This window comes from Oncorhynchus nerka, linkage group LG16, assembly GCF_034236695.1.
Source record: "Oncorhynchus nerka isolate Pitt River linkage group LG16, Oner_Uvic_2.0, whole genome shotgun sequence".
NCBI lineage: Eukaryota > Metazoa > Chordata > Actinopteri > Salmoniformes > Salmonidae > Oncorhynchus > Oncorhynchus nerka.
In genome coordinates, this window is record NC_088411.1 from 19745127 (window position 1) to 19889305 (window position 144179).

Consider the following 144179-nt stretch of genomic DNA (forward strand, 5'->3'; position numbering starts at 1 on the left):
GTATTGGGTTTTGGTCGAGATCTATGTTTGGAAACCCACTTGCGATCACTTTTTTTAAACTAACAGCAAAAGTCCTCTTTTCAGAGTGATAAGAGTGGCACTATTAGAGCCTAGTGGTTCTATATTACAGATAGTGTGAGAGAGATTCAGAGAGTGTGGTGGGGGGGATAGAGATAAGGAGAGAGAGAGGGGATATGGAGAGATGGGGAGAGAAAGATTGAGAGAGAGCCTGTTACATTCACATGGCGTGGCCCTTTCTTAGCTGACGGCATGCCAGTGCCTTTACAGCATCTCCCATAAAGCTCTCCCTGCACGCCGATTACTAAACCAGCCCCAGGCACCCATTTTCAAACACAGAGATGCAGAGACTCTAGACAGAGAGGGAGAGGGAGGCAGAGAGGGAGGTAGAGAGAGATGAGAAAGAGGAGGAGAGAGAGGCCAAGGAGTTCAGAAAGAGGAAATTGGGAGAGAGGGATTCAGGAACACAAACAAGTGGCAGAGTGGAGCGAGCTAGATAAGAGAGGAGAAGAAAGACAGAAGTAGCTGATTAAGGGGCAGATGGAGAGCGGGATAGAGAAGAGGGGAGGGATGGAGAGGCTGTGGTAAGAGGGCACAGCTCTGAATCTGAATCGAAGAAGTGCTGCAAAATAATAGGAATGAGGGAAAGGATTGAGAGCCTGCAGATTAGAGCGAGAGAGAGAAGGCAGAGGGATGGAGGGTATGTGAGGCACTCAGCTGAATGAAGAAGGGACTGGGGAGACAGGCAGAGAAGAATCGATTGGAGATGAGAGCTGGCAGACACTGGATAGAGGAGGACTCAGACAGGGGGAGGGAGAGAGAGACAGAAAAACAGAAAGAGAGAGATACAGAGGACAGACAAGGGCACAGGGAGAGTTGCTGGGGGAAAGGGGGCTAGACAGAGGCAGAGAGACAAACAAACCCAGAGCAACTACAGTTGAGGACAGACAGACACCTCCTCATTGGACATGACTTGACAGTATGTATGATGACGACACCTGTGTGAGGCTTCCAGAATATCTAGGTACCCTCGCTATGAATGATAAACACATTCACTCAGGCATGAACGCACACAGAGGGTGAAGATGAAAAATTGGCTATATCTATGATCTCCTGTGATCCTGGCCTGTCTGTTCAGCCACACTGCCGCCAGTCAGCCCATTAAAAAAAATTCCACGGAAGATTCAATCCTCATCTGGTGTGTTAATGATTTACCCAAGGAACTACACAGTGTGCCTAGCCTAGTCTCTATGGGGGCCTCACTGGGTCCCACAGGAAATATCCGTTAGGCAAACAGAGGTGTTATTTGTCTCAGCACAGAAATAGAGACAGACACAGACACACATACAATCTTTACTTCCTCTCCTGGTGTGAAAACACTGGCTGAGACCAAACTGAACCAGTCTAATGCTAGCCTGGTCAGGTCATTTCCATCTAAAAGGACCCATGTGTACCAACATGTGAAGTTCATAGGAGAATATCAAATTGAGTGTCTAATAAAAGCGAAGAGTATTTTATTTATTTATTAAGGCATATATACATTTGTCAACTATTTTCCATCCTAAAAATTAAGAACACGCTTTGATTTCTGGTCAAACAGATGGAAAAGGGGTCTCAGAAAAGATCTGACAGAAAATGTCTTAAAGGGTATCAGAAATGCATCAAAACACAATAATGTTGAAGTAAAGACTAATATCAAAACATATTTAGTTTTGCAGAAACACTGCCTTGAAATTCCTTTACCAAAAACCCACCTATCATTCAGATATTTTCCTCATGAAGAGGGAGGATAATTCAAGTCTGTGTTTTCTCCTTTATTTTGTAGTATCCAATTGTTAGTAGTTACTATCTTGTCTCATCGCTACAACTCCCGTACGAGCACCTGCACCTGGCGACCTGGTTAGCCCGCCACAGGAGTCGCTAGTGCGCGATGAGACAAGGATATGCCTACCGGCCAAACCCTCCCTAACCCGGACAACGCTAGGTCAATTGTGCGTCGCCCCATGGACCTCCCTGTCGCGGCCGGCTGCGACAGAGCCTGGGCACGAACCCAGAGTCTCTGGTGGCACAGCTAGCACTGCGACCACTGCTCCACCCACCAACCAAGCCGCACTGCTTCATTAACACAGCGCGCATCCAACCCGTAAGCCAGCCGCACTAATGTGTCGGAGGAAACACCGTGCACCTGGCGACCTAGTTAGCGTGCACTGCGCCCGGCCCGCCACAGGAGTCGCTAGTGCACAATGAGACAAGGATATCCCTACCGGCCAAACCCTCCCTAACCCGGACGACACTAGGCCAATTGTGCGTCGCCCCATGGACCTCCAGGTTGCGGCTGGCTGCGACAGAGTGGCAAAGCTAGCACTGCAAAGCTAGCACTGCGATGCAGTGCCCTAGACCACTGCGCCACCCGGGAGGCACTAGTTAGTGTTTTTAATGATACCAATTTTGTTTATGAATTAAGTGATTCAAACTCTGAATTTCTTTACCAAACTGGTAACGGAATTTCCCCCACCAAAGACAATCGGTAACGGATATTCTGCAATTGAACTGGTTACAATGGGAAATCATAGTAGTCACAAACCACAGTTAGGTTCAAAAGTTTGGACAACACAGTAGAGTACAGTACAGCACAGTAAACAATAGTATAGTTCAGTACAGTACAGTACAGTAGAGCAGATTTCAGTACAATACACAGTAGAGCACACTAGAGTTGAGTACACTAATGTACTCTACTGTACTGTATTGAACAATATTAAACTTTACTGTACTATATTGTACTGTACTGAACTCAACTCTACACTACTTACTGAATTCTAGTGTACTGTACTGAACTGAACTCTACTGAGCTCTACTATTCTGTACTTTGAAGTCCAAACTTGTGAAACATTGACGTCTATGACTGGTTCAGATTTGGTCCGGTTTGGACCAACCAAGTTTGGTCTTGTTTGGAGGCAGAGCTCATAAAAAAAAATATTGCCAGTGTGTAGAATAATACCCCAATATGCAAAGAGGATATTGGATATGTATACCTTAGTGCACCTATTTAGGATGCACCACCATGAAGAGAATGACATTCATATCCATAATTATGCATTTCTGTGTAGTACAGCTCAGGGACCCATGATAAAATTGTGTTACCGCAATTCTGTTACCGGGTGTAAATCCACTTCACATACCATAGTTCAATACCAAAATATATTTTTTCAAATTCAATGTGTCATGTCATATGCTGACACCCCATTCTTTCTGCAGACATTGTTGAAATCTCAGCATATATTTAACCGTTTTTGGAAAACCTGGACACAAAAAACTGAGGGAGATTTTTACCGAAATTCTGTTCCCAAACCTTGCATTTGCACAGTTAGTTTCAGTAAATGTGTTTTTTGTAAAAATGTTCTGTGTAAATTGTTAAAAAGTAGTCTTGTGTATAGAGTTGTAGGGTTTGGTAAACTTTGAAATCAAGTGTTTTAGTGAACTGCCTTTATCATGCATGACAACATAAACGATAAAGTTGGCTGAAGCGCATACAGATCTGCAACTGTGCTACTTCAGTGCTGGGTCTATTTTGGATTGGAGGTCAAATAGTACACACAAGAGCACATAACACCAGCCTCTAGCATTGTAAAGTCCTAATCACTCTGCCAACAACAGTGCTGCATATTGCGCAGAAATATGCAGATCCCTTGACTGTTTCCACATTTTGTTGTGTTACATCCGGAATTTAAAATGGATTAAATAAAGATTTTTTTTTTGTCACTGGCCTACACACTATACCCCATAATGTCAAAGTAGAATTATGTCAATCCAAATGGTTACTAATTAGTTAAATGAAAAGCTGATATGTCTTGAGTCAGCCAGTATTCAGACCCTTTGTTATGGCAAGCCTCAATATATTCAAGAGTAAAAATGTACTTAACAAGTCACATAATCAGTTGCATGGACTCACTCTGTGCGCAATAATAATGTTTTACATGATTTTTGAATGACTGCGTCGTCTCTGTACCCAACACATACAATTATCTGTAAGGTCCCTCAGTCGAGCAGTGCATTTCGAACACAGCTTTAACCACAAAGACAAGGGAGGTTTTCCAATGCCTCGCAAAAGAAAGGCACCTATTGGTAGATGGGTAAAAATACAAAAGCAGACATGAAATATCTCTTTGAGCATGGTGAAGTAATTCTTTACACTTTGTTTAGATGGTGTATCAATACACCCAGGCACTACAAAGATACAGGCATTCTTCCTAACTCAGTTGCTGGAGAGGAAGGAAACCGCTCAGGGATTTGGCTAATGGTGACTTTAAAACAGTTAAGAGAGTATAATGGCTGTGATAGTAGAAAAACTGAGCATGGATCAACCACATTGTAGTTACTCCACAATACTAACTTAATTGAAGAGTGAAAAGAAGGAAGCCTGTACAGAATAAAAATATTCCAAAACATGCACCCTGTTTGCAACAAGGCACTAAAGAAATACTGCAAAAAATGTAGCTAAGCAATTCACGTTTTGTCCCGAACACAAAATGTTTGGGGTAAATCCAATACAGAGTGCCACTCTCCATATTTTCAAGCATAGAGGTGGCTGCATCATGTTTTGGGTATACTTGTGATCGTTGAGGACTGGGGAGTTTTTAATAATAACCTAAAAATAACCTAAAACACAAGGCCAAATCTACAATGGAGTCATTTACCAAGAAGACTGAATGTTCCAGAGTGGCTGAGTTACAGTTTTGACTTAAATCTACTTGAAAATCTATGGCAATTATCAACTAGGGCTGACCCCAATGAGTCGACTGGTCATTGTTTGTTTGATAGGCTGTTGGCCGACCAATCATTTTTAGTAGAGCAGTATTAAATACACATTTGTGCCCATCTCGGTGAACTAATACATTGCTGAGGTCTAGACTAAAAGCCAATATATGCTTGATCGGAAAATATGGTCGGTGGCTCCAAATGGAGTGTGGACCTTTGTACCGCATCGGCCATGTGCCTGCCAGATATTGTAACAATGTGGAGGGCTCCATATAGCTCCGCATTGATTGGTTGATGGTAGGTGGGGGCGGTACATCCTGTATAAACTGGGATATGCTTAACACCCCGGCAGTCCTACAATCTAAGCTAGATGCCCTCAATCTCACACAAATCATCAAGGAACCCACCAGGTACAACCCTAACTCTGTAAGCAAGGGCACCCTCATAGACGTCATCCTGACCAACTGGCCCTCCAAATACACCTCCGCTGTCTTCAACCAGGATCTCAGCGACCACTGCCTCATTGCCTGTATCCGCTACGGTGCCGCAGTCAAACGACCACCCCTCATCACTGTCAAATGCTCCCTAAAACACTTCTGTGAGCAGGCCTTTCTAATCGACCTGGCCCGGGTATCCTGGAAGGACATTGACCTCATCCCGTCAGTTGAGGATGCCTGGTCATTCTTTAAGAGTAACTTCCTCACCATTTTAGATAAGCATGCTCCGTTCAAAAATGCAGAACTAAGAACAGATACAGCCCTTGGTTCACTCCAGACCTGACTGCCCTCGACCAGCACAAAAACATCCTGTGGCGGACTGCAATAGCATCGAACAGTCCCCGCGATATGCAACTGTTCAGGGAAGTCAGGAACCAATACACGCAGTCAGTCAGGAAAGCTAAGGCCAGCTTCTTCAGGCAGAAGTTTGCATCCTGTAGCTCCAACTCCAAAAGTTCTGGGACACTGTGAAGTCCATGGAGAACAAGAGCACCTCCTCCCAGCTGCCCACTGCACTGAGGCTAGGGAACACGGTCACCACCGACAAATACATGATTATCGAAAACTTCAACAAGCATTTCTCAACGGCTGGCCATGCCTTCCGCCTGGCTACTCCTACCTCGGCCAACAGCTCCGGCCCCCCGCAGCTCCTCGCCCAAGCCTCTCCAGGTTCTCCTTTACCCAAATCCAGATAGCAGATGTTCTGAAAGAGCTGCAAAACCTGGACCCGTATAAATCAGCTGGGCTTGACAATCTGGACCCTCTATTTCTGAAACTATCCGCCGCCATTGTCGCAACCCCTATTACCAGCCTGTTCAACCTCTTTCATATCGTCTGAGATCCCCAAGGATTGGAAAGCTGCCGCAGTCATCCCCCTCTTCAAAGGGGGAGACACCCTGGACCCAAACTGTTACAGACCTATATCCATTCTGCCCTGCCTATCTAAGGTCTTCGAAAGCCAAGTCAACAAACAGGTCACTGACCATGTCGAATCCCACCGTACCTTCTCCGCTATGCAATCTGGTTTCCGAGCCGGTCACGGGTGCACCTCAGCCACACTCAAGGTACTAAACGACATCATAACCGCCATCGATAAAAGACAGTACTGTGCAGCCGTCTTCATCGACCTTGCCAAGGCTTTCGACTCTGTCAATCACCATATTCTTATCGGCAGACTCAGTAGCCTCGGTTTTTCGGATGACTGCCTTGCCTGGTTCACCAATTACTTTGCAGACAGAGTTCAGTGTGTCAAATCGGAGGGCATGCTGTCCGGTCCTCTGGCAGTCTCTATGGGGGTGCCACAGGGTTCAATTCTCGGGCCAACTCTTTTCTCTGTATATATCAATGATGTTGCTCTTGCTGCGGGCTATTCCCTGATCCACCTCTACGCAGACGACACCATTCTATATACTTTCGGCCCGTCATTGGACACTGTGCTATCTAACCTCCAAACGAGCTTCAATGCCATACAACACTCCTTCCGTGGCCTCCAACTGCTCTTAAACGCTAGTAAAACCAAATGCATGCTTTTCAACCGATCGCTGCCTGCACCCGCATGCCCGACTAGCATCACCACACTGGATGGTTCCGACCTTGAATATGTGGACACCTATAAGTACCTAGGTGTCTGGCTAGACTGCAAACTCTCCTTCCAGACCCATATCAAACATCTCCAATCGAAAATCAAATCAAGAGTCGGCTTTCTATTCCGCAACAAAGCCTCCTTCACTCACGCTGCCAAGCTTACCCTAGTAAAACTGACTATCCTACCGATCCTTGACTTCGGCGATGTCATCTACAAAATTGCTTCCAACACTCTACTCAGCAAACTGGATGCAGTTTATCACAGTGCCATCCGTTTTGTCACTAAAGCACCTTATACTACCCACCACTGCGACTTGTATGCTCTAGTCGGCTGGCCCTCGCTACATATTCGTCGCCAGACCCACTGGCTCCAGGTCATCTACAAGGCCATGCTAGGTAAAGCTCCGCCTTATCTCAGTTCACTGGTCATGATGGCAACACCCATCCGTAGCACGCGCTCCAGCAGGTGTATCTCACTGATCATCCCTAAAGCCAACACCTCATTCGGCCGCCTTTCGTTCCAGTACTCTGCTGCCTGTGACTGGAACGAATTGCAAAATCGCTGAAGTTGGAGACTTTTATCTCCTCACCAACTTCAAACATCTGCTATCTGAGCAGCTAACCGATCGCTGCAGCTGTACATAATCTATTGGTAAACAGCCCACCCATTTTCACCTACCTCATCCCCACAGTTTTTATTTATTTACTTTTCTGCTCTTTTGCACACCAATATCTCTACCTGTACATGATCATCTGATCATTTATCACTCCAGTGTTAATCTGCAATATTGTAATTATTCGCCTACCTCATGCCTTTTGCACACATTGTATATAGACTCCCCTTTTTTTCTAATGTGTTATTGACCTGTTAATTGTGTACTCCATGTGTAACTCTGTGTTGTCTGTTCACACTGCTATGCTTTATCTTGGCCAGGTCGCAGTTGCAAATGAGAACTTGTTCTCAACTAGCCTACCTGGTTAAATAAAGGTGAAATAAAAAAATAAACCCAAACTCACTTCCTTCACAACAGCTCTGCACTGCTGCACGAAGCGCAAGAAGTATGAATCCCCTGACATCTGCACAGGCTATTACTGTAAATGCTGCATGGCCAATGCAGACATCGGATTGACCATGTAGCGCCCAGATGCACAATGCACTTCTCTCTCAAGAATGCGCTCTCTCCCCGCCAATTGGGCACATTCATTGTTTTATAACTTAATTATGAGAATTGTTTGTGTTTGATTGTTAGTGTATATCAATTCCCCATTACATACTGTATATCACCAGTAGAACAGGACACACACCCGATTACGCTTAGAAGTAGGCCTAGAGGCTACCTGGCCAGCGCTCAAATGTAGGCCGAAAGAACAGACAACTTTCGGTAGACTATGATCAACAACCAATTTGACAGAGCTTGAAAAATGTTGAAAAGAAAAATGGGAATGTTGCACAATCCATGTGTGGAAAGCTATTAGAGACTAACCCAAAAAGACTCACAGCTGTAATCGCTGCCAAAGGTGCTTGTACAAAGTATTGACTCAGGCATGTGAATACTTATGTAAATGAGATATTTCTATATTACATTTGATACATGTGAAACATTTCTAAAAACATGTTTTCACTTTGTCACTATGGGGTATTGTGTGTAGATGGGTGAAAAAAATATATATATATATTTTGATTTCAGGCCGTAACACAACAAAATGTGGAATAAGTCAAGGGTTATGAATAGTTTCTGAAGGCACTGTATGTAGTACTTTAAAGTATTTTTACTGACTGGACTACACACACAACTTTTTTTTCAAAAATAAAATATTTGTAAAATAGGCAAGACTTTCCTTTCTTTTTCGGCACCAGACCTGCCTATTTTGAACTTTAACTTAACAGACTAAATTACACATCCTGTAAACATCTGACTCCAGAGTGATTTGTTCTTGAAATTTGTAGTTTTCAGATTTAGATATGATCATTTTTCACAAAATAGTTTGAGAAGAAAAATCTATTTAATCGACATCCATGTAATCGGCGCCCGGGAGCAAAATCAAATCAATTCAAACTTTGTGTCACATGCTCCGAAAATAACATGTGTAGAGCTTACCGTGAAATGCTTACTTACAAGCCCTTAACTCTTTCTTGAATTGCGCTGTTGGTTAAGAAAATATTGACCAAATAAACTAAAGTAAAAAATGATAAAAAGTAACACAATAAAATAACAATAATGGGGCTATATACAGGGGGTACCGGTCAATGTGTGGGGGTACAGGTTAGTCGAGGTCATTGCTAAATGTAGGTAGGGTGAAGTGACTATGCATAGATTATAAACAGCAAGTAGTAGCAGTGTTAAAAAAACAAATGGGGGGAGGGGTGTGGGGGTCAATGTAAATAATCCAGTGGCCATTTGGTTAATTGTTCAGCAGTCTTATGGCTTGGGGGTAGAAACGGTTGTTGTGGTGGTTAACTGCCTTGCTCAATGGCAGAACGGCATATTTCTTCACCTTACCGACTCGGGTATTACGAACAAGCAGACTTTCGGTTACTGTCCCAACTCCCTAACCGCTGTATCTTATCACTACCCAGGTTATCAAGATGAGTTTGGGCTTGTGTTGGAATCTGCAGTGACACAGAGGGTGGAGGGAGAGGTTTCACAACAATCCTGAACTGTGATAACGGAGAACCTGTAACTACAGCATACATGCTGGTTTCAGCTGGAGTACTGTGAACAGAGCCAGAGGGAGAGCAGGAGGAGTGAAAGAGGAGCAGGAGGAGGGGAGGCGGACAAAATGAGAATATAATGAGAGAAAGAAGGGGGACAGGAGGATGTCACAAGGGAGTGGAAGTCAGGGCAGGGGTGACAGCAGGCACCAGGGATGTAGTTTGAGACAGGGGGGGGGGGGCAAGCCTGTAGGTGCCAGACAGACAATAATCTTATTAAAATAGTAATACACAGTTGGTGTGTGTGTGTCTTTGTGTGTGTGTTCTAAACACCGCGGCAACCCACTGCAGATTGGAGCACAAACCAGCGGATAACAATAGAGCTCCTGTGAAGATAGAATCACCTGGTTAACAGAAAAATAAAAACACAACTAGTGGCCTAGTACTTGTTTCTTCTCTTTCTTATGTGGATGTAATGTTGGACTTGGGTACTCTGTATTCCTGAGGACTCTAGTACTTGTTTATTCTCTTTCTTCTGTGGATGTAATGTTGGACTTGGGTACTCTGTATTCCTGAGGACTCTAGTACTTGTTTCTTCTCTTTCTTCTGTGGATGTAATGTTGGACTTGGGTACTCTGTATTCCTGAGGACTCTAGTACTTGTTTCTTCTCTTTCTTCTGTGGATGTAATGTTGGACTTGGGTACTCTGTATTCCTGAGGACTCTATGGGGCCTTTCATCACAAGCCAGGTTACAAGAAGGGACTAACAGTAAATTAGTGGGGAGAAAAAGAAGTAGACTGCTAGTACTGTTTTAGAAACAGTTCATTAAGAGGCAATGACATGACAGTAGCCTGAGAGGAATAAGATGACTCAAGTGTGAGAAGAGAATGAAAAGAAAGAGGAGAGAAAGGAGAGAGGGACCATAAAAGGGGTGAGAGATAACAGAGGAGAGGAGGGAGTGTTTAGATGGTGTTTGACTAGAGGCAGAGAGAGAGAGAGAGAGAGAGAGAGAGAGAGAGAGAGAGAGAGAGAGAGAGAGACAGAGAGAGAGAAAGAGAGAGAGAGAGAAAGAGAGAGAGAGAGAGAGGAGGAATGAAGGTCACACACAAAGATGATGCGCCTTATCTATTCACTGTGGCCAGTGGTGCAGGAGGACAGAGACAGATGTGCGCGCACACACACACACAAACACAGAGGGCGAAGATTAAAAATGAGCTACTCTGTCTCTCTATCGCCTGTCATCCTGGCCTCTCTGTTCAGCCACACTGCCTCCGGTCAGGAAAAGTCAACCCTCATCTGGTGTGTTCATGATTTACCTGGAATTTGCACAAGGAACTACACGGTGTGCCGAGCCTAGTGCCAGGTCCCTTAGTAAGTCCCACAGGGAAACAGAGGTGTTATTTACCTCGACACAGTGACAGTCGCACATACAATCTCTTTACTTCTTCTATGGAAAGAGAGAAAAAGACAGAGGGAGAGAAAGACAGAGAGGGAGAGAAAGAGAGAGTCGGAACGAGACTAATGGACAAGAGGGCATTAATGAAAGTCACACAAAGATGATGCACCTTATCTACTCACCGTAACCAGTGATGTAGGAGGGCAAATCAATTTTAGCAGCCTACTATAGGGCTATGTTTGAAACCAAGGGACAATACGATCTGTGATCACACATACAGAAAGACAGAGACACTGAAATAAATCCTATTATAGGCTTACTTCATTAGTGATGTACTGTATTTCACGAACAGATCAGTCACATATTGCCAACCTATCTATAGATATTTGTCTACCCCACCAGTCTCCTCCCCCTCTGTGCTGCCAGCATAAACACTGCACAGGTCTGAATTCGGCAGCCAGTGCACATCCATCTGACTCACTGGGTATTGGGTAGAACCATATCTGGTGGTGGGTAGGCGTACCACAGAGCCATATCTACTGGTACCATTCAAATGTAATTGATTCGTCTGTCTATCCATCCATCCATCCATCCATTCAATTAATTAATTCCATCAAGTGATCATGAGAGTTCGATGAACATATTGCCTTATCGCTCTTCTCTGATATGTTATCTTGATCGAAGCCAAGCGCTTGATCAACTCGCCTTACCGTGTCCGAATGTAAGTCCTGGTGTTGACAGAGCCGATAGAGAAAGGACGTTTGTTCTTTGAGTAGGGTATGTCGCGTTGTGAGGAATACTGTGCCGCCGACGTTCAACCGGACCCATTTCCCGTTATTTCCCACTGTAGGGTTGACTCCAGAGCCGTTCCCGATGCTATGAGTTCCTGTCCCGCTCGATGCGGTAGCGCTCGAAGTGGCCGTGGTCGTATTCTCGCTTCCCTCGCTATCTTTGTTATTATTGTTGTTGTTGTTATTATTGTTATTGTAGCCATGAGGTGTCGGTAACGAACCGACTTCTGATTCAGCCTGCGGCACAGATGTCCTTTTATCCTCCGTTGCCATTAGGAAATAGCAATGGATGCAAGCAACGTTAAAAAGCAATAGCTTGCGTACCAACTGCCGTTTCAGCTTCCTCTCCCTTTCAACAACGCCTGTTCCCTCTACCACAACCGTGTACCGCTTTGACTCGAGCTCCGCCTATCTTCCCCCGGTTGAGCAACCGGAGCGTCATGTCCAAACTGTTGCCGTGCACCGAGAACTGTGGATCTTGTAGTTCCAAAATCTTGCCTAAAGAAAATCATGTCAAAATAAAATGAAAATGGGATGATAGCCTAATATTATTCAATAACTATCTGAGCCAAGACTGCAATTATTTTCAACTGCATTGTTGTGTAAATTGTGGGGAATGAGAAACATACCATTTGTAATAGACAAAGTGTAATACATGTAGTTTAATTACACAGGATTAGGTTGATTGCTATTAGTTCTACACACATCTTTCATCAAAAGGTTGACAAATGACTCACAAACAAATCCCACCTGAGAAAATCATTATTAGATTGTACAGACAAAAATATAAACACAACATGCAACAATTTCAAAGATTTTACTGAGGTACAGTTCAGATAAGGAAATCAGTATATTTAAATACATTCATTAGGCCCTAGTCTATGGATTTCACATGACTGGGAATACAGATATGCATCTGTTGGTCACAGATCAGAAAACCAGTCAGTATCTGGTGCGAGCACCACTTGCCTCATGCAGTGCAACACATCTCCTTCACATAGAGTTGATCAGGCTGTTGATTTTGGCCTGTGGAATATTGTCCCACTCCTCTTCAATGGCTGTGTGAAGTTGGTGGATATTGGCGGGAGCTTGAACACGCTGTCGTACACGTCAATCCAGAACATCCCAAACATGCTCAATGGGTGACATGTCTGGTGAGTATGCAGGCCATGGAACAACTGGGACATTTTCGGCTTCCAGAAATGTTCCTTAGGTCCTTGTGATATGGGGTAATCTATTATCATGCTGAAACATGAGCTGATGGCGGCCGATGAATGGCACGACAATGGGGCCTCAGGATCTCGTCCCGGTATCTCTGTGCATTCAAATTGCCATTGATAAAAAGCAATTGTGTTTGTTTTCTGTAGCTTATACCTGCCCATACCAAAACCCCACCGCCACCATGGGGCACTGTGTTCACAACATTGGCATCAGCAAACCACTCGACCACACATCTGCCATCTGCCTTGTACAGTTGAAACCGGGATTCTTCCCGTGAAGAGCACACTTCTACAGTGTGCCAGTGGCCATCAAAGTGAGCATTTGCCAACTGAAGTCAGTTACGACGCTGAACTGCAGTCAGGTCAAGACCCTGGTGAGGACGATGAGCACGCAGATGAGCTTCCCTGAGATGGTTTCTGACAGTTCGTGCAGAAATTCTTCGGTTGTGCAAACCCACAGTTTCATTTGTTGTCCTGGTGGCTGGTCTTAGGTTAAGAAGCCAGATGTGAAGGTCCTGGGCTGGCGTGGCTACATGGTGGTATGCGGATGTGAGGCCGGTTGGACATATTGCCAAGTTCTCTAAAACAGCGTTGGAGGTGGCTTATTGTAGAGAAATTATCATTCAATTATCTGGCAACAGCTCTGGTGGACATTCCTGCAATCAGCATGCCAATTGCACGCTGCCTCAAAACTTAAGTTACAAGCTTGGCACACCTGATTTTGGGGAGTTTATCCCATTCTTTTCTGTAGATCCTCTGAAGCTCTGTCAGGTTGAATGGGAGCGTTGGATGCACAACTATTTTCAGGTCTCTCCAGAGATTTTGAATCGGGTTCAAGTCTGGGCTCTGGCTGGGCCACTCAAGGACATTCAGAGACTAGTTCAATCTTGGTTTCATCAGAACAGAGAATCTTGTTTCTCATGGTCTGAGAGTCCTGTTACGGCTAGATGTTCCGTTAGTGGGACGTTTCGACAACATCCGGTGAAATTGCAGAGCGCGAAATTCAAATTAAATTATTAGAAATATTTAACTTTCATAAACTCACAAGTGCAATACACCAAATTAAAGCTTAACTTCTTGTTAATCCAACTACCGTGTCAGATTTCAAAAAGGCTTTACGGCGAAAGCAAACCATGCGATTATCTGAGGATAGCACGCCATCATACAAACACATGACAATCATATTTCAACCGCCCAGGCGCGACACAAAACTCAGAAATAACGATATAATTCATGCCTTACCTTTGAAGATCTTCTTCTATTGGCACTCCAAAATGTCCCATAAACATCACAAATGGTCCTTTTGTTCGATAAATTCCATCGTTATATCCCCAAAATGTCAATTTATTTGGCGCATTTGATTCAGAAAAACACCGGTTCCAACTCGCCCAACATGACTACAACTTATCTAAAAAGTTACTTGTAAACTTGGTCCAAACATTTCAAACAACTTTCCTAATCCAACTTTAGGTATTTTAAAGTGTAAATAATCGATACAATTTAAGACGGAATATACTGTGTTCAATAGCGGATAAAATGAAAGTGGAGCGAGCCCCAGATCGTGCGCCCCAAACAAAACACTTCACTTGGCTCGACACCCAGAAAGGAAAGGGCTACTTCTTCATTACTCAAAAAGAAAAACATTAACCAATTTCTAAAGACTGTTGACATCTAGTGGAAGCCATAGGAACTGCAACCAGATGCCTCAGAAATCTAGATTCCCATAGAAAACCATTTGAAAACACAGTCACCTCAAAAAATTGTTTTCCTGAATGGTTTGTCCTCGGGGTTTCGCCTGCTAAATAAGTTCTGTTACACTCACAGACATAATTTTAACAGTTTTATTTAGAGTGTTTTCTATCCATATCTACCAATGATATGCATACCCTAGCTTCTGGGCCTGAGTAGCAGGCAGTTTACTTTGGGCCTGCAATTCATCCGGATGTGAAAATAGTGCCCCCTAGCGCAAAGAGGTTTTAAGTTACTTTTGGCAAACTCCAAGTGAGCTATCATGGGCCTTTTCCTGAGGAGGGACTTCTGTCTGGCCACTCTACCATATTGATTCGTGGGGTGCAGAGATGGTTGTCCTTCTGAATGGTTCTCCCATTTCCACAGAGGAACTCCAGAGCTCTGTCAGAGTGACCATTGGGTTCTTGGTCTCCTCCCTGAACAAAGGCCCTTTCCCTCGATTGCTCAGTTTGGCCAGGCGAACAGCTCTAGGAAGAGTTTTGGCGGTTCCAAACTACTTCCATTTAAGAATGATGGAGGCCACTGTGATTTTGGGGGCCTTCAATACTGCAGAAATGTTTTGTGACTCGACACAGTCCTGTCTGCTCTTGGACAATTCCTTCGATCTCATGGTTTGGTTTTTGCTCTGACATGCACTGTCAACTGTGAGACCTTATATAGACAGGTGTGTGCCTTTCCAAATCATGTCCAATCAATTGAATTTACCACAGGTGGATTCCAATCAAGTTGTTGAAACATCTCAAGGATGATCAATGGAAACAGGATGCACCTGAACTCAATTTTGAGTCTCCATAGCAAAGGGTCTGAATAAGGTATTTTATTTGTATTATATTTTATTTGTGGCAAAAAAAATCTAAAAACCTGTTTTTGCTTTGTCATTATGGGGTGTTGTGTGTAGACTGATGAGGGAAATCATATATTTTAAATAAAGCCTGTAACTAAACAAAATGTGGAAAAAATCAAGGGGCCTGAATACTTTCCTAATGCACTGTATATGATTGCGGCAGACCCTGGGGGGCTGTGCTTGAAGTGGCCCCAGGAGAACGGAAGCAGGCCCCCAGGAGTGGTGAACGGAAGCAGGCTCTGCTGTTAACTGAGGGCCAGGTGGAAGTCAGTTTACCTAGGAGAGGGAAGGCGAGAGAGAGAATTAAAAGTGCCCATTTGTTTTATTTGAATGTTACTCTAGTATTGTGATGCACTGAAAGACTCTAAATTGTGACATCATGTTCCCTTTGATATTCTTAATTTATGAGTGAGTGAATGAATGTCTGGCCTGGGCATGGTGATATTTGAACCTCAACCTTTTCAGACTCAGGTTGTTGCGACAGCAGATGGTTTTACAGGAATGGCCCTTGGAGTACGGGTCTTTCCTGTAGTCTGGAGACACAGTTCAAAAGCACTGAGTTCAGAAGTTAGAACAGCAGACATGACAATACAGTACATCCACTCATATAAATTATCTATCTTCCTCGTGAGGTTGAATAATTGAATCTCTATCTGAATTCTCATTCTAATTATAGGGATAGTTTGAGCAGACCGGAATGAAAGGCTAGTTTTTTCCAGACAGATTACAGCTGCAGCTGCAGCCTACAGACACTACAGGCCTGGTGTTACTTGCATCTGCCTAAGTATAAATGGACTAGCGTTACCAACCCAAGTCTGATAAAAGAATAATATACTGTAGCAGCATTCACTGTTGTATCTCATGATGTGCTTGAGGGAGGCAAGGTCTTTAACCCTGGCCTGGTCCCTGGAGACAGAGATCGTAGGAGAGGTCCTCCCCATGCTTCCTCCACATCACCCCATAGCCACTCAGGTTGTAGATGTCTTCATGGAAGGACACGTTGTAGGATGGTTAGTAGTCTGGTGGAGGGACCAGGGGAAAGGCAATAATAATGTAGAAAGGGTGACGTAGGGACATATCAGATGCTGAAAGACAGATTGATTAATTGACAGATTTATTCATTTATAAGTGTCATACAACTATTGGTACCCAGCTGACATGGGCTTATAGGACACTATTATTTCTTGAAGTAATATGCACACAAAACAAAATGTTATTTTACAATATAAATGCATAGATATAATCATGGCAAGTACAGCTGCCATTTAATCACATTATACAAACAATATATTTCTCCTACTCCCCAGGCTTAGAAATTAAATTGAGCAAGATATCAGTTTGCCATTCATATAATTACATTTGGGGGAAGCATATGAAGTTCATTCCAATAAAATTGTATTAATCCCAGAGGGTCAATTAGCATGGCATAAAACCCATCAGATACCACCAGTTTAGCTTTATATAATTCAAAGGACTGACATGACTGTCTTTTACTCTGTCGCAGGGCCTGTGTCTGGTCAGAGTGTAACGTCAGCCCTGGTATCTACTCCAACACTGTCCGCGCCCCGGACCTTATATTCCCTACCAATGACACCCTGCTCAGGTCAAACACTGGTTGTTATAGGTTCCTGAGGAGGGAGGGAGTGGGAGAGGGCAGGAGGGGAAATGTAATTGTGTTATTAGTTGTGGTAACTTGGTTTGTTGTTTATTATCTACTGGTTATTACAAGTCCTTGAAAGACAGGAGAAACTAGTCACCTCCTTAAATACAGCATGTAATGGCATGGGACTGTGGGGAACACATGCACTACACTGGAGCATGTGGATACCCATAAAAAGTCAAAAGAGGGTCTTTTGAATTAGGCACTGATGAGCAGAGTTCGCACATATATGATCATGTGGTTATGGTTATTTTAGGTTCCAGAGACAGAGAGGCTATGGCCAGTCAGTCCCCTCAGTGAGAACCGGCTGTACTGTTCCTCCTAAGCAACACGTTATGTTGTCTCCTGCTGCAGTGGCTCTATTAACAGAGACGGATTACAGTACAGCACAGAGAACATGACAGCTCTGTCATCTGTGGTCAGTACCGTACCATTTATCATACTATGCAGCAATCAATTCAAGACAAACTATTTAGAGTTATTACACAGAAATCATGTAATCAATTAACATGTACAGTAGCACACAAATCACAAGATCTATCCCCACACCTCACCACACCACACCTAAACACAAGCTCATAGGTTATTCATGCATGTACAGGTTGTACATGAGGGGAGAAGAGGGCATGGAGGGGTAGGGGAGGGGAGAGGACATGTGGTCGTAATATAGCCTACCATCCCTTGCACCATAGTGTAGGGAGAAGAGAAGGTGGGCTAATGGCAAGGACATATGTGGGGTGTAACATTCCTAGCACCACATTGGAACTAAACATGTCATTACAATGTAGAAGGTTTCAGTCCCAAAGAGACTGTGGTAAGCCTGTGCACAGGCTTAGGAAAAGAGGGATTCAATTCCTAGCACCCGGAGTGTATTTTAGTCCTTTTTAATGTAGCGGGTTTCTGCACTGAGAGTGAGATAACATTCCCTGCTTAGCTCTAAAAATAGCATTTTTAAGCCACTTCAGTTTTAATGGTGGTGGGGCCTGAAAGAGAATTTGTATGACAAGGAACAGGGACGATGGCAAATCTTCGATAACGACATCACTTAACCTCCTTGACTTGAAAATGAGAAACCAGGCTACCAGTTTATGCACCTTCCGGTGCAGTTGCATATACACTTAACAAAAATATAAATGCAACATGTAAAGTGTTGGCCCCATGTTTCATGTGCTGAAATAAAAGAGCCTAGAAATGCTCCATATGCACAAAAAGATTATTTCTCTCAAATGTTGTGCACAAATGTGTTCCCTGAGACTGAAAATCTCTCCTTTGACAAAATAATCCATCCACCTAACAGGTGGGACATATCAAAATGCTGATTAAACAGCATGATCATTACAAACGTCCACCTTGTGCTGAGGACAATAAAAGGACACTAAAATGTGCAGTTTTGTTACACAACACAATGCCACAGATGTCTCTAGTTTTGAGGGAGCGTGCAATTGGCATGCTGACTGCAGGAATGTCCACCAGAGCTGTTCCCAGACCATGTGTATGGTGTTGTGTGAGTGAGCGGTTTGCTGAGGTCAACGTTGTGAACAGAGTGCCCCATGATAGCGTGGGGTTATTGTATGGGTAGGCATAAGCTATGGAAAACGAACACAATTGTATTTTATCAATGGCAATTTGAATGCACCGTGACGAGATCCTGTCTGGCATTGTCGTGCCATTCATCTGCCGCCATCACCTCATGTTTCAGCATGATAATGCAGGGCCCCCTATCTTCAAGGATCTGTACACAATTCCTGGAAGCTGAATATGTCCCAGTTGTTCCATGGTCATAATAGTTATCAGAAGTCACCCATTGAGCACGTTTGGGATGCTCTGGATCAATGGGTACGACAGCGTGTTCTAGTTTCCGCCAATATCTAGCAACTTCTCACTTCGTCATGCTGAAAGACCCAGCCACGTTTCATCTTCAATGCCCTTGCTGATGGTAGGCTTTGTTACTTTGGTCCCAGCTCTCTGCAGGTCATTCACTAGGTCCCCCCGTGTGGTTCTGCGTATAAAGGGCAGAGCGGGTCAGTTAGATACATACAGGACCTGAGTTGGTTCAGAGTTTGTTTTGATATTTCAACCTGCATGTCCTGATCCCGTCTGGTGTGGGTGGACAAAATCAACTTGTACACGTGGATTCGTGCGTGCATGTGGTCTGTTCAGCATGTTACACCGTACCCAAACCGGCTGTGCGAGATGGGAGAGGCAGGACTTGCACCTCGTACAGCGTCACAAATAGAACTGACTTCTATTTTATCACTTGCAAAGCAGACGCTCCTTGGCGCGCGCGAGCAGTGTGGGTGCAATGATTTAATAACGTGTACATTTATTTTGCCACGAGCGGCATGGTCAGCAATGAGGCTACATGAGATTGATCCTTTGTAGGATGACTTTGCCTACACATTTCCAACTATAATCCTTGTAAATTTGATAAGATTCATAATGTGTGTATATATATATATCAATGTACGTTTTTAAGCTATTTGCTATGTTGATAATAAACATTGTATTTAGTTGTTGACACGGCTTTGAACAATTCAATGGACAAAAATGATTCACCCCAGATGGGACTCGAACCCACAATCCCTGGCTTAGGAGGCCAGTGCCTTATCCATTAGGCCACTGGGGCTAGTTGTGAAATGGGCGGGGTTAGGCCTTTATCAAATTAATATTCGTGATAACCACGGGAAATGTAGTAACAATGATGGGAACGACTTTTTGTATCGGATGATAAATCTGTTAAATCGAGTAATGAATGATACACAGCAAACTATTTATCGAGGAAAATAGTTAGATCGAAGCTTTCTGTAAACAACCACAAAGTGACGCTATCACCATGGTGATACATTCACATTGACAGACTATTCCACTTAAACTCAACAGCAGGGGTATTGATCAAGTTTTTACATTATTACAAGGATCAAACCGAGACTTTGTCATATTATATAGAATCGAATTGTATGTAGTTAAAGTAAACAATCATAACATTGTAACATTATTTGATATCATCCAACTCAAATGCTGTGCTGCCATTTGTAGATGTTTCCATTATTACCCGGTTGGGGCAAAATGGATCTTGCGCAGTAACCTGCATGTGTGTAAAAAGCAGGTAAAAATAACCTAGCTGGGCGAAAAAGAGAAGGGAAGCCTCTGCTAACCAATGATAAGGAATAAGGTAAATATTAGCGCGGTACAGTAGCAGATTAAAATAGCTACTTCATCAAAACAGCAAAGATAGTGGTGTAACGTTAGCTGTTGGTAGCCTTGGCTAGATGGCAATGCTAATAGTCCTAGCTATCGCGTTGCGTAGCTAGTTAACGCTACTTGATTATTTCTAAAGCTGCAAAGTAAAAAGTTATGAATCCAACATTAAACTTCCACAAACTATGTTTGTCTCACTTCAGAGCTATCTATAACGCCGCTGATTAAGAAGATGCCGTTTTTTGGAAACACCTTCAGTCCAAAGAAAACCCCTCCTCGCAAATCTGTTTCTCTCTCCAATCTGCACACGGTGAGTTGATCAAATTCCCCTGTAATCCGCAAACACATCCTTGTGTACCAGAGCAGGGTTTCACACACTTGGTCCTGGGCTAGGGCCACCCCTGGGTGCACGTTTAGTTTTTTGCCATAGCTTTATACAGCTGATTCAAATCATCAAAGCTGGATGATACATTGGTTATTTGAATCAACTATGGGGGGAGGGTCTGAGTTTAGGAAACCCTGCTATAGAGTATTACACCACAGTATGTGTCATAATACCCATAACCTAGCGATCAAATACGGAAATGGTTCCAATCGTTTTTCCACCATTCAGTTTTCCCATAGGACATTTTTTGAAACATTTAAAATAAGGACAAAGTGACTTAACAATATATTCGGCTGTATTTACCCCCTCAAATCTGAGAGTAAATGGACTTGAATATAAAAGTAACTTTGTCCGAGAAAGATTGACAAGGTTATCAAAACCTCATGCTAGGGTAAGCCTACATGAGAAACAGCCCTTATTTTAAGTGTTTCTAAAATCCCCTATGGGAAAAATGAAAGGTGCAAAAACGATTGGATCCATTTCCCTGTTTGATCGATAGACAATCGATAGATTGTATAAGTATTATGACACCTCCACTGTGGAGCTCTATGTGCATCTGTTGTTGGTTATCTGAAGTTAGTCTGTGTAATCACCCCTTTGTTGGGTCATTTGTTGGATCTAGTTGGATCGGTCTACGAGGGAAATAGAGTTGGGCCTTGAATATGGAGCCCCTGTAATGAACATCGGGGGGCAGAGCTTGAAATTTGAAGAGGGACAATGGATTGCAGGTAACTGATCTTCACTTAAATGCAGTAGAAAACTGCACTGCTACTGTAAGAAGTCTGATCTATCTGATCCCCACTGATCCTTTTTGTTTTTCTTCATGTGTTTTGTTTCTTGCACCCAGAGTCTGGAGGGAATGCATCAGGGAAGGAGGTGCAGAGACTAAAAAAGAGGAACTTACAGCTTGAAGAGGAGAACAACCTACTGAGGCTGAAGATTGACCTCCTGTTGGACATGGTGAGTTATCATCAGCCATACAGTTGCAGGTTGAATAAGGGACTCCTTTTTTTAAATCCTCAGTCACTATTCACGTCATAAACAAGTACAACAGACACGTTGGGGGTTAACAACTGCCCTTTACTGTCTGCACCCATACACCATAGCCCAGATTTACTTAGTTATTACTTTTTTAAAAACCTAATTGGTAGTAGTTACAGTCTTGTCTCATCGCTGCTACTCCCGTACGGACTTAGGAGAGGTGAAGGTCGAGAGCCATGCGTCCTCCGAAACACAACCCAACCTATCCGCACTGCTTCTTGACTCGTTTTCCAAGATGGCATAGCAGTTCAGACGTCTTTTGTCCTCGTCTTTTGTCGTGTCCCGTATATATATTTACAACTTTTTTTCACATACATTTTATTTTTATTTTCCATCAACTCATCTTCAAAACACTCTCCTGCAACCCGCCTCACCAATTTATATTTATAAAAAAGTATTATTTACCTCAAATCTGTAATCCTCCAAGAAGCTAGCCAGAAACTAGCCAGGAGCTAGCCCAGAAGCTAGTTCAGAAGCTAGTTAGCTTCTTTACTGGCAAATCGTTAGTATTCAGCTAACCACGGTTTGTGGTCATCAGCTATCCTTTAGCTCGAAAATCTATCGCCAGTTTTGTACGGCGCAGCACGGCTCGGAACGGAACATACCGGACCAATTTTTCTCTCCATGTCCCTGGATTTCAACTGCTCTCTGGACATTCATACCTGGATCTCACAGCTAGCTAGCTGCTATCCGTGTGACTATCGGCTTTCGTCGATTCCGGAGCAAACATAAATTATTCCGGAGCTAGCCAGCTCCGTCAATCACTCCTGGGCTGCAGTCACCTATCCGGACCCGTTTTACTGCCTACGCGGAACCCCACCGGGCCTTCACAACTGGACTGCCGACGTTATCTACCCGAAGGAGTTATCCGGCTGGCTCCTCCGTCGCGACGTTACCTGAATGCCCATCTGCGGCCTGCTAACCGTTAGCTGTCTTACCGGCTGCTATCTGAATAGACAATCGGACAATTTATTTATTTTTATTATGTTTTCTTCTTGGGCCTCTATAACTATATCTATTGTTTTTATTTTTGTTGTTGTTGTCTGATTTGGATTAATCCACTCTATCACACGGAACCCCACTTAATCTACTGACGGAACGCAAGAGGTGGCTAATAACAGACCTCCATCCTATGCTAGCTTGCTACCGATGGCCTGGCTAGCTGTCTAAATCACCGTGACCCCCAACCAACCTCTCCACTCACTGGACCCTTTTGATCACTCGACTAAGCATGCCTCTCCTTAATGTCAATATGTCTTGTCCATTGCTGTTCTGGTTAGTGTTTATTGGCTTATTTCACTGTAGAGCCTCTAGTCCTGCTCACTATACCTTATCCAACCTATTAGTTCCACCACCCACACATGCAATGACATCTCCTGGTTTCAATGATGTTTCTAGAGACAATATCTCTCTCTTCATCACTCAATACCTAGGTTTACCTCCACTGTATTCACATCCTACCATACCTTTGTCTGTACATTATACCTTGATGCTATTTTATCGCCCCCAGAAACCTCCTTTTACTCTCAGTTCTAGACGACCAATTCTTATTGCTTTTAGCCGCACCCTTATTCTACTCCTATGTTCCTCTGGCGATGTGGAGGTTAATCCAGACCCTTCTGTAACCGTAATAGCCTTGGTTTCATGCATGTTAACATTAGAAGCCTCCTCCCTAAGTTTGTTCTATTCACTGCTTTAGCACACTCGGCCAAGCCGAATGTTCTAGCTGTGTCTGAATCCTGGCTTAGGAAGACCACCAAAAATTCTGAAATTTTAATTCCAAACTACAACATTTTCAGACAAGATAGAACTGCCAAAGGGGGCGGTGTTGCAATCTACTGCAAAGATAGCCTGCAGAGTTCTGTCCTACTATCCAGGTCTGTACCCAAACAATTTGAACTTCTACTTTTAAAAATCCACCTCTCTAAAAACAAGTCTCTCACCGTTGCCGCCTGCTATAGACCACCCTCTGCCCCCAGCTGTGCTCTGGACACCATATGTGAACTGATTGCCCCCCATCTATCTTCAGAGCTCGTGCTGCTAGGCGACCTAAACTGGAACATTCTTAACACCCCAGCCATCCTACAATCTAAACTTGATGCCCTCAATCTCACACAAATTATCAATGAACCTACCAGGTACCTCCCCAAAGCCTTAAACACGGGCACCTTCATAGATATCATCCTAACCAACTTCCCCTCTAAATACACCTCTGCTGTCTTCAACCAAGATTTCAGCGATCACTGCCTCATTGCCTGCATCCGTAATGGGTCAGCGGTCAAACGACCTCCACTCATCACTGTAAAACGCTCCCTGAAACACTTCAGCGAGCAGGCCTTTCTAATCGACCTGGCCGGGGTATCCTGGAAGGATATTGATCTCATCCCGTCAGTAGAGGATGCCTGGATATTTTTTTAAATGCCTTCCTAACCATCTTAAATAAACATGCCCCATTCAAGAAATTTAGAACCAGGAACAGATATAGCCCTTGGTTCTCCCCAGACCTGACTGCCCTTAACCAACACAAAAACATCCTATGGCGTTCTGCATTAGCATCGAACAGCCCCCGTGATATGCAGCAGTTCAGGGAAGCTAGAAACCATTATACACAGGCAGTTAGAAAAGCCAAGGCTAGCTTTTTCAAGCAGAAATTTGCTTCCTGCAACACTAACTCAAAAAAGTTCTGGGACACTGTAAAGTCCATGGAGAATAAGAACACCTCCTCCCAGCTGCCCACTGCACTGAAGATAGGAAACACTGTCACCACTGATAAATCCACCATCATTGAGAATTTCAATAAGCATTTTTCTACGGCTGGCCATGCTTTCCACCTGGCTACTCCTACCCCGGTCAACAGCACTGCACCCCCAACAGCAACTCGCCCAAGCCTTCCCCATTTCTCCTTCTCCCAAATCCGTTCAGCTGCAAAATCTGGACCCCTACAAATCAGCCGGGCTAGACAATCTGGACCCTTTCTTTCTAAAATTATCTGCCGAAATTGTTGCCACCCCTATTACTAGCCTGTTCAACCTCTCTTTCGTGTCGTCTGAGATTCCCAAAGATTGGAAAGCAGCTGCGGTCATCCCCCTCTTCAAAGGGGGGGGACACTCTTGACCCAAACTGCTACAGACCTATATCTATCCTACCATGCCTTTCTAAGGTCTTCGAAAGCCAAGTCAACAAACAGATTACCGACCATTTCGAATCTCACCATACCTTCTCTGCTATGCAATCTGGTTTCAGAGCTGGTCATGGGTGCACCTCAGCCACGCTCAAGGTCCTAAACGACATCTTAACCGCCATCGATAAGAAACATTACTGTGCAGCCGTATTCATTGATCTGGCCAAGGCTTTCGACTCTGTCAATCACCACATCCTCATCGGCAGACTCGACAGCCTTGGTTTCTCAAATGATTGCCTCGCCTGGTTCACCAACTACTTCTCTGATAGAGTTCAGTGTGTCAAATCGGAGGGTCTGCTGTCCGGACTTCTGGCAGTCTCTATGGGGGTGCCACAGGGTTCAATTCTTGGACCGACTCTCTTCTCTGTATACATCAATGAGGTCGCTCTTGCTGCTGGTGAGTCTCTGATCCACCTCTACGCAGACGACACCATTCTGTATACTTCTGGCCCTTCTTTGGACACCGTGTTAACTTCTTGCGTCGAGCCAACCCGGATCCGGGATCATGACTACAGCCTCAAGACCATTACCATAACGCACCGTTAACTATTCATGAAAATCGCAAATGAAATTAAATCAATATGCTAGCTCTCATGCTTAGCCTTTTGTTAACAACACTGTCATCTCAGATTTTCAAAAATATGCTTCTCTACCATAGCAAAACTAGCATTTAGCGTTAGCATTTAACATTAGCATTTAGCGTTAGCATCACCAGGCAACATTTTCACAAAAACCAGCAAAAACATTTAATAAATCATTTACATTTGAAGAACTTCGGATGTTTTCAATGAGGAGACTCTCAGTTAGATAGCAAATGTTCAGTTTTCCTGAAAGATTATTTGTGCAGGAGAAATCGGTCCGTTTTCTGCGTCATGTTTGGCTACCAAAAAAAAACGAAAATTCAGTTATAAAAACGCCGAACTTTTTCCAAAATAACTCTATAATATCGACTAAACATGGCAAACGTTGTTTAGAATCAATCCTCAAGGTGTTTTTCTACATATCTCTTCAATGATGTATCGTTCCTGGAAGTGTGCTTCTCCCTCTGTATCGCATGGTAAAATGAGTGCTACTGAGAATTGCGCACCAATTTAGACAAAGGACACCAGGCGGACACCTGGCAAATGTAGTCTCTTATGGCCAATCTTCCAATGATATGCCTACAAATACGTCACAATGCTGCAGACATCTTGGACGAACGGCAGAGAGCATAAGCTCGTTCACAGCACATTCACAGCCATATAAGGAGACGATAGTAAAACAGAGCTTCAAAAATTCAGCTCATTTCCTGTTTGATGTTTCATCTTGGTTTCGCCTGTAGCATCAGTTCTGGGGCACTCACAGATAATATCTTTGCAGTTTTGAAAACGTCAGAGTGTTTTCTTTCCAAAGCTGCCAATTATATGCATAGTCGAGCATCTTTTCGTGACAAAATATTGCGCTTAAAACGGGCACGTTTTTTAATCCAATAATGACATAGCGCCCCCATAGGTTGAAGAGGTTAACAACCCTCCAAGCAAGCTTCAATGCCATACAACTCTCCTTCCGTGGCCTCCAATTGCTCTTAAATACAAGTAAAACTAAATGCATGCTCTTCAACCAATCGCTACCTGCACCTACCCGCCTGTCCAACATCACTACTCTGGATGGCTCTGACTTAGAATACGTGGACAACTACAAATACTTAGGTGTCTGGTTAGACTGTAAACTCTCCTTCCAGACCCATATCAAACATCTCCAATCCAAAGTTAAATCTAGAATTGGCTTCCTATTTCGCAACAAAGCATCCTTCACTCATGCTGCCAAACATACCCTTGTAAAACTGACCATCCTACCAATCCTCGACTTTGGCGACGTCATTTACAAAATAGCCTCACCCTACTCAACAAATTGTATGCAGTCTATCACAGTGCAATCCGTTTTCTCACCAAAGCCCCATATATTACCCACCATTGCGACCTGTACGCTCTCGTTGGCTGGCCCTCGCTTCATACTCGTCGCCAAACCCACTGGCTCCATGTCATCTACAAGACCCTGCTAGGTAAAGTCCCCCCTTATCTCAGCTCGCTGGTCACCATAGCATCTCCCACCTGTAGCACACGCTCCAGCAGGTATATCTCTCTAGTCACCCCCAAAACCAATTCTTTCTTTGGCCGCCTCTCCTTCCAGTTCTCTGCTGCCAATGACTGGAACGAACTACAAAAATCTCTGAAACTGGAAACACTTGTCTCCCTCACTAGCTTTAAGCACCAACTGTCAGAGCAGCTCACAGATTACTGCACCTGTACATAGCCCACCTATAATTTAATTTTTATTTCTACTTTGCACATTCTTCCATTGCAAAACTACCATTCCAGTGTTTTACTTGCTATATTGTATTTACTTTGCCACCATGGCCTTTTTTGCCTTTACCTCCCTTCTCACCTCATTTGCTCACATTGTATATAGACTTGTTTATACTGTATTATTGACTGTATGTTTGTTTTACTCCATGTGTAACTCTGTGTCGTTGTATCTGTCGAACTGCTTTGCTTTATCTTGGCCAGGTCGCAATTGTAAATGAGAACTTGTTCTCAACTTGCCTACCTGGTTAAATAAAGGTGAAATAAAACATTTTTAAAAAAGAATGCACATCCAACCCGGAAGCCAGCCACACAAATGTGTCAGAGGAAACACCGTACACCTGGCGACCTGGTCAGCATGCACTGCACCCGGCCCGCCACAGGAGTTGCTAGTGCGCGATAAGACAAGGATATCCCTGCCGGCCAAACCCTCCCTAACCCGGACGACGCTGGGCCAATTGTGCGTCGCCTCCCGATCGCGGCCGACAGAGCCTGGGCTCGAACCAAGAATCCGGTGGCGCAGTGCTAGCTGCGGAGGCCACTTAGTTATTACTTAAACATAGTTGGCTTACATTGTTGTTTTGATTAATGCTTGAACAGTTAACATAGTTGGCTTACATTGTTGTTTTGATTAATGCTTGAACAGTCGCTAAGATTATATTTGTTTGTGATTGTTGCGAAATACCTATTTGGATGCAGCATTCTATGTTAGAATGCGAACACTCATTGAAATCGGCTGTAGCAAAGCTAAAGAGCCATTTTACTGGTTGAAGTGTTTTTTAAGTACACTGAACAAAAATATAAATGCAACATGTAAAGTGTTGGTCCAATGCAGGGCCTAACATTTTGGCGTTGGCGGGTAAGATGTCTATTTCACCAGTCACGATTGGAGGGTGGTCAAATCAAATCACCCTGAGCCCGTCTACTTTGTTGTCCAGGGACTGAACATTGGCAGGTAATATAATCGGAAACGGTGGATGGTGTGCATGCCTCTTGAGTCGGACTAGAAGTCCAGTCCGAATACCTTTTCTCCGCCGGCGACGTCTTGGAGCAGCTAAAGGGATAAGTTCAATTGGGGGGTATGAACAAAGAATCCAATTAGGGAAAGTCTTATTTCTGGTCGGAATGCTGGTGAGTTATCGCCTCTCTGATATCCAAAAGTTCTTTCCAGCCGTATTTAATAACGCAAAAAAACGTTCTGGGCTAATTTATGTAGGTATATATAATTAAAGTCTACTGAAGTGAGACTTTGTTGAAGTGTTGGCTTTTTTGGCTATTTACATTGTTCTGTTCACAAGCTAGGTTGTTTTTCCATGTTAGAGTTTAAACTGTTGGGAAGAGAAGACCATGCTTCTACTAGGTAGATTCAATCTCACCGGCACAAAAATGAAGTCAAGTTAGCACGGTAACCCTTAAAGGGACTGGTGAACATTTTAGTCTCATCTGTGATATTTTGGTTAAGACTCACAAAACATGAAATTAAACAAAATACCACACTACTTCTTACTAGTAATAGATTTGTTTTTAGAAACATTACAAAGCATGCTCATCTTTTTTTTTGTGTGTTTGTGTAATTTTAGCAGAACCAAAATATTTGGGCTGGTAAAAAAAACCTGAGTGGCTGATAGATTTGTTTTTTAATCTACTTGCCACAGTGGCTGGTGGACCAAAAATTACATTTTATTCCCTGGTCCCATGTTTCATGTGCTGAAATAAAATATCCCAGAAATGGTCCATACACACAAAAAGCTTAATTTCTCTCAAATCTGATGCACAAATTTCTTTATATTCGTGTTTGTGAGCATTTCTCCTTTGTCAAGATAATCCATCCACCTGACAGGTGTGATCATTGGTGTGCGAGTGTGTAGAGTCACCCACTCACATGCAAGCTGCTGCTACTCTGTTTATCTTATATCCTGATGCGTAATCATCTTACCCCTATACATATCTACCTCCATCACACCAGCATCCCTGCACATTGTAAATATGGTATTGAAACTGACCCTGTATTTAGTATGCTTGCTTACTTGTGTGTTTCATTATTTATTTATTTATTCTAGTAATACATTGTTATTGATTATTGCATTGTTGGGTTTTGAGTTTGCAAGGAAGGCATTTCACTGTACTTGTGCATGTGATACTGAAACTTAAGACATCTGTGGCATTGTGCTGTGTGACAACTGCACATTTTAGAGTGGCCTTTTATTGTTCCAAGCACAATGTGCATCTGTGTAATGATCACGTTGTTTAATTGGCTTCTTTGACAGTCCATCTACCTGACAGGTGTGGCATATCTTGGCAAAGATTCAGCGCCTCAGTGCAAGTAGGCATAGTGGAGCTCCGTGGCCTGGTATGAATGGACGGCGCCTCTGACGAGTAACCAGCTATATCCTTATTTAGTTTGTGGGCAGTTAGACATTGATGGGGGCACAGTTAAGTAGCTTACAATGCATAGACTTATATTTAAATCATACCTGGCTCGCAAATCTTTAGAAATGGTAGGAGCAATTGTAAATTGGCACTCCACGTGAAAAAGGTTACTGACCCCCTGCTATAAACTACAGTATATGAAGCCACCCTTGTGGCTTCCGGTCTGCATTATTCACCAGGGAAGAGAAACATTTAGTGAATATTGAAGCGTTGTATCAACAAGGCAGCTCAGACAATATTCATTGTAACAGTATCCAACGAGGGGGCGGCTCGCTCAGATTTTTCCACCTGCCAGCTAGTCTGATAGTGCAACTACTGCATAGGCAACACAATATCTGGGTGCTGATTTACATTTATTTTTAAACTGCCATAAATCCACACTACAGCTAAATAACTTAGCAATGTTTAATGATCTTGCCAGCCGGATTGATCTGTAAGAATATCACATTTTAATTTAGAAAGATGGACGACCAAGATTGATGGAGTGAGCGGTGGGTAGGGATTAGGGATGTAGGCTAGCCCAACTAAGAAATCATTAATGATTTTCATTATCACAATTAGGCCTATCATTCTGTCACTGCATGACAATGCACATTTATTATAGCAAAGCAAACTGGCAAGGTTTCTGCTTTCTAAAAGTGAGACGAAAGGCGCACAGGCAGCTGCTTTCAAATCAAATGTTATTTGTCACATACACATTAGTTAGCAGATGTTAATGCGAGTGTAGCGCAATGCTTTTGCTTCTAGTTCCGACAGTACAGTAATATCGAACAAGTAATCTACCAATTCCCCAACAACCACCTAATTAATACACACATCTAAAAGGGTGAATGAGAATATGTACATATAAGTATATGGATGAGCGATGGCCGAGCGGCATAGGCAAGGTGAACTAGATGGTATAAATGCAGTATATACATGTGATATGAGTAATGTAAGTTATGTAAACATTATTAAAGTGCCGTTATTTAGTGGCATTGTATAAAGTGACTAGTGATCTGTTTATTAAAGTGGCCAGTGATTGGGTCTCAAAATAGGCAGCAGCCTCTCTGAGTTAGTGATGGCTGTTTAGCAGTCTGATGGCCTTGAGATAGAAGCTGTTTTTCAATCTCTCGGTCCCAGCTTTGATGCACCTGTACTGACCTCGCCTTCTGGATGGTAGTGGTGTGAACAGTCAGTGGCTTGGGTGGTTGATGTCCTTGATGATCATTTTGGCCTTCCGGTGACATCTGGTGCTGTAGGTGTCATGGAGGGCAGGTAGTTTGCCCCAGGTGATGCATGCAGACCGCACCACCCTCTGGAGAGCCTTGCGGTTGAGGGCGGTGCATTCGCCGTACCAGGCTGTGATACAGCCCGACAGGGTGCTCTCGATTGCGCATCTGTAAAAGTTTGTCAGTGTTTTAGGTGACAAGCCAAATTTGGTCAGCCTCCTGACTGTGTGGGTGGACCATTTTCAGTTTGTCTCTAATGTGTAAGCCTAGGAACTTTAACTTTCCACCTTCTCGACTGCTGTCCCTTCGATGTGGATAAAGGGGTGCTCCCTTCCTGAAGTCCACGATCATCTCCTTTTGTTTTGTTGACGTTGTTTTCCTGACACCACACTCCGAGTGCCCTCACCTCCTCCCTGTAGGAGTTATTGGATTTTTACGAAATATCTTTCAAAGACAGGGTCCTGAAAAAGGGCTGTTTCTTTTTTTTGCTTATTTTTTTGTTGTTGCCTACTTTACATTTTTGGTATTGAGCTAGGGTATGCCATACCCAAATGATGCCTCTAATGAGAACTCCCCCATGTTTTCCTCCACGGTGGCCAAATGGTGAATAGCAACTCCGAGTATAGGCCATTGGAGATCTTCATAGGAGCCTTTAATGTCCAGGTAACAGATAATGGACCATAACAGATATTTATGTAGTTGGTGCTGTATATGAACTAATATTAAGGGGTCAAAATTCGGAAAGTATTTAGACCCCTTGACTTTTTCCACACTTTGTTACATTACAGCCTTACTCTAAAATGGATTAAATAATGTTTTCCCTCATTAGTCTACACACAATACCCCATATTGACTAAGCGAAAACAACAAGTTTTTAGAATGCTTTGCAAATGTATACATTTTTTAAAACATTTAAAGTATTCAGACCCTTTGCTATGAGACTCAATTGAGCTCCGGTGCATCCTGTTTCCATTGATCATCCTTGATGTATATACAACTTGATTGGAGTCCACCTGTGGTAAATTCAATTGATTGGACATGATTTGGAAAGGCACAAACCTGTGTATATATATAAGGTTCCACAGTTGACAGTGCATGTCAGCGCAAAAACCAAGCCATGAGGTTGAAGGAATAGTCCGTATTTGTAATACACGTGCAAAAATTTCTATTAACCTGTTTTCGCGTTCTCATTATGGGGTATTGTGTATAGTGAGGGGAAAATATTTTAAATAATTTTTAGAATGTTGTAATGTAATAAAATGTGGAAAAGTCAAGGGGTCTGAATACTTTTTGAATGCACTGTACATGGTAAGCTGTAAGTGGCGCTTCACTTTTTAGAATGGAAAACTTTTCGACAATATTCACAACATATTGACTAAATTACAATCTTTATGGAATAGAAATCTAATTTCATAAATTACATGTGGAAATATGTATTTGAGTGATGGTTAGCAAGCCAGCAGCAGATGAAACAGAAAATTAATTCTCTCCTCGCTCTCCCTGGTTTTAGCTTCACGTCTAGCTGACTAGGTTTAGGATATTTACTAGCCCATACCAGTGTCAAACTTAGCTGTGTTATCGACATATTGCAGTACACTAACAAAATCTAGCTCACTTATTTTGCAAGCGGAAAACAAATGGCCACAAATTCATTCAGAAATGGAGGAAGAGAATAGCTAGCTATAGCAAACTATTGTTAGCAGCTGCCTCTTCAACAAAAGTAACCGTGACAACATTAATCCTAAAATTTAAATTTAAAAAACTTTCCCAATGAGCACAATCCACCCCTCCAGAGAAGGCATGGCTCTGGGGCATCTCCAAAATGTAATTTCGGATGAACCCACAATCGGCAGGCTTTATAGAAAACTCCCCTATAGCCACAAAATGGCCAAATTATCGCAACGTGCAGCCTCCACAATCACCAACACTACTCTTTCCCATAGTACAATGCAATCTATAGTATGACAGCATCAGCAGTTAGCAACCAACAGCTGGCAGACATGTCTACATTTGTTTTTAGTTTTTATCTTGGCTAAGATGGCACCGACAGAGGGCGCCTCGAGCTCCGATGAAACATTGCAGGAGCTCGAAGCCTAAGACAGCATCCACTTTGAGAAGCAACTTCTTGCTTCAGCACTCCTTCCATTGTTTATAGCGGTGGAAGTTTTCAGGGATGAAATGTGCCCTGCAGAGGGACAAGTAGACGCCCAATTTGCCCGCTACATTATAATAATTGATTAAAGAGTTTAATTTGGTAATGTTTTCTTGGCGTTCTCTAAATTAAAATGATATGTGTTTTTGGCAGTGAGAAATAAGTGCTACACTCCCTTTTAAAATCCTTAAGACTCTATTGATGTACCCGTGCGTCAATCTAATGAACATTATACAAAAATCCCCATCAAAATCTGTCAATTTGCATTGGCTGAGTCTCAATCCAATCCGCGTCCGCCAATGTCGCCCTTCCACAGCTGGGGTGAAAAGTGGCAGAGCTATAGCGGTGTTTGTCTTTTTTGCCATTTATGAATGTGTTATTCAATGTGTTTCTTTGGGCTATAGTAGTAAAGTCCAAATTCAATATTTTATCAAATTTATAAAAATAAAACAAATTACCTTAAAGGGTCCTAAAATTCTAAATCCAATAGCTAAAGGATCCATGGTATGACCATCTGTAAACAACTCCATGTGTTAACTTAGTTAAAAATATAAACAACGGCTTAGAATATTAGAGGTTAAGTAACCGATTTCCTTTCCCTTAAGTTGTCAGAAACCACTGCAGAGTCTCACCTGATGGAGAAGGAACTGGAGGAGGTGAAAAATCACAGCCGAAGGAAGAAGTGATGAATAGAAAACTGAAGACGGGTTTCCCAGTGACACTTGAAAAGGAATTCATTAAGGGGATAGATGAGGGATGGTGATGGATGGCAGTGTTAGTGACCAACTGTGCTGTAAAATAAGACTGTTATACGTTCTATACGTTATATGGATTTTAAATCGTTGAAGGTATGAGAGTTTAAATGTGCCCTATCCTTTTAGAAAAATGAATTTCTTTGATTCATTAATTTTTGTAAGCATTATCGTGTCAGTGCTGAACTATTTTAGAATACTATGATTTATATTCAACGTCCTGTGTGTGTATGGGTTTGGCAGCTGTGTGTATTAGAATATTTGTTCTCATATCCTTTCTACTTTATTAAAAGGTTTTAACTACATTTCATAAAGTTATGTTTTGTTTGCATACATGTCTGTATTAGTATGCAAGTGCCCATACTAATGCAAGCTTAGACCAACGTCTGATGATAAAACTGGCAAGAATATGAGGGGGGCAGAAGAAGCAGAAGGATGCTCTGGATTGTGGAGGTTACAAATTCAACAGGTCTCCATCTTCAAAACTGTATCACTGGATATTTCTACCATCTCTTGGATCCCTGTGGTTTTCTGTCACAGGTCAGGTGAGATTGTTATTACAATGTAACTGCTAGAATGTTGTTACACCAGATGTTGAATGTGAGGAATGTCATTAAAGGTAGGCTATTTAATTATGTAGCTGAAAAACAAGCTGGTTTCAGTGATCTCAGCAGATTTCTCCAGCAGTTTACTTCATTATACATACTGCATCCTATTATTCAGCAACATTTTTTTACTGTAACATTCCTGTAATGTTTTTGCCATGTCTGGCAGACATATCAGTGTGGATGACGGATCACCACCTCAAGCTGAACCTCGGCAAGACGGAGCTGCTCTTCCTCCCGGGGAAGGACTGCCCGTTCCATGATCTCGCCATCACGGTTGACAACTCCATTGTGTCCTCCTCCCAGAGCGCTAAGAACCTTGGCGTGATCCTGGACAACACCCTGTCGTTCTCAACTAACATCAAGGCGGTGGCCCGTTCCTGTAGGTTCATGCTCTACAACATCCGCAGAGTACGACCCTGCCTCACACAGGAAGCGGCGCAGGTCCTAATCCAGGCACTTGTCATCTCCCGTCTGGATTACTGCAACTCGCTGTTGGCTGGGCTCCCTGCCTGTGCCATTAAACCCCTACAACTCATCCAGAACGCCGCAGCCCGTCTGGTGTTCAACCTTCCCAAGTTCTCTCACGTCACCCCGCTCCTCCGCTCTCTCCACTGGCTTCCAGTTGAAGCTCGCATCCGCTACAAGACCATGGTGCTTGCCTACGGAGCTGTGAGGGGAACGGCACCTCAGTACCTCCAGGCTCTGATCAGGCCCTACACCCAAACAAGGGCACTGCGTTCATCCACCTCTGGCCTGCTCGCCTCCCTACCACTGAGGAAGTACAGTTCCCGCTCAGCCCAGTCAAAACTGTTCGCTGCTCTGGCCCCCCAATGGTGGAACAAACTCCCTCACGACGCCAGGACAGCGGAGTCAATCACCACCTTCCGGAGACACCTGAAACCCCACCTCTTTAAGGAATACCTAGGATAGGATGAAGTAATCCCTCTCACCCCCCTTAAAAGATTTAGATGCACTACTGTTCCACTGGATGTCATAAGGTGAATGCACCAATTTGTAAGTCGCTCTGGATAAGAGCGTCTGCTAAATGACTTAAATGTAATGTAAATGTAAATGTTTAACAATGTCAAATCCAATGTTATTTGTCACATGTGCTGAATACAACAGGGTTAGACCTTAGAGTGAAATGCTTACTTACAAGCCCTTAACCAAAAGTGCAGTTTTAAGAAAAATACCCCCCAAAATAAAACAAATTAATTTAAGCGCAGCAGTAAAATAACAATAGCGAGGCTATATTACAGGGGGTACCGATACAAAGTCAATGTGTGGGGGCACTGGTTAGTCGAGGTAATTGAGGTCATTTGTACATGTAGGTAGAGTTATTAAAGTGACTATGCATAGATAATAACAGAGAGCAGTAGTGTAAAAGAGGGTACGGGGGGCAATGCAAATAGTCTGGGTAGCCATTTGATTAGATGTTCAGGAGGCTTATGGCTTGGGGGTAGAAGCTGTTTAGGTTCCAGAGGCTTCTAGACTTGGTGCTCCGGTACCGCTTGCTGTGCGGTAGCAGAGAGAACAGTCTATGACTAGGGTGGGTGGAGTCTTTGACCATTTCGAGGGCCTTCCTCTGACACTGCCTGGTATAGAGGTCCTGGATGGCAGGAAGCTTGGGCCCCAGTGATGTACTGGGCCGTACACACTACCCTCTAGTGGGAGGCCGAGCAGTTGCCATACCAGGTGGTGATGCAGCTATAGAACCTTTTGAGGATCTGAGGACCCATGCAAGAGAAGGTTTTTATACTTTTTCTTAAAGAGGGATAACTGTAGACTCCATTAACTCAAAATGTACTTTTATTGGTGGGGATGCTTGAGATTGTGGTGAAATGGGTCAGTGAATGTGTTAAGATCAGACACCAGCAACTAAGCAGATATTTAATCCAAGACCTAAACAAACAAGCCCATCCATCAAGTAAATAGAGTTACATCATACTTCTGTGTGGCAAGAGACAGTTCTATAGTAACAGGCTGTTATTAACAGCAATCTCAGACACCATAATTACAATTAGAATAATTACATCTGATTAGCTTTCTCAAACAGGCCAAGTCACTGTAAACAAATGCAGTAAATACAATCATAATCCAAAGGTTTAGTCAGTCGTTCATTGAGTAAGCATTGCACCAGTGTGTGGGGGAAAACAAAAACAAAGTGACATTTTCACTGTTTGGTTATGAATTGACCAATTATTACTCAGTGTGAGCCACAGTACCTCCTTCCACAATATACATTCCACATTTGAGACATGGATTGTGTAACATACCCCACTCCTGCCTCCTAACGAGGAACACCCTCTTGATGGACAATGGGAGTCAGTACAACCAAGAGAATGGAGGCTTCATCCCCTGATGATGGCTGGGGGGCAGCATGATGCTGCTCCGCTGTTTCGTTGTTACTGGGTTCTCCTACACCTTCCCCAAAGCCATCAGTGTCTACTTCAAAGAGCTGATGAGGGATTTTTTCGTGGGTAACGGCGACACAGCCTGGATATCCTCCATCATACTGGCCATGCTCTATAGCTCAGGTCTGAAGACGATCAAAGAGATGCTTTAGGGGCCTCTGAGGTTGAATCCTATACGAAAAACAAAGCTGTCCGATGTCAACAAAAAGGACTGCAATTTTGAATGGGAGGGTCAAAATAGAAAATGTGACCATCTTGGACATGTATTTTGTCTGGAGATCTGAATAATTTCAATAACATATACACATGCCTTGTCTGTGAACTGTACTGAACAAAAATATAAACGCAACATTTGCTAATGAAAAAATGACCGCCACAAAAGTTATTATGGCGGTGCTTAGTTAAAGCAACGCACCTATAGACCTGTGTTTATCATTGGCTATTTTTACTTTTCGTACATTGTGCATGTGTTTTCCTGGTGTGAATGGTCTGTTGACAAGTCTGTCAAAATCCCTGTGTAGCGATTGGCGGAATATTGCGTCATTGTACTTTTAACGCCTTCCACTCGTGTTGCTCTCAGGAAGCGGGTAAAAGATAGTCTAGCTGGAAGAGGACTGTGTCGCGAAGGCCTTTTCTTTATAAAATAAACTCTATGTTTAACTGGAAACAGTGAACTTATTTATTTGCGGTCTTAGTCGTTCAAGTTCCTATACCAAATATGCCAAGAGGCGGTGAGTATCCAGCGCCGTTATTTTCGCTAACGTTCCAAGTGTAACTGTTAGCTAAGTTAGCCAGCCAACGTAATATCAACTCAAGAAATATAGCTTGCTAGCTAACTAATTGCTGGATCTGGTCAAATGTATCTTCTACCTGAGTATCAACGTTTCGTGAGAACTGACGTAACGTTAGTTAACTAGCAAGCTAACTAGTTACAGCTGTTAGCTAACTAATTAGCTAGCTAGTTAGCTTGCAAGCTAGGCTACTGTCACTACAGTAGTTGATCGCTAAACTTGGTCTGGCGAACACCATTTGTACCCAGTTGATTTCAGCCAGTTAATTTCATCCCCAGTAGTAATGATATGTAACTAATGAGTTAACATTATGCCACAATATAGTAAGGCAGCGAAGAAGCTCAATCACTTTCTGACATCTGTAACCATCCTGCAGAGTGAACGTCATGTCTGACTCATCTCTGATCTCCTACAACATGCCTTGCTCTCATTTGTCGTTTGTTTTTGTTTTTTTAGGTAAAAAAGGTCACAAGGGCCGGGGAAAGCAGTTCAGCAACCCTGAAGAGATTGATAGACAGATGAAAGCACAGAGAGAGCTGGTGAGTAAAGGACCCATGGCTCTGAGGGGATATCTAGTTTTTGCCCCTTGTGGTTAACATAGTTCTAAACAGATCCCTGTATTATAGACCACATACAAGGTTCCAGCTTTGCAAGTGCAATACCTGGGAAATATATTTTCAACCTGCATTTACTTGCTGATATTTCATAAATTCTTGATTTGGAACCCACCAGTGACTTAAACTCCCGTTTCAAATTGCAGGTGTAACTCCAACGAATAAATATACTGAAATATTTTAAATCCAGATTGAGAAATACCTTTAGAATATACTGTGTGATAAATGCCTTTCGAATATGTGTAGGTCTTTTTTTGGGTGAAGCTGTGTAAAGTGCTCTCATGTTCTTCCACGTGTGGCTGCGTCACTTAGCAAGCTAAGGAACACTACATGAAGCTTCACCTAGGGGGGAAGACAGACCTCTTCTAGTTCCAGCAATGATGTTGGGAAGATAGCGATGTCCTTCAACTAAATTACGAGGGAGCTCTTTACTCTGCAAAAAGTGGATTTAATATTTTTCTCTATTGTGTTTTTTGGCGTTCCACCTGCCCTCGATTGGAGGTATTGTCAAGGATGGTTAAAAATGTGTTTACCTTGCAGTCTATAGCCTGGCTGCTCGACCTCCTGCACCAGTTAATTTAGCTAGTAACATATATCTATATATTCAGAGGTGTGAAATACATTTCAAACAGACATGATGTCTTGAACATGATCTAACCGGTGAATGTGTGATAGGAGGCGAACGGTGGAGTAGAGAAGGAGGAGGAGAAGTCATCAGGATCTGACGACAGCAGCAGTGAAGAGGAGGACGTTGTGAGTGCGGGATCTCCTTTTAATGTCTAGTCTGTCCGCTAAGGAATTAGAAGTGTTGTGGTTTTACTGAAAGGCTTGTCAAGATGCACCTACTCACTTTCAAAGTGTCACCTACCATTTACTTGCCAGCACTACCTCAGTCAGAGCTGCAGTGTTGGCTCTCTGTTCAATGGCTTGATGTTCTGTTACTGCAGAATAAGAAGAAGAGTGGAGTGGAAGGATTGATTGAGATTGAGAATCCCAACCGTATATCCCAGAAAAGTAAGAAGGTGACCGAGCTTGATGTCAACGCACCCAAAGAGCTGTCACGCCGAGAGAGGTGAGGATCTCTCTTTTCCTTCAAGTCTCAGGCCTAATGCCAATGTCTAAAATGAAAGGATTGAAGTCAGTGGATTTAGGAAGAGCCCGTTTTGACTTGTTGGTGAAAGTCTTGGAAGTAGGTGTAGGCAAGGATATGTTATCATTCTAAAGTCTTGAAAGCAGGACCCGGTTTGACCATCTTGCTTTCTGTCTCAGGGAGGAGATAGAGAAGCAGAAAGCTAAGGAACGCTACATGAAGCTTCACCTAGAGGGGAAGACAGACCAGGCACGGGCCGACCTCGCCAGGCTGGCCATCATCAAGAAGCAGAGAGAGGACGCACAAAAGAAGAGGGACGGCCTCAAAAAAGGTGAGGGATAAGGAATCTCTCATACTGTGCTTGTCCTTTGTGCTATACTGTCTGACAGGAACACAGGGCTTAAATGGTTAGTCAGAAAGTAATACAGGCACTGTTTATTCAGACAGACTGTGGTTGCTCCTTTTGAATTCAGTGCCTGACTGTCTTTATCTGACGATTTCCTAGAAAAAGAAGCTGAAGACTCCAAGTCCAAGCGTTAGGCCTGTCTCCCGAGGACTTGGCCTGGAAAACGATCTGGGGAGGATGGAGAGACAAGAAGACTGTAGGAGGGGATCGATATGAGGGTTGTCAGCTCAGGGGTAATATGTGCTTGGGCTCCTGCCCTTCATCTCCGATGAGGGAAGGGTGTGAGCCGGGTGTTATGGAGGAGACGGAAAAGGAGCACTTCAGGTTTGCCTGTTTAGTTCCTCCGTATTCTGTGAGGTCACAGCGGCAGGCATTCTAGTGTCTTCACTCCTCCCCTGTGTTCTAATTCTAAAGCTGCTGGAGATCATTCTTTGATTATATTTTTTGCATTTTAACACTGTTTACTTATGAATGGGAAGTGTTGTGGGAGGATGAGTAGGGGTTTGTATACTTTCATCTGACCTGTTATTAAGGTGAATCAGGTGGTGGTGGTTGGGACAGAGGAACATGTTATACAGGAAATCTTTATGTATTCTTTATTATGTTCTGTTTCATCTATACCAGTTGTCTTCATTCACAACCTGACAGTTCAAAGTCATTTGCCTCCAAAGGAAAGATGTGGGAAAGAAGAGGTCCCATAGGCAGAAGTCTCAGACAAAACATGTATAAAGGAATGTCAGCCTTTATGCAACTTCTATTTAGGTGTTGGAGTTTTTACCCTTTATTCTGTTGGTGTTTCTGCCCAGACATGTTTAGCGCGTTTCAGCCGCCAGCTGGCTCTAATTTCTGATTGAACCACCTTGCAGCGTAAAGTCTTGTAGTCAAAAAGGAGTTCTGTTGGCATAAAAATTCATTGTTAATATTTCATAATTACCTTGAAAAAGCATTGCTGGGGCCTCATACTGTAAGTCTATTTTGCAGTGCTATGTTTTCTCTTCTATAATTTTTTTGCCTTTGACAGTTTACACAGGGCAATGTCAATGGTCGCGTTCCCCTGCTCAGAAGTTGGATGCATCAACAATGGTTGCGTGCATCCTCATCGACTGTCGTCAGGCACCAGATTGCTATAACATAATGTGGTTAGCTGATGGGTAAAATACCTTTCTGGGCATTGTAAGATTTGGCATGCATAAGCAACGGCTGAGCAGAGGAACGCGCCCACTCTATTAGTCATAAGGATGCTATGCTATAGTGTGATGGTTGGAACCTGAGATGCCTTTTAACAGGAAAGCAATATTCTATGAATGGAGGTGGCTGAAACTCATTTCTCTCTTGAAAACATACAGTATATACAAAGTGTTTTAATGTTTATAATAATGACTCTCCAGGATTGGTCAATTGTTTGATTTGTCTGTATTTGAGTTCATTTGTTGTATAGAAATAAATACATTAATAGATAAATGATACCCAAAACAATGGTTATTAATTTATCTTTTATTGAATGGACTCGTAATACATTCTTAGCCTACGCTGCACCATACACATCACACAGTGCATTTTGAAAGTATTCAGACCCCTTCCCCTTTTACACATTTTGTTTTGCTCCAGCCTTATTCTAAAATGTATTAAATGAAAAACATTTTCCTCATCAATCTACACACAATACCCAATAATGATAAAGCAAAAACAGGTTTTTAGAAATGTTTGCAAATGTATTTATAAAAAAACAAGTTATTTACGTAGCTATTCAGACCTTTGCTATGACACTCGACAAAGAGCTCAGGTGCATCGTGTTTCCGTTGATCATTGTTTCTACAACCTGATTGGAGTGCTACTGTCGTAAATTCAATTGATTGGTCATGATTTGGAAAGGCACACAGCTGTCTATGTAAGGTCCCACAGTTGACAGTGCATGTTAGCGCAAAAAGCAAGCCATGTGGTCGAAGGAATTGTCCGTAGAGCTCAGACAGGATTGTGTCGGCACAGATCTGAAGGGTACCAAAACATTTCTGCAGTATTGAAGGTCCCTAAGAACACCGTGGCCTCCCATCATTCTTAAATGGAAGTAGTTTGGAACCACCAAGACTCTTCCAAGAGCTGGCCGCCCGGCCAAACTGAGCAATCGAGGGAAAGAAGTCTGGTTCCCAAGAACAGTGGCCTCCATCATTCTTAAATGGAAGAAGTTTGGAACCACCAAGACTCATCCTAGAGTCGGCCAAACTGAGCAATCGGGGGAGAAGAGCCTTGGTCAGGGAGGTGACCAAGAACCCGATGGCCACTCTGACAGAGCTCCAGAGTTCCTCTATGGAGATCGTAGAACCTTCCAGAAGGACAAACATCTCTGCAGCACTCCACCAATCAGGCTTTTAGGGCAGAGGGGGCAGACAGAAGCCACTCTTCAGTAAAAGGCACATGACAGCCCGCTTGAAGTTTGACAATAGGCAACTTAAGGAATCTCAGACCATGACAAGCAAGATTCTCTGGTCTGATGAAACCAAGATTGAGCTCTTTGGCCTAAATGCCAAGTGTCACGTCTGGAAGAAACCTGGCACCATCCCTACAGTGAAGCATGGTGGTGGTAGCATCATGCTGTGGGGATGTTTTTCAGCATTAAGGGACTGAATGGAGCTCAGAGAGATCCTTAATAAAAACCCACTCCAGAGCACTCAGGACCTCAGACTGGGGTGAAGGTTCACCTTCCAACAGGACAACAACCCTAAGCATACAGGCAATGCAGGAGTGGCTTCGGGACAAGTCTCTGAATGTCCTTGAGTGGCCCAGCAAGAGCCCAGACTTCAACTTGATCGAACATCTCTGGAGAATGCTGAAAATTTGCTGTGCAGTGATGCTCCGCAGCTATTCTGACAGCATGAGAAAAACTCCCCAAATACAGGTGTGCTAAGCTTGTAGCGTCATACCCAAGAAGGCTCGAGGCTGTAATCGCTGCCAAAGGTGCTTGAACAAAGTACAGAGTAAAAGGTTTGAATACTTAAGTAAATGTGAAATGTCTTTTTTAAAATTTATTTTATCTAAATTTTGTGATATCCAATTGGTAGTTAGTCTTGTCCCATGCAGTAAATCCTGTACGGACTAGGGAAAGGAAACACTGTACAACTGGTGACCGTGTCAGCGTGCATGCACCCGGCATAGGAGTCGCTAGACCGCGATGGGACAAGGACATCCCAGCCGGCCAAACACTCCCCTAACCTGGACAACACTGGGCCAATTGTGCGCCGCCTCATGGGTCTCAAGGTCACAGCCAGCTGCGAGTCAGCCTGGGATGGAACCCGGATCTATAGTGATGCCTCAAGCGCTGTGATGCAGTACCTTAGACCTCTGCGCCACTCAGGAGGTCAGGTTTTTTTTATATACTTTTGCAAACATTAAAAACCTGTTTTTGTGTTGCCATTAAGGGTTATCGTGTGTAGATTGATAAGGGGGGAAAAAACAATTTAATCAATTTTAGAATAAGGCTCTGACGTAACAATGTGGAAAAAGTGAAGGGGAATCTGAATGCTCTGTATGACATTGCAGAAGCTGTAGGCCTAATTATACGGACTCTTTTTTTTATGCCTCTCATATAGAACATTTTGTTCTTGCACACCCCAAGCTTTTCAGAGCTGGACAAAAGATCTGCTTTGGCTTCAGTAGCTGATGTGAATGCTCTGACAGACGTGTGACAGGTGTGTAATACGTTGAGTCCACTGCTTGGCTTCTAGGGTGTCGTTGAACAGAGTGATAACACACAAGATTATGATACTGTAGTGGATTTGGGGGACAGCACTGATGGTCGCTACAATGCATATAGGTGAAACCATTTTTTTCCCCCGAGATGGTAGCTGAAGACTATAAGCTTTGGCTATTGCTTATTGCTCATTTTCCACACCGTTCACCAATCTACCCATCACCCCATACCTAGTGACTATCTCTTTGCAATTTCACTGTGACCACCAGGCTGCAGTATTTGATAAGGCCACAACAGCCAATCTGCCCATGGGCCTACATGCAACTGTACTGGTGTTGTAGATAAACTGGACATTTTCAGAAATGTCAACGATAGTATAAGCCTATCAGAAAACATAGCTAGGATAGATTGCTATTGTGTCACCACTCACATACCATAGTTATTAGACTCAATATGAGAAGTGACACCCAGACTTCAATAGATTGTGTTTCCCCTTTTCTCTCTCTCTCACATCCTGCTCCTATGAGTGCTGTGGACAGACCGCTTCCATTTACAGAAGCAGAGACCGAACAGAAGCCATGAATGTCAGATCGTCCAGTATTATTCGCCCATAATAGCACCATAGACGTTGTATTAGATTCTCATGTAAAGTAAAAGTATCGTGCATATCCTCAAGTCATCGGGGGACTGATGTTGACACAGACAGGCCTGTCTTCAGTGATGTGCTTTGAAAATTATTCGCCTACCTCCTCATGCCTTTTGCACACATTGTATATAGACTGCCCTTTTTTTTTTTCTACTGTGTTATTGACTTGTTAATTGTTTACTCCATGTGTAACTCTGTGTTGTCTGTTCACACTGCTATGCTTTATCTTGGCCAGGTCGCAGTTGCAAATGAGAACTTGTTCTCAACTAGCCTACCTGGTTAAATAAAGGTGAAATAAAATAAATAAATGGATAGGTGTGTGTGTCTTGGTAAATCCTTGTTAGTAGCTACTACAAGATTTACCAAGGGCCCTTGCACAATCTACTATGCATGGTGCATCCTCAACCAGCACACCCGAAATTAAAGATGCAGAATACTACATCTAGGCAGACATACAGTATACAGCAGGGATCATCAACTAGATTCAGCCATGGGCAGATATTTTCTTGACCAAGGCCCTTCTCCTCCGATTGCTCAGTTTGGGGGGCGGGAACATAATTACAAATAATTTCTAGATTTCAAATTAACCACAAGAAGCCAAAACAGATATAATATTTGACTAAAACATAATAGTTTCAAACCTTGCTTACATTTGTATACAATCACGTCTCTCTATTATGTTTTGGAATACTTGGGAACAGATTTACAAAATTAATATAACTTGGAGCTGATTTCCTGGAGTTTTTACAGTCTATTATGTCCAACAATTAAAATAATTGTATTTATGCTCCTAAAACATGAGTGTCCACATAAAACCACCCGTGGGTCACCAGTTGGGGAAACCTGGTATACAGTATACTTTGAGTGTACAAAACATTAGAAACAACCTCCTAATATTGAGTTGCACCCACTTTTGCTCTCAGAACAGCCTCAATTCTTCAGGGCATGGACTCTACAAGGTGTTAAAAGCGTTCCACAGGGATACTGGCCCATGTTGACTCCAATGCTTCCCACAGTTGTGTCAAGTTGGCCGGATGTCCTTTGGGTGGTGGACCATTCTTGATACACACGGAAAACTGTTGAGCAGGAAAAACACAGCAGCGTTACAGTTCTTGACACAAACCGGTCTGCCTGGCGCCTACTATACTACCATACCCCGTTCAAAGGCACTTAAACATTTTGTCTTGTCCACTCACCCTCTGAATGGGACACATACATAATCCATGTCTCAATTGTCTCAAGGCTTAAAAATCGTTCTCTAACCTGTCTCTTCCCCTTCATCTCTACACTGCTTGAAGTGGATTTATCAGGTTACATCAATAAGAGATCATAGCATTCACCTGGATTCACCAGTCTATGTCATGGAAAGAGCAGGTGTTGCTAATGTTTTGTATAATCAGTGTATATGACTCAGACCATTAGTTTATATCATAAATCATACATATGGAAGTTTACATCCTATAACTGTATAGTACAGTAATATATTCCATCAAACTGATCATCCTCAATTAAAGGTGAAGATTACGACATCTAGGCAGGTATACAATGCATTTGGAAAGTATTCAGACCCCTTAACTTTTTCTACATTTTATGATGTTACAGCCTTATTCTAAAATTGATTAAATAAATGTTTTTCCTCATCAATCTACACACAATGAGACATAATGACAAAGAGACAATAGGTTTTTAGACATTTTTGCAAATGCATTAAAAAAATACCCAGAAATACTTTACTGACATAAGTATTCAGACCCTTTGATATGCAACTCAGAACACTTTCCGAATGCACTGTAAGGCTATCTATGACTCATACTGTATGTACAGTGCATTCGGAAAGTATTCAGACCCCTTGACTTTTTCCACATTTTGTTACGTTACAGCCTTATTCTAAAATGGATGAAATAGTTTTTCCCCCTTATTAATCTACACACAATACCGCATAATGACAAAACAAAAACCGTTTTTTATTTTTTATTTTGCAAATTAAAAACTGAAATTTCACATTTACATAAGTACTCAGACCCTTTATTTAGTACTTTGTTGAAGCACCTTTGGCAGCAATTATAACCTCACGTCTTCGTGGGTATGACGCTACAAGCTTGGTACACCTGTATTTGAGGATTTTCTCCCATTCTTCTCTGCAGATCCTCTCAAACTCTGTAAGGTTGGATGGGGAGCGTTGCTGCACAGCTATTTGCCGGACTCTCCAGAGATGTTTTATCGGGTTCAAGTCTGGGCTCTGGCTGGGCTACTCAATGACATTCAGAGAATTGTCCCGAAGCCACTCCTGCGTTGTCTTGGCTGTGTGCTTAGGGTCGTTGTCCTTTTGGAAGGTGAACCTTCGCCCCAGTCTAAGGTCCTGAGCGCTCTGGAGTAGGTTTTCATCAAGGATCTCTCTGTACTTTGCTCTGTTCATCTTTCCCTCAATCCTGACTAGTCTCCCAGTCCCTGGTCTGAAAAACATCCCCACAGCATGATGCTGTCACCACCATGCTTCACCGTAGGGATGGTGCAAGGTTTCCTTCAGACGTGACGCTTGACATTCAGGCCAAAGAGTTCAATCTTGGTTTCATCAGATCAGAGAATCTTGTTGTGAGTTCTTTAGGTGCCTTTTGGCAAACTCCAAGCGGGCTATCGTGCCTTTTACTGAGGAGTGGCTTCCGTTTGGTAACTCTACCCTAAAGGCCTGATTGTTGAAGTGCTGCAGAGATTATTGGGTTTCTGGAAGGTTCTCCCATATGATCTCCATAGAGGAACTCTGGAGCTCTGTCAGAGTGACCATCGGTTTCTTGGTCACCTCCCTGACCAAGGCCCTTCTCCTCTGATTGTTCAGTTTGGCCAGGTGGCCAGCTCTTGGAAGAGTCTTGGTAGTTCTAAACTTCTTCCATTTAAGAATGTACAAGGCCACTGTGTTCTTGGGGACCTTCAATGCTATATACAGGTGTGTGCCTTTTCAAATCATGTCCAATCACTTGAATTTACCACAGGTTAACTCCAATCATGTTTTAGAAACATCTCAAGGATGATCAATGTAAACAAGAATGCACCTGAGCTTAAATTCGAGTCTCATAGCAAAGGGTCTGAATACTTACAGTACCAGTCAAAAGTCTGGACACACCGTCTCATTCAAGGGTTTTTCTTTATTTTTACTCTTTTCTACATTGTAGAATAATAGCTAATACATCAAAACTATGAAATAACACATGGAATCAGGTAGTAAGCAGTGTTAGACAAATCAAAATACATTTTATTTTTGAGATTCTTCAAAGTAGCCACCCTTTGCCTTGATGACAGCTTTGCACACTCTTGACATTCTCTCAACCAGCTTCATGAGGAATGCTTTTCCAACAGTCTTGAAGGAGTTCCCACATATGCTGAGCACTTGTTGCTGCTTTTCCTCCACTCTGCGGTCCAACTTGTCCCAAACCATCTTAATTGGGTTGAGGTCGGGTGATTGTGGATGCCAGGTCATCTGATGCAGCACTCCATCACTCTCCTTCTTGGTCAAATAGTCCTTACACAGCCTGGAGGTGTGTTTTGTGTCATTGTCCTGTTGAAAAACAAACGATAATCCCACTTTAATTTGGTACTGTCCATACATAGCGCGTTTTGGTCACAGGTCAAGGAATGGCTGAAGAATTTAATCATTTACCTGGAGCTAACACTGTAGATAGCAATACTGGGTGATTTGAAAAGTCATAGTCATACGAACAATAATATAAAACTACTTTTAGCAAAAATGTTTATCTTTCATTTACAATCTGTAGAAGCTATGAGAATACGAAGGTTCAGAACGTTTGTGAAGCATCACAGCGCAGTTGAAAAATATATGGCAAATGGAAATCCACTTTGGATGGTGTTAAGAGATAGTGGAAGGGGTTGAATGGAGCTAAAGGGTGGGACTAATAAGAAGAAAATAAATGTAAAATATACTGTCTGTAAAATGTATATATAGGTTCAGAACTTTTCTGAAATAGCACAGTTAAAAATATATAGCAAATAGAAATCCAAATGAATGGACATCAGAAATAGAGGAAGGCCAGGACTAAAAACAAAATAAATATAACTATTGTAAAATATATTGTGTCTGTGTCTGTAAAATATATATAGTATGTATAAGCTGGAAGTAGAAGCCTAAGTGTTGTTATCTAGTAGTTTACTCCAATTAGGGGAGTAAGGTTTCAGGGAAATAATAAAGTAAAATGCATTTTAAAAAGATATGTATGTGTATTTGTATGTATATTAATATATATGTGGGTATGTGTATGTATGTATATAAATATATATATTTACCCTCAAATGTTTGGGAGATTGGAAATTATGCAGACAATTACATTGATGTGGGTTGAGTCACTTACGTGATATTCCTGTCCAGGTTGGCGCCCCCTTCTTGGAGTGATGCCGTGGCAGAGATCTTTGTGGGCTATACTCGGCCTTGTCTCAGGATGGTAAGTTGGTGGTTGAAGATATCCCTGTAATGGTGTGGGGGCTGTACTTTGGCAAAGTGGGTGGGGTTATATCTTGCCTGTTTGGCCCTGTCCGGGGTTATCGTCAGACGGGGCCACAGTGTCTCCCGACCCCTCCTGTTTCAGCCTCCAGTATTTATGCTGCAGCAGTTTATGTGTCGGGGGGCTAGGGTCAGTCTGTTTTATCTGGAGTATTTCTTCTTATCGTCTTACGTCTTATCTGGTGTCCTATGTGAATTTAAGTATGCTCTCTCTAATTCTCTTTCTCTCTTTTTCTCTCTCTTTCTTTCTTTCTTTCTTTCTTTCTTTCTTTCTTTCTTTCTTTCTTTCTCTCTCTGAGGACCTGAGCCCTAGGACCATGCCCCAGGAATACCTGGCCTGATGACTCCTTGCTGTCCCCAGTCCACCTGGCAGTGCTGCTGCTCCAGTTTCAGCTGTTCTGCCTGCGGCTATGGAACCCTGACCTGTTCACCGGATGTGCTACCTATCCCAGACCTGCTGTTTTCAACTCTCTAGAGACAGCAGGAGCGGTAGAGATACTCTGAATGATCGGCTATAAAAAGTCAACTAACATGTACTCCTGAGGTGCTGACCTATTGCACCCTCGACAACCACTGTGATTATTATTATTTGACCCTGCTGGTCATCTATGAACATTTGAAAATCTTGGCCATGTTCTGTTATAATCTCCACCTGGCACAGCCAGAAGAGGACTGGCCACCCCTCATAGCCTGGTTCCTCTCTAGGTTTCTTCCTAGGTTCTGGCCTTTCTAGGGAGTTTTTCCTAGCCACCGTGCTTCTACAACTGCATTGCTTGCTGTTTGGGGTTTTAGGCTGGGTTTCCGTACAGCACTTTGTGACATCAGCTGATGTAAGAAGGGCTTTATCAATAAATTTGACTAATTTATTGATTGATTGATTGAAGCTACAAGCAGACCACCATAGTCCCTGTGCCCAAGAACACTAAGGTAACCTGCCTAATTGACTACAGACCTGTAGCACTCACGTCCGTAGCCATGAAGTGCTTTGAAAGGCTGGTAGTGGCTCACATTAACACCATTATCCCAGAAACCCAAGACCCACTCCAATTTGCATACCGCTCAAACAGATCCACAGATGATTCAATCTCTATTGTACTCCACACTGCCCTTTCACACCTGGACAAAAGGAACACCTATGTGAGAATGATATTCATGGACTACAGCTCAGCGTTCAACACCATAGTGCCCTCAAAGCTCAACACTAAGCTAAGGATCCTTGGACTAAACACCTCCCTCTGCAATTGGATCCTGAACTTCGGGCCTCCCCCAGGAGGTGCAGGTAGGTAGCAACACATCTGCCACGCTGGTCCTCAATACTGGAGCCCGTCAGGGGTGTGTGCTCAGTTCCCTCCTGCCCTTCCTGTTCACCCACGACTGCATGGCCAGGCACAACTCCAACACCATCCATAAGTTTGCTGACGACACAACAGTGGTAGGCCTGATCACCGACAACAACGAGACAGACTATAGGGAGGAGGTCAGAGACCTGGCCGGGTGGTGCCAGAATAACAACCTATCCCTCAACGTAATCAAGATAGAGGAGAGGATTGTGGACTACAGGAAAAGGAGGACCGAGCACGCCCCCATTCTCATCGACAGGGCTGTAGTCGAGCAGGTTGAGAGCTTCAAGTTCCTTGGTCTCCACATCACCATCAAACTAGAATGGTCCAAAAACACCAAGACAGTCGTGAAGAGGGAACGACATAACCTATTCCCCCTCAGGAGACTGAAAAGATTTGGCATGGGTCCTCAGATCCTCAAAAGGTTCTATAGCTGCAAAATCGAGAGTATCACTGCCTGGTGCGGCAACTGCTCGGCCTCCGACCGCAAGGAACTGCAGAGTGTAGTGTGTATGGCCCAGTACATCACTGGGGCCAAGCTGCCTGTCATTCAGGACCTCTACACCAGGCGATGTCAGAGAAAGGCCCTAAAAATTGTCAAAGACCCCAGCCACCCCAGTCATAGACTGTTCTCTCTGCTACCGCATGGCAAGCAGTACCGAAGTGCCAAGTCTAGGACAAAACAGCTTTTACACTCAAGCCATAAAACATCTCTTTTACGCTGCTGCTACTCTCTGTTTATCATCTATGCTAAGTCCCTTTAACTCTACCTACATAGGCCTCCCGGGTGGCGCAGCGGTTAAGGGCGCTGTACTGCAGCGCCAGCTGTGCCATCAGAGTCCCTGGGTTCACGCTCAGGCTCTGTCGTAACCGGCCGCGACCGGGAGGTCGCACAATTGGCCTAGCGTCGTCCGGGTTAGGGAGGGCTTGGTCGGTAGGGATGTCCTTGTCTCATCGCGCACCAGCGACTGTGGCGGCGACACATTGGTGCGGCTGGCTTCCGGGTTGGATGCGCGCTGTGTTAAGAAGCAGTACGGCTGGTTGGGTTGTGTATTGGAGGACGCATGACTTTCAACCTTCGTCTCTCCCGAGCCCGTACGGGAGTTGTAGCGATGAGACAAGATAGTAGCTACTACAACAATTGGATACCACGAAATTGGGGAGAAAAAGGGGTAAAATTAAAAATAACATTCTACCTACATGTACATATTACCTCAATTAGCCCAACTAAGCGGGTGCCCCATTGAGTCTGTACTGGTACCACCTGTATATAGCCTCGCTACTGTTATTTTCACTGTCATTTTACTGTTTTTTAAAATTTCTTTACTTATCTATTGTTTACCTAATACCTACTTTTTACTTAAAAAGTGCACTGTGCACTTGTAAGTATTTCATTGTAAGTACACTTGTTGTACTCGGCGGTGATATGCCCTCTTACAAAAAAATGCAAACCAGATGGCGTATCACCGTAGAATGCTGTGGTAGCCATGCTGGTTAAGTGTGCCTTGAATTCTAAATAAATCACTGACAGTGTCACCAGCAAAGCACCATCCCACCTCCTCCTCCGTACTTGTGTGGGAACCACACATGCAAAGATTATCAGTTCACCCACTTTGTGTCTCACAAAGGCGCGGTTGGAACAAAAAATCTCTAATTTTGACTCCTCAGACCAAAGGACAGATTTTCACCAGTCTAATGTCCATTGCTTGTGTTTCTTGGCCCAAGCAAGTCTCTTCTTCTTATTGGTGTCCTTTGTCGTGGTTTATTTGCAGCAATTCGACCATGAAGGCCTGATTCACGCAGTCTCCTCTGAACAGTTGATGTTGAGATATGTCTGTTACTTGAACTCTGTGAAGCATTTATTTGGGCTGCAAATTCTAATGAACTTATCCTCTACAGCAGAGGTAACTCTGGGTTTTCCTTTCCTGTGGCGGTCCTCATGAGAGCCAGTTTCATCATAGCGCTTGATGATTTTTGCGACTGCACTTGAAGAAACTTTCAAAGTTCTTGAAATTTTCCGTATTGACTGACCTTCATGTAATGATGGACTGTCATTTCTCTTTACTTACTTATGCTGTTCTTGCCATAATATTGACTTGGTCTTTTAACCAAATAGGCTGTCTTCTGTATACCGCCCTGACCTTGTCACAACAGAACTGATTGGCTCAAACCCATTAAGAAGGAAAGTAATTCAACAAATTAACTTTTAGGAAGGCACAGCTGTTAATTGAAATGCATTCCAGGTGACTACCTCATGAAGCTAGTTGAGAGAATACCAAGAGTGGGCAAAGCTGTCATCAAGGCAAAGCGTGGGTACTTTGAAGAATTTCAAATATAAAATATAATTTGATTTGTTTAACACTTTTTTGGTTACTACATGATTCCATATGTGTTATTTCATAGTTTTGATGTCTTCACTATTATTCTACAATGTAGGAAATAGTACAAATAAAGAAAACATTCACAAAAATGTCTACAAACCTGCTTTCATTATGAGTATTGTGTGTAGATTTATGAGGAAATGTTTTTATTTAATCCATTTTAGAATAAGGCTGTAACATAACAAAATGTGGAAAAAGTCAAGGGTCTGAATGCTTTCCAAATTCACTGTATATATTATTTCACATTGATATTGAAAAACCCCTCTTCCTCTGCTGCTGCTTCGGTTGAGGCAACTTCCTCTTCTCTTAGAGCTCTGTGTGACTGAGTGGCGGTTGAACACAGTCACAGAGCACATTTTCAAAACAAGAACGTATACTGCTGGATGACAGAACATCACACCAACAACACACACTGAAGAAAACCACTTGCAGTGGTGTCTGCTCAACGAAATAATACAGACACTGACTTGGCAACACATGACTGAGGACCTGGCTGGAGTCAAGACAGAGGGATCATTTGTAAGAGGCGGGCTGACTCCTATGCAACCATGCTGAAATCTTTCAACCTCTTGAAGCAGCTTGGCTCTGTGGGGAAGTAAGTACTTTCATGTGCCATTTTGGACTTTTTGTTTTTTTGGAGGGGTATACATTTGTGAAAATACAATGGCCTATTTATTTTCAGTTCTAATACAATAGTTATTTTCAAAGAACTTGGAACTAACTGCATAGAATGGAGAATAAATGGTGAAATACTGTACTTCTAACCAATGCTATCAAGTTTTGTGACAATCTAAACTCTAAAGTCTGATTCTACGTTCTAATCTTAGTTATTTTCATCATGAGCATCTGTGGGTGAAAGAAGAACCTTTAGACAAGCTTTTGGTGAGTGGGGAGCCTGTTTGGTAGAGTCCACAGGAGGTTGGTGGCACCTTAATTGGGGAGGATGAGCTCATGGTAATGGCTGGAGCAGAATCAGGGGTATGGTGTTAAATACATCAAACACATGGATGCCATTCCATTTGCTCCGTTCCGGCCATTATTATGAGCCGTCCTCCCCTCAGCAGCTTCCTGTGGTAAAGTCATCTGACTTCTGCAAAGGACAGAGTATCTTTGGTGTCTGAGGACAACCACAGAGTTCATGATCATCATGCCACCGTTGGTATGAAAGTAGGAGGAAGAGTGAAGCAGACAGGGTTCCATGGTGTAGTGCGAATAGTGGATGACTGTAATATTTCATCTTCATGAGTGAGAGAACAGTCATAACAATGAATAATTATTTTGAATGGCGCCACGGCAAGATTACGTGCATCATGTCTTACTTTGTGTGTGGCCTGTGACATAATGACACAGCAGAGCCATATATTTAAGAGAGTTAGGCCAACTTTTAGAATTTAGAATATTCTAATTCTAGACATTCGGTTACATAGCATTGTTTAAATATTTGCCATGTCATGTCAATGGGGAGCTAACATGGCTACCATAGAATGTTGAAATGTCATGTACAATAAATACATTAGCCAGAAAACGACTGGCCACACCTCAGAGCCGGGTCCTCTAGGTTTCTTCCTAGGTTCCTGCCTTTCTAAGGAGTTGTTCCTAGCCAACGTGCCTCTACATCTGCACTGCTTGCTCTCTGGAGTTTTAGGCTGGTTTCTGTATATGCACTTTGTGACAACTGCGGTTGTAAAAAAGGGCTCTATAAATACATTTGATTGATAATGCAGTAACTACATTGGCAAAACTCTCTAAATATATGACTCTGGGGGGTTAAATTGTTAACTTGAGGGCACATCCCCGCCCACAAGATTCATATCTACCTCAATTACATCGTACCCCTGCACATCAACTCGGTACTGGTACCCTGTGTATATAGCCAAGTTATCGTTAATCATTGTGTATTTATTCCTCATGTTATTATTTTTCTCTCTTGTTGGGAAGGGCCTGTCAGTAAGCATTTCACTGTTACTCTACAACTGTTGTTTATGAAACTTGTGACAAATACAATTTTATTTGAGATTCCCCTATACCTTAAAGAGTAAACTGAATGTCCTTTGATCCAGTAATGTCCCATGTACATAAGCCAATCTGTACATTTGTATGTATGTGTATTATGCTTCAGATCAGCAAAAATAATGTAATTGGATACCCACGTCGGGTTGTTGATAACCACGTCGGGTTGTTGATGCCCACGTCGGGTTGTTGATAACCACGTTGGGTTGTTGATGCCCACGTCGGGTTGTTGATACCCACGTCGGGTTGTTGATAACCACGTTGGGTTGTTGATGCCCACGTCGGGTTGTTGATAACCACGTCGGGTTGTTGATACCCACGTCGGGTTGTTGATACCCACGTCGGGTTGTTGATAACCACGCCGGGTTGTTGATAACCACGTTGGGTTGTTGATACCCACGTCGGGTTGTTGATGCCCACGTCGGGTTGTTGATAACCACGTCGGGTTGTTGATACCCACGTCGGGTTGTTGATAACCACGTCGGGTTGTTGATGCCCACGTCGGGTTGTTGATACCCACGTCGGGTTGTTGATACCCACGTCGGGTTGTTGATGCCCACGTCGGGTTGTTGATACCCACGTCGGGTTGTTGATACCCACGTCGGGTTGTTGATGCCCATGTCGGGTTGTTGATACCCACGTCGGGTTGTTGATGCCCACGCTACCCTGGCTGATAGCTGAGCGTGTCTGCAGCAGGTTGCAACAGACCATGGAAGTGGTGTGTTTGCAGGCCTCCATGCCACTGACGCGTTTCAGGCTATTAATAATCCCTGGTAATTAACAGGGCGGCTGCACCAGAACAGAGCTCTAACCACAGTAAAGGAGCCCCTACCTACACTATTCTCACTTTGTTCAGAATAACTGACTGTGACCTTAACTATACAAAAAACACACACAGATAGAAAGACACCTAAGGGCTTTTGTTTAGTTAAAGAAAAAAACTGTTAGAAATGCTTGGTCTTCACTGCAGCTGTTTCACTGATGTAACACTGCTCTCTATCAGATGCTGCTGAAACTTCATTGCCATTCTTTCATTCTCTTTTGCTCTCTCTGCCTGTCACTCACTCACTCATCCTACCTGTAAGTCCCCTAAAACAGCCCCCCCCCCCTTCTCTGGCCTGGTTTCAGCCCACAGCAGTAGCCTCTACTCTCTAACTTTAAAGGATAACTCTCAACCCCAATTTCAGCATAACCCAACCGCTATCCAATTTTTATAAAACGCATTCAAGTGAAGTTGTGGGTTGGAGGGAATTACTGTTTACTGATTTGGGGGGGGATGGGTAAACAGTTGCAATTGATCCCAACATTTTCTCACTAAAGCATACTTACCAGTCCACTGGCACGCTTTTATCATAAAATGATGTGCATTGTGAGCAAATACAGCTCTGGACAGAAAATATAATCTTTCTAATGTAGTATTGTGTTGGTAGGAACAGTGTTATCATCACCTTGAAAATGAATCCAACCTGCGTTGCAATATTTACACAGTAGCTCTTTTTCCAATGGTCAAATTAACTCACAGATTGCTCTTGGATATTGTTTAAAAACATAGTTACTTGTTACGGTTTTCTTCCGTCGAAGGAGAGGCGGACCAAAATGCAGCGTGGTTATTTTTTATTCATCTTTAATAAAGGATAAACACGACCAACACAAAAACGAGCCGTGAAAACCTAAACAGCCTTATCTGGTACAAACAGAGATAGGAACAATCACCCACGAAACACTCAAACAATATGGCTGCCTAAATATGGTTCCCAATCAGAGACAACGATAAACACCTGCCTCTGATTGAGAACCACTCCAGGCAGCCATAGACTATTCTAGACAACCCCACTAACCACTATCCTATTACCTACAACAAACCCCTAGACAAAACACACCACATAAAATAACCCATGTCACACCCTGGCCTGATCAAAATAATAAAGAAAACACAAAATACTAAGACCAGGGCGTGACATTACTACCAGGGCAACCTCTCTCACAGGTATACTTTCACTTATCAGAATTAGAAGTATGTGGGCAAGGGATGAATATTGTAAATAAAGGATTTGAAAACAAAAAATACCTGCCCCGTGTGGGATTAGAACTCACAACCTTAGCAGACTGCACCACCATAGGAGTTGGGGGAAAAATACACGGAGTCGACATGACCACTATTGTCATCTACTTGTTTTTACGACGGATGTGGCTATGAATATAAATGTCCTCGTAGCCTAAATGTTTTCTTTCTTCGTAAAAGCACATAGATGTATGAATGAAACGTTAAGCAAAAATGTCGCATTTGATCATATGCGGAAATGTGCCTTACTGTTTATTTTATTTTGTGTAATGTCAGTATTCTATTCAAAAATATACTGTATTGGCACACTCCACTTACCAAGAACATTGCCAAATAAGACTGCAACACACTGTAACACAAATATTGCCTGAAAGCCTGTTTTAACATTATTAATAGGTCACAGGATGCCACAGATCTTCTCACAGAAGATCTGGTTATGGTGAGTTAAGGCTGATGATAAAGGGTGACAGTGGTGGCTCATTTCACTACGTGAAAATATTTCTCAGTGAATACACTTGTACCTAGCTCAGTGTGAACATAAGATACGCTCTATATCTGTCATTTTCATTGGTCTAAGGTGGAGCAGCGGGTGGAGCCAGCCAAGAAGGCAGCGCAGGTTATTCACAAGAAGCTGCTGGGCTGTCTGCAGAGTCAACTAGGGCTGGACACAGAGAGAAGAATGGTAAAGTCTATACTCTTTCACCTTTCACCCCTGACCCTTGACTTGAAGTCATTCTATTATGATTATCAATATAAAATTATCTCTCTCTCCAGAAAAAACTCCCTCTCATGCTGCTCTCTGTTAGCATGGCTGAGAGCTTTAAAGACTTTGATCCAGACTCTTCTATCAGGTACTTTAAGTAACCAAACCATGTATTCAATCATCCAAATGATCAGTTGAAAATTCATCAATGAATCAATTAGTCTATTTCCTCTCTGATAGGAAAGTATTGGAGATGTGTTGCTTCATGGAGAGTCATCTGGCCGCAACACTGTCTGACTTTGAGCTGAAGCTGGAGAAGGAGGTTTTGGAACCTCTCAATAAACTCAGTGAGGTAAGGGCTGCAGGAGCAAGAGTTATTTAGACACTTTTGGATAACAATTTAAGTTTGTGATTATGTAGTATTACATATGAATACTTTAAAAAAATATATTTATATTTTTTTATTTTTTTTATTGCCCCCCCTCTTCTGAGGACAACAGTAATTTTGTTTTATATTTTAGTTTTTTACACTTTTTTGTTACATATGCATTTTACACACATTTGACATACATGGTACTTTTACACACAGTAATTACACAACAAAGATATTGTTTTTGGATTATACACATGACATTTTGGGCTACTCTCAGCCCGTCCCACCTATCTCTGTAGACATCCTCTTTTGATATCCACGTGCCATGTATTTTTCAACTGTGCTGTGATGTTTTACATTCATTTTCAACCTTTCTAATCGCACAGTATCCACAGATTGTGAGTTAAAGAGGAACATTTTTCCTAAGATTATTATTATATTGCTGATTGACTGATTGACTATGGCTTTCCAAATTGCCCAACACTGCTATTTGTAGGGATCATTTTAAAAGACTGTTGTGATTTTTCAGCCAGAAACCAGAATAAATTATCTAAGGATTCTGTTTCTTCACAGCAAAATATGCAGAGCTGAGATTGTTGTATGTCCCATATATATAACATTCTCTTGGTGGCAAGAATTTTGTTTCATAATTTCAACTGAAAACCTCAATGTTGAATGAAGCGTTGTTTTCTATATCAATTCATACACCATGTGCATGGAATCGATACATCGAAAATCTCTTCCCAGATATTTTTGCAACGTGTATGGCGCAGCTGTCAATATTTTTGTCCTCAAATGAAACTGGCATATTTTTCGATATATATGCCAACCTTTTTCAGCCAATTTTGGTCTTTAATATACAGTATGGCAGACAGACAATTCCCTACCTTCTCCACCTTCCACTTGACTCATCCATTTTTGAGGTAATGCTGCAATCAGTAAAACTTTGGATTGAGAAAACATTTCCATATATTTTCGATAGCTGCATATGTGACATAACTACACCATTCCTATTCATAATATTTGTAATAAATATAATACAATTTTACAAAATCCATAATGTTTTTTTAATCAATCAGTATATTTGAGTTGAATCATAATATTGGTTATAATATTTTTTCTGTATTTTCTGGTAGATAATATTGGAATTGTAACCAGCTTTGCAAGACTTTTTTAAAGGAAGAGTGATACTTTGAACAAGGTTTCATTTTCAATTGAGAAGTTGTAATCTGTATAAAGGCCAAAAGGCTATTTTTAAACAAAGGACGCACCTTTCTTAGTAATCTACTGGAGCTTTAGTGAAGCTTTAGTGAGAGATGTAATGACATATGTACACTATCTGTAGGAAGACCTTCCAGAGATTCTCAAAAACAAGAAGCAGTTTGCCAAACTCACAATGGACTGGCACAATGCACGCAACAAGTGGGTCACACATTCTGTGTGTTTGTATTTGACAGATCCTATATGCTCCAGACAGTACACAGTTAATTTATACATATATAATAACTACCTTTAGTCAGTATCTCCATTGAGTCCTTTCTTTTACTTTTTATGGCTTCTGATCACGAATGACTTTGCCCCTTCAGGTCCCAGGCCAGTACGGGACCTCAGGCAAAGCAGGATGGGCTGAAAGAGGAGGTGGAGGAGGCCTGGAGGAAACTGGAGAGCATCAAGGTGTTGTATGGTGTTGGATGTTACTGTTTCAGACACTTTGTTGTTTAATGCAGTAGTTTCAGCCTCTAACATACAGTATTAACTTTTTGTGTGGCTGTACATTCCCTGCAGGACCAATACTCTGCAGATCTGTATCACTTTGCCACTAAAGAAGATGACTATGCCAACTACTTCATTCGTGTGAGTGTGGCCTACTAATTGTCCTCCCTTTCAAGCTGTACTTCCGTTAATTATCATGTGCTATTAGCTATTAGGAATTATAATTGATAAGTGTCTGGGTTGTGCTCTCTCCTTAGCTGCTGGAACTACAAGCAGAACATCATAAGAATTCCCATGACTTCCTCGAACGAAACATCAGTGAGCTGAAAGACAGTCAAACAGGTGAATAGGGTGTGTGTATGTATGTACTGTGTGTATGTATGTACTGTGTGTGTGTGTGTGTGTGTGTGTGTGTGTGTGTGTGTGTGTGTGTGTGTGTGTGTATGTATGTGTGTGTGTATTTGCAATTAAAATACCCAGGCCATACTTAGTGTACATGGGTAACCCCCCCTATCCAATGTGTAGCACCCACTTGCCTAGGATTTGTCCAGTGTGTCACCAGTATGTGTGTTAACACAGACTCCCAGGAGAATAACTATAAGGGGAAGGTTTACGGGGAGCCCCTGCTGACTCATCTGTACAACAGCGGCAGGGAGATCGCTGTTCCCATCCAGGAGTGTGTTCACATGCTGCTGCACACCGGCATGAGAGAGGAGGTGAGGACTGGGATTATTAATCTACTACATGGTATACATGTCAATGGGATATTATTCATTAACTGAGCAGGTGAAAGGACTGTAGCCAGTCTACGATAATGTTTGCCCTCTTGGATCAAATCTGTCTATCTCTATCTCCCTTCATCTCTCTCCCAGGGTCTGTTTCGTCTGGCAGCAGCAGCCTCGGTAGTGAAGAGACTGAAGAGCAGTCTGGATGGAGGGGTCGTGAACCACAGTGAATTCACTGACCCTCATGCAGTCGCAGGTCAGAGAGACCGTCCCTGTTGACAGTACCCCTTATTCAAGGTTTTCAAGTTTCAAATATCTTTACTTGACAGTTAAACAATGCATAGGCACTAAGCAGCATTTTCTCTTTTATCCACGTAGGGGCTTTGAAAAGCTACCTGAGAGAGCTGCCTGAACCACTCATGACCTTTGAACTCTACAATGATTGGTTTCAAGCAGCAGGGTAAGGTCCTTGATTGGTCTACATCTTAAAAGCATACAGTACATAGGGTCTTTACATGATTTCGCTCCCCTCTAATTTCTGCTCTTCAAATGTCTGTCTGTTCCCCTCTTTATTTAGGGAGAAAGAATTGACAGACAAACTTGAGCAGTTTAAAATTGTGCTGAAGAAGTTACCATCAGAAAACTACAACAACCTCCGGTATGTCCATATCTCTGTAACCCATAGCTCTCTCAGATCTTGACCGATTCCTGTGTGAAGTTGTAAAAACTCAAGAATGATGCAGGGTGTATGATTGTGAATATCTCGCTAGCCATATTACAACTATGTGTTGTGATAATTGCGTTGCTATGACCTGCTAGTTCATATGCCTTGGCACCGTGATATATAGGCCTACGGTCGAGACAATAAGAAGACACAGTGGCAGAACTAATTCAACCACACATTTGTTTCATTACAAAACCCGGAGAGCAACATCTGTCCGGTGAAGTCCACAAAACATATTGCATGTAACAAACAGTTACATGACCTAGAGCATGGTCAAGCAAGGTAATGTTTCTGACATTTTCGAACTACTAAACAACTATAGATTTAGAACCATTGAGAGTTGTCGCAAAGAAAACAGGAGCTGTCTTCACTATTCCAGCGTCATTTCAGCATCATCTAATAATCTATGCCAAAAATGCACAAAACTATTTAGTCCAATCAATGTAGGCTAAATATGATGTGGCTGGACCTATATACTATTCAGTGTCAGAGGAAGGCACAAAAAATGGTCAAAGTCTCTAGTCACCCAAGTCATAGACTGTTCTCTCTGCTACCACGCGGCAAGCGGTACCGGAGCGCCAAGTCTAGGACCTAAAGGCTCCTTAACAGCTTCTACCCCCAAGCCATAACACTGCTGAACAATTAATCAAATGGCCACCCCGGACTATTTACATTGACACCCCCCCTCTGTTTTTACACTGCTGCTACTCACTGTTTATTATCTATGTATAGTCACTTTACAAATTACCTCAATTTACCTGTACCCCCACACACTGACTCGGTACCGTGCCTCCTGTATATAACCATATTATTGTTATGTAATTTTCTTGTGTTACTTTTTCATTTTGATAAAATGTTTTTACTTTAGTTAATTTAGTAAATATTTTCTTAACTCTATTTCTTGAACTGCATTGTTGGTTAAGGGATTATAAGTAAGCATTTCACAACTGACCTGTTGTATTCGGCGCATGTGACAAATAAACTTTGATTTGATTTGATGAATACACGCCACTGTCTGTGCTTCCCCTCCCTCCCTCCCTCCCTCTCTCTCTCCCCCCTATTAGGTACCTGGTACAGTTCCTGTCGTGCCTGTCAGAGCAGCAGTCGGTTAACAGGATGAGTCCCAGTAACATTGCCATAGTACTGGGTCCCAACCTGCTGTGGCCTCGCATGGAGGGGTGGGTACTACTGACATACTGACAGAGAGATGAAACTGAACCACTCTATTAGTCTGTCATAATCGCCCTGTCTCAATGTTCTCCCTGGTGTCACTTTCTATTGTTACATGATTGTTATTAATCTGATTATGTCTGTTTAGCTATGTCTCTGTGCTTTTTAGTACTTGACTTTAACCTATGTGTGTTTCTTTCTTTCTCTCTCTCCCTCTCTTTCTGTCTCACTTTCTCATCTCTCACCCCTCATCCCGCTTCTCTTTCTTTCTTTCTTTCTTCCTTTCAATCTCCCTCTCCCCCGTCCAATTCTGTACCATCATACATTTTTCTCTTCACATCTCTCCATCAACCTCTCTCCCTCTCTTTCAGGGAGGCAGCGCTGTTGGACATGGCATCTGCCTCCTCCGTCCAGGTGGTGGCGGTGGTTGAGCCTCTCATACAACACTCCAGCAGCCTGTTTCATGAAGGTACAGTACCACATTCAATGTGATGTTTGTGTGTTCGAGGGAGGAGCAGTGGGAGTTTTTTTAGGGATGAGTTGATTTGCATGAAATGTGTGGAAGTTAGCTACTAGATAACTGAGAGGGCTGCTTGAACCCCTTATGACCTTTGGATAGTATTTTTATTCATTCACTTATTTTTGTCTCACTATGTTGAACTGTATGTTAGGTAGGTCTATGTATTTTGTATGGAACACGGTTTCTCAAAGTAGGCCTGTGTTGTGTTCCTTTCCAGAGGTGGACTTTGAGATTCCTGAGCTTCCTGGGGTCCCAGATTTGAACATGTTAGAACCTCAAACTTCAGAGTCTGGGAAAGAGAACCTTGTCAGAATGACCTCCTCCTCTTCATCATGCGCTTCCTCTTCCTCTTCTCATGCTTCTCTCTGTAAAACAATCAGGTACCACAGGCACAGACTGAACAGGATGTATGTTCACTTTCTATTATAACCGTGTGTTATCTAACACCAACCGTCTCCTCCACAGCTCAGCATCTCAGGACAGTGGAGGTTTTTTCATCATTAAGTCAGGCTCCATTGGTCGTAGAACCACCACCTGGGGGAACCCTGCCTCAGACCCACCATGCTCAACCCCACTTAACCGTACCCCAGTCCATACCCAGAGCCTGTCCCCTGTCCCAAGCCCGACACTGGTCCACAACCCATCCCCACTACCCAACCCCAAACTGGCACCTGGCCCAACCCTGGTTCCCTCTCCACCACCAGTGTCTGTCTGCAGTCCGACCCAGAAGCAGAGCCCTGAATCGGGCTCACTAGAACCCATCCTAGAGGCCCCACCGGACTCCCCCAGAGCTACACTGAAGATCACCTCACCATACAAACGTAGGTGGCCGTGCACGACGGAGTTGTGTTTTCGATTCCCACGGGGGACTAGTATGAAAAAGTATTCAAATGTATGCACTCGCTACTGTAAGTCCCTCTGAATAAGAGCATCTGCTAAATTACTCAAATGTAAAGCACATAACTCGTGCTAGCTAGCTAACGACATCTAATGTTTAGACAGTAGTGAAGACAATACTTACTTAGACAGTACTAAAGTCCCTCAGAGCACTCACGTTGTGTTATAGACCACCCAGCAGAAGTGACAAACCACTGCCCCATTTTAGTACAAGGAAGCCACGATCCCCGGCAGCAGTGGCTAAAATAACCAACATCTTCTAATGACAAAACTGTCCTGATAAAAAACTGTTGCACTACCACAACCCACACTTGACCTTTTCCACATTTTGTTTGGTTACAGTCCCATTATAAAATTGATTAAATTGATTTTTTTCGTCATCAATCTACACACAATACCCCATAATGACAAAGCAAAAACAGGTTTTTAGACATTTTGCAAATGTATAAAAAAAATAATGACCTGAAATATGACATTTACATAAGTATTCAGACGCATTAATCAGTACTTTGTTGAAGCACCTTTGGCAGCGATTACAGCCTCAAGTCTGGTTGGGTATGATGCTACAAGCTTGGCACACCTATATTTGGGGAGTTAATCCCATTCTACTCTGCAGATCCTCTCAAGCTCTGTCTGTTGGATGGGGAGAGTTACTGCACAGCTATTTTCTGGTCTCTCCAGAGATGTTAGATCGGGTTCAAGCACGGACTCTGGCTGGGCCACTCAAGGACATTGAGAGACTTGTCCGGAAGCCAATCCTGCATTTCTTGGCTGTGTGCTTAGAGTCGTTGTCCTGTTGGAAGGTGAACCTTCGCCCCAGTCTGAAATCCTGAGCACTCTGGAACAGGTTCTTATCAAGGATCTCTCTGTACTTCGCTCTGTTCATCTTTGCCTCGATCCTGACTAGTCTCCCAGTCCTGCTGCTGATAAACATCCCCACAGCATGATGCCACCACCATGCTTCACCATAGGGATGGTGCCAGCTTTCCTATAGACGTAACGCTTGGCATTCAGGCCAAAGAGTTCAATCTTGGTTTCCAGAGAATCTTGTTTCTCATGATCTGAGAACCCTTTAGGTTCCAGCAGGTTGTCATGTGCCTGGAGGGGCTCCCGAGTGGCACAGCGGTCTAAGGCACTTCATCTCAGTGTAAGAGGTGTCACTGCAGTCCCTGGTTCCAGCCTGCATCACATCTGGCCGTGACTGGGAGTCCAATAGGGCGGTGCACAATTGGCCCAGCGTTGGCTGGGGTAGGCCGTCATTGTAAATAAGAATTTGTTCTTAACTGACTTGCCTAGTAAAATAAAGGTTAACAAAATGTTTCTTTTGCATTTTACTGAGGAGTGGCTTCTGTCTGCCCACTCTACCATAAAGCTCTGATTGGTGGAGTGCTGCAGAGATGGTTGTCCTTTTGGAAGGTTCTCCCATCTCCACAGATGAACTCTGGAGCTCTGTCAGAGTGACCATCAGGTTCTTGGTCACCTCCCTGACCAAGTCCCTTCTCCTCCGATTCCTCAGTTTGGACAAGCGGCCAGCTCTAAAAAGAGTCTTGGTGTTTCCAAACTTCTTCTTCCATTTAAGAATGATGGAATGTTTTGGTACCCTTCACCAGATCTGTGCCTCGACACAATCCTGTCTCTGAGCTCTATGGACGATTCCTTTGACCTCATGGCTTGGTTTTTGCTCTGACATGCACTGTCAAGTGTGAGACCTTTTATAGACAGGTGTGTGCCTTTCCAAATCATGTCCAATCAATTGAATTTACCACAGGTGGACTCCAATCAAGTTGAACAAAAATCACCTGAGCTCAATTTCGAGTCTCATAACAAAGAGTCTGAATACTTATGCAAATAAGTTATTTGAGTTTTTTGTTTGTAATACATTTGCAAAAATGTCTACAAACCTGTTTTGTTATTATGTGGTATTGTGTGTAGATTTATGAGGAAATGTTTTTATTTAATCCATTTTAGAAAAAGGCTGTAACATAACAAAATGTGCAAAATGTCAAGGGGTCTAAAAACTTTCCAAAAGCACTGTAAATACATACCCCAAATACTATAATATAATAATACACATCTATAGTCCCAAAAATACGTATTCTAAATGTATCCTCAACACCCCTTTCTCCTTTTTCTCTTTTCACAGCGAGGAAATCCTTCCTTCAACACATGCCGCCCATCCAGAGTAAAGAGCAGGTGGCCGTTACATACTCCAAACCCAGGGCCCCAGCACCTCTAGCACCAGCAGAGACACCCAAAACCCAGCTACAACCTGCACCCAAGCCCCTTGCTCCAGTCCTGAAGAAGACCCTAAGCAAAAAGGGTGCAATTAGGCCACCCCAAATCCCACCTCCCAAGCCCCCAGTACTGGAAAGCAAACAGGTGACCTCTATAGCGCAGTGAGGGGGTAGAGATACACTATATACTGTATACAAAAGTATGTGAACCCCTTCAAATTAGTGGATTTGGATATTTCAGCCACACCCATTTGTTTATGTGTAACTCTGTGTTGTTTTTGTTGCACTGCTTTGCTTTATCTTGGCCAGGTCGCAGTTGTAAATGAGAACTTGTTCTCAACTGGCCTACCTGGTTAAATAAAGGTGAAATAAAATAAAAATACTGACAGGGTGTATACAATCAGGCACACAGCCATGCAATCTCCATTGTCAAACATTGTCAGTAAAATGGCCTTACTGAAGAGCTCAGTGACTTTCAACATGGCCTCGGATTCCACCTTTTCAACAAGGCAGTTCATCAAATTTCTGTCTTGCTAGAGCTGCCCGGTCAACTGTGAGTGATGTTATTGCGAAGTGGAAACGTCTAGGAGCAACAACGGCTCAGCCACGAATTGGTAGGCCACACAAGCTCACAGAATGTGACCGCTGAGTGCTGAAGCACGTAAGGTGTCAAAATCATCTGTCCTTGGTTGCAACACTCACTACAGAGTTACAAACTGCCTCTGGAAGCAACGTCAGCACAATAACTGCTTCATGAAATGGGTTTCCATGGACAAGCAGCCACACACAAGTCTAAGACTACCATGTGCAATGCCAAGTGTCGACTAGAGTGATGTAAAGCTCGCCGCCATTGGACTCTGGAGCAGTGGAAACGCTTTCTCTGGAGTGATGAATCACTCTTCGCCATTTGTTAGTCCAACAGACAAATCTGGGTTTGGCGGATGCCAGGAGAATGCTACCTGCCCCAATGCATAGTGCCAACTGTAAAGTTTGGTGGAGGAGGAATAATAGTCTTGGGCTGTTTTTCATGGTTCGGGCTATGCCCCTTAGTTCCAGTGAAGGGAATTCTTAATGCTGCTGCATACAATGACATTCTAGACGATTCTGTGCTTCCAACTTTGTGGCAACAGTTTGGGGAATGTTCTTTCCTGTTTCAGCATGACAATTTCCCTGTGCACAAAATGAGGACCATACAGAAATAGTCGAGATCGGTGTGGAAGACCTTGACTGGCCGGCACAGAGTCCTGACCTCATCCCCATCGAACACCTTTGGGATGAATTGGAACGCCGACTGCAAGCCAGGCCTAATCACCCAACATCGGTGCCTGACCTCACTAACGCTCTTGTGGCTGAGTGGAAGCAAGTCCCTGCAGCAATGTTCCAACATCTAGTGGAAAGCCTTCCCAGAAGAGTGGAGGTTGTTATAGCAGCAAAGGGGGGACCAACTCCATATTAATGCCCATGATTTTGGAATGAGATGTTTGACGAGCAGGTGTCCACATACTTTTGGTCATGTAGTGTATAGTGTATTATCTAAGCCTGTGTAAAGAAGTGTTCTTACGCTTTAGGTACAAATGTTGACTGTAACCTGACATTTGGAGTAACCTGCTTTGGGTTGCATATCAAGGCCAGAGATGTATTGTGCTTTTGCAGCCAGTCCAACTCTTAGAGAAAAAGTGCTTTGTAGTTTGAGAGCTACCATACATGCATTATATGTTGTGATTTCTTTAGTGCATGTTTTGTATCACAGTTGTATGAATGTTTTCAGACATGTAAATAAAATATTAATGCCCATGCTTATTAAAAACATTTGATTTCATTTATCATTATAGAAATATCATTGGTATCAATAGCAGCACATTGATGCGGATGGGGGACACTGTTTTTCTTAATATAGTCTAAAAATAGGATTCAACCATTGGTTGACAGAATAGCAGACAAGCAGGTGACTATCCTATCGAAAAGCAAGATGAGAGTTAGCTAGACCCATAATGAATTTGGGAAACATGTCTAAATGGGGTATGATGTAAATATGTGAATTAACAAACATACTGTAACAACATTATACTTGTGATTATTACATTGTACAAAATTATCTTCAATTTCATTTCTGAGTGAATTTCTCATGGTTTGTGCTTCATACTGTATCGGTAGAAGAAGCAAAAATGAAGTGTTTGTCTTGGGTGTAATCTTCAGGCAAAAGAGTATTGTTTTCCTGAAGTTAACATCACGTGCTAAGAGTTAAGAGCTCTCTCTTGGCGTAGTTCATTTCCATAGGACTGGTTGGTGGTGAGGGAAAGATGAAGTTGGGTTGAAACCGCTACTACTTTGTCTTCGTGTCCTGCCTTTTGCCTTGAATGAAGTCACACTGAGCATTTTTCTCAGGAAGTCCACACAGTATATTTTGAACCAGCTGTTAACAGACTTACACACTGTTGAGCAATGTCTTTAGTGTTTACATCACAGGAGGCTGCTGAGGGGAAAACAGCTAATAATAATGGCCGGAACGGCACAAATGGATGGCATGGATGGCAAATAGATGTGTTTAATATATTTGATAGTATTCCACTTCAGTCATTACCACGAGCCCGTTCTCCCCAATTAATGTGCCACCAATCTCCTATAGTTTCCATGGTAACTCCTCTGTGCCCAACCACTTTCTCTGGTACATTCTCACACTTTCTACCCCATCTCTTTATTTCTTTGTTCTCCACTGGTTCCAGTGACCTCTTTTAAAAGGACATGTAGTTTGCTATCATTAGCCTGTTCTAGCTCCTTCCATACAGCATGTTTGCTTGGGGAACTTTCAGCATCCATAATCTTTCAATGAGTCTTTCAACAAACATACTTTCCATTACATTTGGGTGAATTTGGGAAGAATTTGGGAACAATCAAAGTCTTTAAGTGAGTCTCCTGACGACATAACATTACATTTCTGAAAGGAATATTTGAAAATTATGAAGAAGGGTTCAAAGCTGAGTCAGGTCAATAGAGACAGTTTCTTAAAACAAGACTTTACAAGGAATTAACCAATAATCACAACCCACTGGGCACAGACGTCAATTCAACGTCTATTTCATGTTGGGTCAACGTAATTTAATTGAAATGACATGGAAACAACGTTGATTCAACCAGTGTGTGCCCAGTGGGACATCTGTTGTAGGTAATTCTAGTTAAACACAATTGAGGCTGTCATTGTAGTTCAGACTTTGATTTCCTCCTCCTCCTCCTCATCAGGTGTAATGCAGATATAAGGGGTTTTCTTCAATGTCTGGCACATGGTCACCTTTCCCTCCAGATCCATCCTCTGCTGCCCCTTCAGGAGCCCTCCAACCCCATAGAGCACCCCCAGCACATCAGTGGAACCCTGGAACCTCTCACTCTCCATAGCAGGCCTCTGTCTAGAGGGGGAGCCCATAACCAAATCAGGCACTGCCCCTTTAAGATGCTGCTCACCTCCATTCACCTCCATTCTCCTAGCCTCCTCTTCCTCCTCTTCCCACTCCATCCCATATGGACTCTTCCTGCTGCTACTACAGTCCTCTCGAAGCAGAGAATCCACCAATGAGGCAGTGGTGGCATCCATCTCCGAGTCCATCTCCGAGCCTTCATTGGTCGCAAACCCAATCGCAGAGCCGCTTGGCTCTTCCACCTCTTCTGCCTCCCAGGCGTGGCTGGGCTCTGGGTGGCCATTAGGGCTGTCAATCAACCCGAACACCTCGCTCATGAGGGAGGGCCCCAGGTCAAATGTGAAGGATGCCATGGAGGACAAGGAGTCGAACCGGGTCATGTGACTGGGGCCAGAGGTCAGGGTCGGGTCAGCGGAGGAGGACAGGAGGGCAGAGACGTCGGTGAGCGAGCCGCAGTGGGTGTTGGGGGTACAGGAGTTAGAGCCTCCCTGCTCCGACTGACGCTCCGCTGAGCGGGAGAGACGGGGCAGAGTGACGAAACCTGACTCCAGACCTGAGATGGAGTAGAGACAGGGAGTTTAGTAGGCATAACATTCTGTATTGTGATTTAGATTTTGACAGAAACTTAAAAATGTAAAATAATAAATGGAATTTCAGTTGGGACCATAGTTTTAACATTAAATAAACATGTGCTTAACAAGTCATATAATAATTTTCATGGACTCACTGTGTTCAATAATAGTTAACATGATTTTTGAATCTTTGTACCCCACTCATACAATTATCTGTAAGGTCCCTCAGTCGAGCAGTGAATTTCAAACAAAGATTCAACCACAAAGTTTTCAAATGCTTCGCAAAGAAGGGCACCTATTGGTAGATTTAATTACACATTGGATTGTGTATCAATACACCCAGTCACTCCAAATTACAGGTGTCCTTCTTAACTCAGTTCCCGGAGAGGAAGGAAACCACTCAGGGATTTCACCATAAGGCCAATGGCGACTTTAAAACAGTTACAAAGTTGAATGGCTATGATAGGAGAAAACTGAGGATGGATCAACAACCTTGTAGTTACTCCACAATACTAACCTAATTGATAGAGTGAAAAGTAGGAAGCCTGTACAGAACACAAATATTCCAAAACCTGTTTGCAACAAGGCACTAAATACAGCAGAAAATGTATCAAAGCAATTAACTCTTTGTCCTGAATACAAAGTGTTATGTTTGGGGCAACTCCAATAAAACACATTACTGAGTACCACACTCCATATGTTCAAGCACAGTGGTGGCTGCATCATTTTATGGGTGTGCTTGTAATTGTTAAGGACTGGGGAGTTTTTCAGGATAAAAAATAAATGGAATGGAGCTAAGCACAGGATACTATAGAAAGAGAAATTATAGAAAGAGAGTTGGCGAGTTACAGTTTTGACTTAAATCTGCTTGAAAATCTATGGCAAGACCTGAAAATGGTTGTCTGACAATGATCAACAACCAATTTGACAGAGTGTGAAAAAATACATTTGAGAATAATGGGAAAATGTTGCACAATCCAGGTGTGGAAAGCTCTTAGAGGCTTACCCAGAAAGACTCACAGCTGTAATCGCTGCAAAAGGTGATTCTAACATGTATTGACTCAGGAGGTTGAATACTTATTATAATCAAGATATTAGTATATTAGTGTTTGTTTAAAAAAAAAAAAATGTTTTTTTATGTTAGCACTTTTTCCACTTTTCCACCAAAAATTACAAAAAAATGTTTTTTCAATTTTAATCCCACTTTGTTCCACAACAAAATGGGGGGAAAGTCAAAGGTTGTGAATACTTTCTGAATGCACTGTAGATGCTCTCCCATCATCAACAGAGGGCAGTGTAAACTATGTCATAAAATAGTGAGTCCTGCCAGTTTCAAAATGCTGAAAAATTCCAACTCTTTCTCTATCTCTGAGTTGGACATCACCTCCCAGGCACGTTGTTCCCAGGACAGATTACTCACATGACATGTCACACACCAGTGCCCTCATGACTTACTGCTTCCATAGCTGAAACAAGACCTGGGATAACTATAGTTTTAACTATGCTTTGTGGAAAGTTAAATACTATTCCGGGGGAACAAATAGTTACTTTGGAGGTGACAACAACTATTTGAATCCCATAAATAACTACTTTTTAAAACTAGTAGAATACAGATTTCAGAAAGTGACTACTTTTAAAAACTACACAGAACAAAAATATAAATGAAACATGCAACAATTTCAAAGATTTTACTGAGTCACAGTTCAAATAAGCAAATCAGTCAATTGAAATAAATAAATAAATGAGGTCCTAATCTATGGATTTCACATGACTGAGAATATAGATGTGCATCTGTTGGTCACAGATACCTTAAAATAAGGGATAGGGACATGGATCAGAAAACCTGTCAGTATCTGGTGTGACCACCATTTTCCTCATGCAGTGCTGAGGAATATAATGCTCTTTTGCATAGAGTTGATCAGGCTGTTGATTGTGGCCTGTGGAATGTTGTCTCACTCCTCTTTAATGGCTGTGTGAAGTTGCTGGATATTGACAGGAACTGGAACAGGTGGTCGTACACGTCGATCCAGAGCATCCCTAACATACTCAATGGTTGACCTGTCTGGTGGGTATGCAGGCCATGGGAGAACTGAGACTTTTTCAGCTTCCAGGAATTGTGTACAGATCCTTGCGACATGGGGCAATGCATTATCGTGCTGAAACATGAGGGGAGGGCGCCGGGAAGAATGGCAAGACAATGGGCCTCAGGATCTCGGATGTGGAGGTCCTGGGCTGACCCGTGGTCTGCGGTTGTGAGGCCGGTTGGACGTACTGCCAAATTCTCTGAAAAAACATTGGAGACGGCTTAGGGTAAAGAAATTTACATTAAATTCTCTGGCAACAGCTCTGGTGGACCTTCTTGCAGTTAGCATGCCAATTGCACACTCCCTCAAAACTAGAGACATCTGTGGCATTGACAAAACTGCACATTTTAGAGTGGCCTTTTATTGTCTCCAGCACAAGGTGCACGTGTGCAATGGTCATGCTGTTTAATCAGCTTCTTGATATGCCACACCTGTCAGGTGGATGGATTTTCTTGGCAAAGAGAAATGCTCACAGGGATGTAAACAAAACAAAAAAGTGGCTGTTCCACTGGATGTCATAAGGTGAAAGCACCAATTTGTAAGTCGCTCTGGATAAGAGCGTCTGCTAAATGACTTAAATGTAAATGTAAATGTAAACAAAATTCTGCACAACATTTGAAAGAAATAAGCTTTTTGTGTGTATGGGAAATTTCTGGGATCTTTTATTTCAGATCATGAAACATGGGACCAACACTTTATATGTTGCATTTATATATTTTTTCAGTATATTTGAATAAAGTTCACAGAAAATAACTACTTTTGTAAAATACTTGAATACAGATCTCAGGAAGTGACTACTTTTCTGAAACTGTCAGATTGGCTGCATTCAACTCATAGCAGGGCTGCATCTGGAACTGCATGTTGAAGATAGAATGAATAGAGCACACACAATCTCCTATACTATTGCAATCAATCTGACAGTCATATTTTAACCGTTTTGTTCCAAAACACTACATACATTATCCATTTAAAATGATATGTTTATAAAACATGTATCCATAGGCTGCCACAAGTACATACAGAGTTTAAGTGATGAATTCAATACAAGCAGAAAAAAAAAGAAGGAAAAAAAAGTGTGCCTCCAGCCCCAACCTCCCCCACTCCTGGAAACCATGTTTCCCACCCCTTCCCACCTCCACCTAGCAACTAGGGTTGCTAATCAGTCTCCTGCCTCCTGTGCATTTCACGCACGACAGTTTCTAGGGTTTATCAAGAATGGTGTGACAAGCACAAAACATCTTGTCAGCGGCAGTCCTGTGGGCGAAAACAGCTCGTGGATGAGAGGTCGAGGGAGAATGGCAATAATCGTGCAAGATAACCATCACGCCACTAACAGCCAAATAACGACGCAGTACAACGGTGGTGTGCAGAACGGCATCTGTGAATGAACAACTCGTCGGTGCTTGTCATGGATGGGCTATTGCAGCAGATGACCACTCCAATCAACCAGACGCAAGAAGAAGAAGCTTCTGTGGGTACGCGATCACCAACACTGGACAATTAAGGAGTGGATAATAATAGGAGTGCACAATTGTGAGCAATAATAGTACCAACGCCTAGTTACATTGTTTAATGGATAAATCAGTTCACCTCTACCAGTGTGCACTATAGCTTACCTGCCATATGCAGTAGGCCTACCAGTCAAACGTTTGGACAAACCTGCTCATTCAAGGGTTTATCTTTATTTTTAATATTTTCTACATTGTAGAATAATAGTGAAGACATCAAAACTATGACATAACACATATGGAATCATGTAGTAACCAAGGGTGTCATACAAAATAGTTTTTATATTTGAGATTCTTCAAAGTAGCCACCCTTTGCCTTGAAGACAGCTTTGCACGATCTTGGCATTCTCTCAACCAGCTTCATGAGGTAGTCACCTGGAATGCATTTCAATTAACAGGTGTCCCTTGTTAAAAGTTAGTTTGTGGAATTCCTTTCCTTCTTAATGCGTTTGAGCCAATCAGTTGTGTTGTGACAAAGTAGGGGTGGTATACAGAATATAGCCCTATTTTGTGAAAGACCAAGTCCGTATTATGGCAATAACAGCAAAAATAAGCAAAGAGAAACGACAGTCCATCATTACTTTAAAACATGAAGATCAGTCAATCTGGAAAATTTCAAGAACTTTGAAAGTTTCTTCAAGTGCAGTTGCAAAAACCATCAAGAGCTATGATTAAACTGGCTCGCAGGAGGACCGCCACAGGAAAGGAAGACCCAGAGTTACTTCTGCTGCAGAGGATAAGTTCATTAGAGTTACCAGCCTCAGAAATTGCAGCCCAAATAAATGCAGAGTAGGTGAACCGATGATCTGTGATTTATTTCGAATTCAAGGCACACTTAACCAGCATGGCTACCACAGCATTCTGCAGCGATACACCATCTCATTTGCTTTGCACTTAGTGGAACTATAATTTGTTTTTCAACAGGACAATAACCCAACACACCTCCAGACTGTGTAAGGGCTATATGACCAAGAAGGATGGAGTGCTGCATCAGATGACCTGGCCTCCACAATCACCCGACCTCAACCAAATTGAGATGGTTTGGGATGAGTTGGACCGCAGCGTGAAGAAAAAGCAGCCAAGAGTGAAGCTGGTTGAGGTGAAGCTGGTTGAGAGAATGCCAAGATCGTGCAAAGCTGTCATCAAGGCAAAGGGTGGCTACTTTGAAGAATCTCAAATATAAAAACTATTTTGATTTGATTAACACTTTTTTGGTTACAACATGATTCCATGTGTTATTTCATAGTTTTGATTTCTTCACTATTATTCTACAATGTAGAAAATAGTACAAATAAAGAACAACCCTTGAATGAGTAGGTGTGTACAAACTTTTGATTGGTACTGTACGTTTTGAAACCACACTATGGATTTTATCCCAAAAGCCAGAAGAGGAAGACAAGAGAAGCATTGAACTACACACATTAATTAAGCTGTGGCAATATATTCATTTTGACAATAGATATTCTGCAGGTTAAAGCAACTGGGATATTAGTCCATCTACTGAGGTTGGATTGAATTGATTTGAGCGTTCTGAAATATATCTATTCCCAAATATTTAAATATGTAGTGATGGTTCGGGATCTTGATAGGCAGTAGAGCAGATTTTGTTCAATTTATTTTATAACTTGAATTTTTATAACTTGAATTTTATAACTTTATTTTATGGACCTGAATTTGTCTATGAAGCTTTTGGGAGGGATTGTCTCAATAAACGTAATATATCGTTGTCGTATAATGAGATCACATGATCTGTAGGATTGAGAGATATTTGTGTAATTTCTTTCGATTGTTGAATTGCCTGAGCCAGGGGCTCCATAGACAATAAAAATAGCAGTGGTGAGATGGGATCACCTTGCCTGCCACTTCTAGTTATTCTGAACAGAACAGAGCAGTTATTGTCTGTTATTAATATGGCTGAAGGATTGGCATATAGTATCTTAAATATATGAATGAAATTGGAGCCAAGTCCCATATGTTCCAAAACCGACCAAAGATATAACCATTCTAGTCAATCAAAAGCGTTTTCTGCATCGAGGGATAGAACTGCCCAAGGAGCTTTGGTTCTGATGAAGCATGTAAGATATGTAATAGGCAACGGAGGATAAAAGTTTTTTAACAAACCCGCTTTGCTCCAGATACCAATTTGGGTAAGTAAGTTTAGAGACTGGGCGACAGAAGTTTTGAATATAGTTTAATATCTGTGTTTATCAAAGCTAGAGGGCGATAATGAGAGCACTAGATGGCGTCCTTAACTTTTTTATAAAAGCTAAATTAGTGCTGTATTTACATCTCTTCCAAATGAACCTTCGTGAAGAGCTGTATTAATCCTTTTCAGCAACACCAGACCTAACTGGTTCCAACATTTTAAATATCCTCCAGGAGGAATACTATCACAACCACGTGATTTGCCTTTAATCATGTTATCCAATGCCCTTTTGTAGGTCATGGAGAGAGATTTGGGCTCCCAGCAAGCCCCCTTCCTCAGTTGAGAGAAGAGGAGTTTTTAAAAAGGACTCAATCTGGCTTGGTGTGGATTTACAATCAGAGGTGTACAATTCTTTATAGAAACGGGATAATCTTTGTTTGATTAATATGGGTTCTGATAGTAATTCACCTGATTCAGATTCAGATTCGATTCTTCACGCAAAAGGCGTGGATCTGGGCCTGTTCCAGTGAAAGCAGGATTTCCTTCTCGTCGGACTCGTTAAAGGAAAAAGTTTCTTCCAGTCCGTGGTAAGTAATCGCTTTTCTGATGTCCAGAAGTAATTTTTGGTCATAAGAGACGGTAGCAGCAACATTATGTACGCAATAAGTAAAAAAATAAGTTACACAAAACGCAAAAAAATAAATAAAAATTGCACAATTGTTTGGGAGATTGTAAAACGTCAGCCATTTTCTTCTGCGCCATCTTAATCATCTTATCCTACCAACGGGACATTAAAAACTGTAACATCCTATATTTCACCGAGACGTGGCTGAACAAAGAAACTGACAATATAGAGCTGGCTGGATTTTCCATGCACCGGCAGAACAGAGACGCTACCTCTGGTAAGACGAGGGGTGTGGGTGTGTGTCTTTTTGTCAATAACAGCTGGTGTGCGATGTCTAATATTAAGTCTCAAGGTATTGCTCACCTGAGGTAGAGTACCTTATGATAAGTTGTCGACGACACTATCTACCAAGAGAGTTCTCATCTGTATTATTCGTAGCCGTCTATTTACCACCAGAAAGTCGAAGCTGGCACTAAGACAGCTCTCAACCAACTCTATAAGGCCATAAGCAAAGAAGAAAATGCTCACCCAGAAGCGGTGCTCCTAGTGGCCGGGGACTTTAATGCAGGCAACAGTTTTACCAAATTCTTACCAGCATGTCACATGTGCAACCAGGGGGAAAAAATCCTACACCAACTTTACTTCACACAGAGATGCATGCAAAGCTCTCCCCATTTGGCAAATATGACCACAATTCTATCCTCCTGATTCCTGCTTATAAGCAAAAACTAAAGCAGGAAGTACCAGTGACTCTCTCAATTCGGAACTGGTCAGATGACGCGAATGCTACACCACAGGACTGTTTTGCTAGCACAGACTGGAATATGTTCTGGGATTCATACAACGGCATTGAGGAACACACCACCTCAGTCATTGGCTTCATCAATAAGTGCATCGATGACGTCGTCCCCACGGTGACTGTACGTACATATCCCAACCAGAAGCCATGGATTACAGGCAACATACGCATCGAGCTAAAGGCTAGAGCTTCCACTTTCAAGGAGCGGGAGACTAATCCGGAACCTAGTAAGAAATTCCACTATGCCCTCAGACGAACCATCAAACAAGTAAAGCGTCAATACGGGATTAAGATTGAATCCTACTACACCGACTCTGATGCTCGTCGGATGTGGCAGGGCTTGAAAATTATTACGGACTACAAAGGATAACCCAGACGCGAGTTGCCCAGTGACACGAGCCTACCAGACAAGCTAATTGCCTTTTATGCTCGCTTCGAGGCAAGCAACACTGAAGCATGCACGAGAGCAGCAGCTATTCTGGATGATTATGTGATAAAGCTCTCGGTAGCCAATGTGAACAAAACCTTTAACATGTTGAGTGTAGGAGGCAGTATTTTGATGTTTGGATGAAAAATGTACCCAAATGAAACTGCCTATTTCTAAGGCCCAGAATCTAGAATATGCATATAATTGTCAGATTAGGATAGAAAACACTCTTAAGATTCCAAAACTGTCAAAATATTGTCTGTGAGTAGAACAGAACTGATATTGCATGCGAAAACCTGAGGAAAATCCAACCCGGAAGTGCTGTTTCTCCCGAAAACTCTCTGTTCCATTGCCTGCATTCGCTCCATTTAAAGGGATATCAACCAGATTCATTTTCCTATGGCTTCCACATGTTGTGAACAGTCTTTAGACATAGTTTCAGGCTTTTATTTTGAAAAATGAGCGAGAAAGATCGATGATCGTCATTGTATGGCTGGGTGCCAGCAGCGTTTTGAATGCGCAACAGCTTGGAGCAGACATTTTCTCTCTCTCTCCTATTGAAGAAGGTACAGTCCGGTTGAAATATTATCAATTATATATTGTAAAAACCACCTGAGGATTGATTATAAAAAACGTTTGACATGTTTCTATGAACTTTACGGATACTATTTGGAATTTTCATCTACCCGGTTGTGACCGCTCGAGCCTGTGGAATTCTGAACATAACGCAACCAATCGTGACCAATCTACTTGGCTGCTAGCTGTTTGTAAAGTTTTGTCTGCTGAGATAGATGTCCTTACATAAACGCTTGGTATGCTTTCTCCTAAAAGCTTTTTTGAAATCTGACATGCCAGGTGGATTAACAACAAGCTAAGCTGTGTTTTGCTATATTGCACTTATATTTTTAGTAATTTAATTTAAATTTGGCACTCTGCAATTCAGTGGATGTTGACAAAAATGATCCCGCTAACGGGATGGGTGCATCAAGAAGTTAAACAGGTCCACATTCACAAAGCAGCTGGACCAGACGGATTATCAGGACGTGTACTCAAAGCATGCGCGGACCAACTGTCAAGTGTTTTCACTGACATTTTCAACCTCTCCCTGGCCGGGTCTGTAATACCTACATGTTTCAAGAAGACCACCATAATCCCTGTGCCCAAGGAAGCAAAGGTAAGCTGCCTAAATGATTACCGCCCCATGGCACTCACGTCGGTAGCCATGAAGTGCTTTGAAAGGCTGGTCATGGATCACATCAACAGCATCCTCCCGGACACCCTAGACCCACTCCAATTCGCAAAACGCCCCAACAGATCCACAGATGACACAATCGCAATCGCACTCCACACTCGCCCTTTCTAACCTGGACAGAAGGAACACCTATGTGAGAATGCTGTTCATCAACTACAGCTCAGAAATCAACACCATAGTCCCCACGTATCTAATCAGTAAGCTAAGGATTCTGGAACTAAACACCTCTCTCTGCAACTGGATCCTGGACATCCTGACTGGCCGCCCCAGGTGATAAGAGAAGGCAACAATAAGTCTGCCACGCTGATCCTTAACTTCATATGGCTGCAGGGGCAGTATTGAGTAGCTTGGATGAAAAGGTGCCCATTGTAAACGGCCAGCTCCTCAGTCTCAGTTGCTAATATATGAATATTATTATTAGTATTGGATGGAAAACACTCTAAAGTTTCCAAAACGGACAAAATATTGTCTGTGACTATAACAGAACTGATATTGCAGGTGAAACCCTGAGGAAAATCAAAACAGGAAGTGGCTTCTATTTTGAAAACTCCATGTTCCATAGCCTCCCTTTGCTGGATTTAAAGGAATATGAACCAGATTCCTTTTCCTATCATTTCCTCAAGGTGTCAACAGTCTTCAGACATAGTTTCAGGCTTTTATTTTGAAAAATGAGCCAGAACGATAACATCGCGACAGGTGGTCACATGAGATTTGCTTGCGCAACAGAATTTGGACAGCCATTGTTTTCCCCTCTCCTACTGTGAAAGACATTTGCGGTTGATATATTATCGATTATATATCGATTTAAAAACAACCTGAGGATTGATTATAAAAAACGTTTGACATGTTTCTGTGGACATTATGGAAACTATTTGGAATTTTCGTCTGCGTTGTCGTGACCGCTCTTTCCTGTGGATTTCTGAACATAACGCGACAAACAAACTGAGGTATTTTGGATATAAAAATCATTTTATGGAACAAACGGAACATTTGTTGTTTAACTGGGAGTCTCGTGAGTGAAAACATCCAAAGATCATCAAAGGTAAATTATTAATTTGATTGCTTTTCTGATTTTCGTGACCGAGCTACCTGATGCTAAGTGTACTTAATGTTTTATCGTATAAATATTTATAGTAATATTTATTGTATGTAGCACTATGCTATTCAGCGGTTGTTGATGACACTTATCCCGATAGGGGGATTGCAGCCATAACAAGTTAACACTGGGGTCCCTCAGGGGTGTGTACTTAGTCCCCTCCTGTATCCCCTGTTCACCCACGACTGAGTGGCCAAACACGACTCCAACACCATCATTAAGTTTGATGACGACACAACAGTGGTAGACCTGATCACCGACAACGATGAGACGGCCTATAGGGAGGAGGTCAGAGAACTGGCAGTGTGGTGCCAGGACAACAACCTCTCCCTCAATGTGAGCAAGACAAAGGAGCTGATCGTGGACTACAGGAAAAGGCGGGCCGAACAGGCCTCCATTAACATCGACGGGGCTGTAGTGGAGCGGGTCGAGAGATTCAAGTTCCTTGGTGTCCACAACACCAACGAACTATCATGGTCCAAACATACCAAAACAGTCGTGAAGAGGGCACCTTTTCCCCCTCAGGAGACTGAAAAGATTTGGCATGGGCCCCCAGATCCTCAAAAAGTTCTACAGCTGGACCATCGAGAGCATCCTTACCGGTTGCATCACCGCCTGGTATGGCAACTGCTCAGCATCTGACCTTAAGATGCTACAGAGGGTAGTGCGAACGGCCCAGTACAAGCTTTCTGCCATCCAGGACCTGTAAATAGACAGTGTAGGAAAGCCCTTAAAATTGTAAAAGACTCCAGTCACCCTTTTGGCTGTTTTCTCTGCTACCACATGGCAAGCGGTACCGGAGCGCCAAGACTAGGGCCAAAAGGCTCCTCAACAGCTTCTACCTCCAAGCCATTAGACTGCCACCGGACAAATTTCATTGACCCCCCCTACAGTTGAAGTCGGAAGTTTACATACACTTATGTTGGAGTCATTAAAACTCGTTTTTCAACCACTCCACAAATGTCTTGTTAGCAAACTATAGTTTTGGCAAGTCGGTTAGGACATCTACTTTGTGCATGACACAAGTCATTTTTCCAACAATTGTTTACAGCCAGATAATTTCACTTATAATTCACTGTATCACAATTCTAGTGGGTCTGAAGTTTACATACACTAAGTTGACTGCCTTTAAACAACTTGGAAAATGCCAGCAAATTGTCATGGCTTTAGAAGCTTCTGATTGACATCATTTGAGTCGATTGGAGGTGTACCTGTGGGTGTATTTCAAGGCCTACCTTCAAACTCACTGCCTCTTTGCTTGACATCATGGGAAAATCAAAAGAAATCAGCCAAGACCTCAGAAAAAAAATTGTACACCTCCACAAGTCTGGTTTATCCTTGGGAGACATTTCCAAATGCCTGAAGGTACCATGTTCATCTGTACAAACAATAGTACGCAAGTATAAACACCATGGGACCACGCAGCCGTCATACCTCCCAGGACTGAGACGCATTATGTCTCCTAGTGATGAATGTACTTTGGTGCGAAAAGTGCAAATCAATCCCAGAACAACAGCAAAGGACCTTGTGAAGATAATGGAGGAAAGAGGTACAAAGATACCAATATCCACAGTAAGACGAATCCTATATCGACATGACCTGAAAGGCCGCTCAGCAAGGACGAAGCCATTGCTCCAAAACCACCATAAAAAAGCCAGACTACGGTTTGCACCTGCACATGGGGACAAAGATTGTACTTTTTGGAGAAATGTCCTCTGATGAAACAAAAATAGAACTGTTTGGCCATAATGACCATCGTTATGTTTGGAGGAAAAAGGGGGAGGCTTGCAAGCCGAAGAACACCATCCCAACAACAGCATGGGGGTGCTTTGCTGCAGGATGGACTGGTGCACTTCACAAAATAGATGGCGTCATGAGGTAGGAAAAGTATGTGGATATATTGAAGCAACATCTCAAGACATCAGTCAGGAAGTTAATGCTTGGTTGCAAATGGGTCTTCCAAATGGACAATGACCCCAAGCATACTCCCAACGTTGTGGAAAAATGGCTTAAGGACAACAAAGTCATGGTTTTGGAGTGTCCATCACAAATCCCTGACCTTAATCCTATAGAAAATTTGTGGGCAGAATTGAAAAAGCTTGTGCGAGCAAGGAATTCTACAAAACCTGACTCAGTTACACCAGCTCTGTCAGTAGCTACTATCTTGTCTCATTGCTACAACTCCCGTATGGGCTCGGGAGAGACGAAGGTTGAAAGTCATGCGTCCTCCCATACACAACCCAACCAGCCGTACTGCTTCTTAACACAGCGCACATCCAACCCGGAAGCCAGCCGCACCAATGTGTCGGAGGGTACACCGTGCACCTGGCAACCTTGGTTAGCGCGCACTGCGCCCGGCCCGCCACAGGAGTCGCTGGTGCGCGATGAGACAAGGACATCCCTACCGACCAAGCCCTCCCTAACCCGGACGACGCTAGGCCAATTGTGCGTCGCCCCATTGTGCGAACCCAGGGACTCTGATGGCACAGCTGGCGCTGCAGTACAGCGCCCTTAACCACTGCGCCACCTGGGAGGCTGTCCATTGTTCATTAATTGGCATGGTGTCATCACTATGTAAATGTCCTGGACGAAAGGCAATATAAAAATTATAACAAGTTCAATGCTTATCAATACTAGTAATATCGTTCCTTGAACCCAAACATGAGGGGTATCCTCATCATTTTCTCATGCTGAGATAACCGGATGTTCGTGCCTGACGTGGTCCGCTCCACGGTCCTGGACTGGCCTGCCACCCGGGTTCCCGCCGGACCCTGGCTTTTGGTGGCCTACCATGGTCCCTGACGTCTCCGCATTTGTCGTCGCTTGCACAGTGTGTGCACAAAACAAGACTCCTCAACAAGCTCCAGCTGGTCTCCTTCAACCTCTGCCTGTCACTCACCATCCCTGGTCCCACATCTCCCTGGACTTTGTCACCGGTCTTCCCCCATCTGATGGCAACACCGCCATACTGACTGTGGTGGATCGGGTTTCCAAAGCCGCCCACATCATTCCTCTCCCCAAACTACCCTCAGCCAAGGAGATGGCCCAGCTCATGGTGCAGCACGTCTTCCGGATCCATGGACTGCCGGTCGACATGATCTCTGACCTCAGTTCTCATCTCGGTTCTGGAAGGCGTTCTGCACCCTCATTAGGTCATCGACCAGCCTGTCCTACGGATTCCACCCCCAGTCCAACAGCCAGTCGGAGCAAGCCAACCAGGATCTGGTGACTACTCTGCACTGCATGGTCTCCGCCAACCCCACCTCCTGGAGCCAGCAGCTGGTGTGGGTTGAATATACCCGCAACACCCTTCCCTGCTCTGCCACGGGCTTATCTCCTTTTGAGTGTTCCCTGGGGTATCAGCCCCCGCTCTTCCCCAAGCAGGAGGAAGAGTGCGTCATGCCTTCTGCCCAGATGTTTGTCTGCCGCTGTCATCATACCTGAAGGAGAGCCCGGTCGGCACCATCGGACCCCAGCTCCCCGGCATCATCTTGGGCAGAAGGTATGGCTATCCACCAGGGAACTGCCCTTCCGGGTGGAATCCCACAAGTTCTCCCCCCGGTTTATTGGCCCATTTCCCATCGCCAAAATGATTAGCCCCTCAGCTGTTTGTCTTCTGTTGCCACATACCCTTCATATACATCCCACCTTTCATGTGTCCAGAGTTAAACCCATGTCTTTGCGATTGTCTCCACCTCCTCCAGATGTCACCCATCTTCCCCATTATCCCCTGTGTATTTATACCTGTGTTCTCTGTTTGTCTGTTGCCGGTTCGTCTTGTTTGTCAAGTCAACCAGCGTTTTTCATCTCAGCTCCTGCTTCTCCCCAGTCTCTCTTTTTCTCACCCTCCTGGTTTTGACACTTGCCTGCCCTGTCTCTGAGCCTGCCTGCCTGACCACTCTGCCTGCCCCTGACCCTGCCTGCCGTCCTGTACCTTTGCCCCACCTCTGGGTCTTACCTTCAAGCATGATACTTTTAACCCTATCCCAAACCTTAACCCTTACCTTAACCATTCAGAAATAGTAATCTCATGACTCTGGATCAGAAGGTTGTATGTTTGATCCCAGTCGTGAACACTGTTCTTTTATTTTTATTAGAAAAAATTAATATATACTGTATATGTTTTTGTACTTTTTACCACTTTTTCTCCACAATTTTGTGATTTCCAATTGGTAGTTACAGTCTTGTCCAATTGCTGAAACTCCTGTACGGACTCGGGAGAGGCAAAGGTTGAGAGCCATGCGTCCTCCGAAACACGACCCCGCCAAGCCGCTCTGCTTCTTGACACACTGCTCGTTTAACCCGAAAGCCAGCCGCACCAATGTGTCAGAGGAAACACTGTACAGCTAGTGACCAAAGTCAGCGTGCATGCGCCCGGCCCGCCACAAGGAGTCGCTAGAGTGCAATGGGACAAGGACATCCCAGCCGGCCTAACCCTCCCCTAACCCAGACGACGCTGGGACAATTGTGCACCGCCTCATGAGTCTCCCAGTCGCGGTCGACTGCGACACAGCCCGGGATCGAACCCGGATCTGTAGTGACGCCTCTAGTGCTGCGATGCAGTGCCGCTGTGCCACTGTGGAGGCATTTTGGGGTTTTAACCCTATCCCGAACCTTAACCCTTACCTTAACCATTCAGAAAGAGTGCCTAAACTTACACCTTAACTTCAACATTTGACATTTGGAGAAATGGAACGATAAAGAGCAGCAGGAGTCAAACCAGGGTGTGAAAAACACTTTGAAATGTTACATTTTGAGCAATATTGAAATGTAATGTTTGGAGAATTTGGATGAAGTTAGACTGTGAGAGTTTGTTGGTATTACCTTATGACTCAGACATTGTGAAAATATATTTGTTATTAATTTTGAAGCTGCAAAAGTGGTCTAATCTAATGTTGAGGTTATTCCATGTCCCTTGTGTATTTAATTATAGGCTATAGTCTACATTAAGATTAATATCTAAGAGCCCTCAAAACCATGTGCTTATGATCATATATTTCAAATAATTTGCATGTATTCAAATACATTCAAATATTGTTTAGTTTTCTGGTACTGTATTTAAATATCAAAGAAAATAGTTGCCTTTTAGTTTAAACTCTATATAAACTACAGTATATTCGACTACCATAAGTATTTGAAAAGTTGGTATTTTCAAATAAACTACAAAATGCTAAGAAAATGTGCCCAGGTCTGCTGGAAACAAACACGATGCAAGGTAAATTACTACCACTACATAGTTTGAATGGGAAGTGCTCTCTGCCTGGGTGTACAGGTCTCTTACACCAATAACATGCTTGCACGCACATAGATAAAAACATGCTTCCAAACACACACACCAAAATAGAGCAGAGAGGTCAGACAGTGAAACATGAGGGTATTAATGTGGGGTAGTCGGCATCATAGGGCCTCAGACCAGACACACAGCAGCACAGTAATGTCTGATGCGCCTCTCTCTTATCATCACATAACAAGCTAAAGAGAGTGTGAGGGTTGTTGTGTGTCAGCCAAGGTGATTCATCATGACAGCTGTGGAAAATTTGTCTGAATTACTGTGGAAATGAGAGTATGTTTTCACAGCATGTCCAACAGCAGCTATTGCGTCTATGCACGCCCCAAACAGTGTTAGCTTTCTGAGCTTAAGCTTAGACCTTAGGTCCAGGATCTACCGCAAGTCTTCACAGGTATGGTTGCATGTTCATTTATTGTGTGGATGCGTGCATATGTTTGTGTATGTGTGTGTGTGGGTGTACAGTAAGACTCACCATAACCATAAGTGGTCTCATCCAGGGAGGTAGGAGAGGTGTGGAAGAGGTTTTTAATAGGGCAGCCGTCCACATCCAGCCGGGGGAGGGACACTGCGTTCTTGATGATGGGGGAGATGGGAGGGGGTGGCGGGGACAGGTCCTTCGACCCCCCCCTGGGATGCTCTGGTGTCTTCCGAACATGCCGGAGGGTCCGGGAGAAGAAAGCCCCGATCTTGTTGTCAGGACTTGTGACGGAATCATCATCCTCGTTTCCGTTGGCGGCCCCGCCGTGATTGCTAAGGAACGAAGTGTCCCCGAACACGTCCCCTCCGCGGCCCACGTGCATGGTGTGACGAAAGTCTCCCAGCGGAGGGCTGATCATGTCCAAGGTGAGGTCACCCTTGAAATGGCGTTTACCCTGAGAGCCGGCCACCAGGCCCTTCAACCCAGGGATCTTCCCCAGGTTCATGGTGATGGCCAAGGGTAAGGTTCTCTCTCTAAAAAAAAGAATCCCTTTAAATCCACTGAAAGTAGGGATGGAAAAGGAACTTAAATATCTTTGGTGAAAGATTTGCTTCAGAAATTCTCCCAGGGGGATTGTGTGGCTCAAAAGTAATGATCATGTAAGTTTAGGTTTTGAATATAATTCCACCACCAGGTCTTGTAGGGTCAACCTTGGTAATGGAGACGTCTATTGTATTCTCTTGTTATCATGTGCTGTTTGCAATTTCAGTCCCATTTTCTGCTGTTTGTTGTCATCCATATCCAGCTGGATTAAGTCGAGAGAAATGGAGGAAAAAAGTATGCAGCTCAGTTCCTGGAATTCACTGCCAGTTTGAGTGTGGTCAAAGACGCTATGCTCTACAGTTGTTTTAGGCTTTGGGTTTTTAAAACATCAGCTCAGGAATAACCCCAGTTCTAGCTGCAAATATCCCTCCTGTGGTTGTACACTGGAACCATTTATTAAAAGAAAGCACAAAAAATGTATTCAATTCTCCGCCTAGAAGAGGCTCAAATGCAGCTATAACAGTCCAGTAACCCTGAGGGGATTTTTTTTGCTAAAGACTGATTTAGTGAATAGATGTAGAACCAGGTAGGAAATCTGGCAGAACACATCACTATCTGGAACATTCAGTCATAAAGTAACTGGATCAGGTTTTTCTACAGACCCTTGCCTGCTGTTTGTCGTCAAAGTTCCGCGTTTCAAAGTCCACTGTTCTAGAACCTTCTAAATGTAGACCACAGTGACTCTCCTGTCACTGCCCTCGAGAACAAATTAAATGTAAGTATGTTTTAATTGTCTGAGAGTTTCAGGTTATTTTGTCTCTCTCTCGTCCTGTGTTTTGTTACAACATGAGTGCGTGCTACTTAATCAGATCACATATTTCCCCGAAATACTTTTGCAAAATCTCTATAAAAGCAGAGCAGAGACCCTCATTTCTACACTTACAACTGATCTGACCAGAAGCCCCAAATCTTGTTTTCAAACATGCAAAGTATGTTCCACTAGAAAAAAACATACGGTTCTATTTTTAGCCCAAAATTCATAAAATACTGACAAATGTACTGATAAGAAAATCACTTAGCTGACTTTGATTGCACAAAATACCCCAGTAAGTCAACACTGGCAGGAGGTATGCAAATAATGGACTTTTCCTTTGTAATCTTTAGCCAGCAAAGTAATGGATATTGCTTTCTGTAATAATTTGATAGTGTAACGTACACTGACAAGGTGTTCTTGTTCTGTTAAGAGCTTTCCATTACCGAGGCCCTCCCACGAGCGATAGCCTGTCTTTATTAATGACTTGGAGCAGACCTCTGAATGGGATTGCGTCAGGGTTAAAGCAGCCTTTTAATTTGCTCCTGACCACAGTCCCAGGCCCTCTCCTTTAGGTCTCCACTGGCTGGCGTTTTAAGAGGGGCAGCTGGGAGCAGCACAGAGGGAGGAAGCACACCTCATGCCACAGACTGGAAAGAGAGAGAGCGAGGGAGAGGAGTCAAGAGAGAGACAGAGAGCAGTACCAGGGGTCTACTTACCAGACCAACAGACTTCTATTAGGTGTGATGTTGAATTTGAGATAGTCTTAACCTCTCGAGAGCATGAACCAGACACTCATAACCAGACTTCATATACTTACAGTTCAAGCCACCACCTCAACATCTCTGACTAACTCTCCTATGTGACTGTGAGCTGCAGAGGCAAAAGCAATCATGCACTGCTCAGCTTGTGTGTGAATGTGAAGCAAAGCAGATTCTCTCTCATGGTTGAAAGAAAGAGAAAGAGAGAGAGAGAGACTTTTTGACCTCTCGTCTGACTCCCGCAGACACAGCTGGAGCCCGAAGGTTTATCCCCAAACGTCTTTAAGGAACGCTCCTAGATGTCTCCTACACGTTCCAGCATCCCCCCATGCCCTGCTCTGTCCTCCTCCTCTCCTTCTGATCCTTTGTTTTCAGAGTTACACAAATCCAGCCGCCCACACTCCAGGCATCTGATAGAGCAGGGCTGAAACTGAGCACCAGTTGGTTTCAGAAAAAATAACAAAAGCAGAAGTCTCTAATAAAAGGTAATAAGTTTAATGCAGTAATCCGGGCAGCTGTCTGAGTTTTCAGAAGGAAAAAGGGGGGTCTCCTCAGGGGATTGGTCGTAGCCTGGATGAGCCCCTAATCCCTGGATCTCTTCTTCCCCTCGCCTGTCCGTCAAAACTTTTTGGGGGCCTCTCTCCTCCCTCTTTCTGGGCTCTGTCCTGGCACTGACGTTCCTCTCTCTGGGTCTGTGCTGGTTCTCTCCACTAGGCCTGCTGGTTATCTGCTGGTTATCTGGGTCTGAGAAGCTACCTTGGCCTCACTCTGAACATGCTGTCTGTTGTGGGAGAGAGAGAGGGGGGAGACAGGGAGTTAGAAATGGTGGGTCATGGTACCGGTACATACAGTTGAAAGTCAGAAGTTTACATACACTTATGTTGGAGTCATTAAAACTTTTTTTTTTAACCACTCCACAAATTTCTTGTTAACAAACTATAGTTTTGGCAAGTCGGTTAGGACATCTACTTTGTGCATGACACAAGTCATTTTTCCAACAATTCTTTACAGACAGATTATTTCACTTATAATTCACTGTATCACAATTCCAGTGGGTCAGAGGTTTACATTCACTAAATTGACTGTGCCTTTTAACAGCTTGTGAAATTCCAGAAAATGATGTCATGGCTTTAGAAGCAACTGATAGGCTAATTTACGTCATTTGAGTCAATTGGAGGTGTACCTGTATTTCAAGGCCTACCTTCAAACTCACTGCCTCTTTGCTTGACATCATGGGAAAATCAAAAGAAATCAGTCAAGACCTCAGAAAATTGTAGACCCCCACAAGTCTGGTTCATCCTTGGGAGCAATTTCCAAATGCCTGAAGGTACCACGTTCATCTGTACAAACAATAGTACGCAAGTATAAACACCATGGGACCATGCAGCCATCATACTGCTCAGGAAGGAGACGCGTTCTGTCTCCTAGAGATGAACGTACTTTGGTGCGAAAAGTGCAAATCAATCCCAGAACAACAGCAAAGGACCCTGTGAAGATGTTGGAGGAAACAGGTACAAAAGTATCTATATCTTCAGTAAAACGAGTCCTATTTCAACATAACCTGAAAGTCCCTCAGCAAGGAAGAAGACATTGCTCCAAAACCACCATAAAAAAGCCAGGCTACGGTTTGCAACTGCACATGGGGACAAATATCGTACTTTTTGGAGAAATGCCCTCAGGTCTGATGAACAAAAATAGAACTGTTTGGCCATAATGGGCATTGTTATGTTTGGAGGAAAAAGGGGGAGGCTTGCAAGCCGAAGAACACCATCCCAACCGTGAAGCACGGGGGTGGCAGCATCATCTTGTGGGGGTGCTTTGCTTCAGGAGGGACTGATGCACTTCACAAAAAAGATGGCATCATGAGGAAAGAAAATTGACACTCAACGTCAACAAAACTAAGGAGATGATTGTGGACTTCAGGAAACAGCAGAGGGAACACCCCCCTATCCACATCGATGGAACAGTAGTGGAGAGGGTAGTAAGTTTTAAGTTCCTCGGCGTACACATCACAGACAAACTGAATTGGTCCACCCACACAGACAGCATTGTGAAGAAGGCACAGCAGCGCCTCTTCAACCTCAGGAGGCTGAAGAAATTCGGCTTATCACCAAAAGCACTCACAAACTTCTACAGATGCACAATCGAGAGCATCCTGTCGGGCTGTATCACCGCCTGGTATGGCAACTGCTCCGCCCACAACCGTAAGGCTCTCCAGAGGGTAGTGAGATCTGCACAACGCATCACCGGGGGCAAACTACCTGCCCTCCAGGACACTTACACCACCCGATGTCACAGGAAGGCCATAAAGATCATCAAGGACAGCAACCACCCGAGCCACTGCCTGTTCACCCCGCTATCATCCAGAAGGCGAGGTCAGTACAGGTGCACCAAAGCTGGGACCGAGAGACTGAAAAACAGCTTCTATCTCAAGGCCATCAGACTGTTAAACAGCCACCACTAACATTGAGTGGCTGCTGCCAACACACTGACTCAACTCCAGCCACTTTAATAATGGGAATTGATGGGAAATGATGTAAAATATATCACTAGCCACTTTAAACAATGCTACCTAATATAATGTTCCCTACATTATTCATCTCATATGTATATGTATATACTGTACTCTATATCATCTACTGCATCCTTATGTCATACATGTATCACTAGCCACTTTAACTATGCCACTTTGTTTACATACTCATCTCATATGTATATACTGCACTCAATACCATCTACTGTATCTTGCCTATGCCGCTCTGTACCATCACTCATTCATATATCTTTATGTACATATTCTTTATCCCCTTACACTTGTGTCTATAAGGTAGTAGTTTTGGAATTGTTAGCTAGATTACTTGTTGGTTATTACTGCATTGTCGGAACTAGAAGCACAAGCATTTCGCTACACTCGCACTAACATCTGCTAACCATGTGTATGTGACAAATACAATTTGATTTGATTTGATTTGAAATTATGTGGATATATTGAAGAAACATCTCAAGACATCAGTCAGGAAGTTAAAGCTTGGTCGCAAATGGGTCTTCCAAATGGACAATGACCCCAAGCACACTTCCAAAGTGGTGGCAAAATGGCTTAAGGACAAGAAAGTCAAATTATTGGAGTGTCCATCACAAAGCCCTGACCTCAATCCTATAGAAAGTTTGTGGGCAGAACTGAAAAAGCGTGTGTGAGCAGGGAGGCCTACAAACCTGACTCAGTTACACCAGCTCTGTCAGGAGGAATGGGCCAAAATTCACCCAACCTATTGTGAGAAGTTTGTGGAAGGCTAACCCAAAACATTTAACCCAAGTTAACCAATTTAAAGGCAATGCTACAAAATACTAACTGAGTGTATGTAAACTTCTGACCCACTGGGAATGTGATGAAAGAAATAAAAGCATAAATAAATTATTCTCTCTACTATTATTCTTACATTTAACATTCTTAAAATAAAGTGGTGATCCTAACTGAACGAATACAGGGAATTTTTACTAGGATTAAATGACAGGAATTGTGAAAAACGGAGTTTAAATGTATTTGGCAATGGTGTATGTAAACTTCTGACTTCAACTGTAGCTAAGACACACATAGAAATATAATGAAAGGTAAATCATCTGGCATTTGGAGTGCAGCTAGTACTGACAGTTGTTTCCATAGTGCAGCTGGTACTGACAGTTGTTTCCATAGTGTAGCTGGTACTGACAGTTGTTTTCATAGTGCAGCTGGTACTGACAGTTGTTTCCATAGTGTAGCTGGTACTGACAGTTGTTTTCATAGTGCAGCTGGTACTGACAGTTGTTTTCGTAGTGCAGCTGGTACTGACAGTTGTTTTCATAGTGCAGCTGGTACTGACAGTTGTTTTCGTAGTGCAGCTGGTACTGACAGTTGTTTTCATTGTGCAGCTGGTACTGACAGTTGTTTTCATAGTGCAGCTGGTACTGACAGTTGTTTTCATAGTGCAGCTGGTACTGACAGTTGTTTTCATAGTGCAGCTGATACTGACAGTTGTTTTCATAGTGCAGCTGGTACTGACAGTTGTTTTCAAAGTGCAGCTGGTACTGACAGTTGTTTTCATTGTGCAGCTGGTACTGACAGTTGTTTTCATAGTGCAGCTGGTACTGACAGTTGTTTTCATTGTGCAGCTGGTACTGACAGTTGTTTTCATAGTGCAGCTGGTACTGACAGTTGTTTTCAAAGTGCAGCTGGTACTGACAGTTGTTTTCAAAGTGCAGCTGGTACTGACAGTTGTTTTCATAGTGCAGCTGGTACTGACAGTTGTTTTCATTGTGCAGCTGGTACTGACAGTTGTTTTCATAGTGCAGCTGGTACTGACAGTTGTTTTCATAGTGCAGCTGGTACTGACAGTTGTTTTCATAGTGCAGCTGGTACTGACAGTTCTTTTCATAGTGCAGCTGATACTGACAGTTGTTTTCATAGTGCAGCTGGTACTGACAGTTGTTTTCAAAGTGCAGCTGGTACTGACAGTTGTTTTCAAAGTGCAGCTGGTACTGACAGTTGTTTTCATTGTGCAGCTGGCACTGACAGTTGTTTTCATAGTGCAGCTGGTACTGACAGTTGTTTTCATTGTGCAGCTGGTACTGACAGTTGTTTTCATTGTGCAGCTGGTACTGACAGTTGTTTTCATTGTGTAGCTGGTACTGACAGTTGTTTTCAAAGTGCAGCTGGTACTGACAGTTGTTTTCATAGTGCAGCTGGTACTGACAGTTGTTTTCATAGTGCAGCTGGTACTGACAGTTGTTTTCATTGTGCAGCTGGTACTGACAGTTGTTTTCATAGTGCAGCTGGTACTGACAGTTGTTTTCATTGTGCAGCTGGTACTGACAGTTGTTTTCATAGTGCAGCTGGTACTGACAGTTGTTTTCATAGTGCAGCTGGTACTGACAGTTGTTTTCATTGTGCAGCTGGTACTGACAGTTGTTTTCATTGTGTAGCTGGTACTGACAGTTGTTTTCATTGTGCAGCTGGTACTGACAGTTGTTTTCATAGTGCAGCTGGTACTGACAGTTGTTTTCATAGTGCAGCTGGTACTGACAGTTGTTTTCATAGTGCAGCTGGTACTGACAGTTGTTTTCAAAGTGCAGCTGGTACTGACAGTTGTTTTCATTGTGCAGCTGGTACTGACAGTTGTTTTCGTAGTGCAGCTGGTACTGACAGTTGTTTTCATAGTGCAGCTGGTACTGACAGTTGTTTTCGTAGTGCAGCTGGTACTGACAGTTGTTTTCATTGTGCAGCTGGTACTGACAGTTGTTTTCATAGTGCAGCTGGTACTGACAGTTGTTTTCATAGTGCAGCTGGTACTGACAGTTGTTTTCATACAGTTGTGCAGCTGGTACTGACAGTTGTTTTCATAGTGCAGCTGGTACTGACAGTTGTTTTCATAGTGCAGCTGGTACTGACAGTTGTTTTCATAGTGCAGCTGGTACTGACAGTTGTTTTCATTGTGCAGCTGGTACTGACAGTTGTTTTCATAGTGCAGCTGGTACTGACAGTTGTTTTCATAGTGCAGCTGATACTGACAGTTGTTTTCAAAGTGCAGCTGGTACTGACAGTTGTTTTCAAAGTGCAGCTGGTACTGACAGTTGTTTTCAAAGTGCAGCTGGTACTGACAGTTGTTTTCAAAGTGCAGCTGGTACTGACAGTTGTTTTCATTGTGCAGCTGGTACTGCCAGTTGTTTTCATAGTGCAGCTGGTACTGACAGTTGTTTTCATTGTGCAGCTGGTACTGACAGTTGTTTTCATAGTGCAGCTGGTACTGACAGTTGTTTTCATTGTGCAGCTGGTACTGACAGTTGTTTTCATAGTGCAGCTGGTACTGACAGTTGTTTTCAAAGTGCAGCTGGTACTGACAGTTGTTTTCAAAGTGCAGCTGGTACTGACAGTTGTTTTCGTAGTGCAGCTGGTACTGACAGTTGTTTTCATAGTGCAGCTGGTACTGACAGTTGTTTTCATTGTGCAGCTGGTACTGACAGTTGTTTTCATAGTGCAGCTGGTACTGACAGTTGTTTTCAAAGTGCAGCTGGTACTGACAGTTGTTTTCATAGTGCAGCTGGTACTGACAGTTGTTTTCATAGTGCAGCTGGTACTGACAGTTGTTTTCAAAGTGCAGCTGGTACTGACAGTTGTTTTCATAGTGCAGCTGGTACTGACAGTTGTTTTCATAGTGCAGCTGGTACTGACAGTTGTTTTCATAGTGCAGCTGGTACTGACAGTTGTTTTCAAAGTGCAGCTGGTACTGACAGTTGTTTTCATTGTGCAGCTGGTACTGACAGTTGTTTTCGTAGTGCAGCTGGTACTGACAGTTGTTTTCATTGTGCAGCTGGTACTGACAGTTGTTTTCGTAGTGCAGCTGGTACTGACAGTTGTTTTCATAGTGCAGCTGGTACTGACAGTTGTTTTCGTAGTGCAGCTGGTACTGACAGTTGTTTTCATTGTGCAGCTGGTACTGACAGTTGTTTTCATAGTGCAGCTGGTACTGACAGTTGTTTTCATAGTGCAGCTGGTACTGACAGTTGTTTTCATAGTGCAGCTGGTACTGACAGTTGTTTTCATAGTGCAGCTGGTACTGACAGTTGTTTTCATTGGGAAGCTGGTACTGACAGTTGTTTTTGTTTGTATTCCACATTTTTTCCACTCCTTTTCCTGCCACTACCTAAGTAGTAACTATATAATAGTTTCTGTTTGACTGTAATTCAACTGGCTAAACATAATACAAAACTCCAAAATTACACAAGCTGAGTATTAAGGGGGTTTCCCGAATATCTCTCTGGTAGGCTACATCCCAGAACCATCCATCCAATCCACCCCCTCCACCACGTAGCTGCCATACCTGTGAGCCAAGGTGAGGGATGGTGGATGTTCACTGACTGGTCTGACAGTTGTTTTATGGCAGCTGGCAACAGTTGTTTTCAAATGGCACCATATTACAGTTGTTTTAGGTCACTGGTTTTGACAGGTTTTCAAAAGCTAGTGCTGACTATGTAGTGAATAGGGTTCCATTTGGGACGCACTGTAGATGGAGACGCCATCTACACTGTAAACCGGAGAAGCCAGGCTCTAATAGGAGCCGTGTGTGTGTGAACGCATTCCTGGGAGCAACATCACTGGACTCTCTCTCTCCATTACAACCATCACACCAGAGAGAGAAGAAAAGAACCCAACCACATCCCTGATTAGAAACACCTTAAGGTCTGATCCCGCTTTCCTTCTCTGAGTCTGGCTGTGTTACAGTACTGTATGAAGATCTCATGCAAAACAAAAACCACATGGCTAGATCAATGGACTGGAGAGATACTATACTGTACTCTCAATCATCTTTTATTGAATCGAATGAGTCAGGATTTTATACAGAATTATGTTTTGTTGGGTATACCAACCAGCATTTGACCCCTCTCCTCCTTTCCAAACTCCGGTCCTATTGTAAGTCCCTTACTCACTAACTAAGTTAACCAGGTGAACAAACATACAAGATAAGGCTGCATTTTTTCACTCCCCCGCCACATCCAAATAATTTATCTTCCCCCTAGCTGTGTTCTATTTGAATCCAAGCTAAATAGAGCAACACTTCCCCTAAGCTTCTTCAACAAACATCCATAGGCTCTTGAAGCATCTATCCTTCCTTCATCCTTTGTCCTCCTTTTCCCTCCTTTCAGCGCTCTCTCCCGTCCCCCTCATTGTCTCTCTACCCCTCTTTCTCTCCATTTGTCATTTGCCATGCTGTTGTGGACAGACTTTGAGGGGGTCAGGAAAGGAATGAGTCAGGCCCATTTGGTGACATTGACAGGTCATGTATCCTCTACTCTTTATGTGTGGCAACCAAGACACCAACAACAAGTAGCCTCAGGTGTTAAAACAGACAGTTCGTCCATACTGGGAGTTCACACCTTCTAAACTAAACTCTTTCCTGGTTGCGTCAATCAAAGATGGTGGATAAATGAAGATAGTTCACTCAGGCCGTTTACCATTTAATTATTTTCTGTCCGCTTAACGGGATGGCTCTCCCATAGACACCAATGCGATAGCATCTGGGTCTGGTCTGATTAGGTCATTGACTTCAATGTAACCAGAACAAAACCTGAGAGTGGTGTGTCTCGCTTCCTCTTCAGACTCTGGCGTCAATGACACGGGTCACATTGGAGGAATGTGGGGCACAGGTACAAATGTCTAGAGTTCAAATGAAGGAATCATATTGGATGAGGCCAACAGGGAAGGAATGCCCCAACTCTACATTCCAATACCTCATCATCAGGTTCTGATTCTAGGTGTTTGCTTGGTTATTCTGGTTCAATATGCATGAGTAAGGCCGGCGGCAGGCCAAAATTGAAAAATAAAAATCAATAGAGGCGATGGTCAAACAGGTCTACTGCAGCCATGCGTGAACAAGAGTAGATCCATCAGACCTGCCTGGTGTTGCAGGCAGAGCGCCAGGAAAACATTGCTATTATCACAGAGCCTGCTCTCTCCATTGATCTGCCTTGTGTGTGAAGCTAACAAGCTCTCCAATCAATTGTATTGGCTGATCTCCCTAATGAGGTCAGAGTAATGAGAGCTCTGTTATGTGGTGTTGCTACCCTTGACATGTGGAGCAGGGGCTGCGTCATTAACTTGTCAATATGTGAGTCAGGGGTTCCCCTACGGTGTTCTGTTAAACAAGTCATTTTAATGAATAGTTTAATCCTCAATGGTAAATGTTCTGATTCCCCCCATAAAACATCTGATGAGCATAAGCAGAACGAAGAATATAGGAGAGGATAGATTCATATTTTTTGTGGACAATATTTTTGATCTGCTAAGACCTAAGCATAGACCAGTGATATATTGCAACACAAGCAACCCTAAATATAATGCAGGACAGATTATGTTTCATGCCAAATGATCTATGGACAGTCACCCTCAAAACTTTTACCACAATAACAAATGTGCATGTTAGGATACAGCTAGGCTACAGAGCCATATAACCGTATACATCGGCAACCTATGGCTCATAATTTCAGTTATCAAATATGAAGACTTGATTGTGAATAGACAGCAAGACAACATTAAACAATTGAACAACAAAAAAGTTTTCCTCCATACTTTACTTTCAGTTGACACAGAGTCTATTGATATTTGAGAGATTGCATTTATAGAAGACTAATTAATAGCCTTAATATTTATTCAAATAGCCTAATGAAAGGAGAGGCTACGAGAGGAAAATAAAAAGTTGAGTGTAAAGAAAAACTTACCTGGGCAAGTAGACTAAGAGCCGTTCACGCAGATGGGATACGATTAAAAGAGCGTACTTTTTATGATAATCCCAAACATCCGTAATTATAATGAAGTATCATGATGTATTGTGAGTTCTAGTAGCCGGTCTTGTAACCGGACAGTACGTTTAGCGCGTTCAGCTTCAGCAGAATGAGCTTGAGTAGGCGGTGAAGAATGGTGCGGGCTACTCATAAACTGATGACGAGGCCATCATCGAATCAGCAGAAGCGAAGCAGGCAAGGGGAATGTACTGTATGAAGTAGCTAGTGATACGCGGGTTGACTCATAACCTGCAGTCCCGCAGTTATATGCAGGTTATAGGGTCAAACAGGCTATAATTTCGTTAATTTGGGGTATAATTTACGTTTTCTTTTATGTATTTACAAAAAAATCCATTATGTTATTACTTTTTACTTTGTTTTGCTTTTGGCTTATTTAATCATGCTTTAAATTAATTTAATCTAGAAAATGATCCAATGTGTACACAAATTGAAAACTTAAGTAGTATTTTTCTTTGCTTTTAAAAGATGCCACATAAAGACATAGAGACAGAAACAACATTTAAAAAATATCCTATACCATACCTGGAACATCTGCAAATAGACAGAGAGAGATACTGGAAGAAAAAAGAGATGGGAGAAGTTAAATCTACCTCTGAGCTTACAAAGCAAGAACGAAGAAGCAAGAGATGGCAATGGAAATGTAACCAACGGAATAGAAGACAGACTTTAAAGAGAGCAGTCGCAATGGAAACCTACCTCTCAGGCGACACACCACCTCAGTCACCAGATGACTTGCAGCCAGAACATGAGACCTACCTCTCAGGCAACACACCACCTCAGTCACCAGATGACTTGCAGCCAGAACATGAGACCTACCCCTCAGGCAACACACCACCTCAGTCACCAGATGACTTGCAGCCAGAACATGAGACCTACCTCTCAGGCAACACACCACCTCAGTCACCAGATAACTTGCAGCCAGAACATGAGACCTACCTCTCAGGCAACACACCACCTCAGTCACCAGATGACTTGCAGCCAGAACATGAGACCTACCTCTCAGGCGACACACCAGCTCAGTCACCAGATGACTTGCAGCCAAAACATGAGGCCAACATACCTGCCCCTAACTTACCTGCCCTTAACTTACCTGCCCTTGATGCACACCCTGATACCCCTTCCTCATCATCTGCAACAGGAATGAGAAGTCAAATACTTGCTGGAAGGAAAAAGGTTGGAAGAGGTCACTCAAAAACATACAGATTTCATTGCATGTCAAATGTCAAACTTGATAAAACTTACAGAAAGCTGAGAAAAAAAAGGTATGATCAACTGATGAAGAAAATGGAGAGACAAGATTCTCCTAAGACAAAGTCAAAACAGCAAATGAAGGGAACGCCGAAGAACTTGAGAAGGATTTTAATTGTTTCAAAATGCCACCATTGCAGAGCGAAAGCAAAAGTATCAAAAAATGCAGAGTGCAAACAAGGGGCTTCAAAAATGCTCACAGGCTACATCCTGAGAAAGTATGGCCTGGTCAAAGAGCAAATGAAAATAGGCCAACAAGTCTTCAATACTCCAGGAAAAAGCAGTGTAACATAATTAGCACAGCCACAGAAGAGAAAATCACAAGATTCTATGAACGTGATGTCAACAGTAGAGCAACAACAGGGAAAAAGCACATACTAATGAGCAACAAGAAGAAAAAGTAGAAGCGCTTCTTGAATGGCACAATCAGAGTGCCAAGTCTGGGACCAAAAGGCATCTGAACAGCTTCTACCCTCAAGCCACAAGACTGCTGAACAGTTAATCAAAGGGCTACCCAGACAATTTACATTGATCCCTTTAATTATTTATTTGCTTATCTTTATCACTCATCACTGTCAATTTATCACTCATCACTGTCAAACACTCCCTAAAACACTTCAGCGAGCAGGCCTTTCTAATCGACCTGGCCCGGCTATCCTGGAAGAATATTGACCTCATTCCGTCAGTAGAGGATGCCTGGTTGTGCTTTTAAAGTGCTTTCCTCACCATCTTAAATAAGCATGACCCATTCAAAAAATGTAGAACTAAGAACAGATATAACCCTTGGTTCACTCCAGACTCGACTGCCCTTGACCAGCACAAAAACATCCTGTGGCATACTGCATTAGCATCGAATAGTCCCCACGATATGCAACTTTTCAGGGAAGTTAGGAACCAATATACACAGGCAGTTAGGAAAGCAAAGGCTAGCTTTTTCAAACAGAAATGTGCATCCTGTAGCACAAACTCCAAAAAGTTCTGGGACACCGTAAAGTCCATGGAGACAAAGAGCACCTCCTCCCAGCTGCCCACTGCACTGAGGCTAGGAAACACAGCCACCACTGATAAATCTACGATAATCGAGAATTTCAACAAGCATTTTTTCACGGCTGGCTATGCTTTCCACCTGGCTACCCCTACACCGGTCAACAGCTCTGCACCCCCCACAGCAACTTGCCCAAGCCTCCCCTATGTCTCATTCACCCAAATCCAGATAGCTGATGTTTTGAAAGAGCTACAAAAAATCTGAACTTACAAATCAGCTGGGCTAGACAATCTGGAACCTCTCTATCTAAAATTATCAGCTGCAATTGTTGCAACCCCTATCACTAGCCTGTTCAACCTCACTTTCGTATTGTCTGAGATCCCTAAAGATTGGAAAGCTGCCGTGGTCATCCCCCTCTACAAAGGGGGTGACCCTTGAGACCCAAACTGTTACAGACATACAGTGGGGCAAAAAAGTATTTAATCAGCCACCAATTGTGCAAGTTCCCCCACTTAAAAAGACCAGAGAGGCCTGTCATTTTCATCATAGGTACACTTCAACTATGACAGACAAAATTAGAAGAAAGAAATCCAGAAAATCACATTGTAGGATTTTTTATTAATTTATTTGCAAATTATGGTGGAAAATAAGTATTTGGTCAATAACAAAAGTTTATCACAATACTTTGTTATATACCCTTTGTTGGCAATGACATAGGTCAAACGTTTTCTGTAAGTCTTCACAAGGTTTTCACACACTGTTGCTGGTATTTTGGCCCATTCCTCCATGCAGATCTCTCCTCTAGAGCAGGACTTTCAACTCCCTCCAAAGATTTTCTATGGGGTTGAGATCTGGAGACTGGCTAGGCCACTCCAGGACCTTGAAATGCTTCTTACGAAGCCACTCCTTCATTGCCCGGGCGGTGTGTTTGGGATCATTGTCATGCTGAAAGACCCAGCCACGTTTCATCTTCAATGCCCTTGCTGATGGAAGGAGGTTTTCACTCAAAATCTCACGATACATGGCCCCATTCATTCTTTCCTTTACACGGATCAGTCGTCCTGGTCCCTTTGCAGAAAAACAGCCCAAAAGCATGATGTTTCCACCCCCATGCTTCACAGTAGGTATGGTGTTCTTTGGATGCAACTCAGCATTCTTTGTCCTCCAAACACGACGAGTTGAGTTTTTGCCAAAAAGTTATATTTTGGTTTCATCTGATCATATGACATTCTCCCAATCTGGATCATCCAAATGCTCTTCAGACGGGCCTGGACATGTACTGGCTTAAGCATGGGGACACGTCTGGCACTGCAGGATTTGAGTCCCTGGCGGTGTAGTGTGTTACTGATGGTAGGCTTTGTTACTTTGGTCCCAGCTCTCTGCAGGTTATTCACTAGGTCCCCCCGTGTGGTTCTGGGATTTTTGCTCACCGTTCTTGTGATCATTTTGACCCCACGGAGTGAGATCTTGCGTGGAGCCCCAGATCGAGAGATTATCAGTGGTCTTGTATGTCTTCCATTTCCTAATAATTGCTCCCGCAGTTGATTTCTTCAAACCAAGCTGCTTACCTATTGCAGATTTAGTCTTCCCAGCCTGGTGCAGGTCTACAATTTTGTTTCTGGTGTCCTTTGACAGCTCTTTGGTCTTGGCCATAGTGGAGTTTGGAGTGTGACTGTTTGAGGTTGTGGACAGGTGTCTTTTATACTGATAACAAGTTCAAACAGGTGCCATTAATACAGGTAACGAGTGGAGGACAGAGGAGCCTCTTAAAGAAGAAGTTACAGGTCTGTGAGAAAATCTTGATTGTTTGTAGGTGACCAAATACTTATTTTCCACCATAATTTGCAAATAAATTCAATTAAAAATCCTACAATGTGATTTTCTGGATTTTTTTTCTCATTTTGTCTGTCATAGTTGAAGTGTACCTATGATGAAAATTACAGGCCTCTCATCTTTTTAAGTGGGAGAACTTGCGCAATTGGTGGCTGACTAAATACTTTTTTGCCCCACTGTATACACAGTAATGAAACCGTTTTCCAGTTTCCAATGCTGACATGTTCAACAGGATACTACGTTCTTATCAACAAGAACACAGAAGTATCCTGAAGACGGTCTTCAAAGTATTTTATGTGTCGGCCGCTAAGTAGCAACAACTCCCAGGTGGCCTGAGCTTCTGGCAAGGCTGATCGAGTTTTGATGACACCCACTCTTCATGTTTTACCACTTACCACTTTACCACACAAATACACACACACACACAATCTCACACACACCTACACTCACACACACACACACACACACACACACACACACACACACACACACACACACACACACACACACACACACACACACACACACACACACACAAACACAAACACACCACCTCCGTAGAACTGTAAAAACCAAGTAAACACCCTTCCTCAACTCATCACTTAAATGTAGGACAAAGTTTCCCCTCAGTGCTGATCTATGGTCAGTTTTGCTTTTCACCTCCACATGTTTATGGCTGTAGACCTGTGGAACAATAAGCTGATCCAAATCTGTGCCTAGCAACAATGTCTACTTCAAGCCTTCCCTGGGGTGTCTGCCTGGCCATTTTGGATCACACACTTGTATCAGTATAAACAAGTAGAGTAGGATGGCAGGGCTGTATATGGTCTGTCCTGTGTCCAGCTGCCACCTCTACCCACACTTCTCTGATTCAAATGGTGTGGCATGAGACGTTGACAAGGCTGGTACTTATACAAACCACTTGCTGTGCACAGCTCTAGGTGTCTTGAACCAAATTGGACTTTTTTTTCACCCACAAACTAGGTTCAATGCCTGATCGATATTGTGATCTATCTTGTGACAAGGAGCATTGTGACATCAGCAATTTGAAGCAAACTGATCCGGCTTTCCAATCTGGTTTAAACCGGGATGGATGAAGGGATAGTATCAGGCTTAGGCCTACTTCTTTTTCTTTCTCTCTCATCTTTCTCATCTCTCCCTCTCTGGCTTTCTTTCTTCTGTTGCCTTTGCATAAACTCATACTCTATCTTCCAATCCATCTATTTGGGTCTGTTTTCTCCTTCTTTTCTCACAGGCTATCCCTGAATCCCTCCGTACTACCTCCCCTCTCCGTCCCAAGATAAACAACCCAGTGCTGAAGCATGCCAGCTATCTGTCCAAAAAAGCCCACAGATTTTGGATACTGTTCAGATATATGGGTCCCCACAGGGAGGCAAGATTACAAATGTAATCCTTTTTATTTTTCTCTCTGTCTCCCTTTGTCTGACTAGCTCTTTCGTTCCCTCACTCTCTCAGATGAGGTTTAAGTCAATCATTCAAAGGGCCCTGTGGACTCACAATTTGGGTAATTATCACACCCAGTACCGTAATACTGGCACCCTTACATTTGACCTGCACACCCTCTCCATAGCCCAGCAGTTGTACTGTATCAAGTCCCCCTCTCCCTCATTGTTTAACAATCACTGACATGTTTCTATGACTGGCCAGGGGTTTCAACACTCTCCCTAAATGATCATAAGGGGAAAACCTCTGGTTCTCAGGCTTCAAAGCTATGGCTAAACTTCAGTATAGTCCCACAGGAGCTCACACACATAAGCACGCACAGACACACACAGTCACCCACACACACTTTAACGACACAGTTGGCACACACTACATTCTCTTTTAGGTTTGGATAATTGTCTTGATTGTTGTTGTTTTTTTGGTGGTCTTTGGTAGTTGTCTGGACATTAAACACTCTCTGTCTGTCTGCATCTCTTTACCCTCTGTCTGCCTCTCTATCCTCTCTCCCTCCTTGTGTTACGGCCCATCAGCACTGTGTATCAGCTGTGCGACAGTGTGCGATGACAGCAACCTCCGTCACCCATGCACAGTAACCAGCCGGCGAGGCGAGCTACTGTCAGACCACAGCATCCTACACACATGCACACGCACACACAATCACACACACACACACACAAACATGGTATCCCGTGTTTAGACTGGGCCACCATTCCTATATAGAGATACAGATAACTGTTTGGCTTCCTGAGCATGTTGAGGGTGTAATTACACAATAACCAGAGCAACAACAACCGAGAGAGAGAGAGAGAGAAGGGAGATAAAGAGCGAGAGAGAGGTTGAGGTCAAGAACCAAAGAGAGACAAACGTGCCACACAGGTTTTCATTTTTAGTGGACTGACTGTGTGTTTTGTTTTTGGGTTGTTTGGTAGGGGGAGGTGTGTACATGGCTGTGTGTATGTCTGGTTCATAGTATAAGCCCATGGGGTCTCCTGTTGTCTCCTGAGTTTTGTGTTTGGAAGTGTAAATGTGCCAATCTTTTCCAAACCGTTGCTTGTGATTTGTGTCATTGTAATTGGATAGAAGAATAGTTTGGATATTCTTACATTCTTCAAGGGGCCAGTAAAATGTGATGAGTATATCACAGACAGAACAGGGATGTCTTTCCAGGAAATGACTTTCACACAGTATAGAAGGTCTGCCAGCTATGTTGAAACCGTTTTACCAAACGCCTCCTCACATTTTTTGTTAAATGTAATGATTTTCTTCAGATTTTAGCAGGATGCTTATCTTACTGTTCTGTCATACTTTCCAGGTCTATACCCAAACAGTTTGAACTTCTAATTAAAAAAAATTACCTTTCCAGAAACAAGTCTCTCACTGTTGCCGCTTGCTATCGACCCCCCTCTGCTCCCAGCAGTGCCCTGGACACCTTTTGTGAATTGATCGCCCCCTATCTAGCTTCAGAGTTCGTTCTGTTAGGTGACCTAAACTGGGATATGCTTAACACCCCGGCAGTCCTACAATCTAAGCTAGATGCCCTCAATCTCACACAAATCATCAAGGAACCCACCAGGTACAACCCTAAATCCGTAAACATGGGCACCCTCATAGACATTATCCTGACCAACTTGCCCTCCAAATACAACTCTGCTGTTTTCAATCAGGATCTCAGCGATCACTGCCTCATTGCCTGTATCCGCTATGGGTCCGCGGTCAAACGACCACCCCTCATCACTGTCAAACGCTCCCTAAAAAAATTCTGCGAGCATGCCTTTCTAATCGTCCTGGCCCGGGTATCCTGGAAGGATATTGACCTCATCCCGTCAGTCGAGGATGCTTGGTCATTCTTTTAAAGTAATTTCCTCACCATCTTAGATAAGCATGCCCCGTTCAAAAAATGCAGAACTAAGAACATCCTGTGGCGGACTGCCATAGCATTGAATAGTCCCCACAATATGCACCTGTTCAGGGAAGTCAGGAACCAATACACGCAGTCAGTCAGGAAAGCAAAGGCTAGCTTTTTCAAGCAGAAATTCGCATCCTGAAGCTCTAACTCCAAAAAGTTTTGGGACACTGTAAAGTCCATGGAGAAAAAGAGCACCTCCTCCCAGCTGCCCACTGCACTGAGGCTAGGTAACACGGGCACCACTGGTAAATCCATGATAATCGAACAATAAGCATTTCTCAACGGCTGGCCATTCCTTCCTCCTGGCTACTCCAACCCCGGCCAACAGCTTCTGACGACTGCCTCGCCTGGTTCACCAACTACATTGCAGACAGAGTTCAGTGTGTCAAATCAGAGGGAATGTTGTCCGGACCTCTGGCGGTCTCTATGGGGGTGCCACAGGGTTCAATTCTCGGGCCGACTCTTTTCTATGTATATATCAATGATGTAGCTCTAGCTGCGGGCGATTCCCTGATCCACCTCTACGCAGACGACACCATTCTGTATACTTCTGGCCCTTCCTTGGACACTGTGCTAACTAACCTCCAAATGAGCTTCAATGCCATACAACACTCCTTCCGTGGCCTCCAACTGCTCTTAAACGCTAGTAAAACCAAATGCATGCTTTTCAACCGTTCGCTGCCCGCACACGCCCGCCCGACTAGCATTACCACCCTGGACGGTTCCGAACTAGAATATGTGGACAACTATAAATACCTAGGTTTCTGGCTAGACTGTAAACTCTCCTTCCAGACTCATATTAAACATCTCCAATCCAAAATTAAATCTAGAATCGGCTTTCTATTTCACAATAAAGCCTCCTTCACTCACGCCGCCAAACTTACCCTAGTAAAACTGACTATCCTACCGATCCTCGACTTCGACGATGTCATCTACAAAATAGCTTCCAACACTCTACTCAGCAAATTGGATGCAGTCTATCACAGTGCCATCCGTTTTGTTACCAAATCACCTTATACCACCCACCACTGCGACCTGTATGCTCTAGTCGGCTGGCCCTCGCTACATATTCGTCGCCAGACTCACTGGCTCCAGGTCATCTATAAGTCTATGCTAGGTAAAGCTACGCCTTATCTCAGTTCACTGGTCACGATAACAACACCCACCCGTAGCACACGTTCCAGCAGGTATATCTCACTGATCGCTAAAGTTGGAGACTTTTATTTCCCTCACCAACTTTAAACATCAACTATCTGAGCAGCTGTACATAGCCCATCTGTAAATAGCCCACCCAATCTACCTACCTCACCCCCATACTGTTTTTATTTTATTTACTTTTCTGCTCTTTTGCACACCAGTATCTCTACTTGCACATCATCTGCTCATTTATCACTCCAGTGTTAATCTGCTAAATTGTAATTATTCGCTCCTATGGCCTATTTATTGCTTACTTCCTCATGCCTTTTGCACACACTGTATGTAGACTTTCTTTTCTCTACTGTGTCATTGACTTGTTTGTGTTATTGGCTTGTTTATTGTTTACTCCATGTGTAACTCTGTGTTGTTGTCTGTGTCACACTGCTTTGCTTTATCTTGGCCAGGTCGCAGTTGCAAATGAGAACTTGTTCTCAACTAGCCTACCTGGTTAAAAAAAAGGTGAAATAAAATAAAAACAATTAAAACTGTATAATTTAAAATGTTCAGATAATAAGCAACCTCACAAATGTATATGTAATGGTTTGAAAAAAAGTGGCACTGCAAATGGTCCAGCAACAGTTTGCTAATAACATAGACACACCGTTTGTGGGAGATCTTGGACTGGGTCTAGACTATCTTTTAAATTGCAATTTACACAACAAATGTAACTTAACTTAGTTCAATTCAAATTATACCGCTAACCAATATCTTCCTAGCTTTATTGCAGTGAATGCTTAATTGTGGGCTTAACAACTGTTTTCAATTACTCATCTAGAGCTGCAATGAGGTTCCATGTTGAGGTCCAAACTAATTTGACAACTAAAATAGCAGCAACTACTGTGTTTTTCAGCCATCTGAGGGAGGGAGAGGTCTGGAGGGACCACAGGTATAGTACATCTTCTCCAGGAGTATGGCACAGGGTTTGATACGTTCTGGAGTGACTTAATGCAGTCGCAGTGAAATCTTAGTGGCCAGATGAAAAATCCCCAAATTCTTGTTTTCATGAAGTCTGTTTCCTGACCTACTCTTTCCTTTCCTATACTGCCATGGACTTAGCGGAGGAAAGGTTTGTGTGTGTTTGTGTGTGTACTTGCAAGTGTGTGCGTATTTATATGTTTACATTCACATCATGAAAGAAACTTCTCTATATCAACTTTCTGTTTTTCTAGTCTCTGAACAGCAGGGACATCAACAGTTAACATGTTGGGTAATTTTCTCCTTCTTTTGTTTTCCCAGAAAGCAAATATTTATGTAATGGAGCAGTCAGAGCAGCCAAAGCATAGACCCAGAGACCCTTGGCCATGCAGCCGCGGTATTTGAGCTCTATTAGGAGCTGAGAGCAGAGCTGGATTTGGTTATTATAAATCCCAGATGTTGCCTTCAGAAGGGAAGGTGGGAAGTGGAGGGGATGTACAGGAGAGGCCTGTATCCCTGGTACCCAGTCTATATCCCTGAGTCCAATGATCTGCTGTGGAACCTCTCTGGGTGGATGGTGCCTGTACACACAGATCTAGGATCAGTTTACCTTCCTCAAATCCTTCCCTTGGATTAGGACCAAACAAGCTACATGGGCTACTATTGAATATCACAGTCTTTGGTTTCATTTTAAAACCCTCATCCGCCCATTTATCTCTATGTACCCAAGCCCAAGGACAATCGCATGTGGCTTTTTCTCAGGTCAGGGTGCGACGTTGATTAGCTTCCTCTGGGGAACAAGACCCCTGTAGGCACACGGTTCCTCTAGCAACACAGTAGTGAGGTAGGGATGGAGGTGTAGCTGTTGGTATTTGTTTGGACTGTGTCCCTATTTCCGTGAATTCTGACCTGGAAGGAAATGTGGCGGGGACCAGAGACAATGGGCTATTATAAGGTCCAGCTATATGCTCATGCAAGACTAAAACAGGAAAACGGACTGAAACACACACACACCCACACTCTCTCTCTCTCAAAAGACCCACACACTCACAAACAGAAATCGTCTGACACATACCTCACAGTCTCCAAATAGCTTTGGATCTCTCCCACAATAGATCTTTCATCCTTTCGTACCCATCCTAAACAAATGGATCATCCCAGCCCCAACCCTCCTCTATTTGTTGTAAAGGTGACGTGTCTGAGTTCACAGGACTATGCTGAGACTTTAGGTCCCAGTTATCAGGGATCTTATGGAAAAAGCCAGTGTTGTCCTCTAAGCCTGTATCTGTCCATGTGATAACAGAGAGAAGGGGAGCTTTGCTACATAAACTGTATGTGTTTATTTAGTTTGAGCCGTATATCCGAGGAGCAGGGGTCAAGAGTGTGTGTCTGTGTCTGGAGTGGAGCAGTGTGTGTGTAGCAGACACATAAAGGCTCAGCCTCTCAGGCCAGTGATCCACATTATTTTTTATTTAACTTAGGCAAGTTAGTTAAGAACAAGTTCTTATTTACAATGACGGCCTACCTCAGACAACACTGGACCAATTGTGCACCGCCCTATGGGACTCCCAATCACAACCAAATGTGATTCTGCCTGGATTCAAACCAGGGACTGTAGTGTTGCCTCTTGCACTGAGATGCAGTGCCTTAGACCGCCTCGCCACTCAGTAGCCCAAAAGTCGTGATCACAGACATTCCTTATAGCATGCACAGTGGCGCACGCACACACACACACACTAGGCACACTCTTGACTCCTCCCTGCGTGTAAAGGACATGCAACATACTGAAATGTAATGTGTGTGTTTGTACGTCAGTCAACATGTGGATAACACTCTCTCCCGTTTTGGAGACAGTGTCTGTGTGTGTTTGTATTCACCTCAGGGTAATTAGTACTCAACATGTGGTGAAGAGTGGCATCTTAACAGTAGAGTGTGTGTTTGTGACAGTGGGCATGTAAGTGGAAAAAGAGGCATGCGGTCACCCATTCTGTGGTGGGGGTAGAGATTGGCCATTTTTCTATAAAAAAATGAGGGCACTAAAAGGTTCTTGCTCTCCAGAATTATAGAAACAACCAACAGAAGTTTTGTTGCCATGAGAAACAAACAGCTGGACTTGTTATCTTCCTCCAATGGGTCCTTGTGGTCTGAGCTTTTCTGTGCTGGTTGGTATGTGCTGCTGTTCACTTTTCTATGCTGGTCTCTGAAGTGGACCGTTCGAGTCTTTGCATCTGGTCTGTCAATTATGTGAAGATCCATGCTGGTCTTTGCTATTCTAACTAGTCCTCTCTGGTATCTGTACTGGTCTGTGCTGGTCTCTCTTCTACTCTGTACTGGTCTTTGTATTGGTGTATTCTCAGAAAGACAGATGGTGGTGTAGGGATGATGCCAGGCCAGGGAGGCAGACAGAGACAGAGACAGGGCCTGATGTGGACTGACCTTGAGAGGAGACTGTGGTAGTCCTACTACTGTGCTGTGACAGCCGGTCTCTGCATGGCTCTCTGCCCAGACCTTCTACCCAGGCCTAGCCACCACTGGGTAGCATTCCTTACTTACCCTGAGGCCAGGTCCAGAGAGAGAATCTGCATCTCAAATGGTACCCTGTTCCCTATATAGTGCCCTACTTTTGACCAGGGTCTTATATAGGGAATAGGGTGCCATTTGTGACAGAAACAGAGTGAGGCACAGGAGGCCTCCTTATATAGAGACCCAACTCTCTCCCCTCTCCACAGAGACACTGGTTTAACTGCATGTAAAATCCACATTGACCCTGCTGAGAGGTTTAAACACATTTTTTTAACGTCTTAAGTAATTTTAAATGTCTTGATAGTGCTTACTTACCATAAATGTTCCTTTCAACAGCTGTTTATAGATCGCATCTACTCTCCTAAAACAGCCACTCAAAGCACTGCTTGTTACTGTATACACAGATCTGCCACATGACCACACAAATGAACAGCAAAAATGCTATGAAAACACACGCAGGGAGGAAAGCACACGTGCATGCACACACAGACACGAAAGGAAGGAATGTTACATCTTAGGTTTGATTTATGATGTACAGGGCAGTTTGGAACTAATTCAATGTAATGCTGAGATTGCAGGAGGGACTCCAACCTGTTATACACTTACCATTCCTTGAGGAACTTTAGTTTGAGTGTGTATGTGCAAGTGTGTGAGATTTTGTGTTTGTGTATGTGTGTATGGTATCTTCATTGGGAGCTGCTGGCATGGGGACAGTCAGACTGTGGATATGGAACTTGGCTTGGTGCTAAAGCCTGACTATAACTGAGGAGCCACGTATGCAGGGCCTTTACTGCCCAGCTAAAGACGATTCTGCCCCTGCCCTCCTCCCCTCTCTCACATACAAACACACACGCACGCACACACACACGTACACACACAAAAGAAGACAATGGCGCCCGGGGGGGATAGCTGTCGCCTTCGGACTCCTGACCAATTCTGCTATTTTGTGGGGGGTTTTACGTTGAGCCTCACTTTAAAAATAATAATAATATCGCCTATGACAGAAAACAGCTTTTGGACATCAGAACAGTGATCACGAACCTCGATTTGGATGAAGATTTATACAACGATTCGGCAGCTGTGGATGTACTGCTCATTGGGTAACCTTGAGCCACAGGACTGTTTTGGTAGCACAGACTGGAATATGTTCTGGTATTCATCCGATAACATTGAGGAGTTTACCACATCAGTCACCAGCTTTATTGATAAATGCATCGATGAAGTCGTCCCCACAGTGACCGTATGTACAGTACTTATCGCAACCAGAAAACATGGATTACAAGCAACATCCGCACTGAGCTAAAGGCTAGAGCTGCCACTTTCAAGGAGCGGGACACTAATTCGGACGCTTATAAGAAATCCCGCCACGACCCCATCAAACAGTCAAAATGTCAATACAGGACTATGGCAGGGATGTGGCAGGAATTGCAAACTATCGAGGGTTAGAAAGGGAAAACCCAGCTGCGAGCTGCCCAGTGACAGAGGCCTAACAGACGAGATAAATTCCTTCTATGCTCGCTTTGAGGCAAGCAAAACTGAACCATTAATTAGAGCACCAGCTGTTCCGGACTACTGTATAATCTCCCTATAAATAGCCAATGTGAGTAAGACCTTTAAACAGGTTAACATTCACAAGGTCGTGGGGCCAGATGGATTAGCAGGACGCATACTCAGAGCATACGCTGACCATCAGGCACGTGTCTTCACTGACATGTTCAACCTCTTCCTGACCCATTCTGTAATACCTACATGTTTCAAGCAGACCACCATAATACCTGTGCCCAAGAACATGTCTAAATGACTGTTGCCCCGTAGCACTCACATCTGTATCCATGAAATGCCTTGAAAGACTGGTCATGGCTCAGATCAACACCTTCATCTCCGACATCCTGGACCCACTCCAATTTGCATACCACCCCAAAGATCCACAGATGATGCAGTCTCTATTGCACTCCACACTGTCCTCTCCCACCTGGACAAGAGAAACACCTATGTGAGAATGCTGTTCAGGGTGGGTTTGGAGGGTTTGGCCGGCAGGGATGTCCTTGTACCATCGCGCACTAGCGACTCCTGTGGCAGGCTCGGTGCAGTGCACACTGACACGGTCGCCAGTTGTACGGTGTTTCCTCCAACACATTGGTGTGGCTGGCTTCCGGGTTAAGTGGGCATTGTCAAGAAGTAGTGCGGCTTGGTTGGGTTGTAATTCAGAGGACGCACGGCTCTCGACCTTTGCCTCTTCCGTGTCCATACGGGAGTTGCAGCGATGAGACAAGACTGTAACTACCAATTGGATACCACGAAATTGGGGAGATAAAGAGGTCCAAAAAAATAATAATGATAAATAAATTAAAGTTTGCTGATTTATTTATTATTATTATTTTTTTACCTCTTTATCTCCCCAATTTCGTGGTATCCAATTGGTAGTTACAGCCTGATCACCCACGACGACGAGACAGCCTAGATTGTGCAAAGCTGTCAAAGGCAAAGAGTGGCTACTTTGAAGAATCTCAAATATAAAATACTGTATATTTTGAATTGTCTAATACTTCTTTGGTTACTATATGATTTCATATGTGTTATTACATAGTTTTGATGTTGTCGCTATTATTTGACAATGTAGAAAATAGTACAAATAAAGAAAAACCCTGGAATGGGTAGGTGTGTCCAAACTTTGACTGGTACTGTATGTATAGTTGAAGTCGGAAGTTTACATACACTTAGGATGGAGTCATTAAAACTCGTTTTTCCACCACTCCACAAATTTCTTGTTAACAAACTATAGTTTTGGCAAGTCGGTTAGGACATCTACTTTGTGCATGACACAAGTAATTTTTCCAACAATTGTTTATAGACAGATTGTTTCACTTATAATTCACTGTATCACAATTCCAGTGGGTCAGAAGTTTACATACACTAAGTTGACTGTGACTTTTAAACAGCTGGGAAAAATCCAGAAAATTAAGTCATGGCTTTAGAAACTTCTGATAGGCTAATTGACATAATTTGAGTCAATTGGAGGTGTACCTGTGGATGTATTTCAAGGCCTACCTTCAAACTCAGTGCCTCTTTGCTTGACATCATGGAAAAATCTAAAGAACCAGACTTGTAGACCTCCACAAGTCTGGTTCATCCAAGGGAGAAATTTCCAAACGCCTGAAGGTACCATGTTCATCTGTACAAACAATAGTACGCAAGTATGAACACCATGGGACCACGCAGCCATCATACCGCTCAGGAAGGAGACGCGTTCTGTCTCCTAGAGATAAATGTACTTTGGTGCGAAAAGTGCAAATCAATCCCAGAACAACAGCAAAGGACCTTGTGAAGATGCTGGAGGAAACGGGTACAAAAGTATCTATATCCACAGTAAAACGAGTCCTATATCGACATAACCTGAAAGGCCGCTCAGAAAGGAAGAAGCCACTGCTCCAAAACCATCATAAAAAAAGCCAGACTATGGTTTGCAACTGCACATGGGTCAAAGATTGTACTTTTTGGAGAAATGTCTGATGAAACAAAAATAGAACTGTTTGGTCATAATGACCATCGTTATGCTTGGAGGAAAAAGAGGGAAGCTTGCAAGTCAAAGAACACCATCTCAACGCAAGGAGGCCTACAAACCTGACTCAGTTACACCAGCTCTGTCAGGAGGAATGGGCCAAAATTCACCCAACTTATTGTGGGAAGCTTGTGGAAGGCTACCTGAAACGTTTGACCCAAGTTAAATAATTTAAAGGCAATGCTACCAAATACTAATTGAGTGTATGTAAACTTCTGACCCACTGGGAATGTGATGAAAGAAATAAAAGCTTAAATAAATCATTCTCTCTACTATTATTCTGACATTTCACATTCTTAAAATAAAGTGGTGATCCTAACTGACCTAAGACAGGGAATTTTTACAAGGACTAAAAAACTGAGCTTAAATGTATTTGGCTAAGGTGTATGTAAACTTTCGACTTCAACTGTACATACACTATATATATACGTATGTGGACACCCCTTCAAATTAGTGGATTCCGCTATTTCAGCCACACCTGTTGCTGACAGGTGATAAAATCGAGCACACAGCCATGCAATCTCCATAGGGAAACATTGGCAGTAGAATGGCCTTACAGAAGAGCTCACTGACTTTCAACATGGCACCGTCATAGTATGCCACCTTTCCAACAAGTTAGTTCATCAAATCTCTGCCCTTGCTAGAGCTGCCCCGGTCAACTGTAAGTACTACTTTTGTGAAGTGGAAACGTCTAGGAGCAACAACGGCTCAGCCATGAAGTGGTGGGCCACACAAGCTTACAAAACGGGACCGAGTGCTTAAAAATTGCCTGTCCTCGGTTGCAACACTTACTACTGAGCTCCAAACTGGAAGCAACTTCAGCACAAGAACTGTTCGTCAGGACCTTCATGAAATGGGTTTCCATGACCGAGCAGTTGCACACAAGCCTAAGATCACCATGCGCAATGCCAAGCGTTGTCTGGAGTGGTGTAAAGCTAGCCGCCATTGGACTCTGGAGCAGTGGAAACGCGTTCACTGGAGTGATGAATCAGGCTTCACTATATGGCAGTCCAACGGATGAATCTGTGTTAAGGCGAATGCCAAGAGAACGCTACCTGCCCCAATGCAAAGTGCCAACTGTAAAGTTTGGTGATGGAGGATTAATGATCTGGGGCTGTTTTTCATGGTTAGGGCTAGGCCCCTTAGTTCCAGTGAATGGAAATATTATTATAAATATTATTATATTCTTTACCTCTTTTTCGTGATATCCAATTAGCAGTTACGGTCTTGTCCTATCGCTGCAACTTATATATGGAAACGCGACCCTGCCAAGCTGCACTGCTTCTTGACACACTGCTCGCTTAACCCCGAAGACAGTCACACCAATGTGTCGGAGGAAACACCGTCAAACTGGCGACCATGTCAGCGTGCATGTGCCCTGCCCACCACAAGAGTTGCTAGAGCTCGATGGGACAAGGACATCCCGGCCAGCCAAACCGTTCCCTAACCTGGACAACACGGCCAAATGTGCACTGTCTCATGGGTCTCCCGGTCGAGCCACTCAGGAGGCCAGTGAAGGGAAATCTTAATGCCACAGCATACAATTACATTCTAGACGTCTCTGTGCTTCCAACGTTGTGGCAATCGTTTGGGGAAGGCCCTTTCCTGTTTCAGCATGACAATGCCCCAGTACACAAAGTGAGGTACATACAAACATTTTTTGTCGAGATTGGTGTAGAATAACATAAATGTTGAAGTAATAATACTTCATCCTCTGAATTTGAATGATACTTATATTTTAATAGGAGTGTTTTGTCAATGAGATGCAGATGGAAACTGAGTCAAATGACTGATCATCCAATGGTTGGTTAGTCAGAATCCTTTTATTTATTGTGTCAAGTGGTCTTCCACCATGACATTGCATGGTCTAACCAAGAATATCTGGAAGTATTTACAATGTCTTATAATTAGATTGGTGGCTTTAGGCTGCTATGGAAAATACTCTCATCAAAATGTAATGACAGAGAAGGAGGACTACTCACTGAGCTGAACTTGAGCTTCCAAGTATCAGAGGGCACATTCAGCTCAAATACCTCCATGTTTCCAGAGGAAGAATAGGAGGAATAGGATTTATGAAAGTAGGACAATGTCATGTAGTATCTCTTATGAATTCCTTCACATTTGGACATATATCCTAAACCACCAAGTGGGTCACAATAGCAGAGGATGTGTACCGATATGTGGTTGCGTGTGTGTTACTACTGTTCCCCTACCCCCCTCTCCCGGAATATCACACCCAAACTATAAGAATGTAACCCAGCCTATTCTGCCCCCTCACTGGGTTGTACCCGTTGCCCTGCCCTTTCTCACTTCAGGATTAGTCCTAAATGGTACCCTATTCCTTTTATAGTGCAGTACTTTTGACCAGGGCCCAAACGGCTCTGGTCAAAAGTACTGCACTATATAGAGGATAGGGTGTTATTTGTGATGCACTCCAGTCCCCTGTCTAAGGACCTCCAGAAGCCTGTTGGTCCAGACACGCAGCGGACTGGCATTTCCTGTGGGCGGGGCCAGAGAGGCAGAGACATTCCTGGGCCAGGCACCTCCACTTCCTGTCTCTGTTCACACCCCGCAGAAAGACGTGTTTCCTGCCTCTCCCTCAACGCTCAATGACACTCTGCAGAATCAGTATAGAAGACAGCTCAGACTGGCTGTAGGTGTAAAGCCTGCTCTAATCAAATGTATTAGGGTGAAAGGAAGTATTCATGATGGAGTGTTTCTAAAGTATCAGGGAGATATTAGATATCCACCCCATACAGCACTGTAATTGTAAAGCCTGCTTCAGAGTTACAGGGCAGGAGGCACTTATATGTTCACTAGCCTTCACTGCTCAGGACTTCATTGGTCTTGCCTTTCTCTGACTCAATCATTGCTATCCAGTAGCCTATATACTACTCTTTGTGGAAATGGTTTCACACTGTACATGATAGAGAAATGATGTCCATGGCATATCTCCCATGATGTATAGATGTACATCTAAACATACCTCCCATGCCAGTATGGTGTGTGATGGTGTGTCTCATGGGGGAGGTGTTATGTAATCTGGTGTGACTGTGCTGGACCTCCTGCTATGGGCAGCTGTCTGCACCAAAGGGTGGGTATGTATTCAACAGCTGGCCAGGGAGGGAGGGGGGGACAGAAGAGTACAGTAAGCCAGGGTCTCCCATTTCACATTTTATAATGATGAGAATGGAGAGAGGAAGGGTAGTGAGTGGGAGAGAAAGAAATGGTTAGATGAGGGTAGAATGACTATATCAAACACTAGGCATAGGATCCTATAACAGGTTTTAAAATAGTTTTGCCCTGCTAGAGACTGACTGGATCCAAAAGGTCCCTCATATAAAAGTTCCTATGCCTAAATAACGAGTATTTACCGCCTTAACCAGCACTCATGGTACAGTAAACAGAATGCTTCAATGGCTTATTGGTCTGGCATAATAGTGTATTTCTGTGTCCATAGCACCCTCTGCTGGTAAAGTTAGCTGTGAAGGAACAACTGACCATTTGAATGATGTAGCGTTAAGATTTCCCTTCACTGGAACTAAGGGGCCTCTTTACAGTTGGCACTATGCATTGGGGCAGGTAGCGTTCTCCTGGCATCTGCCAAACCCAGATTTGTCCCTCTGACTGCCAGATGGTGATTCACTGTTTACACTGTTCCAGAGTCCAATGGTGGCAAGCTCCAGCCGATGCTTGGCATTGCGCACGGTGATCTTAGGCTTGTGTATGGCTGCTCGGCTCGCAACAAACAGTTATTGTGCTGACAGTGCTTCCAGAAGCAGTTTGGAACTCAGTAGTGAGTGTTGCAAACTAGGACAGGCAAATTTTTACGTGCTATGCGCTTCAGCACTCGGCAGTCCAGTTCTGTGAGCTTGTGTGGTCTACCACCTTGCGGCTGAGCCGTTGTTGCTCCTAGACTTTCAACTTCATAATAACAGCACTTACAGTTGAACGGGGCAGCTCTAGCAGGACAGAGTCTTGACGAACTGAATTGTTGGAAAGGTGGCATCCAATGACAGTGCTTCGTTGATAGTCACTAAGCTTTTCACTAAGGGCCATTCTACTGCCAATGTTTGTCCTTGATGTTATCGTCACAAATAATCCGGATAGGTATCAGTCTGGTGTTTTCTGTAATTACCTTAGTGATCACTGTTTTACAGCTTGTATTCGTAATGGCTGCTCAGTGAAACAACCTGTCCTGATTTGTCATAGACGCTTGCTAAAAAACTTGAATGAGCAAGCCTTCCTTCATGACCTGGCCTCTGTAAATTGGTATAGAATCAGCTTGATCCCCTCTGTCGAAGACGCTTGGACCTTCTTTTTAAAATATTTTCAGTGGTATAATACACCCCATAAAGATGAGAAAAAAATCAGGTTCAGCCCGTTTCGACAGTCATCTTGCAGAGTTACTCCAACTCAAGAATTCCATTCGGCGAAAGGCTCGCCACACACATACTCAAGCTGACTGGCTCTCGTTCAGGCAAATGAGAAATAAGTGCACTCAGGCTATCTGGAAGGCCAAAGTTAGTTACTTTAAGGAGCAGTTCTCTCTCTGTGGGTCTAACCCCAAAAAGTTCTGGAAAATGGTTAAAGACCTGGAGAATCAACCCTCTTCCTCGCAGCTGCCCATGTCCCATGATGTGGTTGTTACTGACAAGGAGCACATGGCTGAGCTCTTTAATCACCATTTCATTAAGTCAGGATTCCTATTTGACTCAGCTATGCCTCATTGCCCATCCAACATTTCCTCATCTCCCACCCCTTCTAATGCAACTAGCCCTGGTGCTCCTCCCTCTTTTCCCCCTGCCCTGCTACAAAATTTCACTGAGTCTGAGGTGCTAAAGGAGCTCCTTAAACTTGACCCCCCAAAAACATCTGGGTCAGATGGTTTAGATCCTTTAAGGTTGCAGCCCCTATCATTGCTAAGCCTGTCTCTCCTCTCTGGGGAGATTCCCATTGCTTGGAAGGCAGCCATGTTGCATCCTTTATTTAATGGGGGAGATCAAGCTGATCCTAACTGTTACAGGCCAATTTCTATTTTGCCCTGTTTATCAAGTGTTGGAAAAACTTGTCAATAATCAACTGACTGGCTTTCTTGATGTCTATCGTATTCTCTATTCTCAGAGAATGTAATGTCCATTTCTCTACCATAAGCCACCTCTAACATCATTTTAGAGAATTCTGCAGTACGTCCAACCGGCCTCACAACCGCAGACCACGTGTAACCATGCAAGCCCAGGACCTCCAAATCTGGTTTCTTCACCTGCGGGATCGTCTGAGACCAGCCACCCAGGCAGCTGATGAAACTGAAGAGTATTTCTGCCTGTAGTAAAGACCTTTTGTGGGGAAAAACTCATTCTGATTGGCTGGGTCTGGCTCCCAAGTGGGTGGGCCTATGCCCTCCCAGGCCCAACCATGTTTGCACCCCTGCCCAGTCATCTCAAATCCATAGATTAAGGCCTATTTAATTTATCTAAATTGATTGATTTCGTTAAATTAACTGTAATTCAGTCAAATCGTTTAAATTGTTGCATGTTGCTTTTATATTTTTGTTTTTCCCATGTTCCTGACTTTCCCTGGGTCTTCTTTCCTCTGGCCTGTCTTCTGTTGGTTCACCTGCTCAATCCTTTTCTTTGTCCATCACTCCTTATTTCGTTTTCCTTGCTTCTCTCTTTCTTGATAGACCAAAAATAAGTTGAAGACAGCATCCAAGTAATTAAAGAAGACAACTGTACTTGTACATTTGAAATATAGTTATAATCAGTTCAAATTAGATTTTCACCACTGTTGCAACCAAAATACTGTATCCCTGACAAGTTCAACAAAAAGGAACACAAACGCCTCGCAGACAGACAGCAAACGAGCGGATTATTTGGGGAAGAAAATGAGCAAGAAATTGCGCCACTCTCAGGGTTTAGTCAATACTGCAGCACAAAAAAGTACATCTATAATCAATGCCTCTAAATAATATGAGAAGGGCGGGGGGCCTCTAAACGTTTCAGTTAGAATACCAAATCCATGAAATTAAAACATTTTTATGGCAGACATTTTTGAAATACGACGTCATTACAAAGACAGCCCTTAACAGCACACAGTGTCCATACTTGATCAACCCATGACATTCATTAAAACTGGTATTTTATTTGACGAAGGAATTATTGTCTAACGGTAATGATGCTGTATGAAACTAACTCCACAGTTGTCTAATTGAAGGACAAAAATCTCCCTCACCCCCACCAGAGAGAGCTTGCTGCTGGCGAGACATTCGATTCATAGCTGCAAAATGGCCGACCGTCAACCAACTGACTTTCCAGCGCTTTAAAAACGATTTCTTCTGCACATTAGCTAGGTTTACATTATCATAGTACTTACTTAGAAATCAAGAGCACCAACAAGTATATTTCTTTGTTAGCCACATAACGTTACTTCATTATTCGTTTAGGGGCTGTTGATTTTCAAGTAGCCTCGAATGACAAAAAAAACCGAGGATTTCGCACTGAAGCACTTTAGCCACAGATGAAAGAGGAAATAATCTTAGCTTTAGTTAGCTAGCTCTATTTCATATGTGATTCCTGAGGTGAGTATATCTTCGTCACTATTTGTAAAGTTGTTGGTTAACTGCATGCATATTTTGCAATAATATGCATATTCCATAGATAAGAGGCTATTGCTAACAGTCTTGCAACGCAGCAATTTTCTGTCGACATCGGTGCTAAAATATGTCTAGCTAGCATGCTACAGAGTTGATGTCGTCGCGCGAGTGAGCCTCTGGAGGAGTTCTCTTGGCGCTCACTTCAGTCACGAGCAGACCAATGTAGCAATATAAATCCGGAGTCTGGGTAGTAATCCTGCAGAAAATAATGCTGGCATACTTGTATTTAAAAAATAAAAAATTAAATTTGGTGTTCGCTTGCTAGCTAGTTTAGCAACTAGTTACAGGGTGTGTAGTTGGTCGACACAGCAGATAGCTAATTTAGCTACATCTCTTTTACCTTGCTAGGTCGGCGCAAGACCTCGCGTACACTAAAATATGAAGATGTTGGTCCATTTACCGTTAGTCAGTGAACTACCTGTGTTGCGTGGATAGATAACGTTAGCTCATCGGTTTCGTGATCTGAGCCTGTTGTCCTTGTCGTGTGTCCATTTTTAGCCCGCCATAGTTTCATAACGATGGCTAACATCCATCGACATGCAGCGTTTTGGTTGTTAGCCACGGTTGCTGAATGGCCACCATCGGCAGGGTTTAGCATTAGCTAGTTACATTGTAATAATTGTTGCACCTTCATACTTGCAAAGGTAGCTAGCGAACTATGTTGCTTATTCCCATGCACGAAAGGTTACGTGAATGAAGGATAGCTGTTGCAGCTAACGTAACCAGCTACAGAAGGCTGACAGTAGTTACCCCGAGCTCCCGAAATCATGACAACTGTGGCTCATAGTGAGCCCCCATACCCTCTAACGTTAACTATGCCACTGATAAATAAGGGCCAGGTAGCTGTACATTCGCATCATGATCAGTTTTGTTGCCTTTACATGTCATTTTCAGAGCATTGTGTCCATGGCGATGTGTCACCTTGACTCTTATCAACCATGAGTGTGCTGGCTGTTCATGAATTTTTTGTGATGTAACGTTACATGCCCGGTTTTTTATTTGAATGCTTACTTATGGGTTCCTTAAGAGAAACATCAACCCGTTTAGTATATCTCGCCTTTTAGAAACAGTAACTGCATTTTAATAGGTGTGTCGAGGCAGCCATACTTCAGATCCCTTACAGTGCTGTCATGGCATAGGCTAGCTACTGTTAAGTCATAGTTTGAAAACAAGGCATTAGAAAGTGTGTCCCTGCTTAGTCAACAGGACTGGGCCTTTAGCATTCGAAGCTTAGAACAAGACTTAAACACTCCATCCTTTTACTGGCTAACTCACAAGGCTTGGAGGGGAGGATAAGCCAGAAATTTCCTGCAGGTGTATTATGTGGATAATTACCCTATGAACAGTACATCACCTGCCAAGCAATCTTCTGAACCCTAGGCTTGTAAATCATTGTGGCTCAAGCCAGTATACAGATTGTTCTAAGGACAGTTGCACTGGTTTGCGGTTTATAATGTGTTTCTTCTATTTCCTCTCACCCCAGAAAAGAGTATCAGGACAGGGAACAGTAGTTCATGGAAGACAAGAAAAGGAAGAAAGACGACAAAAGGAAAAGGGAAGCATCTCAGAAGGTAAAGATGTATTTCCACGCCAACATACAACTTTGCCCAGAATGATGCTCAGTTTAACTTGTTGCAGTCTTATTGTTTTTCTTAGAACTTTTGTTTTGACACAATAGTATTCTGATTAACCAGATTATAGGCTACATGATATCACCAAGTTGTGATGACCTGGCCAGCTGGGGTATATTCAGTATTGCAAAGTTGTATACAATACACACAACAAGTCTCAATAAACTAAATGTAATGAATAATAGATTGTTGATTAGTGTTGTTATGCCTGGCACTCTGTCCAGACCACAGTACTCCAACCAGCCACTGCCACACCACACATTTGACTCTTTCATTGTCCTACTTTGATGTTCATACAGTTATGTTTGTTTTTCACTTGAATGTCTTTAACAAATTAATTAATATCTCCATATTTGGCTTTTGATGTACTTTTGTCTTATTTCAGGTTGCAGAGCAAAAAAACAAAGGTGAGTGGTGTCTTTGTGTCCTCTGCTAGATTCACCTGGTTGCAATGTTCACAACGTCGCACCTGTTTCTCTGTCTGCTTATGGCGTCTTGTCGTTCTCATCGCTAGCATTGTTTTTGCGGCACCTAATGAGGAACTTAGTACTGTTCCAGTATGCAGATTTTTCGTCACTGATCATTTGTACTAATCACGATTTCGCAAGTGCTTGCATCTTTGGCTCATAGACTTGCCCAAAACTGTCTGAGTTTCTGTTCGGAGGGGTGGAGACTTTGGTAGAGACTTTGCAGGTCTCATTAGTACATTTTCTAATATTTCTCCCACCAGAACTTAATCAAGCATCTGATGCAATTACGCAAGATTTTGGTTCTGGGTGCCTGAGCTTTGTTTATGCGGTTAGCTTTGTGCTTTGTCACTCCAGTGACACACTATCCAGCAGATAAAGAGCACCGTGTCTTTCCCTCTTCCATCCTTCTCACAAGTAACTGAATATCGGAATATATTAAATCAAATCGTATTTGTCACATGCGCTGTACACAACGGGTGTAGACCTTACAGTGAAATGCTTACAACCTTAACCAACAACACAGTTTTAAAAAATATATGAAAAAAAAGAAGAAATAAAAGTAACAAATAATTAAAGAGCAGCAGTAAAATAACAATAGTGTGGCCAGTACCCCCTGTACATATTAGGGAATGCATTTGGAAAATATTGACATGGATTTGAAAATACTCATACAAATATTGCAATACTCCATGCATTTTAACTCCGGTCTGATTTGCTCTAGGGTTATTTGAAATGTATTTGGAATCCTTGTGCGATCCCAGGATATTTGGTAATACTGGCACTGAACACAAGGGGTGCTATTTTCGAACCCCAAAGGTTAGCAATGCTAACAAGTATATGTAAAATCCCATAGGGAATGCTAGCTAAATGCTCATGAACACATTGAAAACATTTTATGCAGTCTCTGACAAACAATTTGCAGGACAGACATCCCAGCTCTTAAAGTTATACAAGTAACTTAAAATTGCTACTCAGTTTGCTGTACGCACAAAGCAAATATTAGACCGTAAGCCTCTAGATCCAGGAGGGGATTCTCTGCTGTTACCAAGACTCTTAATTTTGCAAGAAGCTAGCTAACTAGCCACTAAATTAGCAAACCAAATGTACAACTGCAGAGCTATTAGCACATGTTAGACAGTTAACTTAGTTATAAGATATCTAGCTGGCAAAGTTGTAATTTCCATACTGTAACTAGATTTCCTGACGAGTGCTGCACAACAGTCAACGGTCTTGTCGTTATGTGCTTGAAAACATATACCATATGACTGGGGACTACCGGTAAGCTTCGAAATGAAAAATGTGAAGGGTGAAATGAACAACGCAATCTGCTTTATCTCCTAACTTAGGGCAGAAGTTGACTGCAGTTATTTACTTAAAAAGTAGCTACAGATATTCCGATAGATAAAGAATCTTAAATAGTTTCAACGGTCATCCCGTGGCTATTTCCAAATACCCCTGTTCATGGCCTAAGCCAATTTCAAATAACCCAAGCCAATTATTTAACAAAATATTTCAAATGAAAGTAGTATATTTGGCTATGTATTTGATGTATTTGAACCAGGTCTGGTCTATTGTTTAGATGCATGTGGCAATTTGACTCTATTTAACTAGGCAAGTCAGTTAATTAAGAACAAATTCTTATTTTCAATGACGGCCTAGGAACAGTGGGTTAACTGCCTGTTCAGGGGCAAAACGACAGATTTTTACCTTGTCAGCTCGGGGGTTTGAACTTGCAACCTTCTGGTTACTAGTCCAACGCTCTAACCCCTTGGCTACCCTGCCGTATGATGATGGCTAGATAAAATGTTTTATTATCCACTAGGAAATATTATTTTAATTTCATATCACCATTTTTATGCTGAATGTCCTCTATACCCCTTACTAACTTCTCTGTCTTCTCCTTCACCATGCAGTGCCAGAATTGACCACGCCCTTGTCCACCCAGTCTCCTGCTGCCCCCAGCTCTGCTTCCCCCAGCCCTGGACCCACCCCCTCGGCATCCTCCTCCCCTGCGGCTGCAGGCGGCGCCCCCCCTCAGGGCGGGAACAATGCGAAGCGGCCGGCGGTGGCCAACGGACAGCCCCCCACAGCAGGCACCCAGGCCCCCCAGCGCTACATGCCCCGCGAAGTGCCCCCGCGATTCCGCTGCCAGCAAGACCACAAAGTGCTACTGAAGAGGGGCCAGCCGCCGCTGTCCTCCATGCTACTGGGTGGAGGAGGCGGAGGGGGAGACGGCCTCAACGCAACCATGGCTGCTGCCTCAGGTGGGTGTCTGGCACGAGTCGACATGGGGCATCATGCGAAGTTACGCTCTGTTTGAATACTTTAGAAGTGCATCCCACTTTACTCGCTTTGTCTTGGTAGACCGTTTTGGGGAAAACTGTTTGTTCTCTCTTTGTCCAAGTCCATAAAAATTGGGCGGCAGTCAATGTGTGCATCTCTCGTGTCTTTGTTGTTTCCCGTCCAGATTCCAGTCCAGGCTATGTGGGTCCAGCTGCACCCTCACTGCCCCTCACCTCATCATCCTCTTCATCATCAATCGCTGCTTCTTCTACTTCTTCAAATTATGCAAATTCCACGTGGGGGACGGGCTCTGGCAGCCTGCCCTCCTCTCAGGGCAGGGAGAAGGTCATTGTGGACGGCTCGGACCTAGAGGAGTGGCCTAACATCGCCCCAGGTGACGGGAGCGGAGGAGGTGGAGCTTCAGGGCCAGGAAGCGGTAGTGAGTCGTCGGTGGAGGGCGGTGGTGGAATGCCGAACAGCTGTGCCTCATGGAAAGGTGGGGATCCTGGCAGTCCTTCACCCACTTCCTCGTTCTCAATGTCCAATGAATGTATGCTGTCCGGCAGTGTGGTGTGGGGGTCTGCTGCCTCACAGGGTCCTGTAGAAGGGAATGCAGCCCCAGGGACGTCATTGCCATCCATTCCCAAATCCTCCCCTCTGCCAGTGGGCCCTGATGGCTCGCTTGGTGGCAGTGGGGGGATCCCTGGTGCCAACTTCAACCCAAATGCCAACCCTTCTGCCTGGCCTGCCCTAGTGCAGCAGGATGGAGCTGGGGCAGCTTCCTCTGAAGGTGCCCCCCCCTCTTCCTTCCTCCAGAGCCAGGTTGGGTCTCTGTCTGCCAACAACCCTCCCCCGGCCCTGGGGAACCCACCTCTAGCTTTGAATCAATCTGCTCATCAGCACCAACTTCACCAAATGCAATCCAGAGAAAGAGAGCACCCGTCGGACGGGGGCTGGGGTGGAGCGGCGCTGGAGACCGGAGCAGGACCAAAAAATGCGGGGACAGGGGAGGGAGCCAATATAGACTGTGGGGGAGGAGGCAACGGGGGAGACAACCTCTCTGCTTCCCAAACCTCTTCCTCCTGGGGAGGCCAGCCTTTCCCCGCTGCTAACTCCAAAACGGGTGCCTCAAGGACTGATGGTTGGGAAGGGGGAGCTGCTGAGGGTGGTGGAGGCTCGCGGTGGGGGTACAACGCTCAGGGGGGTAATGGAGGGAAAGCCTGGGGCGCTGGAAGTGGGGGTAACACTCAGACCGCCGGGGTATCTCAGGGAGGGTGGGGAGGAGGAGGAGAGCGGGGGTCTTCAGTTGGAGACTGGGGAGGTAATTCAGGTGGGATGGGTGGAAGTGGTGGAGTTGGCAATTCAGGAGGGGAGGCTGGTGGTGTCGGCGGACGCAGCAGTAGCAGCAGCAGCAGCGGGGGCAGCATCGGCAACCCCCCTGCCGCCGCCTCTTCTCCCAAATCATCCACCACTACAACAAGAGCTTTGGACAATCAGAAGGGAGTTGGAGTGGGGGACGGAGGGACACAGGGGGACACAGGGGAGTGGGGGGCCGGGGTGGAAGAGGTCATTCTTCATCCAGCGGTGGAGGAAACTCCAGAGGTGGCGGCAATCACAATCAACACCATGGGTATGGCCACCACCGGTATTCCCATCCCCCACCACCCAACCCTGAAGTGGCCTTACAGGCAATGCTCAGCCGCAATGACCTGGACCCGCGCGTCCTCTCCAACACGGGCTGGGGCCAGACCCAGATCAGACAGAACGTGGCCTGGGACCTAGAACCAGGAAAAGGAGGTTCTGGGTTGTCTGCTTCATCCAAAAACTCTCCACCTCCCATTGGTCCATCTTCTCAGTACTCCACTGGCTCTGCTACAACTACTGATTCTCCTTCCCTTCTCCCTGGCTCAGCTCCAAACCTGAACTCCAACCCTTCCCTGGGGACCTCTGGTGGCTCTGGGGAGGGCTGGGAGAGTGGTGGTAACAGCAGCAACTCCCTACCCAGCCGAGGACCACCTCACCCGGGATCCAACATGAGGAATGTTTCTGGTGTCACACAATCTGCGTCAATGACCACTGGAGCAGGTATGGGAGGAGGAGGAGGCCTTGGACCAGGCCAGGGGAAGCCTACAGGAGGCTGGGGTGGGGTAGGACCAGGGGAGAGCCAAGGAAAAGGATGGGGGAACGAAGGATCAGAGTGGGGTGGAGGGAGGGAACGTAGTAGTAGAGGAGGTGGAGGAGGAGGGTGGGGAGATAGTGGACAACAGGGTAACCAAGGTGGAGGAGGAGGTGGTGGCTGGGGAGGCAGCCAGGAGGAGAAGGGGACAGGAGGAGGATGGAAGGAGATGGGGAGGGATGGAGGAGGGTGTGGTGGACAGAGGGAGAGGGTGGGGGGGACTGGGGAGAGCGAGAGGCCAAATCAAGCAGTGGAGGAGGAGCATGGGGAGAGGAAAGGAAAGGTGGGGGAGACTCAGAAGTCGGTACGTGGGGTAGCTGGGACGAGGGAGCCCCTAGGAGAGCCTGGGGGGCAGGAGGTACATGTGGAGGAGGGGCAGGTGTGGACATGGGGGCAGCAAACCCCACCAGGGGCGTTGGGGTGGAGGGGGGGGTGGGAAAATGCACCCGTCACAGATGCCAAACAGCCAGACAGCCTCTGTGAAAGGCCCCATGGCACAAAAGCAGCAGCACCAATCACAGCCCCAGCAGCAGCCGCTACCGCAGCAAGCACTGGACCCAGGGGACATGCAAGGAGGAGAGGGCTGGGGGAGACCATCGGGCCCCCAGGCCCAAAACCAAAGCAGCTCAGGCTGGACGGCCGGACCCATCCCCAGCGGTCCTAATGGAGGAGAGGGGCCGCAGTCCAGCGGTTGGGAGGAACCTTCACCACAATTCATTAGCAGGAAGATGGACATTGACGATGGGACGTCGGCTTGGGGAGACCCCAGCCAGTTTAATAACAAGACTGTCAACCTGTGGGAGAAGAACGGCGTTCCGACTGGTCAGCAGCTGCCAATGCACGGCCAGGGACCAGGACCACCGCCCCAACAGCAGCAGCCTGGGCCTCCAGCTCTACAGCAGCAACCTGGGCCTGGGAGGCAGCCCACTGGGATGGGAGGCAGGGACATCAACCCTGGCCATGGACCTGGACCTGGGAAAGCTCCAGGGATGGGTAAGAGACTAACTGTTAGGCTGATGTGCAGGACCGTTCGCATAGATTTTTTAAATATAAGATTTAAGCATATTACCTAATAGACATGCGGAGTGGAAGGCTTATAGAACTCAGTCTTTCCCATCAACCTATAGAGCACAGTACATAAATCACACCACTGTATCACTGATGGATACATCCCTATCCCTGCCCATGTGTGTAGCTCCATCGTCTGGCTGGGATGGTGGCTCTCCCTCAGACCCCCCGGTGGACAACGGCACCGCAGCCTGGGGGAAGCCCACTGAGACCCCCACCGGCTGGGGAGACCCTGGGGAGGAACCTGGGAAGAACACCTCTGGCTGGGGAAACCCCTCACCCAACCCCATCAAATCTAGTAAGGAAACTAACTACTGTAAAGCCTCAAAAAGACATGACGATGTCTGATTAGGTTCAGTGCATTCAGAGAGTATTTAGACCACTTTACCTTTTCTACATTCTAAAATTTAGTATATTGATTTTTCCCTTCATCAATCTACACACAATACCCCATAATGTAAAAAAATATATATATATTGTTTTTTGCAAATTACAAATAAACAAATGTACACATTTTCATAGTATTCAGACCCTTTACTCAGTACTTTGTTGAAGCACCTTTGGCAGCGATTACAACCTCAACTTCTTGGGTATGACACTACAAGCTTGGCACACCTGTATTTGGGAAGTTTCTCCCATTGCTGCACAGCTATTTAGCAGGTTTTCATCAAGGATCTCTCTGATCTCCCTCTGCTCTGTTAATATTTCCCTCGATCCTGCGAGTCTCCCAGTCCCTGCCGCTGAAAAACATCCCCACAGCATGATGCTGCCACCACCATGCTTCACCGTAGGGATGGTGCCAGGTTTGCTCCAGACATGATTCTTGGCATTCGGGCCAAAGAGTTCAATATTGGTTTCATCAGACCAGATAATCTTGTTTCTCATGGTCTGCGTCCTTGAGGTGCCCTTTGCCAAACTACAAGCGGACTGTCATGAAGTTAGTGCCATTCTGCCCACAGAGCAGTGACGAGTTCTAGTGAGCAGCGACCATTTATGTCCATGGCCGTTATAATATTCTATTCACTCTGATCATGCTAAATTCTCAGAGTAAATCATCAGTAACTTTTTAACCATTAATGGTGGAGACATAGGGTTTGTTTACAAAATGTCTCCCAAAAACTCCAGACACAATCACAGATTTGCAGTGTCGTCATAACACACAGCATATTATTGGTGTAATAATGCTACTCATTGTTATTTCCATAGCAGGTTCGAAGTCTATGCAAGACTGGGGTGAGGGAGACCAGGGCTCGGTGGCGGCCTCGCGTCACCCCAGCTGGGAGGAAGAGGAGGAGGGAGGAGCAGGGGTGTGGAACAGTGTTGGGTCCCAGGGCAGCAGCTCGTCCTATAACAGTGGGGGCTGGGGCCAAGGTCACGGGGGCAAGAAGCCCAACAACAAGGTAGGACAGCATCCACAATGGGTTAGGTTAGGTTTTCTATGGTGGTTGCCTCATTCAGATACTTGAGAGGAGTTGGATTTTTGATGAGGCCTTTTGGTGGGAAAATGGCCTTTGTTTGTGCCAGAAAACCTACTACCAGAAATGTTATATCTGTACGTTTGTCTCTCAGGCTCCCCTGAAGAGTGGAGGAGGAGATTCCTGGATGAACCCCATGAACAAACAGTTCTCCAACATGGGGCTCCTGGTAAGTTTCAGAGAAAAGGCTAAGTTTAGAGCCCACAGGCATCCACTGTGTGTTTGAGATACTGTATGTAGTGAGAAATGTGTTGTTGTATCTATTACAATGAGCGTGACATGCCAATAGGTGTGGTGGGGTTGATTTATGATGGTGGTAGTGATGAGGATATGTGCTGTGTTTGCAGGGTGATGATCCTAGTGGGCGGCCTCTGGACTTGGCCCCTGGTCCTCAGGATAAGAAGATGGAAGGAGAGAAGCGAGGGATGGGCCTGAATGACTACAATGGAGAGATGCGTAAAGGAGGGCAGAGAGCCATGGGAGGAGGAGGGATGGTCTACCGTTCACCTGGTTCCAAAGAGATGGGGCCTGGCGACCCTGGGCCTTACTATGACAAGGTTGGTACCTCAGACCATTGCAACGCTCTGTGGATGTGTCTAAAATGGCATCCGACACTACTTTTGATAAGAGCCCTATAGGTATTGGTCAAAAGTAGTGCACTAAAGGGTACATGGTTCCATTTCGGACGCAACCTCTGTGACTTTGACTTCTCCAAGTACCACTTGTCTCATTAACACTTTATTCTATGTCTCTTTCTTCCTTCCCCTCCTTCTTTTGGTAACCTTCTTCCTGTTCCCTCCTTATTTTGGTGTCCCTCTTCGTGTGCCCTCCTTCTTTTGGTGTCCCTCTTCCGGTCCCTTCCCTGTTTCACCTACTTCTTCCCCCATATTGGGAAACTACTTTGATTGGCTGTCACTGTGATCAGCAGACCTTGCCTTTCACCAATCAGGATGGGTGCCTTGGGGAGGAGTACTCTCCACCCTCTGTCTACAAGCCCTCCCCCCTCTACAACCACACTATCCCCCCTAGACAAGTAAGGCTGTGTCCCTCTGTCTCCATTAGACCATCAGCTCATTGCTCCACCACTAAGCTGGTCCCAGATCTGTTTCTGCTTTAGCCAACTGACTATTGTTGTTATTCCATAAGATCTGGGACAGGCTACTTCACCACATCTCCCTGTACATAGAAACTTATCTTACTGTCCATCCCTCATAAATTGTGTTCTTTAAAAATCAATGAGTACATATCATTTAATAGAAGAAAAAAAATGTATGCAGCAATTGCAGATTTTCCCTTTAAGCATCAAGTACAAAGTCACCCAAAATAATTTCCTCTGTGTCAGTATCGTCTCATTTCCCACCCTATCTACCCCATCGTTATGTCTGTCAATGAGTCAGCCATGTTTGTAACCCACTCCCTCCCTCTGTTTCCTTGTCAGGGTGGTCATAACATGTTTGGCAGCAGCGGTGGTGGGATGCCCCCGTCCAGACACCAGCCCGGTGTGCCACCCATAAACCCGTCCGCAGGGATACGAGCTCAAGTGCCTCATCAGTTCCTGTCACCTCAGGTACCCTTTTGTTTATTATTTATATATATATATATTTTTTTTATCAGACTCTAGAAGTAGTCACTTGTTTTTACGTTCACCTTCACAAGGCTTTTTTCAAGGGACTCCCTTATGTAAATCAATCTCCTATATGCCCAAACCTCTGCTCAGAACAAAATATTTTTGGTCCGTTGGTTTCTTAGTAAGTTCTTTCTGTGAAACGTTGTTTCCAGAGATGTGATTTATTTCACCAGCCTACTCTTGATCATAGGCTAATGGGAGTATTTAGGTGACTACACTCAATGGATTTTTAAAAAACTCAGCAAATCGATGAGGAGTGCACTCACTGATTTTCTGTTTTGAAATGGAATGTGCTAGACAAGATGCTTTATATTCCACGTTCCCATGGTAACACGATGGTCCGTGTTCCAGGTGCCAGGTTCTGTGCTGAAGCAGATGCCGCCTCCCAGCGTGGGTGGAGTCGGAGGTGTGGGTGGGGTGGGGGCTGTAGGAGGGGGCGTGTTCCCCCCTCAGCTGTCCCCCCAGCACATCGCCATGCTGAGCAGCATCTACCCTCCGCACATCCAGTTCCAGCTGGTGAGTAGCTATACTCCTATACAACACTAGAATGATCACAGTAGTGGTCACAGAACAAAGCCTTGAGGAACACAAAAACTTACCTTAGATTTGTTCTGATTAATTTTAAAGCCATGTTGGTTGAAGCATCAATGTTTTTATATACATTTGAAGTCTGAAGTTTACATACATTTTAGCCAAATACATTTAAACTCAGTTTTTCATATTTCCTGACATTTAATCCTAGTAAAAATTTCCTGTTTTAGGTCAGTTAGGATCACCACTTTATTTTAGGAATGTGAAATGTCAGAATAATAGTAGAGAGAATTATTGATTTATTTCAGCTTTTATTTCTTTCATCACATTCCCAGTGGGTCAGAAGTTTACATACACTCAATTGGTATTTGGTAGCATTGCCTTTAAATTGTTTAACTTGGGTCAAACATTTTGGGTAGCCTTCCACAAGCTTCCTGCAATAAGTTGGGTGAATTTTGGCCCACTCCCCCTGACAGAGCTGGTGTAACTGAGTCAGGTTTGTAGACCTCCTTGCTCGCACACGCTTTTTCAGTTCTGCCCACAAATTTTCTATGGGATTGAGGTCAGAGCTTTGTGATGGCCACTCTAATACCTTGACATTGTTGTCCTTAAGCCATTATGCCACAACTTTGGAAGTATGCTTGGGGTCATTGTCCATTTGGAAAACCCATTTGCAACCAAGCTTTCACTTCCTGACGGATGTCTTGAGATGTTGCTTCAATATATCCACATAATATTCCTCCCTCATGATGCCATCTATTATGTGAAGTGCACCAGTCCTCCTGCAGCAAAGCACCCCCACAACATGATGCTGCTTCCCCCGTACTTCACGGTTGGGATGGTGTTCTTTGGCTTGCAAGCCTCCCCCATTTTTCTCCAAACATAACAACGGTGATTATTGTCAAACAGTTCTATTTTTGTTTCGTCAGACAAGAGGACATTTCTCCAAAAAGTACTATCTTTGTCCCCATGTGCAGTTGCAAACCTTAGTCTAGCTTTTTTATGGCGGTTTTGGAGCAGTGGCTTCTTCCTTGCTGAGCGGCCTTTCAGGTTGTCGATATAGGACTCGTTTTTACTGTGGATATAGATACTTTTGTACCTGTTTCCTCCAGCATCTTCACAAGGTCCTTTGCTGTTGTTCTGGGATTGATTTGCACGTTTCGCAACAAAATACCTTCATCTCTAGGAGACAGAACGCGTCTCCTTTCTGAGCGGTATGATGGCTGCATGGTCACATGGTGTTTATACTTGCGTACTATTGTTTGTACATATGAACGTAGTACTTTCAGGCGTTTGGAAATTGTTTTCAAGGATGAACCAGACTTGTGGAGGTCTACAAAAAATCTGAGGTCTTGGCAGGTTTCTTTTGATTTTCCCATGATGTCAAGCAAAGAGGCACTGAGTTTGAAGGTAGGTCTTAAAATACATCCACAGGTACACCTTCAATTGACTCAAATTATGTCATTTAGCCGATCAGAAGTTTCTAAAGCCATGACATCATTTTCTGGAATTTCCAAGCTGTTTAAAGGCACAGTCAACTTAGTGTATGTAAACTTCTGACCCACTGGAATTGTGATCCAGTGAATTATAAGTGAAATAATCTGTCTGTAAACTATTGTTGGGGGGGGGGGGGAACACTACCACCACCACTACTACCGTTACCAGCACCACTGCTGTTACTACTGTTTACCGTCACCACTACTGTTACTGTTGGGGCGGCAGGTAGCCTATTCGTTAGAGCGTTGGGCCAGTAACCGAAAGATTGCTGAATCGAATCCCAGAGCTGGCAAGGTAAGAATTTGTCGTTCTGCCCCTGAACGACCCACCGTCATTGTAAATAAGAATGTGTTCTTAACTGACTTGCATAGTTAAATAAAGGTTTATTTTTATACTTAGTGTATGTAAACTTCTGACCCACTGGAATTGTGATACAGTGAAATAATCTGTCTGTAAACAATTGTTGGAAAAGTACTTGTCATGCCCAAAGTAGATGTCCTAAGCAACTTGCCAAAATTATAGTTTGTTAACAAGAAATTTGTGGAGTGGTTGAAAAACTAGATTTAATGACTCCAACCTAAGTGTATGTAAACTTCTGACTTCAAACTGTGTGTGTGTGTGTGTGTGTGTGTGTGTGTGTGTGTGTGTATACACTGCTCAAAAAAATAAAGGGAACACTAAAATAACGCATCCTAGATCTGAATGAATGAAATATTCTTAATAAATACTTTTTTCTTTATAATTTCCACCTGTTGTCTATTCCATTTGCACAACAGCATGTGAAATGTATTGTCAATCAGTGTTGCTTCCAAAGTGGACCGTTTGATTTCACAGAAGTGTGATTGACTTGGAGTTACATTGAGTTGTTTAAGTGTTCCCTTTATTTTTTTGAGCAGTGTATATATATACATACATACATACACACACATATACATACCCTGACTACACCGCTCGCTTCGCGTGCGTTGCAAAATAAATTAGGAATCTATGTTATTCAATTATTGCACTCACACTGCTCGCGCTTGTCAACGAGCGTCTGCTTTGCCAAGGGCTAAAAGGAAGTCATTCCTATTTCTGATGCAGATCGCGCTGCAAGTCCTGCCTCTCCCATCTCCTCATTGGTTTATAGAATCAGGTACCCATGTGCCATCTCCTCATTGGTTATACCCACGTGGGTGATTGAAAGACGAACTGTTGCCTGTTGTCGTGGTAATACTATGAAAGTTTAGATGCCAATCACCATATGTTAAATGATGGAAAGGCCTGGAAGGAGGAGAGATGACTAGAAACGATTCGGTTGATCGTTTTTATGTGTGGATTAATTGTTGGAGTAGGGAACCTTGTGCATTGCAGGTAAAATAACAACCTAATGTTTATATCCCAAATTAGCTAGCAACTGCAAGCTAGCTAAATAGGACAAATTAGCTAGCAAGCGTAAGCTAAATTGCCATAAATGGTTAATGGTTTTCGACCTGTCCCCAAATGAATGTCATTTGTTCATTTTGTTTTGATATTTTAACCTGCGTGTCGTAATCACGTTTGGTGTAGGGGGACAAAATATATTTATGCACGATGGCGTTTTGATTTCCGTGTTAGGTTGGAGTCATTAAAACTTGTTTATGTAAGCTTCCGACTTCAACTGTACCTATATAGACTAGAGGTCGGCCAATTTTTTTAAATGATTTTTTCAACGCCGGTACCGATTATTGGAGGACCAAAAAAAGCCGATACCGATTAATCGGCTGATTTTATAAATAAAATAAAATACATGTAATAATGACAATTACAACAATACTGAATGAACACTTATTTTAACTTAATATAATACATCAATAAAATCAATTTAGCCTCAAATAAATAATGAAGCACGTTCAATTTGGTTTAAATAATGCAAAAACAAAGTGTTGGAGAAGAAAGTAAAAGTGCAATATGTGCTATGTAAGAAAGCTAACGTTTTAAGTTCCTTGCTCAGAACATGAGAACATATGAAAGCTGGTCGTTCCTTTTAACATGAGTTTTCAACATTCCCAGGTAAGAAGTTTTAGCTTGTAGTTATTATAGGAATTATAGGACTATTTCTCTCTATACGATTTTTTAAATTTCATATACCTTTGACTATTGGATGTTCTTATAGGCACTTTAGTATTGCCAGTGTAACAGTATAGCTTCCATACCTTTCCTCGCCACTACCTGGGCTCGAACCAGGAACACATCGACAACAGCCACCCTCGAAGCAGCGTTACAACTACTCTCAAGTCTCAGAGCGTGTGACGTTTGAAACGCTATTAGCGCGCACCCCGCTAACTAGCTAACCATTTCACATCAGTTACACCAGCCTAATCTCGGGAGTTGATAGGCTTAAAGTCATAAACAGCGCAATGCTTGAAGCACAACGAAGAGCTGCTGGCAAAACGCACAATAGTGCTGTTTGAATGAATGCTTACGAGCCTGCTGGTGCCTGCCATCGCTGAGTCAGACTGCTCTATCAAATCAAATCAGACTTAATTATAACATAATAACACAGAAATACGAGCCTTGGGTCATTAATATGGTAAAATCCGGAAACTATCATTTAGAAAACAAAATGTTTATTCTTTCAGTGAAATACGGAACCGTTCCGTATTTTATCTAACATCCATAAGTCTAAATATTGCTGTTACATTGCACAACCTTATGTTATGTCATAATTATGTAAAATTTTGGCAAATTAGTTCGCAATGAGCCATGCAGCCCAAATTGTTGCATATACCCTGACTCTGCGTGCAATGAACGCAAGAGAAGTGACACAATTTCACCTGGTTAATATTGCCTGCTAACCTTTCATTTAGCTAAATATGCAGGTTTAAAAAAATATATACTTCTGCGTATTGATTTTAAGAAACACATTGATGTTTATGGTTCGGTACACGTTGGAGCAACGACAGTCCTTTTTCTCGAATGTGCACCGCATCGATTATATGCAACGCAGGACACGCTAGATAAACTAGTAATATCATCAACCACTAGTGATTATGATTGATTTGTTTTTATAAGTTTAATGCTAGTTAGCAACTTACCTTGGCTTCTTACTGCATTAGAGTAACAGGCAGGCATGTGGTTAGAGCGTTGGACTAGTTTAACCGTAAATCTGCCAGATTGAATCCCTGAGCTGACAAGGTAAAAATCTGTCGTTCTGCCCCTGAACAAGACAGTTAACCCGTTCCTAGGCCGTCAATGAAAATAAGAATGTGTTCTTTAACTGACTTGCCTCGTTAAATATTGTAAAAAAAATAATAAAAAAAGGCAAAATCGGTGTCCAAAAATACCAATTTCCGATTGTTATGAAAACTTGAAATCGGCCCTAATTAATCGGCCATACCGATTATTCGGTCAACCTCTAATATAGACCGTGCATTCGGAAAGTATTCAGACCCCTTGACTTTCCACATTTCGTTACTTTACAGCCTTATTCTAAAGTGGATTAAATCCCCCCCCCCCCCCCCCCAATCTACACACAATACCCCATAATGACAAAGCAAAAGCAGGTTTTTAGAAATGTTTGCAAATTTATACCGTGAAATGCTTACTTACAAGCCCTTAACCAACAGTGCAGTTAAAGAAGAAAATATTTACCAAGTAGGCTCAAATAAAAAAGTAACACAAAGATTAACGAGGCTACATACATGTGGCACCTGTACCGAGTCAGTGTGCAGGGGTACAGGCTAGTTGATGTATTTTGTACATGTAAGTGGTGGCGAAGTGACTATGCATAGGTAATAAACAAACAGCGAGTAGCAGCAGTGTCAATGTAAATTGTCCGGTGGCGATTTTTATGAATTGTTCATCAGTCTAATGGCTTGGGGGTAGAAGCTGTTGAGGAGCCTTTTGGACTTGGCGCTCCGGTACCACTTGCCGTGCGGTAGCAGAGGAAACGGTCTATAACTTGGGTGACTGGAGTCTCTGACAATTTTATGGGCTTTCCTCTGACACCGCCTATTATATAGGTCCTGGATGGCAGGAAGTTTAGCCCCAGTGATGTACTGGGCTGTTCGCACTACCCTCTGGCGCCTTACAGTGAGATGCCAAGCAGTTGCCATACCAGGTGGTGATGCAACCAGTAAGGATGCTCTCGATGGTGCAGCTATAGAACCTTTTGAGGATCTGGGGGCCTATGCCTAAACTTTTCAGTCTCCTGAGGGGATTTTTTTTTTGCTGTGCCCTGTTCACAACTGTCTTGGTATGTTTGGTTTGGACCATGATAGTTCGTTGGTGATGTGGACACCACGGAACTTGAGGCTCTCTACCCGCTCCACTACTGCCCCGTCGATGTTAATGGGGGCCTCTTCGGCCTGCGTTTTCCTGAAGTCCACGATCAACTCCTTTGTCTTGCTCACATTGAGGGAGAGGTTGTTGTCCTGGCACCACACTGCCAGTTCTCTGACCACCCTATAGGCCGTCTCATCGTTATCGGTGATCAAGTCTACCACTGTTGTGTCGTCAGCAAACTTAATGATGGGGTTTGAGTTGTGTTTGACCACACAGTCGTGGGTGAACAGGAAATGCATGAGGGGACTAAGTACACACCCGTGAGGGGCCCCAGTGTTAAGGATCAGCGTGGCAGACATGTTGTTGGCTACTCCTACCACCTGTAGGTGGCCTGTCTGGAAGTCCAGGATCCAGTTGCAAAGGGAGGTGTTTAGTCCTAGAGTCCTTAGCTTGGTGATGAGCTTCGAGGGCACTATGGTGTTGAACGCTGAGCTGTTGTCTATGAACAGCATTCTCACATAGGTTTTCCTTTTCTCCAGGTTAGAAAGAGTGGTGTGGAGTGCGAATGAGATTGTGCCATCTGTGGATCTGTTGGGGCGGTATGCGAATTGGAGTGTGTTTAAAGTGTCCGAGGGGATGCTGTTGTGAGCCATGACCAGCCTTTCTAAGCGTTTCATGGCTAACGACGTGAGTTCCACGGGGCGGTAATCATTTAGGCAGGTTACATTCGCTTCCTTGGGCACAGGGACTATTGTGGTCTCTCTAGGTATTGGGGAGAGGTTGAAAATGTCAGTGAAGACAGTTGGTCCTCGCATGCTTTGAGTACACATGCTGGTAATATGTCTGGCCCAGCGGCTTTGTGAATGTTGACCTGTTTTAAAGGTTTTGTTCACATCGGCTACAGAGAGCATTATCACAGTAATCTAGAACAGCTGGTGCTCTCGTGCATGCTTCAGTGTTGCTTGCCTCGAAGCGAGCATAAAAGGCATTTAGCTTGTTTTGGTATGCACGCGTCACTGAGCAGCTCGCGTCTGGATTTCCCTTTGTAGTCCGTAATAGTTTAAGCCCTGCTACATCTGACGAGCTTTTTAATCCTACTACACCGGCTCTATCTTAATCCTTTATTGACACTTTGCTTGTTTGATGGTTCGTCAGAGGGCATAGCGGATTTCTTACAAGTGTCCGGATTAGTCTCCTGCTCCTTGAAAGCGTCAGCTCTAGCCTTTAGCTCTATTTTCAGGTGTCTCCAGCGATGTTCGATCGGGTTCAAGTCTGGGCTCTGGCTGGGCCACTCAAGGACATTCAGAGACTTCTCCCGAAGCCACTCCTGTGTTGTCTTGGCTGTGTGCTTAGGGTCGTTGTCCTGTTGGAAGGTGAACCTTCATCCCAGTCTAAGGTCCTGATTGGTCTGGAGCAGGTTTTTGTCATGGACTTTCATCTCTGTACTTTTCTCTGTTCATCTTTCCCTCGATCCTGACTAGTCTCCCAGTCCCTGCCACTGAAAAACATCCCCTCAGCATGATGCTGCCGCCACCATGTTTCACCGTAGGGATGGTATTGACCAGGTGATTTTATTTTAACCTTTCTTTAACTAGGCAAGTCGGTTAAGAACAAATTCTTATTTACAATAATGGCCAAACCCGGACGATGCTGGGCCAATTGTGCGCCGCCCTATGGGACTCCCAATCACGGCCGGATGTGATACAGCCTGGATTCGAACCAGGGACTGACCGCTTTACCATTCAGGAGTGGTGATGAGCAGTGCCTGGTTTCCTCCAGATGTGACTTTTAGCATTCAAGCCTAATTGCCGATCGCTCAGTTTGGCCGGGCGGCCAGCTCTAGGAAGAGTCTTGGTTGTTCAAAGCTTCTTCCATTCAAGAATGATGATAGTCTCTGTGTTCTTGGGGACCTTCAATGCTGCAGAAACCTTTTTGGTACCCTTCCCTAGATCTGTGCCTCTGAGCTCTATGGACAATTCCTTTGACCTCATGGTTTGGTTTTTGCTCTGACATGCACTGTCAACTGTGGGACCTTATATAGGCAAGTGTGTGCCTTTTCACTCCAAATTGACTCCAATTAAGTTGTAGAAACATCTCAAGGATGATCAGTGGAAACAGGATGCACTTGAGCTCAATTTTGAGTCTCACAGCGAAGGGTCTGAATACTTATGTATATAAGGGATGTCTGGCTTTATTTTTAATACATTTGCAAAAATGTCTAAACCTATTTTTGCTTTGTCATTATGGGGTATTGTGTTTTGATTGAGTTTTTTAAAATGTTTTAATCCATTTTAGAATAAGGCTGTAGCGTAACAAAATGTGGAAAAGGGGAAAGGGTCTGAATACTTTCCAACTATACTGTAGGCCCTATTTGTTTTTAAAACATATTTTGAGATCTCAGCTTTATCAGACATCAACCTCTGTCCATACCCCTCCTCTCTCTATCTGCTGTGTTCAAACTGCCCTCCTCTTCTTAGGGTGTTGTAACAGGTGTTTACAGTCGTCTATCCCTCTCCCCCAGGCCTGCCAGCTCCTCCTCCAGCAGCAGCAGCAGAACCCCCAGCAGCAACAGCTCACCTCACCACAGCAGCTCCAACAGCTCTTACAGAACCAGAGGAAGTTCCCCCAAAACCCACGCCAGCAGGCCGACCCACAACAGGTAATACTTTTACTGTTACTACTACTATTATATTGATTAGATGACAGGTCTAATACAGAATCATGTCTGTCCAATGAAATATATTCCCAAATACACTGAACAAAAAATATAAACGCAACATGTAAAGTGTTGGTTTCATGAGATTAAATAAATGATCCCAGAAATCTTACATACGCACAAAAATGTATTTCTCAATTTTATGCACACATTTGTTTATATCCCTGTTGGTGAGCATTTCTCCTTTGGGAAGATAATCTTTCCACCTGACAGGTGTGGCATATCAAGAAGCTGATTAAACAGCTTGATCACTACACAGGTGCACCTTGTGCTAGGAATAATTCATTCCTCAAATGTGCAGTTTTGTTACACAATACAATGCCACAGATGTCTCATGTTTTGAGGGAGCGTGCAATTGGCATGCTGACTGCAGAAATGTCCACCAGAGCTTTTGCCAGAGAATGTAATGTTCATTTCTCTACCATAACCCTCCTCCAAAATTTTAAAGAATTTGGCTGTACATCCGGCTGGCCTCACAACCGCAGACCACGCGTATGGCATCGTGTGGGCTAGCGGTTTGCTGATATCAACTTTAAGAGTGCCCCATGGTGGTGGTGGGATTAAGGTATGGGCAGGCATAAGCTACGAACACAATTGCATTTTATCGATGGCAATTTGAAAGCACAGAGATACTGTGAATAGATCCTGAGGCCCATTGTCGTTCCATTCAGCATGAAAATGCACAGCCCCACGTCACAAGGATCTTTATACAATTCCTGGAAGCCTGCATACTCACCAGACATTTTACCCAATGAGCTTGTTTGGGATGCTCTGGGTGATGTGTTCCAGTTCCCGCCAATATCCAGCAACTTCGCACAGCCATTGAAGAGTGGGACAACATTCCACAAGCCGCAATCAACAGCCTGATGAACTCTATGCAAAGAAGGTATCATGCTGAATGAGGCAAATGATGGTCACACCAAGGGCTGTTGCGGTGACCGTATTACCGGCTGTCACCAGTCATGAAGGCAGTCAAATTCCACATGACCGTTTAGTCCCGGTAATTAGGCTTCTCCAAGCTCTGATGCTGCTGCTGGTCATTAGTAGTCTACCAAACTTGCTAACTGCCTGGTACTCAGCACTCTATTGTCCCTCAAATCACTCTGACATCAATGTAAATGTCTTTGAAAATCTAATCAAACACTTCATGAGAGCCCATGAGCTCATGTTGAGCAACATTTCTATAGGCTATGTAGTTGGGGGAGAAAACGGAGTGATTGCCGGTAATAAAAATAGGATCCCATCAGCTTTCTATAGGCTAGGCCTACTATATTTATTTCTTAACTTTCCTAATATTAAGAACATTGCTTATATTTAAGAAAGGATAATACCCTACCTGGCTGGCATGAAAATAAACCACGGGGAAAAGTCCTCCGTTCGCTATTTAAATGCATAGATGACATGTATTTTTTCCTCTGCCTTGTTTTGATACAGGTGCTTGATAATGGTCGATTCTAAATCAAAACACATGTCACATATATTACTTAGTATATGGAAAGGCAAGATTAAATCAAGAATAGTGTGATGGGTGACAATATTAGCCAATCACTTGTGAATGATGCCCAGCATAAGAAACAATGCCTATTCTTGTCAACTTGTTTGAATCATACTCGCTCACCTCATGTAGCCTAGCCCATAGGCCTATATAACGTCCCTTTTTCAGGACCCTGTCTTTCAAAGATAATTCATAAAAATCCAAATAACTTCACAGATCTTCATTTGTAAAGGGTTTAAACGCTTGTTCAATGAACCATAAACAATTAATGAACATGCACCTGTGGAACGGTCGTTAAGACACTAACAGCTTACAGACCGTAGGCAATTAAGGTCACAGTTATGAAAACTTAGGATAGTAAAGAGGCCTTTCTACTGACTGAAAAACACCAAAAGGAAGATGCCCAGGGTCCCTGCTCATCTGCGTGAACGTGCCTTAGGCATGCTGCAAGGAGGCATGAGGACTGCAGATGTGGCCAGGGAAATAAATTGCAACATCCGTACTGTGAGACGCCTAAGACAGCGCTACAGGGAGACAGGATGGACAGCTGATCGTCCTCGCAGTGGCAGACCACGTGTAACAACACCTGCACAGGATCGGTACGTCCGAACATCACACCTGCGGGACAGATACAGGATGGCAACAACAACTGCCCGAGTTACACCAGGAACGCACAATCCCTCCATCAGTGCTCAGACTGTCCGCAATAGGCTGAGAGAGGCTGGACTGAGGGCTTGTAGGCCTGTTGTAAGTCAGGTCCTCACCAGACATAACCGGCAACAACGTCACCTATGGGTACAAAACCACCGTCGCTGGACCAGACGGGACTGGCAAAAAGTGCTCTTCACTGACAAGTTGCGGTTTTGTCTCACCATGGGCGATGGTCGGATTCGCGTTTATCGTCTAAGGAACGAGTGTTCCACCGAAGCCTGTACTCTGGAGTGGGATCGAGGTGGAGGGTCCGTCATGGTCTGGGGTGGTGTGTCACAGCATCATCGGACTGAGCTTGTTCTCAGCGCTATGCATTACAGGGAAGACATCCTCCTCCCTCATGTGGTACCCTTCCTGCAGGCTCATCCTGACATGATCCTCCAGCATGACAATGACTCCAGCCATACTGCTCGTTCTTTGCGTGATTCCTTGCAAGACAGGAAATTCAGTGTTCTGCCATGGCCAGCGAAGAGCCCAGATCTCAATCCCATTGAGCAAGTCAGGGACCTGTTGGATCGGAGGGTGAGGGCTAGGGCCATTCCCCCCCAGAAATGTCTGGGAACTTGCAGGTGCCTTGGTGGAAGAGGTGGGGTAATATCTCACAACAAGAACTGGGCAAATCTGGGGCAGGCCATGAGGAGGAGATGCACTGCAGTATTTAATGCAGCTGGTGGCCACACCAGATACTGGCTGTTACTTTTGATTTTGACCCCCCCCCCCTTTGCTCAGGGACACACTATTCAATTTCTGTTAGTCACATGTCTGTGTTGTTGAATCTTATGTTCATACAAATATTTACATGTGTTAAGTTTGCTGAAAATAAACGCAGTTAACAGTGAGAGGACACTTTTTTTTGTTTTTTTTGCTGAGCCACAAAGGGCATACTGCCCTGAAATTCGAGGCATTATCAAGTGCTTGTCAAATTGTAAATGAGACTATTGGAGTGTGTACACCCTTCGCAAAAAACAAAGCCGAACTCGTCCCTTTCAATCGACTTTTTTCAAATCATCATTAGTCTCATCATGCAGCCGTACAATGTATTAAACGACAAAACATATAGCCCAACATTTGTAGAACTAAAGTTACATTAATAACTCTAAATTAAGCGTATAGGAGTAGCTGTTTCTTTGTTAACTGCTCAACACAGAATAGCTGCATGTGTGCACTCCCTCAAATCGTCTGGAGAAAATATTTATATTTTATTCAGACCACCAGGGGTCAATGTTTTTAGATGGGATATCCAGTAAGCCTCCTTTTGTAAAAGTAGGATCTCGACGTTACCTCCTCTCCTTTTTAGAGCAACATGCTCAATGCCTGTGTATTTGAGGGAGGAGATGGGATGGTTCCACATAATCTTCTTTCCTCATGATGCCATCTATTTTGTGAAGTGCACCAGGCCCTCCTGCAGCAAAGCACCCCCACAACATGATGCTGTCACCCCTGTGCTTCACGGTTGGGATGGTGTTCTTCGGCTTGCAAGTCAAAAAACTCCTTGCCCCATCCAGAATCCCCCTTTTTCCTCCAAACATAACGATGGTCATTATGGCCAAATAGTTATTTCTGTTTCATCAGACCAGAGGACATTTCTCCAAAAAGGATGATCTTCGTCCCCATGTGCAGTTGTAAACCATAATCTGGCTTTTTTTTATGGTGGTTTTGGAGCAGTGGCTTGCTTGCTTCCTTGCTGAGCGGCCTTTCAGGTTATGTCAATGTAGGACTCGTTTTACTGTGGATATAGATATGTTGTACCTGTTTCCTCCAGCATCTTCACAAGGTCCTTTGCTGTTGTTCTGGGAATGATTTGTACTTTTCGCACCGAAATACATTCGTCTCTAGGAGACATAACGCGTCTCCTTCCTGAGCGGTATGACAGCTGCGTGGTCCCATGGTGTTTATACTTGCGTACTATTGTTTGTACAGAATGTGGTACCTTCAGGCGTTTGGAAATTTCACCCCAGGATGAACCAGACTTGTGGAGGTCTACGATTGTTTTTCTGAGGTTTTGGCTGATTTCTTTTGATTTTCCCATGATGCAAAGAGGTACTGAATTTGAAGGTAGGCCTTGAAATACAGCCACAGGTACACCTCCAATTGACTCAAATGATGTCAATTAGCCTTAAGCCATGACATCATTTTCTGGAATTTTCCAAGCTGTTTAAAGGCACTCAGTGTATGTAAACTTGCGTAGTTAAATAAAGGTTTATTTTTTTAAATAGTTAATAAAATAAAATAATACTGTTACAACCCTACTACTACTGCACCCAAAATGAGTACAGGCACCTACTTCAGTCCAAGTCAAGCACTGCTACTACTTCTACTATATACCAGAACGTACGGCAGCAGGCCGACCCACAACAGGTACTCCTATTACTTCTGGTACAGCAGCTACTAATACTACTGCATTGGAAACAACACAACCCCACTTATTTCATGCTATGACTCGGGTAAACCTCTGTACTTGAGGAATTACTTTCACAGCATCGCATAGATAGTCAGACTGTGGTGATGCGCGCATGTTGCTGTGTTTGCTTACAGGGGTTTCAATCCCACTAATCCGTCATCTCTCTCTCCTCAGCTGGCCAGGATCGTGGCTATTCTCCAGCAGCAGAGGCAACAGCAGCAGCAGGGCGTCGGTGGGGTGGGAGTGGGCTCCAAACTGTCCCCCTCTCACCTGGGAGGGGGAGGCCCAAAACTGCCTCTGGCAGACTCCCTGCCCCATCCAGGCATGGGGGGCTCTCTGGACCTGCACCAGAAAACACAGGGCTACTCTGGTGAGTGGTGTACACACAGACATGAATGGAGATAAAGGATGGATAATAATCTCTTGTCACATACTTGAGATTTCCCTTTTTACCTGGGAGAACATTCCTAAAATGAACACCTAACTAGAATATATTATTGTCAATACAAACCACTAACAATGTAGACCGTCTTGTGGATTTTCATTGCATACTGACTGACGCTCTGCATGTAATTGAGTCATTGTACATGCCACCTGCCATCAGCTCTGACACCTTTCTGCTCCCCCCCACCTAGGGTACAGTGGAGGAGTGAACATGTCTGGTCTGGACATGGGGGGCTCGGTGGTGGGGGGCCCAGGGGGCATGAAGGACGTAGGGGGGCAGCAATCCCGCTTCAAATGGATGATGGAGGGTCACTCTCCTGCCCCTTCCCTTCCTGAGAGCCTCCACAAAAACGGTGAGAGCGAACGCCCTTATTCTGTAGTGAGTGTACTGAATTAATTACAGTATGACATGCCAACATTGTCAACCCATCAGCTGCTTTTTCATCTGACTTTATTTTTTTATTCTCTTCATCTCATGGTCTTCTCTTCCCCCTCTCTTCCATCCCCCTCTCTCTTTCAGGTCCTATGTCCACCCCTATGAGGAGGGGGGGCTCGCCATATTCCCAGTATGACATGATGGGA

At 43.7% G+C, this 144179-nt stretch overlaps 6 protein-coding genes and 1 non-coding gene across 10 annotated transcripts in view; 4 read left to right on the forward strand and 3 right to left on the reverse strand.

The window, feature by feature from the left end:
• Positions 1-12090, reverse strand: part of LOC115144180 (BTB/POZ domain-containing protein KCTD5-like) — a 20572-nt gene extending 8482 nt beyond the window's left edge. For all 4 annotated transcript variants that reach the window (XM_029685005.2, XM_029685003.2, XM_029685004.2 and 1 more), the window contains exon 1: positions 11615-12090. In XM_029685005.2, coding sequence (XP_029540865.1) covers positions 11615-11968 — 354 coding nt within the window. In that variant the 5' untranslated portion in view covers positions 11969-12090. The remainder of the gene's footprint in view (positions 1-11614) is intronic.
• A 7631-nt stretch (positions 12091-19721) lies between these two features.
• On the reverse strand, positions 19722-19794 carry trnar-ccu (transfer RNA arginine (anticodon CCU)). The gene has a single exon. It is a non-coding gene; the product is annotated as a tRNA-Arg (tRNA).
• Positions 19795-20226: 432 nt separating this feature from the next.
• cby1 (chibby 1, beta catenin antagonist) lies at positions 20227-34165 on the forward strand. Its single transcript, XM_029685008.2, has 5 exons — positions 20227-20340; positions 20570-20676; positions 21374-21479; positions 21599-21711; positions 33714-34165. Exons 2-5 carry the CDS (start codon positions 20599-20601, stop codon positions 33792-33794), a joined length of 378 nt encoding a protein of 125 aa, XP_029540868.1. The 5' UTR covers positions 20227-20340; positions 20570-20598; the 3' UTR covers positions 33795-34165.
• A 3349-nt stretch (positions 34166-37514) lies between these two features.
• LOC115144182 (28 kDa heat- and acid-stable phosphoprotein-like) lies at positions 37515-40308 on the forward strand. The gene is made up of 6 exons (XM_029685009.2): positions 37515-37613; positions 38130-38212; positions 38963-39040; positions 39235-39359; positions 39557-39708; positions 39883-40308. The coding sequence occupies exons 1-6, from the start codon at positions 37601-37603 to the stop codon at positions 39915-39917; spliced, it is 486 nt and encodes a 161-aa protein (XP_029540869.1). The 5' UTR covers positions 37515-37600; the 3' UTR covers positions 39918-40308.
• Positions 40309-52648: 12340 nt separating this feature from the next.
• Positions 52649-67292, forward strand: LOC115144183 (SH3 domain-binding protein 1-like). Its single transcript, XM_029685010.2, has 18 exons — positions 52649-52937; positions 56811-56853; positions 56992-57096; positions 57189-57265; positions 57358-57469; positions 58836-58912; positions 59077-59164; positions 59276-59344; positions 59461-59545; positions 59783-59919; positions 60076-60184; positions 60307-60388; positions 60506-60586; positions 61717-61830; positions 62194-62291; positions 62560-62722; positions 62808-63163; positions 65383-67292. Exons 1-18 carry the CDS (start codon positions 52891-52893, stop codon positions 65637-65639), a joined length of 2100 nt encoding a protein of 699 aa, XP_029540870.1. The 5' UTR covers positions 52649-52890; the 3' UTR covers positions 65640-67292.
• Positions 67270-96649, reverse strand: LOC115144184 (cdc42 effector protein 1-like). Its single transcript, XM_029685011.2, has 3 exons — positions 96462-96649; positions 85155-87996; positions 67270-69436 (listed from the first exon to the last, which is right to left on the reverse strand). The coding sequence occupies exons 2-3, from the start codon at positions 85603-85605 to the stop codon at positions 68676-68678; spliced, it is 1212 nt and encodes a 403-aa protein (XP_029540871.2). The 5' UTR covers positions 85606-87996; positions 96462-96649; the 3' UTR covers positions 67270-68675.
• Positions 96650-118413: 21764 nt separating this feature from the next.
• tnrc6ba (trinucleotide repeat containing adaptor 6Ba) overlaps positions 118414-144179 on the forward strand; it is a 36924-nt gene continuing 11158 nt past the window's right edge. Inside the window, 19 exon segments of the mRNA XM_065002496.1 lie at positions 118414-118752; positions 120311-120398; positions 120844-120865; positions 122842-123192; positions 123396-124757; positions 124760-125593; positions 125596-125772; positions 125775-126380; positions 126583-126753; positions 127662-127855; positions 128025-128099; positions 128278-128487; positions 128856-128963; positions 129369-129497; positions 129909-130073; positions 138331-138489; positions 143328-143523; positions 143789-143950; positions 144118-144179. The exon segment at positions 144118-144179 is cut by the window's right edge and continues 100 nt beyond it. Of these exon segments, the coding sequence (XP_064858568.1) occupies positions 120342-120398; positions 120844-120865; positions 122842-123192; positions 123396-124757; positions 124760-125593; positions 125596-125772; positions 125775-126380; positions 126583-126753; positions 127662-127855; positions 128025-128099; positions 128278-128487; positions 128856-128963; positions 129369-129497; positions 129909-130073; positions 138331-138489; positions 143328-143523; positions 143789-143950; positions 144118-144179 (5040 nt within the window). The 5' untranslated portion in view covers positions 118414-118752; positions 120311-120341.

What these genes read in the sequence shown, in the direction of transcription:
- cby1 (XM_029685008.2), top strand. Translation starts at nt 20,599, where the DNA reads ATGCCGTTTTTTGGAAACACCTTCAGTCCAAAGAAAACCCCTCCTCGC. An exon ending in CTCTCTCCAATCTGCACACG is followed by an intron (nt 20,677 to 21,373) that starts GTGAGTTGATCA and finishes TGTTGGATCTAG; the next exon opens with TTGGATCGGTCTACGAGGGA. An exon ending in AGAGGGACAATGGATTGCAG is followed by an intron (nt 21,480 to 21,598) that starts GTAACTGATCTT and finishes TCTTGCACCCAG; the next exon opens with AGTCTGGAGGGAATGCATCA.
- LOC115144182 (XM_029685009.2), top strand. An exon ending in TGAAAGCACAGAGAGAGCTG is followed by an intron (nt 38,213 to 38,962) that starts GTGAGTAAAGGA and finishes AATGTGTGATAG; the next exon opens with GAGGCGAACGGTGGAGTAGA. An exon ending in GAGGGACGGCCTCAAAAAAG is followed by an intron (nt 39,709 to 39,882) that starts GTGAGGGATAAG and finishes ACGATTTCCTAG; the next exon opens with AAAAAGAAGCTGAAGACTCC.
- LOC115144183 (XM_029685010.2), top strand. Translation starts at nt 52,891, where the DNA reads ATGCTGAAATCTTTCAACCTCTTGAAGCAGCTTGGCTCTGTGGGGAA. An exon ending in TGGACACAGAGAGAAGAATG is followed by an intron (nt 57,097 to 57,188) that starts GTAAAGTCTATA and finishes CTCTCTCTCCAG; the next exon opens with AAAAAACTCCCTCTCATGCT. An exon ending in TGACCCTCATGCAGTCGCAG is followed by an intron (nt 60,185 to 60,306) that starts GTCAGAGAGACC and finishes TTATCCACGTAG; the next exon opens with GGGCTTTGAAAAGCTACCTG.
- LOC115144184 (XM_029685011.2), bottom strand. Translation starts at nt 85,605, where the DNA reads ATGAACCTGGGGAAGATCCCTGGGTTGAAGGGCCTGGTGGCCGGCTCT. An exon ending in TGAGACCACTTATGGTTATG is followed by an intron (nt 69,437 to 85,154) that starts GTGAGTCTTACT and finishes ACTCCATCTCAG; the next exon opens with GTCTGGAGTCAGGTTTCGTC.